Here is a 144,179-nt window from a genome sequence, read left to right on the forward strand (position 1 = left end):
AATGTATTTGTGGCATTGTCGTCTGGGTCATTTGTCTTTTGAGTCATTGAAAATTGTTTTCCCAGAACTGTGTAAGTCTGTGTCTGTTTCTAATTTTTCTTGTCAAATGTGTCAACTGAGCAAACATTGTAGAACTCAATTTCCTCAAAGAAATAGTAAATCTGAGTTTCTTTTTTACATTATGCATTCTGATATGTGGGGCCTTGTTACTTTACCTTCTGAGAGTGACTACAAGTACTTCATTACCTTCATTGACGATTATTCCAGATACACTTGGGTATATCCAATGCGAACCCGTGAGGAAGTATAAAAAATTATCCAAGATTTTCAGCGGATGGTCTTCACCCAATTTCAGACCGAAATTCAAATATTTCAATCAGACAATGCAAAAGAATTTTTTCATAGTGACCTAATGGAGTTTTTTGCTTCACATGGCTCACTTCACCGGAGCTCTTGTGCCCGCACGCCACAACAAAATGGTGTGGCTAAACGGAAGAACCGACACCTTCTTGAAGTAGCACGGGGTTTACTACTCTACATGAATGTTCCCAAACGATTTTGGCTTGGGGTAGTCTTTTGTTCTACATACCTCATTAATTGAATGCATTCTCATTGGTTAGAGTACAAAGCCCCACATCAGTTTCTCTTTCCTAAGGCCCCTCTTCTTTCTATTCTTCATCGTGTTTTTGGTTGTCGGTGCTTTGTCCAAAACCTATCACCCACCCGGGGGAAATTGGACTCTCGTGCTATCCCGTGCATATTTATTGGCTACTCATTCTCTCAGAAAGGTTATCGTTGCTTTGATCCTGTTTCTCGGAAATTCTATGTCTCCATGGATGTTACCTTCTTTGAGGATGAGCCCTTTTTTCCTGTTTCTCCTCAGGGGGAGTGTAGGCATGAGGAGAAACTGGTTCAACTTCTTCATTTTCCTACTCATTCTCCCCCTTTTCCTTCTGATCCTCCACCTTTCCGTGTTTTTTCTCGTCGTCGTAAAGGCCAACCAAGTTCAAGAGCTGTGGAGAATCCAGAAGCCGTACCTCAAATGTTATCAAATTCCTTGGGGGAAGATCATACTTACTCAGGTAACTTAACTCCCAACCTCCCTATTGCTAATGATCTTGACCTTCCCATTGCCCACAGGAAAGGTGTTAGGTCGTGCATCACTAAACACCCAATTTCCAACTTTGTTTCCTATGAGAACATCTCACATTCATTTCGTGCTTTTCTTACCTCCATTGACAGTATCCCTATTCCCATGAATGTGGCAGAAGCTCTCAGTACCAGAATGGATGAATGCCATGAATGAAGAAATTGATGCTCTTCATAAGAATGGCACATGGGAACTTGTTGATCTCTCTAAGGGAAAGGATCCAGTTGGATGTAAATGGGTGTTCACTATTAAGCATGGGATTGATGGAACTGTGGAGAGGTATAAAGTTCGTTTAGTGGCAAAGGGTTTTACTCAATTATATAGGGTTGATTATACAGAAACCTTTGCCCCTATTGGCAAAATGAACTATATTAGAGTCATTTTTTCTCTTGTTGCCAATATGAATTGGGATCTACATGAACTTGACATCAAGAATGCCTTCTTGAATGGTGACCTTGAAGAGGAAGTTTATATGGTTCAACCCCCCGGTTTTTTGGCTCAAGGAAGTGAACAAAAGGTGTGCAAATTGAATAAGTCTTTATATGGACTGAAGCAATCACTAAGAGCTTGGTTCAGCAGATTTCATACTGCAGTTCAGCAGAGGGGATACAAGCAATGTCAGTCAGATCACACACAGTTTATAAAAAGAGTAGAAGGTAAAATGGCTGCCCTAATAGTATATGTGGATGACATAATTGTTTTTGGTGATTGGAATGATGAAATTCAAAGTTTGAAGGACTTCTTTACCACTCAGTTCGAAGTGAAAGATCTAGGACCCGCCAAATACTTCCTTGGAATTGAGGTTGCCCGATCAGAAAAGGGTATCTTCATCTCCCAAAGGAAATATGTCCTAGATTTGCTTAAGGACACTGGAAAGATTGGGGCTAAACCAGCTGACTCTCCTATTGACCCCAACCATAAGTTAAGTGACAACCAAGGTGAACCTCTTAAGGATGTGAAGCAATTTCAGAGGCTTGTAGGGAGATTGTTGTACCTCTCTATGACTCGTCCAGACATAGCATATGCTGTTGGTGTCCTCAGTCAGTTCATGCATGCACCTAGGTCCACTCATCTTGAAGCAACGGAGAGAATACTGCGGTATCTTAAGAAATTCCCGGGTGCTGGCTTATTATTCCAAAAAACATGGACATTTGAGAGTTGAAATTTACACAGATGCGGATTGGGTTGGATTTCAAAGTGACAGAAGGTCTACTAGTGGTTATTACACCTTTGTAGGAGGGAACCTTGTTACTTGGAGGAGTAAGAAGCAAACCGTGGTAGCTAGATCTAGTGCTGAAGTTGAGTACCGTGCAATGGCACACAGAGTAACCGAAGGTATGTGGATAAAGAATTTATTGGGAGAATTGGGTTTTCCAGTTGATAAACCCATGACTCTACTTTGTGACAACAAGGCAGCTATAAGTATCGCTGCCAACCCGATACTACATGATAGAACAAAGCACATTGAAGTTGACAAGCACTTTATCAGAGAGAAAATCATCACAGGCGAAGTATGCACTCCATACATTAGCTCCGAAGACCAACTAGCAGACATCTTTACAAAAGGGCTAAACCATTCTAGACACCAAGGTCTCTGTGACAAGTTGGGCATGATTGATATCTATACCCCAACTTGAGGGGGAGTGTTGACAGGTGTATTGTATGTATTGTACACAGGTTTAGTACCCACAAGGGTATTTTTGTAATTTTGTAGACCTATTGAGTTGTACAACTAGTATAGTATAAATATAATGCTTCACTCGACTGAAGCAGTTCTTTTGAGGCCTTAACTCAGTTGCCTCTTCTTCTTCTTCTTCGTTCCTCCTTTTCCTTCTTCTCCTGCTCAACAGTCCACATGACAAACTCAGATGGGTTTGATGGGTTTACATGTCATCTAGTTCAGCCAATTTTAGTGTTTGATGGGTTTACCTCTGCTCAAAAAAGAAAAAGAAAAAATGTATCCAAATCCAAGCATCAGCACTATAAAAGTAAGGCATCAACCAAGCATCCAAAGGCATTTATAGTGGGAGTTTGAATTCTGTACTAGCACTAGTGCTGTCTATTTGATATCATATACTACATTGGGTGATCTCCACCATGGAGAGTGAAGGACTTACAACTGAGTGTTCCTACCCTATCCACACAGGGCTTCACTGAATATGCTCTATAGTTATATTGGGTCCTGTCTTTCTGGGCTCATTCGGGCTTCTAAGACACAGATGATCATAATCATTGTCATCTGGTGGGGATCACCCAATGGATGAACAATACATACTACAAGCATCAGACAAGTTATGAATGAACCCATTATGTTTCAAATTGGTGAAGCAACCTCATAGAATAAATCAACAAATGAAAATCCCAAATAACATATTAATATATAGGCTATGTTGTTAGAGATAGTAAAATGGAAAAGCACAATTGACTAATAGATAGGTTCTCTATGTTGGTGAAACACATTTGAGGTGTAAATCGGGCCATGTTGGGCCGCAGATTGGGCCTGGTATGGCTCACAGCTCGAACCCACATGGGCCCGTGTCGTTGGCTGGGCTGGTCCATGGGCTGAGCCTCGGAACAGGTTGAGCCGCAGATTGGGCCAAGTCATTTTTTAGAAAAACTAAAAAATAATGAAAATTTTAAAGTAAATTAACAAAATAGACAAAAAAATTTTAAAATTTTATTTTATATGAATTTTGATGTACAATTGTTTATATATGCAATAGTAAAATGAAATAGTATAATAAAATTGAAATAAAATTATATATATATATATATATATATACACACAGAGAGAGAGAGGCTGGCATGTGGGCTGTGGGCAGCATGACCTGCTTAATCGTGCCATGCCGTGCTGGGTTGGGCCAATTTCATGCGGGTGGCATAGCCTGGTTTACATCTCTATCTAGATGGTGATGATGATAACCTTTCCAAAAAAGGAATTTGAGTTGATGACCTAGAAAGAAAGCAAGGTTTTTAAAATCGAACTAGACAACGAATTGGTCAGGGGTTCGGTTCCTGGGTTAAATGGTCTGACTGTTCAAACTGAATAGACGGCCCATTCTGATAAAAAAATAAAAAAATAAAAAAAACCACCAAAACCATTGGTGGTTTTAGAGTAAAATGGAACCGGTCACTTGAGCGGTTCCTGGGTCAGTGGTTTTAGAGTAAAATGGAACCGGTCACCTGAGCGGTTCCTGGTTTTTTCGGTTTGACTGTCTGGTCCAGTCTGGTTTTGAAAACCATGCTAGAAAGCCAAAAACATTGAGATCAATGACTTGTATTAGCCTATTAGGTAAAAAGAACAAAGCAAAGATAACGTACTATACATTCCTGGGAGCAAAATGAACTGAGGAAAGGGAGGTTTGATTCAACTAAGCTCTGCAATCAGCAATCAAGATTTGTAACCGCCTAGAAGGAGATTTATTAGTCTCGTGCATTCCCCTCAATTTGCGCCATATTCATCCCAAATTCCCAATCTCTAAGATGAATTTTAATGCTTCAAGGACAGAGCCGCTGTTTTAGCAGCTAAGAATCTTGACATTTTCGCTTATCAAAGGCATCATTGGGATCCCATATAAGAAATTCAAGCCCAGAATTAGTAGCTCCTGTAGCACCATCAAAAGTCCAGCAGCCGTTACGATCATGGTATAGAGTCTGCATAGCTAATGGAGATGGAGTGGCACTACTACTAGTCACCTGATGAACTTGCTCCTCCATTTGTGCATGGGCCCGATTAATGATAAATGAAATACCGACCTCCCAATTGTCCAGTGCAGTCTTGCACCTGGATTTCCATATGTGCCACAAAATGATAGCACACTTAGCAAATAAAGAGACTACTGAGGAACTAAACAAGTCTTCTTGCAGAACCCATTCTACACACCAGTTACTAAAAGAGTGATCACTGTTCTCATTAATACATAGGCCAATACAAGGAATTCAGATTTTGTCCTCACTAAACCGTTCTTACACTGTCCTCACAGCCTTTTGCAGCCGTGCATTGGGAATATATTCAAACTTGCATATTTTTATTCATAGGGAGATATTTCCAATTTACAGCTGCAAGGGGCTGTGAGGACGAAATCCAATTCCCAATAAAAGAGCCAAACCACACTGCATGGGAGACGCTACCGCTGCCACAGAATGGGCAACAATTATCTACGCGGTATGATTTTTTTTGCCAGTGCCTCTCTCAACGGGAGAATGTTATGAATCCCGTGCCAAATGAATAAATGCATACAATGTGACAAGTTTCTGATATGTCAAAAGTGTTTCCAAGTGATATTACCAAATGCACGAAGGGTAGTTAGTAGAGGACTGACCTACTTGAAGAGAGTTGCCACAACAGTGGTTAAGGCGATGCTTGGTTTAATTCTCATTTTTTATTATTTTTATTTAAGGTGAAATTTTAAAATGGATAAGAATGGGTAAAAATAGGCAGAATGAGAAAATATTGCTATTAATCAAATGCTTTTTTCCTGAAAATGAATTCCTTTTAGATGGACAAATGTCCTATGTCGCTCATTTTCATTCCTTAAAAAGGAAAAAAAAAAACTATTCCGGTTATCATAAACTGCCAGCCTAGGTCTCCAAATCCAGTCCAAATAAAATGCAAATGGATCAGATTGGGTCCAATCCAATACAAATTGAATCAAACAACAAATTAACATTTGAAATCCAAAAAATATATAGAAAAACTACACCACCTGCTGCAATCCAATCTAATCCAGTTAAAATGCAAATGGATTGGATTGGGTCCAATCCAAAGTGAATGAATAAAACTAATTTCGTAAAAGTGCTTTCATAAAAGTACTTTTGTAAAAGTGCTTTTGTAAAGTGCTTTCATAAAAATACTTTTCATAAAATTACTTTTATAAAAGTGTTTTCGTGTGAAAGTACTTTATTTTCGTAAAAATACTTTTTGTAAAATTATTTTTATAAAAGTGCTTTCATAAAAGTACTTTCGTAAGTGTTTTTATGCTGACTTCAGTTTTGATTGGTTTCAAATTGGACAAGGGTTTGGTCTCATGATCGGATTATTGGGAGTTTGGTTTAGGTCCGATTCAGACCAATAAGAATATGGACCAATTTATTTTGGATTGGTCCAATCCAATAATTATAACAGACTGTCCAAATTCGATATGATAAATTTCGGACTAGATTGGATCCAATCCAAAACTGGTCCATTGACACCCCTACCGGAAGTCAATGTTTGTCGATGTGAGTTTTCATGATAGTCCACTAGTAAACATCTATAGTAGTAGTTTTGTAGGCAGAGTTTTCTCAAATAATGAAAATAAGAAAGATGGGGTATGATTATTTTTTATGCTGCAGTCTACCTCAATTTTTGTGCTATGGACTAATTTTTCATTCTAAAAAGAATGTGACCCATTACAAGAATTTTGCAACCACACAATCTAATGTTATTCATTTTTACTCATTCTAGGATGAACATGAATTTTGCAAACACATGGCATCTCCCGAAGCAATTTTTTGTTCAAACTAAACAATCCTCTCTGTGGCATTTCTTCTGAGAGGCAGGTTTGTTTAATAGTATTAATTACAGATGCTGTATAGTATCGTTCTAACACATCATCCCTCCATTTCTAAGTATCATTATCTATTAGGTGAACGACTCTCGTACATCGGATATTTGGAGTTTGCCCCTCATCAATTGCTGAAATTAAGAAACCCGGAATGCATGGATCAAAGCATTGCCTAGTGCATACTACACAATGCATAAATATTTATCCCATGGATATCAGTGCTAAAATAGTAAAGAGTGATAAAAACATTAAGGTCCTATTTGGTTTGTGGGAATAGGGGTATGGAATTGGAATTGGAATGGGTCATTCTAATTATAACTGTTTTGTTTGGGTGGAATCAGAATGTCTTTCTCAATTCTGGTAGAATGGCATTCCCCCATTTGAGGGGATGGCCATTCCCTCCCCCTCCCTTGGGAATGAAATTTCATTCCAGCTAATTCTAATTCCCATTTTGATTCCTGTTTGAACCAAATAGACTATGGGAATAAACCATTCCGGTTCTGTTTCTGGCTACAAACCAAATGGACCCTAAGTGATTAAAAAGGGTTTGCCAAATTTCTGTCATGAATTCATGGTTTTCCACAAGGATTGGTAGAAGGAATGACTAGCATCAATTGCAGCAACTTTTTCCTCAGATAAGCTGCTACTGGAGAACATTGGCGCTTCTATTCCTCCAAATCCTAGTACTTTACATATAGGGGTGTCAATGGATCGGGTTTGAATTGGACCTGTTCAAATCAAACCCAATTTGAATAGGTTAAACAGTCCAATAAGACATTGAATTGGACCAGTCTAGACTTCATGGTCTAAAGATTTATTGGATTGAATTGGACCTGGTCCACCTGTAATGGATTTATATTGGACTGGGTTGGTTGAACCAATATCTAGTCCATTGACAGAAGATAAGAGTAGGGGTGTCAATGGACCGAGTTTATACTTAAAATCAATTTATACAGATTGGACGTCTAGTAAGACATTGAATTAGACCAGCCAAGTCCAAAATATTTAGATTGAATTGGACCTAGCCCATCTATAATAATCATATTGGAGTACTGGATCGGTTGGACCAATATCCGGTCCATTGACAGACCTGCTTACATGAGAGCTGCTCTCTAAGCACCTTAAATAGAGTCAGATGGACTGAGTGAACTTATATGGACTAATTGGTGGAAGTGATTGCCTTATTGTCTGAGGACAAAGGACCGCTCGTTCCACCTAAAAGAGTGCTGAATATTTAAGCTTGCATCTGCCCTAGCCCAAACTAAAATTTGACTCACTTGAGTTGGATTATTGTATGGGTTCAACGATTTAATAATTTTAAATGGAGCTTAATTTTTATTAATAATTTTATTTTCATTAGTCATTAATTAGACAGATTTTTATTAGATTTTAATTATTTGATACTTTTTGCTAATTTTATTATTTAGTAATTTTTATTAATGATCTTATTTTAATTAGTTTTTCTTTGGCAATTTTTTAGTTGTATTATTTTGAACAGAATTCAAATATAATTTAAAAATTTGTTAATGTATTTGAAGTTTGAACGAGGTAGACCTGATTGATCGGGTTGGGTTGGGTCAAAGCATTTTTGGGTTGGGCCGGTAAAGGCTAGATGTGTCAAATGGGTAAATGGTTCAGTCACCTGGATCATCTGTTCTTTGATTTATTCAACAGTTTTATAGCAAAAATATGAGTTTAACCATCCAGTTCAAGCGGTTCATATCAACACCGGTTTGAAAATAGGGAACCTAGGGGTGGCCCATGACCTGACCCAACCAACCCAACATCTCTTCGGGTCGGTTCCGGCCGGGTCAGGCCATCTTCTGATTTGGATAGATTAGGGGAGTGGTTATATTCAGTTTCCTCACAAAAAGGAAACTGAATTGGTTGTGGATTGCCCACGTTTGATTTTATTTAATTTATTTAAATATTCAAAAAGAAAACTACAAAATTGTAAGGGGTTGGGGAAACAATACGAGGAGAGGGAATGAGCTGACGTGGACAACAGAGTTTTAAGCATAGAGATAAATAGATAGATAGAATTTAGAGTATCAGTTAACGTGCGAGTAGTGGAGCAACTGATGAACAGCAATTTCAAACAAAGCTTCGACGGCTTCGGTTCTCAGACCACCGGCGGCGAAAGGTCGACCGAGAATCGTCGAAAGAAGCGAACGAAACTCTGCCATGGTGGGGGCGGTGCTGGAGATCCCGGTAGCAGCATTTCTTTGAAGAACAGGCCTGTATTGAAGAAACCCGAAACCGGGGCTCCAAAGATCACTCGACCTTGTAGTGAGTGTGGCAAGCAGTTCTGGTCCTGGAAGGCTCTATTTGGGCACATGAGGTGCCACCCGGAGCGGCAGTGGCGTGGGATAAATCCGCCGCCTAACTATCGACGACCTGTGTCACCGGAAAATCGTATCGAGGAGGCCGCCGGAGCGACACTGACCGAGGAGGAACACGAGGTCGCTTCATGCTTAGTAATGTTGGCGAATTGGCCTAATGATCCCACTGCAATGGAGGAGGAGGAGGTGGATGTACATATACCAATACCCAGCACTGACACAATGGATATAAACCAGCGGGAAGAAACCGGAGACCCCATGTCGTCGATGGGGGAATACGTTGATGGGTCTAGGACCGGTGCAGGTCCGTCGTCGGGATTAGGTTGTCGATACGAGTGTCTGAGTTGCAAGAGGGTGTTTGATTCGCACCAGGCATTAGGAGGGCACAGGGCCAGCCACAAGAATGTCAAGGGGTGTTTTGCAATCGCGAGGTCTGCCGGCGAAGACGGCGAAGAGCAGCGGAGTTGTGATCACAGCAACCATGACAGAGGTGATCAGGGGCTGGGGCTGATGGAGGTGAAGGAGGGCAGAGAAGAGAAGACGGTGGTGGTTTCCGGGCACCGGTGCAGCGTTTGTTTGAGGGTGTTCTCTAGTGGTCAAGCGCTTGGTGGGCACATGAGGTGTCATTTGGAGAGAGGAGACGAACCATCTCCAAATGGGTTGAACCCTTCTACGAGTGGGGTTCTGGACTTGAATTTTCCTGCCCCAGAAGAAGAGACTGATGATAGCCACTCATCCTCCGCTTCTTCTTCTTCTCCTTCTCCTCCAGACCTTATTTTGGACCTCAGGCTCGGTATGTGAGAAACAATATTTGCACTTCATTTACTGGGCATGTTTATGGCTTTGACAGCAACCTCATCAACTTCACTGAATTAGGACTCTTTTGTTGTTTAAGTACTGTTACATGTTGTGTTTATTATTGTTTCTGTTCCCAAAACTGGGAAGCAAAACCATGGTTTCAATGTAACTTGATTAAACACTTCTTCATATACAAGTACTAATATAATTGATTATTCGAGATTGGTGTATGGGTTAATTAGTTGTTACTTCTACTGATATAGCTTTATCCTTCTCTTGTGAGTCAATGTTGATATCTAAAACTATCAACTTGTCCTCCATATGATAATGGAGAGCCAAATATGAATCAATATTACAAATTACAAACAGTAATGCAACCAAACCACTTCAGGTTTCTCATTTCGAGTTAATTAATTAATGCTCTGATGTGATAATGGTCACTTTAGTTAGCTGCTACATAGATGCATTGGAATGGTGAGGTGAAAGAAATTAAATAAAAGTGAAATGACTCAATTTTATGAGAATGGGCTTTATGATTAAGAGATGTTCATTCATGGAAAGAATGCATGTAATATCATATATCATTGAAAAGTTTATAAGTGTAATACATTAGCAATGCGTTCCTAGCAAGCTAACCTATGGTTGTGTTTGGTTACAATGCAAATGAGTTTTGTACTGGTAAAAAAATGCATGAGTGTAAAGAGGCTGAGTGTAATTTTTGTTTCAGATTTGACCTTGTCACTTTGGTTGTGGTTGTGAAAAGCAAAATAGAAAATAAAATGGTATGGTCCCACCTGTATATGCAAGAGATTGGATCGACGTCACTATATGAGAAAAAAAATTGAGGTAGAGGAAGGTGGTGCAAATTTTGAGTCAGTTTGTAAGTTACATTTTTATTGAATGCAAATGATGGTTACAAATAAATAGATGCAATATTTGTATCTGATTCAGATTTGCATGTAACCAAATGCAGCCAGTACACAAACTCTAAATTCTTTTTGTTGGAGTACTTTCCACAATTGATGATAGAACCATTTTCAGACGTAAAAGATATCTGAAAATTCTTATTTATGAATAATGGTGAAGAAAGGAACATGAGATGACCTTTTGTGGGTGTACTTGGGAAAATACTTGGCTCCTACCGAGTTGGAGGATATGTATCCATCCAAATAAAATGCATTTTCAACGTGAATTAAGGTTTAGACGTGAAAATCAAAAGGCAGTCAGATGCTTTCGACCTACCACGGTGGTAGGAGTCAAATAAAACCCATCTCAACGGCTTATTTCACTATGGCAGTCGGTTGCCATTTTCTTTTGATGGTTCTTACTTATCAAATCAAATTTGCACAGAGCACGTCTCACACCAAATTCACATCACATTGACATCAACATTGCAGCCATACATTGGGAACATCTTACCATTAATAAAAAAAATCCATTAACAATAAAATCAACTACTGGAGATGTTATCAGTGCTAGGCTTAAAGCATTGTGAAGTTGATGTGAGGCGTGTTCTATGATGAACAATCGCGCAATTATTCATGTAAGTGTTTTTTTGGGAGACATTTACTAGGATAACTGTATTTATTGATTTTTTTTTTTTTATATTCGTCAAGTATAGTCATACGATAACTGTTTTATCTAAAAAAGTGATATTGTTGAAAGGTAATATTGCCTGCTATTAGGTATTAGCAATTTTATGCGCAAATGGGTAAAGTGATTTACTCCAATCTTAAAAATATTATATGCCCAAATAAATGAGTTATTCGAGAATCATTATTTTTTGTGGGATTCACTAATACCAAAATACAAATGTGGGTTTATATCTTTTCCATAGGACCCGCCAACTATTACTTGCCCTTACATTCTGTTGGCTTTCATGGCTACTTTAGGTAGAAGGGCTTATATCTTTCATTGGATACTTGACCATTCAATGTGTCACGCCAAGCCATTTAATTTCTAAGATGGTAACATCTTTAAACAATTTAATCAATTTGTTGGAAAATAGAAGCCATTGAAACTTGGAGGAGAAGCTCTGAGATGTGTGTGAAGACACTGTCTTAAGAACGTTATTTGCCCCCATTCAATTCTATTGAGTTTGTTGTTGGGTTATAGGCAAATATGTTCCCAGGATACAACAGAGCCTTGGGCAAGAGTCTACAACCAACAAAGTTGAAGAATCTCCAAAGAAACCTTCTGTGAGATAGTAGCAAATCGAATTGTGAGACACGAGTGATTTCGAAAACTTGTGTATGTAATTGTTTGATTCATGCTCCTTAAATGATTTATGAAAAGTCATGGAGTAGAGGAAGGTGCCGATTCAGAAAATGCTCATTGAATAGTCGCATTTTCAAAAATCGTGATTGTTAAAATGTATTACAACTGATCGAATCATGGTCATTGAAACATCAATGGTCAGCCTCACACCAAAAGTCAAAGCCGCCCTTCATGAGCCACGCAGGTGCACGCGAAGTGTGAGCAAAGTGTGCCTCATTGCGTTGCACACGTGTGCACATATTGCACAATAGTAAGCCTTAATACTCTTCTCTTTATTCCCAAGGAGTGGAAATAAACTACTATTTAAAAACTCAAAACAAGTCCTATAATTTTCTAATGTGAAACAATTTAAAAACTGGTTTTAGTAAAAAAAAAAAACCTATTTTTTAAGACATATGTGTAGGTCTATTTTTCATGTAATTAATCAATCAAACCTCACTGGATTTAATCTCTAATGAAATTAAAATCCAACAAATTTGTTAGTGAGATGATCCTTTTGGTAGTACCATATATTTATGCAATCTTTTCTATGATTTTAGCCAAATACTATTCATAGCGATCCATAATATGACTAGAATATAACATGGAGGGTTGCTTTGTGTTCCCACAATTAATTGTGACCTACACTTTGATTTTTTCTCCCCACCCGACCCCATATAGTTGGAATAAGGCAAGGATGATGATGGTGATGGCTTGATTTTTTTTCTTATAAATAAATAGATTATTGAATTAATATTAAAATAAATTATGAGATAATTAATAGACATTTTAATTAATAAAAATTGAATGCTTTGTAATTAATGGCATTCTGTTCATAATGCATTTTTGTTTTTTTAATATTTTTAAACGTAGAAAAAGAATAAAATTTTTAAAGAATTAGAAAGAGCAAAAAATGCTGCTAACATGGACCTAATCACTGAAGCGAAAAATAAAAGAAAACATGGACCTAATCAATTAATCACTGAAGCGAAAAAGAAAAAAAAACATGGACCTAATCAATTCTTTTGTATATATCATCGATGGTTGGAAATAGGGGTGAATTTGGGCGGGCTCAAGTTCGACTTTTATTAAAATTTTAATGGGCCCAGCGCGAAGGCCCGAGCCCAAAGCAGTGTAAATTGGTAACTCGGGCCAACCCATTTGCACCCGTGGTTGGTATTAGCTTTTTCAGGCAAGCCCACCTGGGCCTGAGTTATGCCATGGTTTAATCCAAGTTGGGCATGGATCATCCTCAGACTGGGCACAAGTCATAAGAATGTTGGACTTTTGGTCCTATAAGTAGAACCGGCCAACTGCCAACCCCTCCCGGCTTGTGGCCCCCTACCGGCCTATCCCATACAGAAAATCAGAAAAACCCAGTGGATACGACAGAATGAATCATCATTCATCAGTCATCACGCAAGAGGGAAAAAAACATCCAAAATGCATTTTTCTTTTTTTTTTTTTTCTGCAAATCCAAAATGTAATTGAAAAGGAGTATACAATGCTGATGTGGATAAACGCAAGTGACACCTATATTTTTATTTTTATGTTGATTATGATAAACCTGGTATAGTGCACTTCACACCGATCTCACAGCACATCTCACCATGTATTGAAAACATTATTCCATTTTTGCTTCTGGGTCACGGGTTACTGGTTCGGTCGTCCAGGTCAAATGGATCAAACCTTATCATATAAAAAATATGTAAATTTATACATGCATACATACATACACATTTAGTGTATTTAAAACTGCAACTTGAGGTTAAAAAGGGGCATTCGATTGTCCAGGTTCTATTTTAAATTTTTATTTGTAAAAAAATATTAAAAATTGCAAGTTGAGGCTAAAAAGGGGGTTTTTTGGTGAAAATAGCAGGGCAAGGTTGGGATGCATAGATTTCAGAAAATTACCCAAAATAAAAAAGAGTGCAAAGTTATGGCTTCTCGAATTTTGCATAACATTTAGTGTGCAATTCGTGATCTGGTCACCGGTTTGGACGAGTCAATGGTCCAATAGTCCGGGTCAGATGTTTTTTGACCATCCTTCGTATTTTACTAAAACTAGACCCAAAATCTTGACTGGGTGATGGTTCGAGCAGTTCAATGGGTCAAGTCAACGAGGGGGGGGGGGTTGAAAACTAGGGATACAAACAGATTAGATAGGACTTGAATCGGGGTATATTCGAATCTGATCCGACACTATTAATTGCAGATTTGATCCGATTTAAAGATTTTATTGGATCTCATAAACATGGACTTGAATTTGAATTCGATGAGTCAGTTAGATCTTCGGACCTAACCTGATGCAATTTGGTTTTCTTTAAATATAAATAGATTATTAAATGAAATATAAAATATAACAATTTAAATAAAAAAACAAAAAAATACAAGTATCTTTTCAACTATTTTGGTCATCTACGTACATGATTTTTATAAATAAATAATATAAGTATATAATAAATTTATTAAAAACAATATATGTTATATAAATAAATAAATAACATATATATATATATATATAAGTTATTCTTGGATCGAATACGGAGTAATCCGAATTCAATATGATTTCTGATTGGGTATTATTATTTGATTTGAAGATCTGAAATGAAACTATCCAAATCCGATAATAAAGGATCGGACTTCGGATCGAATCAGATCCATTTGCACCCCTATTGAAAACACTGCACAAAAGTATAGGAATTAGGAAATACTACTGATGTGCGACTGGGGCATGCTGTGAGAACTTAGTTAGGAGCAAAGCTGGACTCGACAATTTAACCAATACAAGGGATTTGTTATAGATGATTATGCCATCATTCTAGCGCTGTGAACAGGTCGGTTCTGGTAAGGTCCAGGTAGACTCGGAACCGACCTGGTAAGAAATACCAAAGACCCGACTGAACCACAAATTTGTAAGTTTAAACCTAAAACCAAACTGATTAGTTCTCGAAAGTCGAAACAATCAGGTCTGACCCAATAGACCCGAATATATATATTAATTTATTATTATTACCGGATCTAAATCGGTTTGGGACTGAATAGAAACCAAAACCAGCCCATCGATTCAAATTCCTAAAAAAACAGAACGACCCATTCTATTTGGGTTTATCGGGTTGGACCCGACCCATTGGCAGCCCTACATCGTTGATCGTTCCAATGACCCATTGCCATCATTTTAACCTTATGTGGATCAGCTCACACAAGAACACAAGAACCGAGCCCCGATGCCAATATTCCTTCATCAATCCGCGTTCACACTAACACATGACAAGAATCGCATCACAAACAGTCAAACAGGAGTCAGCTTTATCCATCCAAGCGGCTTTTTTAATTTGAGCACAGGTTTTGAAGGTCTCCACGTCTACGTGTCGTCTATCTATCGGTGCCTTCCGTCCGGATCATCTCCTGTCTCTTGCCACGCAACAGGACAATGAACCAAATCATGACTGCATGAAGTTCTCCAATACGTTTCTACTTCCATTAAAAAAATATTTCTTCTCAGATATAAATAAAATCCACATGAACACCCACCTAACCACAACAAAGAAAATAAAATAATACAAATTGACCCGAATGCCCTTCAATTTGTTTTAACAATCGTGTTCTTTTTTCAGCCCATTGTTTTTAAGACAGAATGAGAGTAAATGGTTGAATTGATCAAACTGCTAATATTTAGAACCGGTTGATTTTGGGATAGATGCTAATTCCTCTTATCGGATTTTTTTTAAAATTACTGATTTTTATTTTTTTGATATCATTGATTTCTCATAAATTAGAGAAATTTTGTTTGATAGTGATTATCATCAGGGATTTTTTTTTTCTTTTTTTGTGTTTATCGATGCGAAATCATCCAAAAACAATTGAAATCGGCCTGAAAAGAGGAAATCAACCGATTTATCAGAAATTAGCCAACCAAACTACAAAATAACTGATGATTTTAGAGTCACTAATGTGACACCAATTTCTGAAATGTCGGCATCAATCTCAAACACAATCTTAGAGGCTCTTTTCTTCTATTTTACTTTTTGCCAAATCAAACATATCCATTTTGAATTTGGCTTGACTGAAAAGTTTATATATTCAAGTTCCATTTGGTTCAAGCTAGATACAATCAGATTTCATATAAAACAATAAAAAATTATAAATATGACAAATTGTTTCTTATTATATGTTTATTATATATTTACAAAAATGAAAAATTATACATATAAAAAAATTAATTGAGATTTTTATTGTTCAACCATCTTATAAATTTTTATGAATTTGTACAGCAACAATGACAAATAAGGGAATCCATCACAATTACGACGAGTGGTGTAGCATAAATAGGATTTGGGACAATATATTTTGAAAATCAATAAAAATTTCTGAATTTCAGTAAACCTAGATTTCCTAACATTTTTAAAAATATTTTTTATAAGCATAATTAGTTAAACGAACTTCACGAACAAATTTGTTTTGACTCGATTACGATTCAAAACTCGAGTGGCTCATAAATAACTTGGATTCGTGTGTGGAATAGTTATAAGTTTTTCTAATAGAATGGTTGAACCCATTTTATAAACCATTTTATAAAAGTCAAGTTTCTTAAATATTCATAAGTTTTAGGAAATTGACTAACTCTACCCCTACTATTTATATATTGTCTTACAATACCTTTAAGTTTTTTTACAATTGACTAAATCTTTCATTGCTTCTAGTGTTTGTTAATATTTTGTCACAATCCATGCACATGTGATGAATAGGTTGTTTTAAATCCAATATTACCCTTTTGAAAACTTAAGATCCTTGCTTAATGAATATGGCTGTAACAGGGAAGAGAATAAGTTTGGACTCCTTAGAATCAAGGATGTTGGTGCATCCTTTTCCTTCCTGTCAAGTCTAATATCATTGATTTCCGACAAACATAGATAACCTGAATTCAAGTTTCTTCTATATAGAGCATTTTCACCATGAAATCAGTTATGGAGAATGATAGAAAATTCTACAACTTAGAATCACTCCTATAGATTTTTGAGAACTTACCTGGCCAGAACCACACATTGTTGTGACGACCCCCTTTCAGATCTGTGATGACCTTTCCTTTTCTTAGATTTGTCCAATTGATATCCAATATTCACCATTACCTAGAAAAAGGAAAAATTTCTTAAACTACCTTTATGATTTAGCTAATTGACTAACTCACCTTTACTGTTTTACATATCATCTTAAAGTACCCTATTATTTCTAACAATTGTCTAAAACCTCTCTTCCCATTAATTTTCCGTTATACTCCATTCACATGTGACATCACGTGACTAATATATTTTTTAAAATTTCTAAACTATCCTTCCTCTTCCCTTCCATATTCATTTTCTACTGTAGTGCCTATGTTAATGGATTTCGAGAAATCAATTGCAAATCGACGTTGCATCATTTTCAGACCGCCTATTCTCCTTATTTTTCACAAGGAGAGAGAGATGGCTGTGAATCAGGGAAATCACTGAAGAGGTCCACCTAGAAATACCTAGACACCCAAAAAAAATCCATCGGCGGCAATTCCCATTGATTAAGACTTTTCATAGGAGAGAGAGATGGCGTGAATCATGGCTTTTGTGGGAAGATATTGGTTGTTTTTCCACAAAACTGCATTTTCCACCACTACCCTTGGGAGAATATGTAGATGCATCTACAGTTGTAGGCCCTTCACCTAAAGAGGGCTTTCCAGTAGCTAAATAAAAGTTAAGGTGGCCATTGCAAGCCCTAATTAAGAAACCAGAATCTTCTCCAAGCTGATTTAAAGAATGTGCCAGCTTTTCTGCAACAGTGTTCAGAGAAAACTTAGAAGATTGCCCATTTTGATAAACAACTCCTGATAAACCCAACTCATTTGCATCTTTTTCTGTCAATTTAGACCACCTGAAGGTTGTTGCTATCTGAAATGAAATGTTGTTGGTATATAAGAGCTTCTCAATCCCTCAAGGCGTTTCCTTTTAGCTAGTGAGACCTTTTTGACAAAAACCTTTGATGATTGAATATTTGAAGGAAACTCGCCACCCGGAAAATCAGCAAGTTAGCTAGATTAAATCAGCAAGTTAGCTAGAGAAGGAGATGGATGGATTGACGAAGGAAAGAAGTCGAGGGAACACAAGAAAGCTTTGACATTTAGATGGTAGAATTTTGAAAATTTGAGTAAAATAATCTTTTTATCTTTTTGTGTTAATATATGCTAATGGGAAGGGAGGATTAACCAATTATCGACAAGGAAGGTTTAGTCAATTATTACAAAACCTAAGGGTATTTTAAGATAGTATGTAGACAATAAGTGTAGAATTGGTTAATTTTTTAAAACTTAGGGTTACATTAATAAATTTGCCCTTTTATAAATTAGCACACCGGTAATTATTGTCAAATACGATCCTATTTTACTATTATATCTTTTTATTTTTTAGGCAAATTTTTTAAACTATCTCTATTGTTTAGCTAATTGACAAATTGTATTTTTATTGTATAACTATTATCTTAGAATACTCCCAAGTATTGTATAACTATTGTCGGCCCATTCTGACAAAAAAAAAATAAAAAAGTTAAAAGTTTTAAAAATGATCAAAATCGTTCGAACGATAAACCAGCTGGTTCAGCAATTTGCTGACCAAAATTAATGATTTTGGAGGAAAACGGAACCTATCAATGATTGATTCCCGATTTTTCCAGTCGGACAGTCTGGTGTGATCCGGTTTTGAAAACAGTGCTTCAACCTTTTCTTCTTTAAAGAACCCAATTGACATCATCCTCCACGCGGGCAGCTTCATCCTCGCAGTGTGCGAATGGTGTGAGCACCAGTGTTGCACTCACCACAGCCATAACTGTGAAGAGAGAACCAAACCAGAACCCACCTTCCCCATCTCTACCGCCATCCCCTCCCTCTCTACTTTAGAAATCTGATCCTTCGTAAGGATGAAATTTTTTATCAGTTGATTTTTTTTTATCGTGTTTTCTTTCTCAAAGTCAAGCCTTTAATTGCTTTAGCCATGCGATGAATTCCTTCTGAGCACAGCTAAAAACTATCCTTCTAAGCGCAATGAGACTGGTGTCTTTGACTTGTAGCTCAGTATCAACGAGGGCATAAGGGGTAGAGACCGGGGCTTTCGACCTTGGTATTACGATGTTTTAGAGGTGTTTCAGGTAGAGACGGAGACGGAGCAACAATGTCATTCCTATCTTTTTGAAAATTTGAATAATAAAGAACAAATTTGACATTTTGTTTTTCGATTATCACTGAATGACAATATCAATTATCAGAAAAAGTTAAGAGTATTTGAAAGTAATACTTAAAAAATAAAGGTGATAACATCAATTGTCAGAGGGTACTTTAAGATAATAATTAAACAGTTAAGGTACAATCAGTCAATTACCTAAACTATAAGGATAATTTAAGAAATTTGCCCATATTTTTTCAATATTGTTCTTTATATATTCCAGCAACCGGAGTGTGATCGCCGCATACGCACCCGTAGTAAGACACAAGAACAAGAAAAGGGGTTCACCTCAGTGCTCGTATCTTCTCTGCTCTAGCCATGGATCCTTACAAGGTATCAAGTTTCGATTTTTCACTTAGATTCAATACTCAGTTGATTATGTAGTTTGATGGTTGCACATTGATTTGGCTTTTCTTTTTTCCGTGTTTTGATCGAATTTCCTTCTTTGTCTCACAGCTTTTTCTTTGATCGCCTTTTTTTTTGTTGGTTGATCGAATTTGTTTCTCGGGCTTTCTGTTGTGAGACATCCTTATAATTCGACTGATATATATTATTTTATTTCTTCTTCTTTTTCATCGATTTTATAGAAGGGTAAAGGGTTTTCTTGTTGATTTCTCTTCTTTTTAGACCAGGATTCAGTCATGGGGGTTCTACGAACGATGCAATACCTCTTCTTTCTTTTATTTCCTTTTGTAAGATTTTTGTTGCTTCCGATTTCCAGTTCTTATCAGATGTCTTGTATGATCCATTCCCCCCCACCCCCCAATTGCTGCTTTATGTGTTCATTATGCTACTTCGCTTTGTATAATTCATTGTTTCCAATCCTATAGTTTTAGTCGTATTACTTTTTTCATAATTCTTTTCTGATGTGTTTTACTTGATCTGATACAGTATCGCCCTTCAAGCGCATTCAATTCTCCTTTCTGGAGCACAAATTCTGGTGCTCCTGTTTGGAATAATAATTCATCACTAACTGTCGGAACAAGAGGTAATGATTCATTATTAGTTGATTAACATTTTCCCTAGCTCTATAGCTATAATTGACAGTACTATTTTTGTTTAGCGAGAGGGAACTTAAAGAAATTCTTCCATTCCTATTGAGTTTCTGCTTATCTAGTTGGCATCTTGAATTTTCTTGGTTTAAGTTTTACTTCATGGATTTTTTATTAGTCGTATGTGAACACTGGGCATACTGAACATACTAGCTTCAAGCACAGGAGGGATAGCACTGCCACTGCTGTTTGTAGTGTTCTGATTTTCAGAATTGAAATGTTATTGAATGCAAAAAAATAAGAAAAAAAAGGCATAGAATAAGACCCACGAATGAAGTGCTATTTTAACCACCTATCACCTATTGGAACTTTAGGGTTTTAAGTCTTTTGACCAAGCAAAAATCAAACGTAATAAGCAACATAATCTAATTTTTACTAAGTTTAATTCAGTGTATGGATATTATTTATCAAAGATATTTATTAGTTTTTTTTTTTTAATTGTCGAAGATATTATTAGTTTGTCCCTAATTATTAGTCAAAGATAAGCTGATAAAAAAATATATTAGTCAAAGATATGTGATGTTTTAATTTTTCAACATCCTTTGCTACATTTGGTATTTGCTTCTTATACATCTTGTGTTATATGTAAAAGGGGGGGGGGGGGGATTATGGGTCAATATGTGCAGAAGGTGCCATATTTTAAATATAGTTTGACATTTGAAGTTCTACAATCACAAGCTCGAATATTCCATTTGACAGGTCCAATTATGCTTGAGGATTATCATTTAGTTGAAAAAATAGCAAACTTTGACAGGGAACGAATCCCAGAACGTGTTGTCCATGCGAGGGGAGCTAGTGCCAAGGGGTTTTTTGAGGTTACACATGATATTTCACACCTCACATGTGCAGATTTCCTAAGGGCACCTGGAGTTCAGACCCCAGTCATTGTTCGCTTCTCCACTGTTATCCATGAGCGAGGCAGCCCTGAAACTCTGAGGGATCCCCGGGGTTTTGCTGTGAAGTTCTATACTAGAGAGGTAACTATACATTTAATCTTTGTTTTTCTACGGTTTCACAATATCATAATCTTAGCCAGAATTTTAAATTATAAGAATAAAATTTTCATATTCCCAACCTTGTGTTATTTGCCAGGCATACAGTTATCATTAATTATCTGACTTCTTAACTTGGTTTTTGTTGTCTCATAAATGGCTTTGATATCCTATGCATTAATGATATGACCCCTCTCCCCCTCCTTGTGTGCACTGTGTGGGTGGTGTTGAGGAGTCTATTTTCTTTCATCTGTACATCATTCTGTGCTGATAAAAATTTTTGGTACATTTAGGCTATGTTTGGTTCCATGGGCGTTTATTGAAAAAACTCTGCCACATTAGTGCCTTATAGGCATTGGCGTTTATTGTGCATGAAACCTCTTTTTGGTTTCAACGTTTATCAAATAAACACTAAAAAACATAAATGCTTGGATTGATGTGCATGAGGCATTTGGGGAAACGATAAATTCTTGTTTCCCCTAACGCCCCATTGTTTCTTGAAATGAAATGCTTATGTGGCATACTTTATGGGGTATTAGTCTGAGGAGGAAAGTAAGAAACGTTTAAAGTAATGCCAACCAAATAACAAAAGCAAGAAATGTTTAAAGTAGAGTTTTTCAAATAAACATTTAAAGCAATAAACACCCCCTCTTTAAATACCCATGGAACCGAACACATACTTAATGTGCAATTTATTCATTCTTTTGATCAATGTGTTTTTCTGTTGTTCATCTCAGGGTAATTTTGATCTAGTAGGGAACAATTTCCCAGTGTTCTTCATTCGTGATGGAATGAAGTTCCCAGACATGGTCCATTCTCTCAAACCCAATCCAAAGTCTCACATCCAGGAAAATTGGAGGATCCTTGATTTCTTCTCCCACCACCCGGAAAGCCTGCATATGTTCAGCTTCCTCTTTGATGATGTTGGTATTCCACAGGATTACAGGCACATGGAGGGCTCTGGTGTTAACACCTACACCCTCATCAACAAGACTGGGAAAGCTCATTATGTAAAGTTCCATTGGAAACCTACTTGCGGGGTCAAGTGTTTGTTGGATGATGAGGCTGTGATGGTTGGAGGAGCCAATCACAGCCATGCAACTAAGGATCTGTACGACTCAATCCAGGCTGGAAACTATCCTGAGTGGAAGCTTTTCATCCAGACGATAGATCCTGATCATGAAGACAAGTTGGACCTTGACCCACTTGATGTGACCAAGACCTGGCCGGAAGATATTATTCCCCTGCAACCTGTAGGTCGTTTAGTCCTAAACAAGAACATTGATAACTTCTTTGCAGAGAATGAGCAGCTTGCATTTTGCCCTGGCGTTGTGGTCCCGGGTATCTACTATTCAGATGATAAGCTTCTTCAGACTCGGATATTCTCCTACTCTGATACTCAGAGGCATCGTCTTGGGCCAAATTATCTGATGCTGCCAGCAAATGCTCCCAAATGTGCTCACCATAACAATCATCATGACGGATTCATGAATTTCTTGCACAGGGATGAGGAGGTAATCTACTCTAATTTCTACTTTTCCTTTTTTCCTTCTATGGGCAAAGGCAACTTTGAAATTTTGAATCTTAAGCATTTTCATTCTTCCCAAGGAAATTATGAATTTCTCAAAGGACATTCTTTGAGATAGATTTTCAGAGGAAATGAATTGTAAGATGATAGGTTAATTTCTTGTTGAATGATTTGTTATATGGTTATCCATTTGCTTATTCTCTAATGAGAAGTTTTTTCAGGTCAATTACTTTCCTTCAAGGTATGATCCTGTGCGTCATGCAGAGAGGTTCCCCATCCCACCAAGAATATGCACTGGAAAGCGTGAGAAGGTCAGTTGGTAGCCAGATTATTTGTTGTTAAGCTTCTAATTTAACTCTGAAATAGTTGAGTTGCATGTTCTAAACCATGCATTTTGTTGAACGAATCTGTTCTTTATTCTGATTTTCCTGGTAATGAACTGACAAAACAATTCTAATAAAATTGTGTGAAACATTTTCAGATTTTGGGACTCTACTGCTATCAAGAAATAAATACTCGTTGGTAAAAAGAGAAATGTTATGACCCAACCAAATAGGATGACTAACACCCAACTTTATGTTTAATACAGTGTGTCATTGAGAAAGAAAACAACTTCAAGCAGCCTGGAGAACGATACAGATCCTTTGACCCTGACAGGTGCATGTTCTGCTATTCTAATATGAGGTTAATGAACAACCAAGTCCGAACATGACCTTTTCTTTTTCTTTTTTGCTTAATGCAGGCAAGAGCGATTTATCAAACGATGGATTGACGCCCTATCTGACCCAAGGGTCACACATGAAATCCGTAGCATCTGGATTTCATACTGGTCTCAGGTGAGATTCATATTCATTGGTGTTTACTTTTATAAGTAGACATCACCATAGGTTTTAACCTTGTTGAAAGATCACCCTCCATCTATTTGAATTAGGGTAAGTTATGACATTTACAGGGATGAAAAGATGCTGGTTTTAGTTCTTGTTATTGCTAGTATTTACATCAGTAGCAGGTACTGGCTTTATAGAAGTCACAGTTGAAGTGATATCCTTAATTTCTTTCTTTTTTCTTATTTTGTTGATACAAGTCAGATAGGATCCATTTTTCTTATTTTGCTCATATGCTGTTTGAAACCATCTTGGTTTGTCCTTCTGTCTTTCACTCATGCTGAGCTATTTTTGTAAAATTGTTATTTGGTTGTTGGCTATTGTTTTGCGGCGTATAATGTCCTACTTGATGTGAATTACAGGCTGACAAATCTCTAGGACAGAAGCTTGCAACTCGTCTCAATGTGAAGCCGAGCATGTGAAGAATGTGGCACCGAGATGGGATTGTATTAAGTGTTGCTAGAGGAAAGCGAGTAATGAAGCAAAGTATTCACCATGGTAATGATGGTGGAAATCTTATGCTAATCCTCTGATTGATGTGTTAATAGTGTACCAAGGAAACTTTACTGGTACTGTGACTCTACATTAATGAGATAACAGGCCATGTAATAAATTTGCTGATCTATATGCAGGTTATGATTGTCCATGCCTAATTGCCTACGAGTTTGTGCAAGATGTGTGATGAATAATTTATAGCATCCATCTGCAAGGTTTAGTGCTTTCTTTTTTTTTTTCTTTTCTTGTTAGGCAAACTTGAAATGAAAGTAGGGGTGCAATCGAATAAAGCTTTAATCAAACAATAGGCTTGATTCGAGTTCAACCAATAAAAAGTTGACTTGAAAGTTTGTGATATATGTATAATTCGTCTTTTGAGTCGAATTTGAACTTTTAGAATATTTAATCGAATTGATCTCAAACTGGAAAATGGAGTTCCAATCAAACTTGGACTTGAACTGTTGAACATAGTAGTATTAAGTGAAATTCAGCTTGATTACACCCTTACTTGGAATTGGTGCACTTTGAAAATATGGCTGTTTTGGGGTTGCAGTGGAACTGGGATGGGCTGTGAACTATCCGTGAAATACTTTATGCATGCTTAATAAAGGAAGAAAAGGAAATCGAAAAAGAAAAAAAAAAGAGCATTGGAGCCAATTTGCGTGAAAAACGAAGAGAAGATTATTGTATCTAATTTTGCATGAAATGATCATATTTTCAGAATAAAGTAGCTAAGGCGGGAGTTATCTACCCTTCTTAATGAAGAATTGAAGGAAAAAAATAAAAAATAAAACACAAAAGTCCATTTACCTTCAATGGCTTTCAGCTGTGATGTTAAAGCACCCTAATCTGAGTTCTTTCCCCAAGGTTCAAATGACTATAAAATCTTCTATAAGATAAACATATTCTAATAGCTTATCTGAAGCAGGAATTATTGGGATACCATGGAAAACATTGGGAACTTGTAAAAGAATTAAACATGTATGTATGCGTTAGGAAGCCAATATAAAATCTTATTTATACTTAAAAAATGCTGATATAATGGAAGAGAAAAAGTTAAAAACCAATGTTATTTTAACAAGATGCCATCGTATGATTTAATGGTGAGAATCCTTCACTTTCACATACATTCACATGGACGGTCTGGGTCTAAACTCCATCATCAGCATATAGTTACAGAGATAAATGGATGTTGGGTGTTGAGCCGAGATCACTAACTAATACTAATATAATAGAAAAGAACAGTCTTTTCTGTATACTTTTCTCGGTTCCATTGCTACCATGGGCTTTATGCAATCGATCGGATCATATGCATATCCCTTCAACACAACATAGGTCATCGAAAGAATCTCAGACGACCCATCAAAGAATGAAAGCCAGGATCTATCAGAAAATGGATTCCTATTCGAAGAGTGTATAACTACATGGATAAGCTTACACTAATCCGTCAATTTGGGATCCAATTCGGGATTTTCCTTGGAAGGTATCAGGAAGGAATTGGAGTGTAATAATATCGATTCATACAGAAGAAAATGTTCTCTATTGATTCAAACGCTGTACCTATGGGATAGGGATAGAGAAAGAGGAAAAACGCTGTAGATAGATAGATAGATACCCTTGGCTCTCTTACCCTATTTGAGATCTCTCCCTACTGACAACTATCTAAACCTCTTTTTTAATACTATGAAAAAGATGGTTTATTTCTCTAAATCGTTCTCATCTCCCTCCTGTTGATTACTTTTTACCTTGTGAAATCTTGGCTGGTTATGTTATGCAAAACCATTGTTCCCAAGCCCATTCCTCAATTCAAATAATTTATGATTTTGTTATGTTGTTTTAGCTACTAAATAAGATCATCAACTTTATTCAGACGATTCCCAAAACAAACACAAATTGTGGCCACGGTAGAAGATTGCCAAGTGATGGGCCATGAAGTTTTCAGACCTCTTAACATGGCGAAAGTGAAACGAAATCCTTGAAAAGAAATCTGGGCCTCATCCACAACACATCGAATAGCTAGCCCAAGAACACAGCAGCTGAGATGCCTTAGTAATTTACCACCTGCAAATTGTCTCTCGTGACACATTAATGAATCTTGTTCCCCTACTTCTTGCATTGTTTGTCTGTAAGACAAGCAGCTTTAATTTCTTGGGATGTCATACTTGATACTCAAGTTAAATGGCTGTAAGCATGATGGAGTTCAGTTGGCTCAGCTTCACATGTCAAAATCCTACTAGAAATTAATAGATCCAAACCCTTTTTTTCTCCTTCTAATCTGATTTTATCAAAGTAAAGCAGGTAACTTGGCTGGAATGGAATGCCCATAAACTCGCATATGATTTAACTACTTAAAACTAACATATACATGACTTTCTTTTAAAATGAGCTCCCAACAATCAAAATTTTCCAGGAACACAGAAAAGCCATAATTCATTAAAAATTGTACTTTTGACCAGATAGATGTTATAGTGAATAATACTAATCCCTTTGGTCCGGCCGGTTTGAGAGAATTTGACTTTGAACGTACGGGAAAATTTGCACATTATCATGAATTTTGAATGAGTTCACTGCAGCTCCTCTTTACCAATCCAAATACCTCATCATTCACATAAAAGATTTCAGAAGAATATAAGTATGATAATAAATTAAGGAAGAGACTTATTAAAAGCCATGAGACCAATTATCACTTTTCTTATTTGTACTCATTTTACTTTACCGTGTAACAGTTGGTTTTGATATCGTCATTTGTTCTGCTCTCTTATATGTATTTGGTTTCGTGGTCGTTTATGGATAGAGCGTTTATTTTTATTTTTCATGCTAAATATTTATTTATATTTTTTCATTTTAAATGTTTTTTTACTTTAAATGTTTCCTACTTTTGTTGTTTGGTTGAATTTAATTTTTTACATTTTTTACTCTCTATCTAAGATTAATACCCATTAGAGTGTACCACATCAGCATTTGGTTTCAAGAAACACTGGGGAGTTGGGGGAAACAAGAATTTGATGTTTCCCCAAATGCCCCATGCACAAAAATCAAAACGTTTTAATTTTTTACCATTTATTTGATAAACGGTGAAACCAAACAGTTGTTTTATTTTGCTTCATCTGTAATAAACGTCAATACCTATGTGGTGCTGATGTGACGGTATAACCAAACATCCACTTATCTGCACGCAGTTGGTTTCTTTTGTTTGCAGCATAATTTCACTTGCACTAATAAAAATGCATGGAATTCCAAATGAAAAAACAATGAAATCTGGTTTAATTTTGCTTTGGGTTTTACTTTTACTTTGTTTGAGGTTCTATTTTACAGTACTTGCTTCGTGCTTCATCTGCAGTGTAAATAAACAAATTACACCAGTGCAAATGAAATTGCACTTGCAAGCAAACTCGGCCCTAAAGAGGTTAACACCAAAAAAAAGTTCCCTAATTACCTTACTCGGTCATAAGGGCAGTTTTGATATAAGGTGGAGTGAACTGTATTAATTTGTGCGATATGTGAGCCTTTATAGTTCCAGTTCAATTTGCCTACTTCGTTGTTCTTCATCTCACCATAGGTGAAGGTTTTGATACACTAAAGGCTCAGTTTGGGAGGAATGCAGTACAAATACTAAGGTTTTGCATTAAATCAAGATTCTAAATATCGATACAGGGTATCAGTGCTTTTTTTATATTTTATTTATTTATTTCAAAGTTGGTTCAGAGGAATCAGTTTAAATCCCGGTTATTCTCTAAACCATGGCCTGACTCGACACAACCCCTGTAAGAATATATCAAGAAGGCCCCAATACAATACGTATCGACTGATACGGGCTAATATATAACGCAGATTTTGGTCCTGATCCTTTCACTAAACATATATTTGTATTCATAATCCATGCCGCTTAAAAGAAAGGGAAAAAACATATAATCTATAAATTGATTGGCATGAATCTGGGAGTGATTCTAAGTTTGGCAAATGGGCATGAGAGAATTGCAATCAAGGATTAATTAGAATGATTTTTCTAACTTTATGGGTTATCATCTTATCCAATTTTGGTTCTTTATTTGTTTCTTTTGTATATGTTACAAAAAGCTGATGGCAACGCCCACTCTTGCATCCATCAACTTTTTGTTTATTTGAAAATGTGCATCCATCAACTGATACTAAAATATTAACAACTTTATTCATAACATGATTGGGCTTGTTTTCAATGCAATTAAGAGAAACGCTTAATCTAACATGTCTTCTCCGCACGTGTATAAATATATTCCAATCAAACATTTGATTTGGTCTCTTTCTTATAGTGGGTGATGATGATCCACTCTTTCCACCACGGCACTGATTCAGCAAAAGTAAACAAATCAGCTCCTATTAGTCTAGTGAGCACTCACCAGCCCTCAAATCCATCTAATTTGTCTATTAGCACTTTATTATATATAACATGTATTTAAGTCTGCCTCACTTGGGCAGGTCCAACCCAATATAATATAATCCGAATTTTTGTATAAGTTAGGGTTGAATTTTTGGATTGTTGGATGGATGCAATCATAAAATTAATGTCTGACTTAAAATTGGGTTGGATTCGGATTGAGCCATGGATAGATTTAGCCCTTTTACAATCCAACTGAGTTCACTTGAACAAATACATACATACCTATTAGACCTATCCATGGACTGAGTTTTGGGGCTTTGCTTTATGATATTTTATCGAGCTTCAGGCCAGGACCATTCAAAATTTGGCAAAAGCCAATCCTCAGACCGGCCCATGAACAGATCTAATACATATATGCATTTTATTTATATAAAAATATATTTTTCTATTCAAATTATACTATAAAATATATATATGTGGATCATAAATTCAAACCTGATAAATCCACCAAAGCTGGACTAAACATCGTTCAATCCAAACTGAGCCCAAATTGTATTGGGTTAAACTTGAATTGGACTGGATTGACTCTCAACCTGACCCAACCCAACCCAACCCAACCCGCCCAAGTTGCACCCTTAATGTGAATTCACTTTGGTGTTACATAAATTTGCATAGATTAGTCATTTAGTAGGATTGCTATTTGATTATTTAGAATTTAGAAAGATATTTAAGACATAAGTATGGTTAGGAACTTAGGATCAAGGTTTAAAAAATATATCAATACCCATGATAACTTGTGTATCATGAGATTCCAACAATACTTTACTCTTGTTATTTATTTATTTTTTTTTTTCAGTTTGATACTTCATACATAAACTAGTGAGGATAGTTTGAACCTTAGTTAGGATGCCTTACAAGGAAGCTATATATTGTGGCTGCCGACCATTAAACTTTAGCTAATGGGAAATAAGAAATACTTTCTCCAGTTGTCTTTCAGGAAAAATTATATATTTAAACTTTAGTGACAAAATATTGACTAATCATTTGTCTTTTAGTAGATAAAAAATAATTTTTTTAGGTATATATATATATATATTAATCAACCTAACATCAGTTTCAGCATTTAAGAGGTGTTTGGTATGTTTTAAGTTAGAATGCTTAAGCCATAAAATTGGTGGTTGGTATCACGGTATTTGTTTAACCAATGGAAAACGAAAAATCCTTACTTTGGTATATGGTAGTGTGACATGTACAATAAGTTATTATAGTTTTATTTTATTCACATGGACAATGAAAGTGGGAATGCCCCAAAAAACAACATTTTCTTTTTGTTGTTTTGGATATGCTAACCACAAGACATTACAGCCATACATTAGGAATATCTCCTTAAGAATTAGAGGATGTTGCCAATGTGTGGCTGTAAAATCTTGTGATTAGTGAGTAGTGGTCAGCAAATTCAGACTCTTCTCCGATAACCTCCATGTGTATAGTCCAATGCAAAATATGATTTGGCTATTTTAACTTTGCAATAAATCCATCTAAACAGATGTGTTTTTGAATTTGAAAGGCAAATCATTTATATCGTTTACATGTTGTCAAAATGGGAAATCAATGCCAAGATTCCAATCTCTACTTGAGGAGTTTGAGATTTTCTATCAACAAAACACGTTCCAACCCTCTGCCAATTTGATCTAACACCGCACATTTCACCATGAGATTAGGATTTAGGACCCATTATAAAAGTGGTTCCCACCATGTATGAGATGTGCGGTATAAGATCATGTTCGCAGAGGGTTGGAACGTGTTGTGTTGACAGGTGATCCAGACTCCTACCCATGTTTTCAAAACTGGATAGGACCAGACAGTTGGACTGGAAAAACTGGGAACCATTCAGGTTATTGGTTCTGTTTTTCCCCAAAACCGTTATTTCACCAAAAACTATTGATTTAGTCAGCAAACCGCTGATTTGTGCGGTCGAACCATTTGAACCTTTCAATGGATTTGGCGGTTTTTCTTATTTTTTTTTTAATTTTATTTATTTTTATTTTTTGTCAAAATGGGCCATCCGTTTGGTTCAAACGATCAGACCGTTTGGTTCAAACGATCAGACCGTTTGGCTCAAAAACCGGACCACTGACTGGTTCGTTGTCCGGTTTGATTTTAAAAACCTTGCTCCTACCCAAGGTTCAAAGTATCGATATGTATCATGTCGATGGCTTCCCAATATGCCCCTCCAGGGGTTGTATCGAGTTAGACACTGGTTCAGAGGGTAGCCAGGCCTTAAACCGGTCCCTCTGAACCAATTTCAAAAAATAAATAAATAAAACCTAAAGAAAGTACCGATAGAAGCTGCTACACCCCATCGACGTATCAACTTGTATCGATACTTTGAACCTTGCTCCTACTTGAGGAGACCAAAACCAAGGGTGATCAGTTGTAGCTTGGCTCAGCTGTATGTATGTAAGTGTGTTGATATCACAAAGACACATATACACACACATAAAATGTGATATAAATTTTATAAATATATTATTATATATATATAGTATTAATTTGAAGTCAAAGGCTCCGAAACCCAGCCTGGACTATGATCACCAAAGCCTCTTTGATAACTTAGAGCCCGTTTGGCGGTTTGAGGGCTTTTGCGTTTTCACTGAGACTCAGGCATGTACATTATATTCTGGATTTTTGCCAAACATAGCTTCTATATGTATGTAAGTGTGTGTTGAGTCGGACATTGGTTCAAAGGGTAGCTAGGCTTTAAACCGATTCCTCTGAACCGAATTTGAAAAATAAATAAATAAAACCTAAAAAAAGTACCAATAGAAGCCAATGCACCCTACCGACGTATCAACCTGTATCAATACTTTGAACCTTGCTCCTACCTGAGGAGAACATAACCAAGGGTGATCAGTTGTAGCTTGGCTCAGCTGTATGTATGTAAGTGTGTTGATATCACAAAGACACATATACACACACATAAAATGTGATATAAATTTTATAAATATATTATTATATATATATAGTATTAATTTGAAGTCAAAGGCTCCGAAACCCAGCCTGGACTATGATCACCAAAGCCTCTTTGATAACTTAGAGCCCGTTTGGCGGTTTGAGGGCTTTTGCGTTTTCACTGAGACTCAGGCATGTACATTATATTCTGGATTTTTGCCAAACATAGCTTCTATGTTTTCCATTTGGGGGCCATCTCAAAACGTGAAAAGTTGCTGTATGAAAGCCCTTTCAAACGGACACCTAATCAACAAAGTAATAAGTCATTAAGTTGAACCACTTTAGCTGTAACCAAAGGGCCCCTAACTAACCCACCCATGCATTGTCATATGGATCATGATTTTGGTTCAAACATAATCCTAAATGGATCTCATTATAAGGGGGCATTCTTTTTTTGGATTTAGAGAGGGGGGAAAGTTGGTCAATGGGAATCCGGTTACTCATTGCCACACCATCAATCGAGATAAACAAAAATTTACATGAAAAATAAAAGAACATGGGTAAATGCACTTACTTGGATAAGTATTTTTCAGAAAAAGCTTACCCAAGTAATTGCATTTACACAGATAAATAACTTACTGAAAAATGAACAGGGCCTAAAGTTTAAACTATAAGCTTGTAGGGTAAATTTTTGTTTATCTCGATTGATGGTCTGGCAATGGGAACCCGGTTACCCAAATATTTGGACCCTGGTCCAATGTATTTCTGATCCATTAAGAATTAGGTCCAACCTTGTCTCTCCACGCCTGCATTGCACGGCTCTTTTACTGGACTCGGATAGGAAGTTATCTTCAAGCCTGGCCTGGTCCGGACCCTAAAATTCTAGGTCCACGTGGCTTGATTTGGCTGAAAAATTAAATATAAATAATATAATATTTATAATATGTATGAATATTGATTTTAAATAGAATAAAATTTTTAATTTATTTAAAAATATGTAAATTTGTTAATTTTAAATGGGAAAAGCCCAAGTATCCGGCCCAGCGCTGAGCCCAAGCATAGTATTATCAAGCCTTAGTTGCAGCCCATATGATGTTAGTACCCTATATCAAGTAGGGCTGTTAATGGGTTGGGTCTACCTGATGAACTTGAATCGACTGAGTTGGTTATAATGGTTCTGGTTTCATGATTTTGTTCCAATTGATAATTGGGTCGGTTTTTAGTTTTTATCTGTATCAAACTGATTATTTCTATTTAATATATATAATATTTTTTAAATTTTTATATTTTTTATCATATTTTATGTTTGAAATGATAAATTTGATATATAATAAATAAGATAATATTAGTTAAATAAATTAGTAATTTATTTTTATTTTTATCAAGGTTATATTATCAAAATTTAAAATTTAAATTATTATCTAAATAAACAAATATATTTTACAATATAATCGGGTGTATTGAGTCTAGACCCGATAAGAATTAGGATTTTTTTTTTATTTTCATTGTTGGGTTGACATGATATCGTAAAAACTTACAGCAAATCAACTGTATAATAAAAGAGGTGACCAATCAGATGATATTCATGACAATTCACAGGGTGCTCTGATTGGTCAAAACTCTGCCCTTTTGTGAGATCTAGATCACGTTCATCTTGTAAAAAAACAGAAAACAGCTGAATCCTGAGGTGAAGTGGACGGTAAAAACCCTAATCTTTTAATTTTTTTTTCCATTAATAGACTGGCTGATACCGACAGCTATTATAAAATAACCCGACGACTGTGACTTTTCAATTTCCATGGCGTTTTTTTCCCAAACGTCCAAAGTTTTTTCTTCTTATTATTGATGAGAGGGAGGACCCACCATACCAGTTAGCTCGTTCCAATCCAACAGTTTTCAGTCATCTCGGGTTAATTTCTGTGTTGGACATGTTCACCACAGTTCAGTAATTCATAGGTATGCTTTTATTTTTATCTAAAATAAATAATTTACCAACTCTCATGGTAACGTGTCCAATCCAGACTCTATCAACAGGAAAGGCTAAAGTTTTTTATTCTATAATATTATATATAGTTAAACAATTCACGTCATCATGTTTTATTTGCTACATTACCCTCCTGCATTTTCTTTGACTTTTTCTCATCTTTTCATTTTACTATTTTTATCTACTCTATCGTCACCCACTCATTAACTTTCAATTCTATGACCGTTGTGGAAAACATAAAATCAATAGCCTTGATTGAATTAGCGTAGATGGAAAGGAGTTTTTGGAGATAACCTTGAATTTCAAAACTTAACATAATTGGCAATGAGGTCAAGTAGATGGAAAGGAGATCTTGGAATTAATTCTAAATTGCCCATCTATTCAAAGTTCAAATCAGTGATTTTTTTTTTTCTGTATTTTGGCATCATTGGACTGAGCAAACTGCATCTAGAACGACGAACCATCTCCCAAAGTTGCTCATCTTCCAAGGTTTTCTCTGATTAACCATCTACGCAAAATGGTGATTGCCCATCTTTCTCGATCCGTTTTCACTTCCTAATGCTCTGTTTTTTGTCATGGCAATGTATATCGAATCACGGTTTGGTTCTAAAATTTGGGAAGCGTCCCAACAGTAATATGATCATTCAAAATACTTCTTTTTTTTTGTTTTTTGAATGGCTTATCGAAACTCAAACTGTTACTCTTTTTGAAAGGCCTATCAAATTAGTTATAAATTTATAATGCTGAAATTTTCGTATTACATTGCTATCAGGTCAGGTTAATGAATTTTTTGTGTTGACGATGATTTGCAACTGGGATTCCATGATTTGGGTCACCCGAATTATTGTAATTTATTGAAAATTACTGTATAAATTTCTGTGAATTATTAGTAATTATTAATTACCAATTCAGAAAATTATTATTTATTTTTAAACTATTATTATTATTTATTTTTAAATATTTGTAAATGTTTTGGTAATTTCTACACAACAATTTTGGTATTTATTAAATTAGTCAAATTATCTCTTATTAATTAGTCAAATTAATTCTGGTAATTAAAATTCATTTGATAATTTTTTGTAATATTGGTAATTGGAAAATTTTAATTATTGATAATTACTTGCTGAAAGTTATTGATATTGGTAATTTAAATTCATAAATTTTTGAAAATGAACAGTTAATTAAAATATTATTAAATACCAATTTAATAATTAAAAATTATGAGTAATTTTCATTGGAAAATTTATTCAAAAGAATATAAATTGTGTTTTACATTTTCAATAATTTTGGTCAATTTATTAATATTTAATGATATTATCAAATAATAATAAAATTTTTCAATAATGCTTTAGTGGAAAATTAATTTCAATAAATATCAACTATTTTGTACAATTTCTGTAATTTTGATATTTACTATAATTTTTTAGCAGTAATTAGTGATTTAGGTAATTTAATTACTAACTATTACTGATTTTGGTAATTTAATTTAGTGAAAATTAAATCATAAAATTAATAACTTTCATAATTATTAGACACTACATTTTATAATTTCTATGATTATTGGAACTATATTTATGGGTTTGGGGGATAACCCCCCTATAGGAATTGAAACAAGTGGGTTCGAGGCAAGAATCATGCTCCCTGTCCCTGACCCCAAGTTTTAAATTAATACCCGGCCCCAAGCCTAATCACTATTAAGGAAAAATTTTAGCCTCCATCCTGGTCCCCATCGAGGACCAAAGTCCTTAAATTTTTTAATTAAAAGTTTGATTTTAGAAAAATATTTATTTAAAATAGAGGAAAAAGTTAAAATACAAATAATATTTTAAATATATTTTGATATATTTCATAATTAATATAATACATACATATATATAGTTAGGGTTGGGGACCTTGGGGTGGGGTGTGGACTTCACTCCCCGTCCTCGCCTGGTTGGGGACATCAAGTTTCTAATGGGGATGAGGAAAATTTTCACCCCTACTCCTGGGTTGTATAGCCCAGAGAGCAATAAGTTTTAAGCCATATAAGTCCTAACATCTTTTTCATGTGCATTGCATGGGGACCTACTAGTGTGTATATATGGCATGTTGTGGGCTAAGCTTTTTCCCTTACCCCAACCAAGAACTCTTAGATACTCTTCATTTTAGCCTTTCTTGCTCTTTCATGAAGCCACCTCATCACTCCCTTTTCCCTCTCTCATAATGAATTATTTAATTTATTATCAGTATTAAGTAACATTATTTTATGATATTTCTTTAATTATTTCATTTATTTAATTAATTAATATTATTAGAAATATATTATCTAACAACAATTATTAATTAATCAAAATACTATTAATTAATTAATAGTATTTCCATAAATAATATTTATTAATGAAATAAATTAAATAATTAAATAAATACCATAATTAATAACAAAAATATCATTAAAAATACCATAATTAATTATGGTATTTATTTGATTTAGGTATTTTGGTAATTTTGGTAACCTTAAGCATTATGGGTTGATTTGTAGGGTCAGATTGGCCCATTTATGCCGAGATCGGGCAAATCTAGAAAGGACTTGATCCAATCAATGTGAAGCTTTGAAACAAAACCTTGATGTAATGAAGGGGAAAATAAAGGTATTTTGGGCTGAATTTTTGTGGATAGGATTTTTAGGGTGTTTAGGATCTTATGGAAACATCTGATTGATTTTTGAAGGCCAAAAATATAGAAATTTGGATCAACGAGAGTATCCGAAATGATATATTTATTTGACAATGGGGCATGGGGGAATTTTAGGTTGAAAACTTAGTAGATGTTTTTGGTGTGTCTATTGTTCAATTGTATGATCTAATTGATTCAGAGGTGTTAGGATCAAGGAGATTTAGGTTGTGAGTGCTTCAGGGTAAGAAGAAGGTTCGAAAGGGAATCTTGGTTTGATAAACGAAGAAATGATAGGGAATCTTGGGTTGAAATTTCAGGGGTAGATATTTTAGGAGGTCCTAGGTCTAATGATAGTGTTTAGGGATTTTTAGGTACTTCGAAAGGGATCAGAACGGCCTGACTGGTTGTTCAGGGCAAATTGGGGTTTCAACGATGAATTAAGCAAAAATCAGGTGCTACAATAGGGTTTCTAAAGGTATTGGTCTCTTGGATCATTTGATGGGAGGTTTGATTGGTCCATAAATGATATGGTCAAGGTTATTTAAGAAATGAATATCTTAGCCAATAAGATAATTCAAATTAAAATCCTAATGTGATAAAGGATTAAATGAGGGATATTTTAATAAAATTTTGTGGTAACGTGTTTATAAGTATTTATGGCTCTTTAAAAGCTCATCAACGACTTTTAACTCTATTACAATTTGGTTAAAAAATACCATACACCATACGAGTTTTGACTCGTTTTCTGAGACACAAGAGAACCCGCAACGGGATTCGGGAATTTGGATTTATTCCATTGCAGTTGATAGTTGCATTTAAGCTGTTTTTACCAATAATAACGTCCCACGTCAGCCATACACCCAAAGCCAAGATATGGGTAATATGTATTTGATGGCTGTCGTGGAGCTGCCTTACTATTTATTGGGATGGCAAAATTTCCCATATAATTGGGGCCTACTAAAACCTCATATTGGACAGCTATTCCCTGGTTTTAAACATGCACGGAAACCAAAAAATAATCAGAGATTGAGGAGGGTATCCAAACGGACCAAACCCATGGTCATTATTAAAATATGTCTAAATTTAATATTAATTTTTAAAATATCTTTAAATTTCCCTCAAATTCTTTAAAACCTTTAGGATCCATGATTCAATTTCTAAAATATTCCAAAATTTTCATAATCTAATTTTTAAAATACTTAAATTTCCATAAATCTTATTTTTAATTTTTTTTTAAATAATTTCCTCATGGTAAAAAAATTGAAAATTCTCCAATTCTCATTCCTTATTATTGGATAAACAGTAAAACAGCCCTCAGCATGGCCAGTTGAGCTAGCTCGTCCGGACTCCCTCCAACCAATCACTCATTACACATGACACACGTGTCACTGATGACAATTTGACCTTCCTGTTTTGCCACGTGTCAACTCCTAACTGCAGATACAGGAGCCTCGAAGATCATCATCAACGTCATCACTCATGGTGCGAGTCTGCGAGACTGAAGCCAGAGATGCGAGAATCCCAAACCGCCAACCCTCTCCCCTTATGTAAATAAAAATATAAATTAAAATCAAACTTTTCAAGAGAATGATTTTGATTCCCTGTTGCCTCTTTACAGATATGATTTCCCACTCTCTTCCTGTTTATTCCTCTGCTTGCTGATTGCTCTGCTTATAATAACATCTTTTTTTTTTTTTCTATTTTTTGAGCTTTTGATTTTCTCTCCCGATTACACTGCAGTTGACTTTACTAGCCATAACTAACAGGAAGAAAAGGGCGACTAGGGATTGTTGGAATTCTAAAAGAGTTGTGGCTTGTGGGGTCCTAACTATGAGGAGATTGTATTCTCACTGTAACCTGAAATAATTTAGAATTAGAAAACTGACAGATATTGACCCATTATTGTGGAAAACCTGATATTTTATCATGTAAAGTTTGTTGGTGATGTTCTTGCATCATAGACAAGTTTTGGGTTTTTCAACTAAAAATAGCTTCTTCATCTTAGCCTCTCAGATCAGAGTTCACAGTGTGAGTTTTTTTTTCTTCTTCTGCTCTTTAATTTTCTTTGTTTTTGGGTTTTCTTGTTGCTGTTTTGGGTCATGTGGGTTCTGAAACTGGCAACACGACAGTTTTCGGTTAATGGGTTCTATCAAGTTTCAAGTGAATTAGCTCTAGTACCAAAAAAATTTGAATTAGTTCTGTTCTTTCCAAATTTTACTAATTATTTTGCAGGAATATGCATAAAGTGAGTTAATTTCTTTTTTTGTTCCTCTATTTTTCCTTTTTCAACCATGCCTGCTTGTGATTTGTGATCTTGGTCCTGTGTTTACCGCAACTTAGATGGATTTGATACTCCAGAACTGGGTTCCCATTCCTAGATAACCAGAGCGCTGTACAACGTTTTTGTTGGGTGATGATCCCTGCAATTGGGACCGATTTGGATTTGTCAAAGAGAAAGAAAAAACCAACCATGGAATGATATAATCTATTGAAAGCTTTTTTTTCTTAGCATTTACTCATTGAAATTTGCTTTTGACAGTTTTCTTTCAACTGTATGTGTGTGTGTTTCTCCATTTTTTTGTTCCTCTAAAATGGTTATTCTCTGATTGCAGTTTCTGAAAGATTTCTGTTGACGATGTTTCTGCAACTCGGACAGAGAGATTTTGGAGATGGAAGAAAGGAATCCATCCTGGTTGTTTTATACATTTTACGTTCATTTCTGTTTTGGATCCTGAAACGTCTGAGAATTCAGATGCAATAGGCCGCCAAGGATGGAGTTTTGAAGGTAACCATTCATGGAAGATGGTTTTTTTCCACCTAATACAGAGTTGGGAACTCTCTCCAACACCCCGGAGGATTTTGATCTCTCGAATGAACTCTTATTAGGAGGGTGCTGGTTGGAGACGTCAGGTGGGTCTGATTTCCTGCAACCGGGGTGGTCCTCTACTTCAGCTGCTCTCTCTGATTCTTCATATTTTTTCCCTACACCTGAGATCAATGCTGGAAATTTGAATCCAGTCCCACCTAGAACTGACCCAGAAGAGACAACAGGGTCGTCTTTCCTTGCAAACCAACCTCACGTTGAGACAGAAACGGAAGATGACATCAGGACACCAAGCACAGTCATAAGTGCCAACTCTTCAGGAAGAGCAGAATGTTATCCAGCTATAGGAAGCTCCGAGTTAAATAAAAAATGGTGGATTGGTCCAAGTTCAAATCCGGGACCTTCAGTGAGAGAGAGATTGATTCAGGCAGTTGGATATATCAGAGAGTCCACGAAAGATAGAGATGTCCTTATCCAGATATGGGTTCCTGTAAAAAGAGGAGGTAAGCATGTTCTTACCACAGATGGCCAGCCGTTCTCACTGAATCCCAACTGCCGGAGACTGGTAAATTACAGAAACGCCTCTCTGAACTATCAGTTCCCAGCTGAGGAGGATTCAGAGGAGACAGTTGGGCTGCCTGGCCGTGTTTTCTTGGGGAAGGTGCCTGAGTGGACCCCCGACGTTCGGTTCTACGGCAGTGATGAGTACCCACGTATTGATTATGCCCAGAGGTGTGATGTTCGTGGGACCGTTGCTCTGCCGGTGTTCGAGCGAACCAGTCGGACTTGCTTGGGTGTAGTTGAGGTTGTGATGACCACCCAGAAGATCAATTACCGCCCCGAGTTTGAAAGTGTTTGCAGAGCTCTTGAGGTCTGTTTGCTTGATTACTTTTTCCACTTTTCGTAGTTAAAGTGGGTATGGATATGGATACGTCTCTCTCTCTCTCTCTCATGGATCTTGCAATTATTGCAAATTTTAACCATTTCTATTGCAACTTTCTATTAATTGTTTTTAGTTAATGGCTTTCATGTTACCATATGTGAAGAGTAATTCCTCCCTCTTTTGATTTGGAATTGCTTGGTTTTATTTTTCTTTTTTGGGCATGAAGGCTTATTGTTTGGTTTGATAGAAAAATAAGAAAGAAACAGAAAGTTGAAGGAAAGTTCTTAATAAATTTTGTGAAATTCATTAAGAAATTCACCTCAAGTTTCTGTTTCTCTCTCATTTTCTTTCAAACTAAACACAACCAAAGCGAGTGCTTTTACACTTGAATCCACATTCTCATGCTTGTCAGCCCAAGATTTTATATCACACTGACCAATCTTGTAAGTTTTCAGAAATTCTGAAATCTTCTCTGCAAATGCAGAAATGGGTATATATTTTCCTTACCACAACTCCATCTTACTCCATATCCTCACCTTTCCTGCAGGCTGTTGATCTTAGGAGTTCTGAAGTTCCAATGTCTTCCCATTTGAAGGTAAAAGGGCAAGACTTTTCAAGTTTTTTTTTTTTTTTCTTTTGGTTTATAAATCTTGTCATATCCTTACTTTAAATCATGGAGGGAATTACCTTATTCAGGTAACCAGTAACTCCTACCAAGCTGCACTACCTGAAATTCTAGAGGTTCTAAGGGTTGCCTGTGAGACACACAGTTTACCCTTGGCTCAAACCTGGGTTCCATGCATCCAACAGTGTAAGGGAGGATATCGACATTCGGATGATAACTATGCCGATTGTGTTTCCACCATGGATTTTGCTTGCCATATGGGACATCCTCTATTGTGGGGTTTTCATGAGGCATGCTCTGAGCACCACTTTTTTAGAGGTCAAGGTGTTGTTGGAAAAGCATTCACAACAAACCAACTGTGCTTCTCAACTGATGTAACTACCTTCAGCAAGACAGAATATCCTCTCTTGCACTATGCTAGGATGTTTGGTTTGCGTGCTGCAGTCGCCATCCACCTGAGGAGTACCCGCACTGAAACCACTGACTATGTCTTGGAGTTCTTCTTACCTGTTGATTGCGTGGATATTGAGAAACAGAAGGTGATTCTTAATTCCTTGTTCATCATAGTACAACAGGTTCGCCAGAGTTTACAGGTGATCACAGATAAAGAGCTAGTGGAAGAAACTGATTTGCTAGTTAGTGAAGTAACCACTCCCTCAAATGGGACATCTGATAGAAAAAAAATGTCAAATTTCAGATCTATGGAATCCATAGGATCTTGTAAAGAAGAATCATCTGAGATTGCTTATATCATGGAGTCCCAACAGAAAGATAAAAATGTCCCACTGGTTTTCCAAAAGGAAGAACCAACTGTTGAGTACAAAATCACAACAAATGGGAAAATGTTATCTGAGTATGAGCAGCATCTCCGGGATCCTGGGCCCAGGTATAGTATTGATTGTCATGGAAAATCTTCTGATTTTGGTGAAGGTACCTCCTCAAGTGGTGGTAGAACAGGAGAGAAGAGACGGACTAAGACAGAGAAGATCATCAGTTTGCAAGTTCTTCAGCAATACTTTGCTGGAAGCCTAAAAGATGCTGCCAAGAGTATCGGTGGTAAGTGACATATGAGATGAAATCTTATCGTTGAATTAATCATTTATGATCAGACAAATTGGTATGTTTTTGGATGAAGTGTTGGGTCTTGATGGCTGCACCTGAACTAGAACTGCTCCTGTTCAGGTCCCAAGACAGTGAAAAGCTCTATCAATCTGTTTTTGGATTTTATACTCTTTTGTGAGTTTCACTTTTCTCAAATAAGTTTAGCGACTGAATTGGCTAGGCCGTGGCAGCCTGGCAGGCAATGGAGAACTGCATCCATACACACACATTGTATTTAGGGCTGTCAATGGACTCCGAAAGTCTGATATTGAAATTTGCATCCATATTAATAATTGGATTGGATATGGATTTAACCCCATCTGATCTGATTAAAATTCGAGTCGATCTGATTATAGCCCTACTTGTATTTCCGAGCCAAGCATTGCTGGTGAAATTTGAAAGCCTGATTAAAGGATCAGTGTGTTCCTTGTTCACATAGGATGCATGGCTTATGGAATTTTTCTTTTACCAAACAAGGGAGAAGCCTATAGATGTCATTACATGGCATTTCCATCCACACCATGGCCAGCAGAAATGGATTCATTTTAGACTGTTCAAAAACACAGTTCATTTTCAAGGAAACTTTTGCTGAACACAAATGGGTTCATTTTAGATGGTGACATCTAAGAACTGATTAGCAACTAATAGCATTTGTTTCTGTTGCAGTATGCCCCACCACACTGAAAAGGATATGCAGGCAACACGGGATCACTAGATGGCCATCTCGGAAGATCAAGAAGGTGGGCCACTCATTGAGAAAACTTAAGGTTGTAATTGGCTCAGTCCAGGGTGCAGACGGTGTCTTTCAGATAGGCTCCTTCCACTTGAACTTCTCCGATCTGACTTCTCCAAATGACGATCCAAAGTCGTTAAAAGCAACATCTTGGGGAGCAATAAGCTCCCTTGTTGCTCCCCCCAAATCACCTTCCACTTCTTACACTCAGAGCTCTGTTTCAAGCCACTGTATTTCTACTGGAATACAACAACATGCGCATGCTATCCATCTTGCTGGTAGTGAAGATATTTCAGTGTCTGAAAAGGCTGGTGTATTAAAGAGATCATGTAGTGATGCAGAGTTGCATGCATCAAGTCAAGAGGAAATAAAGCCTCTTGCAAGATCACATAGCCAGAAATCCCTCTGTGAGCATCCGACTCTTGAGAACTTACCTCCATTGCCTAGGAGTGGTTCCCATGTTTCACAGAGTGTGGGTGCAATTAGAGTGAAAGTTACCTATGAAGAAGATAAAATACGGTTCAGCTTGCAATCCACTTGGGGCTTTAAAGATCTACAACAGGAGATTGCAGAGAGATTCAACATTGATGATACCAATAGAATTGAGCTGAAGTATATGGTTAATGATTCCAAATGGGTCCTATTAACATGTGATGCTGACTTGGGGGACTGTATAGACATATACAAGTCATCTCAGAGTCGCACCATTAAACTCTTTGTCCACCAGGTTTCCCACCCAAGTATGGAAACTTCATTAGTTCGAAGTGGGCTTTCATGATAGTTGTTGTACAAACTTGTAACACATTTTAATGAGCTCACGATGGATAACTTAGAGCCTATTCGTTTCTCCTTAACTCTCATCTCTTAAGAGGAATCTTATAGAGGAAAATGAGTGTTCGTTTCTTCTTATCTCTTATCTCTTAAGAGGAATCTTATAACTTTAAGAGGAAAATGGGTGTTTATTTCTTCTTATCTCTTATCTCTTGAAGTGGAATCTTGTAACTTTTTGTTTTCTAATGATACTCCCAAAAGTTCTCATATGTGGGGTTAGAATGGACATTTGACAGTTTTCAAAATTCAGAACATTCTTTGCATTAGGAAAGAATAGTTCACCAATACCAATATATCTCTTTATGTAATTATTACACTTAGATGTTAGATGTTAGAGCAAACGAACAAGCCCTTACTCTGAAAAATTAGTTTTATGGGACTTCAGCTGAGCCAACAAGTTGGTTAGCCACCAAACCAGGTAGAGGGTTACCAATTGATTGATTGGTTTGTAAGTGATCTTGATGTTGGAAACCATTCCTACCTTATTTTGAGGTTCTCAAGATGTAGATGGCTTAATGGGAGGGGAGTGAGAAAAAAGAACTAGGTAGAGGGTTACCAATTGATTGATTGGTTTGTAAGTGATTTTGATGTTGGAAACCATTCCTACCTTATTTTGAGGTTCTCAAGATGTAGATGGCTTAATGGGAGGGGAGTGAGAAAAAAGAAAAATCTATAGTTACCTTAATGAAGATCTCCAGGGAATGACTTATTGAAAACAGCTTGAGAAACATTTTCATGTAGGAGACATGACTGGTGAATGGAAATTGATACTTGAAACCATATATTGAGGTAGAGAGACAGAAGAGGAATTACTTGAGCCTGGTGAACTTCCTAGTGAGCATAAAATTATACTTTGGTGGAATTCCTTGAATACCAAGTAGGCACTATGATGACGCTTTGGCACACGGATTTTAGTTTCAATGGGAGAGGGGATGACCATAAGGCTGTGTTTGGTTGTAATGTAATTTTATTTGCATTAGTGCAAATGCATGGGAGTGAAAATGAAAAAAAAATGTAAATTCTTGTTTAATTTTGTTATGGATTTTGTTTTATTCTACTTCAGGTTTTAATTTACTTCATTTGTACTGCAATCAAACAAAATACTAAAATTTAAAACAAAAATATATCAGAATTTCCAGTCAAATAATTTGCATTACCATAATTTTGCATCAGTGTATATTTATTTGCATTGCAACCAGACAGCCTAAAGTACGGACAAGGAGAATGGGATTCTGCACCTTATAAATTGGTTTGTTATTTTTCTGCATACATAACGAGGGAGCCAGGGAGGTAATTGGGCATACGTCTGTGTAATGATCATTTTACCCACAACCAAATTCTAATTACTGCTGTTGGGAATTGGGGGCAAGTAAAAATAAAATGTAGATTATGGTTTATTGTCGAATGAATTAGTAGCTTTTTTCTTTTCTCTCTATATATAACTTTGGCTACAGAATTAATTGGTTAAGAGTTTGGTTAATGGTTAGTGTGAACCATTCCTGTCCACACCCCAATATATCGTCAATGAGAAACTCGTGGATACGTCCCCTATACGGTTTATTTTTGATCCCATGATTCAAGGAGCAAGGTTAGAGGTTGTGTGATCTAAGAGAGACTACAGATACACAGAGATACAACTTTAGTTTTATTTATGAAATTCCTACAGTTGCATTTTAGCTATATGATCTAAAATATTAATTATTTTACTTAATTCTTGTAAATTTTTAATGTTTTTATCAATAAAATAATATTTTTTATTTTTTTAATTAGTTTACTACTGTTTTATAAAAAAAAATTAATATTTATTAATTAGTATTAATTCATTGATGCATTTTTTAAAATATTTATCATGTAAAATGCAAAAATTAGATATTTGTGATTAACTGTGCATATCATTCATAAAATGAATATGAAATACATGGAATCAAAAAAGTGTGGTGTGGACTAGTCCAATCCACACAATTTGACCACATTTCAGAACAATTGTGATTGTGGTGTGGACCAATCCACACACACAAAGGGGTTGGTCAATAGTGGCAAACTCTTCAACCAGTTATTCAGCTTTCTTGGACACCACCAACACAACAAAAGGTAAAATTAAATTTTGATGGAAGTTCCATGGGTAATTCAGGACCCTCGGGAGCTGGAGTCTTTGGGGATGGGGAGGGCAGAATGGTGCCGCTATACTCTCGTCCCATAGGAGTGGGAGACTCTATGAGAGTTGAAATTTTGGCTCTCCTACATGGCCTGAGATTTGCCAAGAAATGGGAATTTCAGAACTTAGAGGTGGAAGGGAATTCTAAATTGTTGATAGGGTGGCTGAAAACAGAGAAGTTGGGTGTATGGACGTATAGACGACAGCAAATAAGGGAAATAATTTGCTTGGCAAGGGAAGTTGGAGTAACATTTAAATGGGTAAGGAGATCAGAAAACTATGTGGCAGATAGCTTGGCAAAACAGGGGACAGTCGGGGCAAATTTTTTTTGGGCTGTACTGTAACTCTTGATGTTATGTTGGGGTCAACACTCTTTTGTCTGAGTGGTTGACAGTGTAAGATGTTTATTTGATATCCTTAATGAAAGTTACCGTTTCCAATCAAGAAAAAAAAAATTTCCAAATCCAAAATTAAGCAACTACCATGACGGTGGAACTTAATTTTATCTATATCGCTTACAGCTTACCTTTTTGCTGGCATTCCTGAAGATGAAAACAGACAACAAAAGGACGTGATGCTAAAGAAACCTATTTAATTTACACTATTGAGACTATTTTAGCAAGTGCTCGATTATACATGCAATATACATAGTATCGATACAAAACCAACAGCATGTAAAAGATGGAGTGTGCAATACATTACACACCCATCACCTACAATTGTGATGAAGATGACTGCTCTTCTTGTTTCTTCTCAATTAGTAGGCATCTTGAAGGGGGGCCACAAATGCTCAGTACCACCTAGTAAACATAAAAGCCAGACCATTCTCAGTAGGAAACTTTGTGCAAAATGTGGATGGTTGTAGGCATAATTCACTGTGAAACTTTGTTGAACTTTTGCATTGTTAGACCATGGCTATCAAGGGGATTAGCTAAAGGCATCATTTAGAGTGTATAGTTATTTGCATTCAAACCATTATCTTTATAATCCTAAAATTTTGATTTGTGCATGAAATGCATACTAAGTTTCAGTGTGGCATGGACACTCCTAAAACGAACCAAGTGTCAATGTTGGGCCTGCATTGGACTCTAAACACTCCATGGATTCTTGAAGGACATTTGTGACCTTTTTCTTTTTCTTCTTATTCAACATGGATGAAAGGCTTGATAACCAATCAAATGGTATCATAAATAGATGGGTCCATGATACGATTATGATACCAGAAAGGCAAGATAACCAATCCAATGGTATCATAAACTTGGTAACCAAGCAGCTGGTATTCATCAAAATTCACAGGGTGTTCTGGCATCATAGATATGCTAATTTGTAATAAGGAAAGTTCTGTCCAACTTACAGGCAAAAATACAAGCCCATGTAAGAACCCAATAAGTACCAATGCGAGGTACATTTGGAAGTAATAAACCTGCCAAGAGACAACAGTGTTTAGACTTTAGATTGCTGGAAGCAGATAGCAGACATGCCCATAAAAATCAAAGCTGGGTGGGTAAGATCAGAGACCACAAAAACTTCTGATCTTGCAAAGAATAGGACAATCACTCCAACTAGCTTCGTAAGTGTAATTCCGCTGAAAAAAAGAACATAAGAAACAGTAACATTTGTCAATGAAAGAATTAAACATAGAATAAATCAGTAGTATGGACAAAGAGAGCAGAACAATAATGTGTTCAAGATTCATCTGGTTCATGGTTTAGACCTCTCCCTACCTCTCTAGTCCAGTCCGGGAGTTAAACTTGTGGATCAGAAAGGAATATCTAATTGAAATGTGCTTGATACAAGTTCTTTTAGGAGAGGATGGAAAGAGGGGACATCCTGAAGAAAAAATTATCAAGCTGATATACATATTCAAGTTACTGAGAGGTCATTCAATAACAGCTGAAGTCGCTGAACTGAATGGCTTGTTGCTTCATCTTTTTTGGTCGATAAAATAATATATAAATAAAATATTCAAGGATATGATAGTCAACCAAACTTCAGCTTCATTTATTAAGGCGCTCACAACCTACTTATAATTTGTTTACTAAAAGACAGATCAATAAGCCATTTAGTTTAGCCACTTCAGCTGTTGTCAAATGGTTCTTGAGTGTTCCTGATCTTCCTTTTTCACACTAAACATAAGAAAAAATGTGTCCAATAGTACTAATTGTTACAAAATTAAACCATTTTCCATTGCAAACCTAAAAAAAGATGTGCTATGTGCCACATTTAATTAGGAATGGCAATGAGGCAGGGCAGGGCCGGGTTTTGCCTGCCCTGCACCCAACCCCGAATTCAAATTCCCCGCCCCAAACCCCGAAGGGGCTAAAAATCATAACACCATACCTGTCCCCACGGGGAACGGGGATCCTCCCCTGTCCAATAGTTGGGGCAGGGTGGACAAATACCGTCCCTAACCCCAGAGTTTCGGGTTTTCCCCAAACTCTGTTTAGTGGTAAGAAAACCCGCCCCGATCGGGGCGGGGCGGGGCCCCACGGGGACGGGAAAATTTGCCATCTCTACATTTACTGTCGTGTATACTTCAGCTTTCCTTTTTTTCTCATCATTTCACGTGTTTTATATTATTATCGGTCATTACATGCATGCATGGATCAATATGCCTCAATAGCAGATGATATGTGCAATGGCAAACCTCATGCTGACAAGAATGAGAATGTTGATTTGAGTCTGAGAGCAGTCACTTTATGCAAAAAAGAATTAGGTCCAAATAGTTATGGCAATCATTAGGTGATGGCCTTTCTGAATACTATGCCAGTCTTCTTCTATTTTATGTTTTAATCAGGCAAACACTGATGGAAACATCATCTCTGATACTTCAAGCCATTTACATCCAGGGGAGAGTGTTCAACCAACCGGTATCAAGACTTTAGCTTCCTTCTATGTATCTTTAGGGAGGAAACAGGATGAAAAGAATGAAATGCTAACCTGAAGACAGAAGCTCCCATTGTACTCAAAGCCTCCTTTGCTCGCTGGCCTCTGTCGCCACCACTTACCTGTGACAAGAAAAGCTCAAGATTATTAGAACTGATGACAATTCACAATTCTATCAACAGAATCCCCTCCACACCAGAGCCAAGAGTCTACGAAATTTCTCCTCCAGTGCAACATTAGGTAAAGGTTAGTTAGTCCTCAAAATAAAACTGAAATGGGATTAATACTGACCGAGAAAGCATGTGTGATATGAACACAAAACTCAACAGCAATTCCAATCGACATTACAAGATTTACAACAGAAACCGCATTCAGTTGAATATCTAGAATTGCCATCACCCCCTGCAGAGTTCAATTTTTCATGTCAAAGAAACATAAAAGATAAGATTATAACCATTTAGCACATCAATGCAACACAAAAGCATAGAAACAAAGTGAGAATTTCAATTGCACATGCAAAGGATTGCAACCAACAACTCCAATATGACTCTACAAAAACTTAACAGTTTACCTAATAGATATATTCTTCCTAAAAATAAGCATATTTGTATTTTATCGTAAAAATGGATAAACACTTAATAGCGGTGGGGTTATTATTTCTTATAGTTGCAAAGAGAAGGGAAGGCTCACCATGAGATCCACAACAATCATTGACAAGACAATTAAGATAATTGTGGAACTCCAAAAACTGCATGTAATTGGGAAAAAACCAATTAGTGATACTTTGGTTAAAAGAGAAGAAACACTACATCTTCTTCAATAATCCATTTTCCTCACAGAAAATGATTAATGATGCAATTTTAAGTAAAATAAAATGAAAACAAACCTGCAAGTGATGACCAGGCAGACAATAAATACGGCACCTATTAAACCATTAAATAAAAGTTCACATCAATACAAGGAAGTAAATCATCCAATAAAAGACCCAAGTTCCAACCTTTAGCTTCTTGTCCACTTTCAATAAAAATTAAAAATAACAAGAATAAAATGGCTGTCAAAGCTCATAGAAAATGAAGCCTATAAAGGCATCAATAAGCAACCTAGAATTTATACTTTAGGTTCATCACTCAAAATTCAAGGATATTAAGCATAACTCAGTCAAGAAGCAACACATTTAAAAATTGAACAAAGTTAAAAAAAATTAGAATATTCGGCATCCGACAATTAATAACAAGATGGGAGAGTTGAAGGAGATGCTTGGATATGCCAGATGAATGTAGAAACTGAAGATTTCAGTCTTATATATTCTTTCTTTTTTCGGCTTCTGGGAGAACCTTTTTATGCTGTAACATTTGTACACTGTATTCTTTTTATTCTTTCTTGTAAGAGAGGGACATAATGGTCCTTTCTCAGCCTTGTATAGAAAACATATATAAGATATCTATCTCTCTTTGGGCGGGTGGACTACTGAACACACCCTTCTATATTCTGTTTTTCTCTTTCGAACTAAGTTGACAATGAAGACTACTAATTTAAAACCCCTAAAATGACGATGGGAAAGCCAAGATGACCATAGTTTAGGCACCAACAGCTTATTCTTGAAAAGAGCAATGGGTTCCAAATATTCTTACCAATCTGTGTCTTGATTCTGTATTTTGAATGGTACCATATTATTTTTCAATTATTTAAATTTGATTCTAGCATCTTAAGTTGCTAAAATATTTATGCCTTGTATAATAATAGCATTGCAGGAATGCTTATTTTTGTTCATTATTTACTATCAAGTTTGGATCCATATCCAACTAAACTATTTCAATAGAAAGAAACATTAAAGTTGAAAGGGGATTCTAGACCGAAAAAGATATGAAAGTAATCATTTTACTTGGCTAATACATTATATCAGTGAAAATATTCAGGACATGGCAAAACTAGATATTAAAGATATGATCCAGGTATGAACTACAAGAATTCTTGTATTAAACTAACCAAGTGCTATTGCAAGGTTGATCAATGCTGTTCTCCAAATATCCAGGTATTGCTCGAAAAACATATAAAATACTGAATAAGGAAAGATTTCAATCTGCATCAGAAAAATCCAATCAGTGTAGGAAAAAGGTCAAGGACTAATGTCAACTGAAAACATAGAATTTAGTTCCATTGCAGAGGAAAATAATTTGTTAGAGTGCTGGATAAAACATTGACAAAATTTGGTTTCTGTGTTGGATAATATGTTGTTTTTTATGAGTCAAATTTTTAGAATCAGTTATTATACTATTCTAATTTAGTTAGCACTCATGCTTTCAGAAATTTTCACGTATATGTTCCTGGATATACATACTCTCGGATAAGAACTAAATCAAGCTGCATAAAACTATTAACTGCAAGGCCTACCACTTAGAGTTGTCTTTAAGAAATCAAGTTCCCACACCATTAGAAATATATTCTAAAACTTTCAGTCCTCTCAGGAATTTTGTCCCTAGTATATAATGCCCACATACTAGTTATTTAAAATCCGAGGCTACAATTCCTTCAATCATGGTGAAACCAATGATTCAGGTGTCTCTTTTGGACATGACTACATGAGGTGTTGTCTCTGTACAATTTATTTGAATTTTGAGGCTTGCCCGACTAGTGCCAACACCTACAACATCAGCATCATCATCTAAGCCTTGTCCCAACAAAACCATCATCATCATCATTTAAGTGTCCATAATTTAAGGATAAGTGACAATAGCTGCAACGTGTTCCTTTTTATTCCAAAGGGTAAATAATTTTGGCCTTTTTAGGTAAACTAGAAATAATTCGGCCTTTAGATCTAGTTAATTTGGATTGCCAATATCATACCCGACTTTGAAACTACATATCTGTTAAAGTTTAAGCACAATGGAATGTTGGAACTTATTAAAGTTATTGTAATTCTATCTCATCCATGTTTACATGATTACACCTACATATGCACAATAGATAAAATTATAAAAAAAAAAATCCAAAATAGGATGTTCACATGACTTGAACCCCTAACCTATAGTTTGAAAACAAGGTTAATAAAATATATTATAGAATCTTTGAAAATACCCCAAAACAGATAATGTACATCTAGATGTTGGTGGCTCATTAGTTTCTTAACAGTATCAACTTATTAATAAACATTCATCAGTAGCCCTTGAATTTGCGTTCACGTATTTGGTAAATGAAATAATTAATAATCATTAATCAGTGGTTCCATAATTCCACACTTCTTTCCTTCCAGGAGGATACAATCTCAATAATGGTGTTAAAAAAAAAAGGAAACTTTCTTAATTATTTCTTCCAATTCATGTTCATTTCAATACCCCAACATTTATTATATGAAAACATGATGGGGTAACAGGATAAATAGAAAGGTAATTCTGCTTTGGTAGAATTAAAAGATTACCCCCAAAGAATCTGAAACCCTTGAGCTGAACTCTCGTGCGGCTCGCATTGAATTGACATAATCACTCTGTGAAATACCACTTGAATAAATCATGCTGAAAACAAAATAATATTCCAGTTTTAATTTTCTAAGATTCTAGCTTACTTGTTTATTTAGTGGGGTATGATATGTACGAAATTCCGATGCTTGTATAATACCACTGTTGTAACCTGCTAACCAGAAATACTCAGTTAACAAAAAAAAAAGAAAAATCAAAATAATTCTACTAAAGAAAGGTAAGAGATTGAGGCAATGTTTTAAAAACGACCCAGATATGGAACCACTTCCCCTACCGGTGGCAGGTTTGTGGTTCAACCATTGGGGTCAAATGGGTCAACCTGTAATTTCATAAATCAAATAATAAATAAAGATAAAATGCAGAAAACCCATAAAACTACAGAAAATCTCCAGAAAAATTGGGCATGCTTCTAATATTATATATTCATCATATTAAACCAAAATAAGTGTGATAAGTGAGAATATTGTTATCAATGATGGAAATGGATAAAATATTAAAGAGAGAAAAAGAGAATTAATATCTAATTCATGACCTGCTGACTAGGTCAAACAGTTAAGCAGTTCAATTGGATAGCACATGGAGTTGTTGACCAAGTCAACTTTTTGCAAGGAAATGGTTCAGGGGCTAAATGGACCCAGAAACCTGGACAGGTGACAAGTTGATTGGTGCAACCAGATATTGGTTTGAAGAACTAAATTGTACAATACATGAAAGTGTGCATGTAAAAGCAGATAGACCAGATTATATTGCACATTTATGAAGAAGAAAGACATTTTTACAAACCATTCAGATCCACACTGCTGGTGTAAGCCCCATGTCCACCCTTGGCACAATCAGCAGATGGTAGGGCATCAAGGAACCATGGAAGTTTCTCCCTAAATTGTGCAGTAGAAGGACGATCATTATGCAAATCTGAATGACGGAAGCACTGAAAGTACAACAAACCATTAGCACTAAACCCACTCTTGTGAATTTTAAGAGTATTTTGTGTCTTGATTCACATGATAGGCATCAGAAAAAATATTTTCATGATAACCACAACATAAAAAAATACTAAGAAATTCCTTAAATGCTTATAAGAGGCAACATTACCGTGGTACAATCTTTGCATATCCCACCAACACCACAAGAACTTTCATCAGGGGAACAGCATGGAGGCTGGACAAAAAATGCATGTGCTTAAGTAGACAAATGGTGAAATAAATAATGAAATCAGATATACTAATTGAAGAGTTGAGTTGCTACTATAATTCCAAAACAACCATACAGGCAAGCTGGTTAGCCAGTTTAACCATCTAGCTCATCAAGATGATTGAAGTCTCTGGTGGTAGTCCTTTCTGGTCCATGCAGATGCAGGCACCTGCAATGGGGTTGTCGCTACCACATAGTGAACCATAAAGAATATTACCTACCTAGGAGTACTCAATGACCCAGTAGATACCGAGGTTCAAAATATCGATACAGCCCGATATGTCATCAGGGCTCACTCCCCTATTTTTTTTAGTCTTTTTTTTTTTTTAAACCTGGTTCAGAGGGGTCGGCTTAAGGACTGTCTACCCCTTGAACCTGATTAAACCCCAAAACACCCTCTGTAGGGCGTATCAGGAAGCCCCCAATATGATATGTATCAGCTGATATGGTCCGATACGTATCAAAATTTCGAACCTTGGTAGATACATGCTTTGCGAAGCCACTACCAATAGCACAATATCTTATAAGAATAAAGACAAACTCAGGCCACAGTTACTGTAGGTTTTTGCAGAATTCATGCCAGTTCATCAGAAAAGAACTTTCAATTTTAGGAGAGTAAAGTCTATTTTAAGAGAGTAATCATGGAGAAGAAAAAGAGAACAGGATTCAAATTAAAAGGAAGGAATTTAAATTATGGTATAGGGAGTTCAGGTAGCAATTGCTAGCCTAAATTTCTAAGAGGAGTGCTTGGCACATTTATTGATATCATTTTCCATAAATTAAGTCTCCTCTAAACAATAAAAATGCCTATTATATAGATCATTGACCTGATCAGCAGGGGGACAGTAACTGCCATTTGTAAACTTCCGGCAGCAACCAAATGCTTCTGGGGAAATCCATACAAGAAAGTCATCAAGCCATGAAGCAGCTAGCTTAGCAATGTAGCTTGATTCCGGTACCAAGGATGCCCTTGCTATCTGCAAAAATATGAGAGAGAGAGAGAGAGAGTCAGGCACTAAAAGAATTTGGATCTTTTCAAACTTTTTGTCAGAGACAAGAAAAGACAACTTTCAAAACAATTAACATGAACATAAACCATCTTATACTTATAAAGGACCAGAAACCAGCATGTAAAACTAACAAAACCGATCTAACCATGTGCAGGATTTTAACCCAACATTATGCAAATCCAGGGATGACTTCCAAAACAATTAACATGCATATAAACCAACTTATAGAGAACCACAAACTAGAATGTAAAACTAGCAAAACAGAGCTAACTATGTGCAGGATTTTGCCCCAACATCATACATATGTAAATCCATGGATACATCACCAAAGTCATAACCTGCTAGGTTCTAAAGGGAACCTCCAAATCACTTCCTCAAAAGATGTTTTTTTTTGAGAGATTCCTCAAAATGAAGTTATTTCTGCCCCTAACCCTTCGAAAACCCTGAAGCTTCATCATCTGTTCACTACAATCTTCCAATTGTTATGGTGGTCTTAAACTCACCCGTTTCCATTTTCCATAGAAATCTCCAATATGGACTCCAAATTCAACAAATAGATAGGAAGGGTGGAAGGTGGATTTCGTTAATATCATTATGTTCTTCATGAAATTATTATTATTTTTCCAGGTCAGAAACTTCTTAGAAAACATCAATCACAGAGTTGATTCCATTAAATCTAGGAGTTCCTCCTAGAGAGGCCACGATAACTGAGTGATTGAAACAAGAAGTCACACCTAAAGATTATGACAAACTCGAGAAGAATATCATCCCCTTTATAAATCTCCACAAGACCACTCTGCCCATGATCAACCTTGAAACTGGATATCTATTGAAAACATCTTATGAAAAACTACAAGTTCATCACAGAATCCACCCTCTAGTTCTTGAAAACAAAAATGACGATCGTTAAAAAATTTACAATTTCCATCTCTACTATGAAGACCTTAAATGGTCACTCTCTACCTCAGCCAGCTTACTAAGATATTAAGGATTTCCCACCAAAATAAATAGAAAAAGAGATAAAATCTATCCTTGTTCCAAGCCCCTGGGCAAAGAAAAGCTCATTAGAGGGTCATTAATTAAGAGAGAAAAATGAGTTAAAGAGACCCTTAAAATTAGGTTATGTATTATGAAACTTGTTTAGTAAAACGTGCTTTCAAAACATGCTTTTCACATTAAACAGTATGAATAGGTATTTGGATGCGGTAATCTATTTCTACACTATGACATCAGACCATACATGTGTCTACTTTTAGTACTGCAATTTGGAAGTCTCCAAAGTCCATGTGGCTGCACCAAATATACTAAGTAGCAAAAACATGTGATACAGAATTGTTTTTGTGCTTTTAAAATGCCACAGGGAAATCCAAATGCCAAATGTACTTTCAGATCATATTTTACTTTAAGCCAACTACTTGCCATATACTGAGTTTTTGGAGAGTTAAAACTTTTGTGAATTTGATCCAGACAAACAAATTATGCAAAAACTACTTTTAGGGAGTGCTTTAAAGGTTGTATTTTTTCAGAGAAAGGTATCTTTCACACGCTGAAATCAAACCAATGCATATCAAGTGGAATAAAGTTGTGGATAGCACATATATTTAAGTCCATTCATATAAATGCAATGTATACTGCATTATGATTGTTTAACTACAAATAAATACACAAACAATAACCTGGGAAACAAAAATATATTATTAGAAGTGATAGATGTTTCACTAGCAACCAGTTTACCTCATTTAAAAGGGAGTTGGGATCACACTGGCTGATGGAGCATAATTGGTTTGTATGTCTTGATTCTGAGCTGAGAAGCAGGTAAACCAACACCAAAAATAAATGGAAATTCAATAATCTTGTTTTGAGTCAAGACAAATAAACAATCAACAACAATGAGATAACTGGTCTCAAAATGGAGAGAAGAACAAATTTTGCACAAGTTCTTAATACCTTTTCAGCTAGAAAAATATCTTAAAAGATCCAGTATAAGTCAACATTTGATGGTTAAGATGCCAAAAACTTTTGGTGTAGTTAAAACTTTTACGGTACTGTAGATAATATATTATGTTTAAAGTTCAGTACTTTTCTTTGATTGTTCATCCAAGAAAGCATACCATAGTTAGGGAAGTGAATGGATTATATCATTATCTGGATATGATACAAAAACAATCTGATTAGGAAGGATATGGGAAAACAAATCTGTTCTGAATTTGAATACCAATCATGTCAAGCTCGGACACTAGTTGTCTGGTCCAAATCAGAACCACTGACAGCCCTAACCATAGTTATGATCACCTGAGTTCATTTCTTAAGAGGGGTCATTTCTTAAAAGTCAAAACTAAGGGAGTTCATTAAGTAGTATGGCTAGGAACTTTAAAAGGATCTTTGGGAGTCTGATGTAGTTATGGAAGATGAAATTTGAATACTTTTTGTAGGTTTATAAAGTGGATTGGTTTGAGTAGTATACAACAACTGATCTCTTCGGTATTCTTTTACCCCTTGATGCAGGAGCATAAAGGGGAGTTTCATGGCATGATGTTTTCTTTTTAGAATGTGATAGTAAATAAACTAAATTTGTTGAAAAGAAAAATGTTACAAGAGAGGTTGATAGAATAATTTTAGAAAAGAAAAATATCTTGTTACAGAATCAATAAGAAATGTTGCCCCAACAGGGCAGCCCAGTGCACAAGGCTCCCGGAATGCAGGGTCTGGGGAGGGACAGATGTATGCAGCCTTACCCCTGCATATACAAACGTTGCCCCAACACCAATAAAAAAGGCCATTGCTCAATGTTGGTCCAGGTTCCCAGCTATTTGGGTTCTTGGGAGGGGTGGACTGGATATAATCTTAACCTTTGGCTCTTTTTCTTCTTTTCTCTCAGACTAGAACCTGAGTCCCATACTTGTCACCCCTAGATTTTACCATTACACCAAGCAATAGCCCCAACACCATGATAAAAACGTAAAAAGTACATTAAGTTTTGCTTGTACGAATTAACAAACCAAAATCCTCAAATCACAACCAGTGAACAAATTTTCCATTCTTCTAACTGTGAAGGTTCTTCCTTACATGCACCCTTATCAGAGTCAAAACTCCTCCCAACAACCCAATCATTGAAAATTCCACTCAATTAGAAAATTCAACTTCCACATTTCATACTTCAAAATCATAATAATATTCCTGAATCAAGAAAAATTGAAGCTTTCCTTTACCTAGGACCATTCCTAAAAATTGGTGGTCCAAACTAGAGACCCATGTCAATTTCCGTTTTTTCACAAACCGGAAAACAAACTATAAAAGACAATGTTGGTTTTTCCATGAGTCCCATAGAGAGTCTAGGGATCCACAACTTTCCATATGTAACAATCAGAACCATCATGGAGATGAACTGAGCCAAAAAAAAAAAACAGTTTGAAACATGATAATAACTGGTTTTGCTATTTACATTAGAAAGTCATAAGGGTCCCAAATAATAACTGATACTGTAGACATACTGGGCCAAATGGGCCTTAACCATTCTTTATTATTATTTGATCTTTTTGTTAGTCATCCTTTTGTTTAATGGGCCTCAAACAAAAGGATGACTAACAAAAAGATCAAATAATAATAAAACAATGGTTAAGGCCCATTCAGCCCATTATCTCTACAGATACAACAATAATAAATCATTAGGGTCCCAAGTTGCAACTAGGTATCCCATGGATGCATACCCATTACAATTTCATTTGAATGCATGCAAGTAGAACCAAAACAATCATAAGACTTGAAGACAATCTGGTAAAATTGCTCAATTGAAACCAATAATGCCTCTAAACTCGCCAGAGTATCATTTTCTTCTGGCTATCCATTTCAAACTTAAGTCATGTTAGCACCAATTAAGGCCAACCACAGAGGGCAGAAGTGCAGGCTGGACAGCAACAACAGTAATACAAACAACAATAGTAACTTATGCACATGGAAGTTCTTAGAATGATCAAATTGCACCTAATTTATAGTTCAAAAAGAAAGATTGTAATACCTGTAATTATAGTTCTTAACCACAAAATATAATGGTGGGCCTACTCTCAGATGCTCAGAAACGTTATTGAAATATCCCTGCAAAGAAAAGGAAAAAAAAATCATTACTGAAAAGTAGAGACGATACCAAATGAAGAAAAGGACATTGTATTATATGCATACTATAGAGAATAATGAGAATAACCAAAGTTCAAAACATAAACCTGAAGATATGAGTCACGGGGAAGAACAATCTTCTGCTCCAAGCCAGGTTGTATCCTTGAACATAATGCCTAAGGTTCAAAAACTTGTCTACTCAATATATTGACAGAAAGCAAAGAAAAGAAAGGCTAAGAAAATTCTTAATAGAAGACTCTAAAAGAGCTATGGAAAGATCAAAGAAATTTGAAAGAAAACATAGTTCTTGATAGAGCATAATGGTAGGACAGGATTTGTGTAGCTGACCCCAATTAGTTGGGATTAAGGCTGAGTTTAATGAAGCATTAAGAGCAACTTACAATGCTTGCTAGAGTTAAAGCAATGAAGATAGCAACCACAACTATTTTAACTCCCCAAAGAGAAAGAACCGGTGCATGGACTTCCTTCAAGTTCAAAAAGATCCAACAATAGATTAGGAAATGAAAGCAAGAACCACAAAGTAACATTTGTGAATAAGAACAAGTTAGTGATTCTGTACAAGATGTACATAAATATGTAGAGAATAATGGAACAAAACAGGACCATAAATTACAAAACACATTACCCTTCTCCATGGAGATCCCCTTAACCAAACATTACCTTCATATATCGAGCAAGCAATCCAGGCTTTCTCTGACCAATGCCTACACAATTTTGAGCTTAGTCAGATTTTCTCACAGTTCCAAGCAAGAAGAAATCAAAATCGGTGATGCTTGAACTATTAAGTGACACAATTTGAATAATTACATCATTAGAGTATTGAAAGAACCCTTTTAAATACCTCCATCAGGCTCAGAAGATGATGAGGGAATTTTTATGCATGGAAAGCAGTCAACCCTATGATCCTCAGCTCGTAAAGAGTCAAAAACTATCAAGGCAACAAAAGCAGTAACTTGCAAAAGAAAGTCCAGAAGAACAGCCAATGCTGCAAAAGAACAATTACAAAAAAGTCAACCAAAGAAATTAAAAGAAAGACATTTCATATTGGGAGATAAGATCTCTTACCTGCAAACATGGAGAACACACGGCATGCAGGCATAGGAATAAAACTTCCAACTGCAAATGCCAAAACCTCAGACAAACTAGCTAGTGTTATAGATGGTCCAACTTCAACAAGTGCATTACTTATCCGCCCTTCTAAAGGCAACTCCAATGGTTGTCGTTTGACAGCATGTACCAAGATACACATGTTATCCACTCCAACCTATAGAGTTAAAGTCAATTCAGTATCAAAGAGATGTTTAACAAATACCCTGGATTTACTTGTTCCAAAAAGTAACTTATGAGCTATCTCAAAGAATCTTTGATTGAAAACTTGCTGCCATTGGAATGAAAATTCCAACTGCAAATGATGAACTAGCTAGTGTCATTGATGATCCACATAAATACATTGCTCATTTTCCTTTAAAGGCAATTCTAATGGTTTCTGGTTGACAAGATGTACCAAGATATACATGTAGCCACTCCAACCTATAGTATTACAATCAGACTCTGGATCTGCTAGAAACAAGACGTGGAAACCAGGCTAGAAAAACCAATCAGAAATAAATTTGTTGGTGTTCCATACTGTTACCAGATGTACCATCAACTAACACATTAACTTCTGATTTGGTGTCTCTATCCACGTTTCCATCCAATGATGCCCAGATATGGGGAACAGGGATATGACTCTCCATTTCCTAGAATTTATATCTAGCTTTTTTTTTTAAGTAAATATCCTTTCTCAAGACTTATGTTTTACCAATTTTAATTATATCTCTAACATGTGTAACTCTCACGTGTGTGTGTGTGTGTGTGTGTGTGTCTCATCAGATCATAGAAGTGCATTTCAAAAATAAATTGTGGAACTTCTACTTAAAGTACACTGAACCAAGTTGCTAACAATTTCATGCCTACATCCATGAGTTATTATTTAGAAAGTTAAAAAGGCTTTGATAGTTAATGCATATGAATATGTAGAACGAGAATTTCGATGAAAAATTCTCAGGTATTTATGTAACACAATTGCGAAAAGAAATATCAGCATATGTGATTTAACAATGGATTTATGAATATAACATGAAGTCTCCAACTTAGCAGAAGCAAAGGATGAGGTCTCCACACAGATGTAAATGTTGAAATACAACATTAGTATGAGCACCATATAACATATAAAGAAGATATAGCATTATAAAAAAAGACATAAGAATGAATAAAAATCTTAGTAATAATGATGGAACTTACAGCTAAAACAAGAAAAGGAATGACTTCCATTATAATTAGTGTAGACTTCACTCCTATAGCACTGAAAAATCCTACAGATCCAAGAACAGAAAGCATGACGACCATAACTCCTGAAAGGCCAAGTAGTACCTGGAATCCAACCATAGTCAAAATAATATATCCAACAAAAATAAAATGTAAGTGGAGAAAAAGAAAGATGAGATAAAAAAAAAGTCTATAAAATTCAGTAAAACGGCATCAATTTTAAAAATATATATAAAGGTACAAGCACAAGGATAACAAAACAAGAATGATATGATGAGATACCGCTCACCTCGGAAGCCCCTTCGAGGGTGGCTTAACCTCCTGAAATGGAAAAGATGGAAGAACGGGGATGGGAGGAAGAAGATAACACAGAGGGGTAATAAGGAAATATTCATTCACACCACTTATTACATGATCGGAGCCTTATATAGCTGGCATATCGAGGCAATCATGAAGAAAATATCTTCTTATGGCAGTGTAACTAACTCTAAAGGAGGCTCTGCCGACATGGCAAGCTAGCCTCTCTGTCTTCAAGTGAAATGCTGATCGATGGGGATCTGCTCTGCACCTACTGTTGGATTCCAAGGGGGTGTTTGGGCTCCAACAATTCCTGCCCCCTTGACATTGACCTTGCCCTCAAGGTCCAGGTTTGGAAACCTCTCATTCAGCCTAAGATAAGGCTCCCAGGTGACATATTCTGATGGGAGCCCAGCCCATTCTATTTTGGCTTCGGGTATGACCTGTCTGCCTCTACAAACCCAACAGAAGTCAACAATTCTGACCGGCTCAGTGTCAAGGTCCCCTTCTTCAGTGAATCGGGGCAAATTAGGTGAGATAGGAGTCTGATTTCCTACTGCCTTCTTGAGGAGCGAGATGCTAGCTTATGCCAAACCCTCCTTATCACTGAGACCTGGCAGTAGGGTTGGAGCTTGAGATAAACGAAGTCATCTACCTGAAATTCCAGCTGGCAGTGGTGTGTGTCATAGTGAGCCTTCATTCTCTGCTGGGCCTTTGCCAAATTGGACTTGAGCAATCTGAGGATCTCATCCCTTGCAACCATACGAGTCTCCACTTCTGTCACATTGGCAGATCCATACTCATATGGCAATATGGGAGGAAGTTCTCTCCCATAAAGAGCCTTGAAGGGTGTCATTCTTGCAACCGATTGAGTTGTACCAGTTTTCTTCCCATAGAAGCCAGTGGGCCCACTGTCTGGGCTTTTCTCCCACAAAACACCTGAGATAGGCCTCCAAACAATGATTGAGAACTTCAGTCTACCCGTCAGTCTGCGGGTGATGACTCATGGAAGGGTGCAGTTGGGTTCCTTGCAAGAGAAAATATTCCTTCCAAAATGAATTCAGAAAAATAGGGTCCTGGTCTGAGACAATAGATCTTGGGGTCCCATTTAATTTGGCTACCTTGCAGATGAAGGTGTCAGCCATCATAGCTGCAGTGTATGAGTGGGGTAATGCAGAAAAATAGCTGTACTTGGTGGGACGATCAACCACTACCATGATAACTGCCTTGCCTGCAGAACGGGGAAGGCCCATGATGAAATCCATGGAAAGGTCTTCCTACACCTGATCCGGAATCCTGAGAGGTTGCAGAAGGCCAGCGGGAGACTGTAATGAGTACTTCTGCTGCTGGTACGTTTGACATTCTGATATATGACACAAAACATCCTTGCGCATTCCTACCCAATGATAGTGGCTGTTGAGCCTCTTTAACGTCCGTAGCACCCCTAAGTTCCCTCCCAAGGCAAAGTCATGAAATAACTTTAACAGTTCAGTTTTGTGGTCTGAATTTTGGGCTACCACAAACCGGCCCTTGAAGAAGAGATCAGGCCCCATAATATGATAACCAACAACATGGGATGGATCTCAGGGCCACTTATCTCTAATGATCTGCAACTGGGGATTAGACCTGGCTTCTTGTCGTATAGCTTCAAAAAGAGGGAAACTGGGCTGAGAACAGGTTAGCTGGGCTAACTCTTCTACTCATGACAGCGCATCGGCCACCTTGTTTGTGGGCCCAGGCTTATATTCTATGAGATAGTCAAAGCCCATCAGTTTACTAAGCCATTTTTGTTGCTCTGGAGTGTATACCCATTGATATGCTATATATTTCAAACTCCTTTGGTCTGTGCTGATAACAAACTGGCAACCCAAGAGGTAGGCACATCACTTGTGCACTGCCATCACTACAGACATCATCTTCTTGACAGTGGACTGATTTCAGTGAGTTGATGAGAGGGCTTTACTGAAATAAGCAATTGGATGCCCCCTTTGCATCAGGACGACCCCTACCCCTACTCCCGAAGCGTCACATTCTACTTCAAAGGGTTGAGATAAGTCTGGGAGAGTGAGAACTGGAGGGCTACAAACAGCTGTTTTCAGTTCTTTGAAAGCCTGTTGGGTCTCCCTTGGTCCACCTAAATGAATCTTTCTTCAATAGGCGCGTTAATGGAGTAGCCATAAGCCCATACCACTTAATGAAGTGCCAGTAATACCCTGTAAGCCCAAGAAAACCCTGCAGTGCCTTCACAGTAATGGGCTTGGACCACTTCTGAATGGCCTCCACCTTCTCTGGGTCTGCCATGACCTAACCTGCTGCAACCACATGTCCGAGGTACTGAATTTGTCCTTGCCCGAAAGAGCACTTGTCATTTTAGCATGAGAAGAAAAACAGCCTTTTGAGAAGAAAGGACTGTTTAGAAAGTTGCAAAAGTTCAAAAGAAAGTAGCAGAAATCAAAGTTCAAGAGGAGAAAAGAAGAAGAAGAAGGTGGCGGCAACTTGGGTTCAGAGAGAGAGATTTTTGAACATAATCTCTTCTCTTACTCCCTTAATTCTATTTCATTAAGTTAAATTTTAGTAATTTACAGATAAGCCCCTAGTTGGGCAGAAAATAAAAAAGACATAACATAAGAAGGAATAAAGCCTAGATTAAGGCCCATTACAGCAAAGAACATAAAAGATAAAAGGGATAAATAGCCTATGGGCCATTCGGCCCATCTTCTCTACACTCCCCCTCAAGCTGAGCATAGATGTCAATCATGCCAAGCTTGCCGGTATCATGCTGAAGTTTAGCCTTGGGAATGCCCTTGGTGAGTAAATCAGCTAACTGTCCTTTAGAGGTGATGAAAGGTAGACACACTTCTCCAGAAGCCACTCTTTCTCGAATGAAGTGTCTGTCAACTTCAATATGCTTACTTCTATCACGTTGCACTGGGTTGTGAGCAATGTTGATGGCAGCCTGATTATCACAGTATAACATCATTGGCTTATCATGCTCAATACCTAGTTCCTCCATCAAGGATCTAAGCCACAATAGTTCAGAAACTCCATGAGCCATGGCTCTGTATTCTGCTTCGGCTGAAGATCGAGCAATAACTGATTGTTTCTTGCTTCTCCAAGAGACAATATTACCTACCACCAAGCTACAGTACCCAGAGGTAGATCTTCTGCCATCAATGTTTCCGGCCCAATCAGCATCTGTGTAGGCTTCAAGTTTCATATGGCCATGCTTAGCAAATAGAATTCCCTTTCCAGGGGATCCCTTCAAATAACACATAATCCGTTTTGCTGCTGCCATGTGAGTATCCCTAGGAGCATGCATGAACTGACTGATGCACTTGACAGCATATGCAATGTCCGGCCAAGTCATGCATAGATAAAGAAGTTTTCCAAGTAGTCTTTGGAAAACTCCCTTATCTTCTAACAATATTCCATCTGAAGCAAAGAGTTTATGGCTCATATCGATAAGAGTAGCAACTGGTCTAGCACCCATCTTCCCTGTTTCAGAGAGCAAATCAAGAACATACTTTCTCTGAGAGATAAGGATCCCATCCTTGGATCTAGCAACTTCTATGCCAAGAAAGTATCTCAATTCCCCCAGATCTTTGATCTCAAACTCTGTATGAAGGAAAGATTTGAGATCATTAATCCTTGAGACATCATTACCAGTCACAACAATATCATCAACATACACATTCAGGTAAACGGCCAAGGATCTTCTCCTCTTCACAAAGAGGGTATGATCAAACTGTGTCTATACATAACCAAAGCTAACAAGGGCAGCCCTAAACCTTTCAAACCATGCTCTAGGGGACTGTTTGAGTCCATAAAAGAGATTTCATCAGCCTGCAAACCTTTCCTTTCATATCTGTTTCATACATCCCTAGAGGAAGAGACAAATAGACCTCCTCATGTAACTCTCCATTCATAAATGCATTCTTTACATCCAGTTGATAAAGTGGCTAGTCTGAGTATGCAGCCAAAGATAGCAGAACTCTCACAGAAGTCATCTTGGCAACAGGGGCAAAGGTCCTCCAGATAATCAATCCCATATGGCTATGTATAGCCTTTTGCAACCAGCCTAGCCTTGTACCTTTCAATGGTGCCATCAGTATGATATTTGATAGTAAAAACCCACTTACAGCCTACTGGATCCTTCCCTTCAGGCAAATCAACCACTTCCCAAGTGTCATTCTTGTGCAGGGCATCAATTTTTGTTCTCATAGCATCCCTCCATTCTGGAATATTAAGAGCTTCTGACACAGACTTGGGAATTGGGTTAGAAGCAATGGAAGAAAGGTAGGCAAAATATGAAGGAGAAAAAAAACTATAAGAAGGGCGTTTGGAAATGCAATGTGCAATACAATTCCTTTTTCCTTTACTAATAGCAATGGGGATATCAAGGTCTGGGAAGGATGGCTCCAAAGGGGCTGTAACAGTACCTGTTGTCTCATCTGTAACTGGAACTGCATGAGGCTCATGTGTTGTAGGGGAAACAATCTGCTCATTTCTGGTTCTTTGTCGTTGGTACAATCTGGGATTAAAAAGAGGGTGAGGAGGTAAAGGAGGAGGAATATGAACACTGGAATGAGAGCGAAAGTGACTGATCCTCCCTTTACTCATTTGGAGGAAGAGACTCAGCAAAAGATTCAACTGGGACAGGAAGAGGAAGGGCAAACACCTGTGACAAATCCTCCAACTTTGGACAATGTCTCTCTAGAGAAGAACCATAAAAGGAAGAAAGCTCATCAAAGGCGTCATCCATTGAGACATACCGAGTGCCAGTCTTCAGATCAAAACAACAGTAAACCTTCTGTGTGGGGGAATAACCAAGGAAGATACAATTGTGGGCTTTTGGTTCAAATTTATGTCTCTGGACACTTGGGATATGTACATAACAATTGCAGCCAAAGACACGAAGAGGAATAGGAAAAAGATTCTTGTCCGGATGAAGAAGACTGAAGGTAGACTTAAACCCTAAAACCCTAGATGGCATATGGTTTATAAGGTAGGTAGCAGTGACAACAGCATCACCCCAAAATTTTGTAGGGACATGTGAGGCAAATAGAATACTTCTTGCAACTTCAACAGTATGTTTATTTTTTCTTTCAGCAACCCCATTCTATTCTAGGGTCCTAACACATGAGCTTTGATGAATAACCCCTAAATCAGTGAAATAGCAGGTCAGGTTTTTCTCAAAATATTCTTTTGCATTGTCGGTTCTGGAAATTTTAATTCTAGTATCAAACTGGGTTAGGACAGAGTCATGGAATTGCCTCACAACTCTAGGAACTTCATCACGAAACTTCATCAAAAATATCCATGTGAATTGAGAAAAGTCATCAATGAACAAGATAAAATATTTGTAGCCACCCATAGAAGGTAAGTGATAAGGCCCCCACACATCAAAGTGCACAATATTAAAAGGAGAAGAAGATCTTTTATTACTCAGAGGATAACTGTTTCTACAATGTTTTGACAGTTCACAAGACTCACAATGAAGAATGGACAAGCTAATTCCCTTAAACAGTTATGGGAATAAATGACTTAATGCAAAAAAAAAGAAAGATGACCCAAACAAAAATGACATAACATGACTCGACTGATGGACTCTGTAGATGTAGACCCAAAAGCAGTTTTTCCATGTTGTTCATGGCACCGTCCAGGAGTATCCAATAGATATATCCATTCGCCTCACAGCCACTCCTAATCACCTTCTGAGACTCCAGATCCTAAAAAATGCAGTTGGAAGGGAAGAAGGTTACACAACAGTTTAATGACTTAGTTAGGCTACTTACAGATAACAAGTTTGTATTTAGTCTGGGTACATGAAGAGCATAAGGAAGAACCAAGGAGTCTGTAGCCTTGATGGTTCCCTTGCCGGAGATAAGGGCAAGAGAGCCATCAACTAGGGTGATTTTGTCACGTCCAGGAAGTAAATCATATGAAACAAACAAAGTAGAAAGGCTAGTCATATGATCAGAAGCACCAGAATCAATAATCCAAGGGATCCTACAATTACTTGAAATGGTTGCATGATTGGCAGAAGCCCGGGATCCTACAATTACTTGAAATGGTTGCATGATTGGCAGAAGCCCGTATACCTGAATGAGCAAATGCAGAAGAGGTTGAATTTCTTGGAGGGTTGGAAGAAGAGGTCACACCCTCTAGGGGACTGATCATCCTCCCAAACTTCTCATATTCCGCCTTCATAGCTGCTAACTGCTCACTAGCCGTCATCTCTTCAGTTTGATATCTGTCACTATCTGGACCAACAACAACATTGGCACTCCCTACCTTTATATTATCAGGCTTCTTCTGAAACCGAAGTGGTAGGAGCTCAGGATGCAATTTCCAACACTTGTCTTTAGTGTGTTTTGGCTTTTTACAGTACTCATAGATCTCTTTCTTCCCTAAGCTACTTGGAGTCCCTACAACCCCTTGGGTTTCACTCCCATATTAGCAAAGTGATCATTTAGGCCAGCCCCTTGGACCTGGACAAGTCTTTTGCTTTGTAATGTCGTACTTTGGATTTAGCCCTGTCAAGAACTCAAACACCCTGTTTCTCTCAACCAGTTTTTTGTAGGTCTCAGCATCATTACTGGTGTCCCAAGCTAATGGTTTCTCCCCTAGTCTCAAATTCTTCACATCACTTCTCAACTTGTAAACCCTGGCCACATTTAATTTTTGGGAATATGTTTCAGCAACACTATCCAAAAATTCCTTTGCTGAATTCATCCACAAATAGTGCTGACTAATCTATGGTTGCATTGAGTTCACAAGCCATCCAATAACTGTATAATTTTCTTGCATCCACTTTTCATATGATGGATCATCTTCCGGGGGAGCTTTTTTTCTCTCGGAGATAAAACCCCATTTGCCCCTACTACAAATATGAATTTTTACTGATTGTGACCAAGCCAGATAATTAGTTCCATCCAGCTTGACTGTGGTCACAACCAGTAGAGAGTCTACAAAGGCTCCCGGAACTTGTCTGGATTTAGCAACATGCTTGTTTTCAAAGTCTAAGGAGTTCATCTTCTTAAATACTTCAAAAATGACTTTAAACAACTTCGAATAACAACAAATGAAGACAAAACAAAAACTGTGTTGTGAGCTAACCTGTTGTGAGCTAACCTCTATGTAGCCGTACCAATAACCTGCGTCACACCCGGAAGCTGGGAGAAATAGAGAAAACTTAGCCGCTCCTTGTAGACTTCACAGAACACCAATCCACTTGATTCGATCTTCAAGAAGAAGAATGAGAAGGCCTTCAGTCACTAAGTGCCTAGGTCAAACTCCCTATGGGGCCCGCAATCAGATTTCTCTAGAAAACTAGGGTTTTGGGCAACACACTTGAATCTGTGAAGAGGACGACAAAACCAGTCCCCTTCTCTCCAAAAACCACTAATAACTGGGCTGAAATAGGTTTCTTTAACTATTCATACTGTTAGAGTACACAAATCAGGGGTATTTTGGTCATTTGGGTTTATCTATTTGAGAGTGAAAGGTCTATTTTATTTAAGTTTAAGTTATGTGTCCCATCACTTATGAGGGACAATATGGCCTTTCTTGTAACTATGTTATTGGAGATAAATACAATTGGGTTGACTAGAGAGATGACTGATTTTCCTCTACTGGCCGAACCCTTTTTCTTCTTTTCCTTCTTCTCTACTGTAACCTAGGACTAAATAAGGTTTTCACATGGTATCAGAGCGCATGTAACAAGTTCAGATCTGCTCGTCTTGCTCTTTTATTCTGGTTTACCCAGTTTTTTTTATCGCCCTCCTCTCTAGGGTTTTGCAGATTTCTCAAGAACCACTGAGAGACTAAGGGAAAGGTTGAAAAGGAGTGGTCGTTTTTCTCTGTACGAGGCCTTCATGCCTCCGGTTTGTGGTGCAGTAGCTGTTTGTGGTGATTGGTAGGAAGCTCTCTATTCGATGGTATGAAGAGAGCAGGTTCGGATGAACAGTGTTCAGCTGAGTACAAGTTGGTTCTGCAGAGTGCAGTGTAAGTGTTTGGTTTAATGGCTGAGTGACTTCAGCCCTTGTATTTGGTGTGTGAATGGTTCTGCAGTGTGCAATACAGGTGCTTGATTTAATGACTGAGTGATTTCAGCTCTTGTAGTTGGTGTGTGAGTGGTTCTACAGTGTGCAGTACAGGTGTTTGATTTAATGACTGAGCGATTTCAGCTTTTGTGTGTAATGTGTATTTGAAGAAGTTGGTGGTGCTGAAAGTGAGATAAGTTTTGTGGAAGTGCGTGAGGTTGTGCTGAATATTTGAAGGTGAATTAGTTAAGATGGCATCGATTGGAGATTGGAATGACAATAAAACAGGCGTTATGATTTCTCCAGATTACCTAAATGTTCAAATGACATCTATTAAGTTGAATGGTGAGAATTATGTGCCACGGGAAAAATCTGTGGAGGTGTTTTTAAAAGCCAAGAAAAAAGTAAAACATGTGAGAGAGGAGAAACCCTCCTCTGATTCTCGGGGGTTTAGTGACTGGGAATAGGAAGATGCACAAATAATGACATGGTTGTGGAATAGCATGGAGCCAAAAATTAGCGTGAACTTTACGTTCCTAGATACAGTTAAAGAAATATGGGATCATGCTAAGAAATTGTATTCCGGGCAAGACAATACAACTAGGGTGTATCAGTTGTACCAAGAGTACTTTAATCTGAAGCAATGCAGTCAAAGCTTGGAGGAATACTATGCAAGTCTGAGGAATATCCGAAATGAGCTCAATGTGTATCATCCTCTGACACAGGATGTTCAGATTCAGCAACAACAACGTGAGCAACTTGATGTGACAAGGTTTCTAGTGGGTTTGAAGGCTGAATATGAGCCTGTCCGAGCACAAATACTGGGGTGGTCTGCTCTTCCCTCACTTTAAGAAGTTTTTGCCCATCTTAGGAGGACATCTATTGAGTCTATAGAGCATTCTACTCTCTCAAACAGATTTGGTTTTGTGGTGACTAGAGGGGGAGGCTGTGGAAATAGAGGTGGTGGTGGTGGTCGTGGACTTCCAGGTAACCTTGTTGGTGGCCGGAGTGGAGGTCGGGACTCAGGGGGAGGTCGTGGTAAAGGAATAAGTAATGCCCCTAGGAAGTGTACATACTGTGGATTAGAGGGGCACACGGTTAATTTCTGCTATGATTTACATGGTCCACCCAACACTTGGGCTAACCATGCTGTGACTGAGGGTAGTGGTACAATTACTGAAAGTCAGCAAATTGACATGATCCCCTCCACGTCTACTAGTGCTTCTTGGAAGGAGATGATGAGTGTACCCCGTGCAGTATATGAGCAGTTCCTTTAGACATCTCAACAGAACACAGCTACCCTTGCCCATTCAGGTATGGCTTGCTTGGCTTCCAAGCCTTCACACTGGATCATTGACTCTAGAGCCTCGGACCATATGTCTGGGACTCCTAATGTATTTTCTTCTCTTTCTCGGTCCTTCACATCTCAAATAGTTACTCTTGCTAATGGTTCTACTTCTCCCATCTGTGGTGTTGGTGATGTTGATCTCTCCTCCTTGTCTTTATCATTTGTTTTATATGTCCCCAAGTTCCCCTTTAACCTTATGTCTGTTAATAGATTAACCAAGTCACTTAATTGTTCCATAACCTTTTATCCCTTTTCTTGTGTGTTTTAGGATCTGAAGACGGGGATGAAGATTGGTGGAGGACATGAGGCAAGTGGATTGTATTACCTTGATGGTGGTGGCCCTCCAGTAGCTTTTCAGTCATCTCTTACTCCTCTTCAATAGCACTGCAGACTTGGTCATCCTTCTCTCAAGGCTCTGAGGTTGTTGGTTCCTTCCTTGAGTCATCTTTCATCTTTGGATTGTGAGTCATGTCAGCTTGGGAAACATCATAGAGTCTCTTTTAGTCCAAGAATTGATAGTCGTGTCTTGAGTCCTTTTTCTTGTTGATGACATACAATGGTTATAAGTATTTTGTAATTTTTGTTGATGACTTTTCAAGGATGACATGCATTTATCTTATGAAAAATCGCAGTGAATTGTCTACTTTTCAAAAATTTTATGCTGAAATACGTACCCAATTTGGTGTTCATATTAAATTTCTTCACTCCGATAATGCCAAAGAGTACACCTCAATACCATTTCAGCAATACTTAGAGAACCATGGGATAATTCATCAAACTTCTTGTGCCTACACCCCACAATTGAACGGTGTAGCTGAACGGAAAAATCGACATCTCCTTGAAACTGCTCAGTCTTTGATGCTTAATATGAATGTCCCAAAGCATTTTTGGAGTGATGTTGTCCTCACATCCTGTTTTCTAATCAATCGGATGCCCATGTCCATCCTTGGAAGTCAATCCCCCTTCTCGATGTTGTTTCCCACCTTATCTCCGTTTCCTCTCACCCCAAGAGTCTTTGGATGTGTTTGTTTTGTTCAAAACTTGGGGCCTGGTTTAGACAAGTTAGATGCACGAGCTACTAAGTGTAGCTTCCTTGGCTACTCAAGGACTCAGAAAGGGTATAAGTGCAATAACCCTAACTTTCATAAGTCATTTGTGTGCTCCGATGTCACCTTCTTTGAATCGGTTCCTTTTTTCTCGAATACTGTGGTTTCTTCTCCTTCCCCCATAGTTCCTCTTCCCGTCCCTGTTGCGGATCCCTTTCCCGTGGTTCCCATTCCAATTGCAGACTCACCTCCCATGCCAGTTACTACTGAGAGGCCACCAATCAAACAAGTGTATACTCACGAAGAGCACCGGCCCCTCCTCCAATTCAGCCCTCGTTGACAGATCCTGTCATTGCTTCTTCTCCCTTAGACCTTGATCTTCCTATTGCCCTGCAGAAAGGTAAACGCACTTGTACTTCTCATTCTATTTCACACTATGTTTCAGTTGCTCGCCTTTCTGCTTCTCATCGCAACTTTATATCATTGCTCTCATCTGTTTCCATTCCCAAGACTGTTCAGGAAGCCCTTACCTCCCCAAGGTGGCAGCAAACCATGGAAGAGGAACTCTCTGCTCTACAACACAATCACACGTGGGAACCCACTGCTCTTCCTCCTGGTAAGCATGTTGTTGGGTGTAAGTGGGTCTACACAGTGAAGCATCTTCCAGATGGCAGTGTGGAGCGGTTGAAGGCCAGGTTAGTGGCCAAGGGCTATTCTTAGTTGTATGGTGTGGACTATATGGAGACATTTTCTCCTGTGGCTAAAGTTGGTTCAGTTCGGGTGTTGATTTCATTAGCTGCTATGTATGATTGGCCTCTTGTGCAACTTGACATCAAAAATGCATTCCTACATGGTGATCTCATTGACGAAGTCTATATGGAGCAACCGCTAGGGTTTGTTGCTCAGGGGGAGGATGGTAAGGTTTGTAGACTCAAAAAGGCAATTTATGGACTGAAACAATCTCCACACGCATGGTTTGGCAGGTTCAGTGAAGTAGTGAAAGACTTTGGGATGAAACAGTGTCAGGTAGACCATTCTGTGTTCAACCATGACTCAAAAGATGGGAAAATCTTGCTAGTGGTGTATGTGGATGATATTGTTATAACTGGGAGTGACAGTAACGGGATTGACAGGTTGAAGAAATTCCTACAGGACCACTTCAATACGAAAGATTTGGGTAAGCTGAAGTACTTCCTGGGAATAGAAGCTGCAAGGTCAAGGCATGGAATTAACTTATGTCAAAGAAAATATGTTCTTGACCTACTTGAAGAAACAGGACTGTTAGGCGCTAAACCAGCAGAGACTCCTATGGAACTTAATGTCAAGTTGAGTGTTGATGCAGGTGAAGAGTTTGATTATCCTAGAAGATATAGGAGTTTGGTGGGAAAGTTGAATTATTTGACTATTACCCGACCAGATATATCATTTGTTGTGAGTATGGTGAGTCAATTTATGCAACATCCTCGGATTTCTCATTGGGAAGAAATTCTAAGGATTGTTAGGTACCTGAAGGGTGCTCCAGGTCGTGGTTTGCTATACCAAAGTGGAGGGACTCTTGAAATAGTAGGGTATATAGATGAAGATTGGGCTGGTTCTATATCAGACAAAAGATCAACTACATGGTATTGTACCTTCCTTGGTGGCAATCTTGTAACTTGGAAGAGAAATAAACAAACAGTGGTGGCAAGGGGTAGTGCAGAAGCTGAGTATAGAGCTATGGTTCATACCACATGTGAACTAGTATGGTTGAAGAACTTGCTACAAGAGATGGGGTTCTCGGTTGACAAACCCATGAGACTATACTATGATAACCAAGTTGTTGTTCACATCTCTTCCAACCCAGTCTTCCATGAGAGAACCAAACATATTGAGGTCGATTGTCACTTTGTGAGAGAGAAAGTGATAAGTGGAGTGATAACCACATCTCGTGTGAGCTCAGGAAATCAGTGGGGAGATCTCTTTACAAAGGGATTGTCTCGGGGCAGAGTAGATTATATTTGTGACAAACTGGGACTATATGACATATACTCTCCATCTTGAAGGGGAGTGTTAGAGTACACAAATCAGGGGTATTTTGGTCATTTGGGTTTATCTATTTGAGAGTAAAAGGTCTATTTTATTTAAGTTTATGTGTCCCATCACTTATGAGGGACAATATGGTCTTTCTTGTAACTATGTTATTGGAGATAAATACAAGTGGGTCGACTAGAGAGAGGACTGATTTTCCTCTACTATAACTATGTTATTGGAGTTTATGTGTCCCATCACTTCTTCTTCTTCTTCTTCTTCTTCTTCTTCTTCTTCTTCTTCTTCTTCTCTACTGTAACCTAGGACTAAATAAGGTTTTCACACATACGATTCAGTTCTCCATACACTGTGTATGGGAAAAAAATATGAAAAAAGGGAAAAACGAGCCTGCTCTGATACCAAGAAGAAAAACAGCCTTTTGAGAAGAAATGATTGTTTAGAAAGTTGCAAAAATTCAAAAGAAAGTAGCAGGAATCAGAGTTCAAGAGGAGAGAAGAAGAAAAAGGTGACGGCAACTTGGGTTCAGAGAGAGATTTTCGAACATAATCTCTTCTCTTACTCCCTTAATTCTATTTCATTAAGTTAAACTTTAGTAATTTACAGAGAAGCCCCTAGTGGGGCAGAAAATTAAAAAGACATAACATAAGAAAGAATAAATCCCAGATTAAGGCTCATTACAACAAAGAACATAAAAGATAAAAAGGATAAATAGCCTATGGGCCATTCGGCCCATCTTCTCTACAGCATGTAATTGATTGCTCCTCAAGGTGGCAAGGGTGAGTTCCAGGTGTTCCATATGGGTGTCCCAATCCCTGCTAAACACAAGAATGTCATAAAAGAATACCAAAATAAATTGCCTTAATGGTCTGAATATGTCATTCATGATGGCCGGAAAGGTCGAGGGGGCGTTTGTAGCCCAAAAGGCATAACCAAGAACTCATAATGGCCATCGTGGGTCCTAAAGGCCGTTTTGTGTATGTCATCCTGGTAGACCTGAATCTAATGGTACCTGGAGCGCAAGTCTAACTTGGAGAATACCCGCGCTTCTCCTAACTCGTCAAGTAGTTCATCAATAAGAGGTATTGGAAACTTGTCTTTCATAGTAATCTGATTTAAGGCCCGACTGTCTACACAAAATCGCCAACTACCGTCATTTTTCTTCACTAAAAGCACGGGAGATAAAAAAGGGCTAGTGCTGGTCTAAATATGTCATTTTTCCAATAACTCTCCTACAGCCTTCTCAATTTCCAATTTTTGAAAGTAAGGGTATCAATATAGCATTACATTTACTAGATTAGAGCCTGGTAAGAGGGGTATCTGATTATCACGGGTCCGAGATGGAGGTAATTGGGTCAACTCCTCAAATACATCAGTAAACTGGTCGAGTATCGACCGTAGGGCTTTCTGTTGGACCTCATTGGGACTGGTACATCCCTAGTTGTCCAAAACTAAGACTGTCGGCCGAAGGACCAGGTGAATAAATATTGGTTGGCCAATAGCTCTAGAGGTCCATATCATGGCGGTTAAGGTCTCACTTTTGAGGGGTGTTGGAGGCTGCACCCCTTGTAGGTGGCAAGACTGGCTCTTCTGATAGAAATCCATTGTCATGTGGGCCCAATCACATAGCACAGGGCCCAAACCACGCAACCACTGAACCCCTAGAATGACATCAGCTCCCGAAAAATCCAATGGGTGGAGATCCACCACGAAATTGTGGCCTTGTATGAGAAGTTTCTCTTTCTTGCATGCACCGTCACATGACATCTGACTCCCATTAGCCACATGAATTGGAAAGAAAGGAATGGGTTGTATGACCATACTTAGCTTAGCTGCTTAGTGAAATGGCAAGTGATGAAATTCATTGTGGAGCCACCGTCAATTAAAATCATCATGGTCCGACCCATCAATTTCCCTTCTACTTGCATGGATTGGAGAGAGTTGAGGCCCATGAAAAGGAAATCTTTGCCCCATCAATTTCCGACCCATCTGGAATTAGTTCACATTCACCCGAGCTCTCTGGGCTTGGGTTGTCCATCTCTTCCTCTGTTTGTAAGAGAAATACCCGCTGGACCCGACATTTATGGCCCAACCCAAATTTACCATCACAGTTATAATAGAGGACCTTCTCACGCCGGGCTTGCATTTCAGCCCATGATAGGCGCTTGAAAGGCATAGTGGGGCTGGGGCAAAATGGGCTCGAGAGGATCCCCAACTGGTTTCGTAGGTAGGGTCAACTCGGGGCGGAGTCTTCAGGGGAGGGTAAGGTTCTTTGTTGGCTTAACGAAGGTTCTCAATCCTCTCTTCTTGCAGACAAGCCATTCCCACAACAGCCATGACAGTCGTCGGGCGAAGTGCTCTCACTTCCAGGCACATATCGTCTCTGAGCCCTCCCACAAAACACCCCACTAGAGCATTCTCTGGCCAGCTGTGCACCCTAGTTGCCATTCGCTTGAACTCGAGTTGGTACTCTAATACCATTCTTGTCTGCTTCAGTCTAGTTATTAACTCGTCGTAGTCCACAAATGCCGTCAGCCCAAAGTGGATGCACAGTGCTTCGGTGAACTCCAACCAGGTGACCTGTGGATGGCTCCGACGGTACCATTGGAGCCACAGAATCGCGTCTCCTTCTAGGTGAATAGAAGCTATAGAGACGTTGGTGGGCAAGAGTTTCATGGTACTTGAAGTGTCTTTTTTCTCTGAAGATCCAGGGGATGGGATCTCCGTCGGAATAGTTGGGAAAATTGATTTTGGTAACTTTCATGGCCGGGTAACTCCCCATCCTTTGACTACTAGAAGCAGATGCTTCCGCTCCTCCTATCTGATGACTGGTCTCACTGTTCTACTGCTTTGATGTGATGCTGGAGACTAGCACCCTGAGTTCCTTGAGTTCATTAACCACCTGGTAAAGTCCGACCTTAAGAAAGTTGCAGAAAGAGGAGAGTTGAGAGTGGGAGAGACAACGAAAGAGGAGGGAGAGCGGGAGAAATCTAAACAGTGGGCCCCATCAGGGCCATCTGTCTTAAGATTGAAAAAGTTGAATTTAAATGCGATTTTGGGTTCTGTATGGGCTGGCCTGGATTTCAGAATCCTGAAATGTGCTTATCCATACTTTTCCCTAAAATTTTTCCTTACTTGTGGCAGCATAGAAACTAAAAGCCATAACATCACTATACTGTTTGCTTGGTTCCACTTATCATGTTCTGCATTACCAGACCTCGGCTCCTTACAAATGTATCCTATCTTCCCTCTTGTGGATAATGTTAAGTACAACCCCTTTGGACCGCTCTAGGTAGTTAAATCCATCTAGAGGAATAACAGCCATAGGAAAATTCAGATCAAACGCCCCACTCATTCCACCATGAGTAGCAGACACACCAAGTGGCTGAATCCTTAGACGGCATGGTGTTACTCAGCCACACAGGAAACAATAGAATAAGAGGTAACAAGCTCCAGACTTCTCAATCAAACACAACAACACCACAAAATGGTATTCCCTGCGGTGCATAAATAACTTCAGGCACTGGAACACTGCTGGAGCAGATGGAGGTTCAAAACATAACGGGAAACAGATCAGGTTGGGCCTGGACAAGAATAGTACATATAATAGCTGTTACTGCTGGTACAGGTCATTCCAAACCTACAAAAGCACTCACCTGAATGCACAAGGATCACACAATCCACATAGAGGATGAAAACACACTTCCAACACCTTCACAGCATGCTGTCACAACTTCTCAGGCTCTATCTTGGCACATGGCCAAGAGAAGAAAAGGAAAAAAAAATATTTCGATCCCCTCAGAACCAGTTGATGTTAATATCTTGTATTTAATCTGGAAGAGAGTAGTAGGAAGGCAAGGATTCCTTGATAAAACTGCTTAAGGACCAAAGACTCCCACTCTGATACCATGTTTTTCTGGAGAAATGGAAGGAGAGAGAGAAGAGAGGAAGAGAGAAAATAAAAGTTTGGGTCAAAAACGGTAGGCTGGTGGCACCAGAACTTCTATTTATATTACGGTGTCCCAACAACTTAAAATAAAAAGAGTACAAAGCCAAAAAGGCCCCTGCAGATTAAGTATAAGAACTGTTAACAGACACTATATATATGTCATACAAAACAACCAAATGAGACACTACCTTGCCAAAAAAGGATTATGTTTCCTGAGAACATTTGGTAGATCAAATGTCTTGTAAGAAAGTTAGCAAGGAGAATACAATTACATGAAGGATAACAATTATACCTTAGATGAAATGTAGAAAGAAGACAAACGAGGAGAATCTCCCAAAGTCAATGATATATATGCGAACATCACAAGATAGCTTATCTGATTCAAAGGTAAAAAATACGGGATGTTAGGACTGATACAGCATAATAACAAAAGTGCAGTATCATTAAAAAGTTGAAGAGCTCACCAAAATGGTTATGGCATCTGCAGTACTTTCTCTTTTCAGTTCTTCCTCAATAGAGCTTTCCGATGAAAAGGCAAGTGTGAGATTCTTAGATTGTACCATAGGCAACAGCACTTCCTGTTACACAAAACTGGATCAAATTCTAACTCAAAAATAACAAAAGAATAGTAAATTGTTAAGCAATCAATTAGGAATATGTGACAAAAGAGATCCGATTACTAATAAGTTCATAATAATTGGACATGCTATGGATTCTTCCTCTTTGAAGATGGATATGGTGAGTTTTTGATCCCTCCAATAAATCACTAGTTTATTATACACACCACAAATCTGGACTCCACTATTTGTGCAAGTCCAATAATATGGTACATCTGGAAATTATTCATTTAGTCTGATCAGGCACCCAAGACTCTTGGATGATGTTAACCACTAACACCTACCAAGTCGGTTCATATGGAAGGAGTTGCAGCATGGACCTACAAAAGTTTGTTGGAGCATGTGAGAGGAAAAAGTTCTGAAATCAGAGCTTACTCCTTGAGTAGAAGCCACCAAATGGAAAGAACCATGAGGAGCTGATGCTAGAATTATTAGATGTTTCACCCTGGAATTGGATGGTATTTCGGTCAAATACTGTTGAGAACTAAATTAAGATGTTCATCCTAGAAGCCAAATCAGATGTCATATCAGAGAAATAATGCAATTGCCTAATTCTATTTCAAAAGCAGATTCTATCCAACTGCATTGATTGGGTATTCTCCAACTTGCTGATAGAATCTTTGAGAATTAGGCAGCTGAGAGGGTTGTGTCAAGATGAAGGCTCTAGCCACATTGACTATGTGGACATAAGCTCTTGGCAGCCTCAATCCTAAAGATGGGACTGAGAGATCCTCTAAGTGCTAAAAAAAAAGTTCCAATCAATGTTGTCAAAATATATGATTTTATGATATGATTCACAATTTGAATCATGAATCCTAAGGGTTTTTACTTGAATCTTATGTCTGAATCCTTTTCTGTGAAAATCCTATGATTTTTGTCTGAATCTTACAATTTGATTCATGAATCATATTATTTATATGATTCATGCAATTCAAATCAATTCAACTAAGAATTAAATTCTTTACTTTATCATTTGTTTGTTTCTATTAAGTTTTGTCAAGGGAGACTTGTTTTGAATCCCTTACTATAAAATGGTTTATTTCAGTAATTTAACACCTTTTAGAAATGATATTTAGTTTATTTTCCATCATATTTAGGTTAAAGAGCCATTGTATGTGGATTATGCGACTTTCAAGTTAGACTTGATTATATCATCTCAGGTTTCTAGCACACCAAAATAAAATACCCTATAAGCAATAGAACAGAATAAATATATATAATAATCACACAAGAACCTTAGTCATCATTATTATAAAGAAATAATTTCACAGAACTAAATTACAGAATATATCAATAGCAAACCTTTGCCAACTGAACAAAAGCTTTTTCCCAAGCTACTGCTTTTCCATTCTCAGTGCCTGATTTATCGATCTTATTGTTTACTGGATAAGTTACCACAAATGCAGAAGCCTGTCACATAAAACATCACTATAGGATTACAATATACTCGAACCATCTCAACAACATATCAGAATATATTACTTATATAAATTATATTACCTCTAAATAATTGTTTCCAGAAAATCCCCCTAATGCTGTGCTTGGATCAAGTGGAGCCTTGAATGCACTCATACATGAATCTGCAGAGGTATAATGCTGGAAAAGGAAAAAGTAAAGCCACAAAAGAGCACAGATGGGTCAACCAGGTAGGGCAAAATTTTACACAAGCTAACAGTGAGAAAAATGTCTGCAAAATAACTTGATATTAAAGTCTGAAATTAATGCTCAGAAAAATACAGGCATGAAATCATTGGAAACGAAATGGTCAACAAAAAGAGTATTTTTTTCTCTTTATGTGTTTTTTAGTTTTTTATTGGATAGAAAGTGCATTTTTATCTTACTTTAACATGTAATCACACTGGAACAGTGTTCTACCCAAAACTTATTCACCTATAAATTGCTTTATTTTTCTCTTCATTTTTTAGCAATATGGATAGCTTTCAGTCTATAATTTGTTTTTGGGAGGACTGTTTGTCCTCTCCATGTGTATTTCTGTACTTTTCTCTTCTCTTTGAAAAAAAAAAAGAAATTTTGAGCACACTGTTGCTTCAATAGATTGAGGTATGATACCTATCAACCCTAAACTGATTCTAGCAGTTCTTGCCTCTTTTCCATTTAATTTTCTCTTACTAATGCTCTTGAGTTATTGATATTTTATTGATTGAACCTTTCTGTCGAATCCATCAACAACAATTTTTATTAGAATTTTTTTTGCAATGAAAAAATATCATTTACTTTAAAGTACATATTATAAAGAGGGGAAATGCACAATAAAATATACAAAGCAACAAAGATGCAATTAAAATATACCTGAAAGCAATACTCAACATGATCAACTCCCCCATAATCATCATACTTATCAGGATCCATTTTGAAATACTGTGAAGGGAAAAGCAATCAATGCAATTTTTTTGAAACAATTGAATGATACCATAAAAATTCCAAGTATATATGCAAAGGTAAAAACTCTAAGATAATATCAGTAGGATGCTGAACAGGGAAGGCAATGTGTTGTTCTCAACCACATGCATGATAAATGTCTCAAATAAATTACACGTGAATGGTAACCAATTATGAAGCAACCAAAGCTTCAGGAGAAACATGTATGATTACTAATAATAGTGCAATTAGCAACTTAGCATGCAGATAAGCAAGTATAAAATCCCATATCACACTAACGATAAAAAAATGATCATACAGGAGACAGTCTAATATGCAAATAACATGGTCCAATCAAAAATGGAAAAAATAAAAGAAAATAATTAGAAGGCCATAGCATTATGTTTTCATTTAACAGAAATTGGTTGTTAACCAGTTCAGTTTTGTAACAGAACACCATGGTCTCAATTAATAGGAAGAAAGTCAGAAAACTAAACAAAGGATCTGGGACGGTAGAAGTGATAAGAAAAGGCAAACAAAGACGACCATAGACGGTGAAACTCACTAGGCACAAAGCTGTCTGAAGCTGAGGCATCTCTAATTCTGGTTAGAGTTTGTATTTTAGGCCATTTCCTTTTGCCTGGTCTGTGTGGAGTTATATCTTCTCTTGGGTAATTGTAGCTAGGTCGATTTGATGTCATCTCATTTAGGGTTATCAGGGATTCTTTTTTTTTTTCTTTTTTTTCTTTTTTTTTTGGGGGGGGGGTAGTTTGGATTTGGATGTTTTTGGGATTTTTTGACATATAACTAGATTAAATCAGTGTTCTCAAAGCATCAATCGATCAGGATTAGGCACTTGGGACCCCTTCAGACTAGGCTAGCTGTTACAAAGCTTCACCTAGGCATCAACTATTCAATTTTTTATCCAAGGGTGACTAATACAACTAGTCAGATTGGTTAAAGTAAGGCACAAGTATCCACATACATCAACAGCCAAAAGCCATGAAGTCCATAAAAATTAATACATGACCATGTGATTGCAGAAAGAGCATCAGAATGATCAGTCACCATGAAGCTCAACCTGCCATATTTGAAAGAGAGGGACAACCCTCCAAGTTGGGCTAGTTAATCAATCAGTGTGAAATCCATAAGTATGGCCATCTACAGAAGATTCTTTCTAATATATACTAGTTGATGGATCCAGAACAAGTTAACCTGTAAACTTGGGTGGATATGCCAATACAGCACTATATCTCAATGCCACTTTAAGGGGTCTCAGCATTAACCACATGTCCAATTAAATTGTAGAAAAATGGTAATATATTCTATCCTTTTCTCTTACTACAAGCTCAAGCAGTACCATACAACCTAGATGCCCATCATATCCTTAACCAAAGAATAGAGAACAGTACACTACTGATCTCTTGTATGCCAAATCAATGGCACAAGTGAAGAGATGACCTATTATATGTAGACCACATCATATGCTTAAGAAGAATTGTAATACCTGCAGAACACTTTGAGTAGCACACTCCTGACCAAGTGGCTTCAAACATATGTCAGATAGGGAAACACTTGAGCCAGAATAGTTCGCGCGAATTCCATCAACCTGTTAATTTGTGGGAATGAAAGGTAAATTTCTTGATATGTTAATATTAGATTAATTAACAGTAAGTAATAGTTGAAGAAAATTTGAATCATGAGACAAGATGGTCTGCTAGTAGGGGTTTGCATTGAAAGAAGGGAATTTCAGATGAATGTATTAGGAAATTGAGATGTTTTAATTTTTAAAACCTTAAATTCTACCATTTAGGTTTGTTGACTAGCATTAATCCACTATTGATAGCATACAAAAGATCCAATGGTTAAAAGGGCCGGTTAAAGGTTACCAAGTTGGGGGAAAAGGGTACCTTTCACAAGGAGGTCTTCTAACTTTATTAAAAAAAATGCACTAAAAAGATCTTTGCTTTCCTTCATGTCATTGTTGAAAATTCTGACTTCCATGGACAAGAAGAAAGAAATACAAGGCATTTAGGGGTATTTTCTGTGGATGGGAAGAAGAATAGGAGAGAGAAATTGAAGTTGGGTGTGTATCCAAAAACACTTTGTGAATTCATAGCCCATTTTAAAAACAAAATTATGCAGGTATGCATAAAGTCATAATGAAGGGGGTTAGTGTCTTGGGAGTTGTAATTAAACTAGGTATGCAAACCAAGACAAATTTTGATTATTGATGCAGACTTGGTGAGTGCCAAAGGTTAGGACCGTATCCAGTTTACCCCTCCCAAGACCCCAGATAACTAGGACCAATGTGAAGTTGGTGAGCTTTGCAAGTTACATCAAAGATTGCTCAAAAGATACCATAGGGTGTATGACAAACCATAGCTTCAAGGATGGTGTCTCATGTTCAGGTACTCTATGCTTGAAAGAGAAGCTAATGAATGTCTCACTTTTCTAAAACTTTGGAGGAATCTCATTGAAACTGAAGAATAAGTCTACGTTGCAAGCATTGGATCCAAAGGGCTTATTTTCTGCTAGCTCATTCCATAATTCTTTGATTAAACATTCCATGGAATTTTTTCCATTTGAAAGGATTTAGAACAATCCAGCTTCTCCAAGGTAAAGGCTTTTCTCCAAATCATTCCACTTGATAAAGGTCCTGTGGTTGGTGAGTTCAAGGAGAGGAGCTTATAATTAGCAAATTGCAAACAGAATAAGATTGAACAACAAAATCTGCCTTATGATCTAGGACCTCTACACACAATACATAATTCTGACTGAGCACAGAATCCTTCTTCCTAAAAGAACCAGTCCATGAGAAGGGGCAAGCACAAGCATCCAGACAAAGATGAGCTAAATATCTCTCTTTTCCTTAAATTTTATAGTTCCTTTCCTTCCAAATGCTCCTACAAATGGGTCTGGATGTGCTAGAAACAAGGTATTGAAACCAGGTTAGAAACAACAAATCATATGCAACCATGCCAGTTCATGATACATCTTGTTTCTATCAGATCTGGAGTCCCTACAAATAGAAAATCGGGGAAATGTAGCCCGAATAGAAGGCTTCAGTACAACCTACCAAAATATAGAGCCACAAAACGACAACATCGCAAATGTGGGGATGAGAATTAAAAAGAAAACCAATAGCTCCCAAAGAAAATTAGTCAGGAAATGAAAAAGAGCCAAGAGGTCCACCAACTCCTATTGATGTTTCAGGTGGGACAGGTTTCTTCCTCTGAACCTCATGAGTTATTACAGCATGGCCTTCTGTTCCATCTGGTCCTCTGGACCATATCTCAACTGTATCTTGTGAGAAATGGTCTTACGGAGGAATAGGGAAGTTTATTTTGAAGGAGATACTAAATAATCTTCATCAATTTTGTAAATTCTCTTTAGATGCTTATAAGATTTCTTGTACTGTTTTACTAGTAGATGATATCTCCTATATCAAGGAAATGTCACTTTATTGAAAAATACTTGAAAAGTAACAACAATTACTCTAATACCTTCTTTTGTATTTCAAAGAGTAACTGAATGTTATCTTCTGTCACAATACTTGGTGGGCTCCCATGCTTTGAATCAGGAATTGTTGCTAATATAAGCTGAAACAAAGATGAAAAAAGAACAATCATTCAGTGCTATGTCATTTGTTCCTCACAAAGCTTTATCAATTATCATATGAACAACAAACCCTCAGGAAAAAGAATACACCTAATATCTCCATTGAAAATCCAATTCAATGTCATTTCAACACATTTATTGGGTTTGGGGAAAATAATGCCATACAGATACAGTGGTTTATGGTGTCATTATTGTCATCTCCAACTATTAGCAGTGAGGTGGAACCGTACCAATAAACTAGCAAGTTATGAAATCATTGTCCCTTGGAAATAAAGCTAAGAGGGAATTATAAGATTTCTAATAGAATTTTAACTTAGAATAGTGACTCCTTGCTAATCTCAACACGTGTGCCTAAGGCAATTGTTAAACACGAATAAACCTTATGCAGCTGACTGAACATCAGCATAGACTCAAGCACATAGAATAACATAACATTTCATGATATCATTGGTAATTTACAAGATACAATTTCTTCCAAAATGCATAAAACAGAAATAGATTAGTACACTTGACTCATCAAACAACTACACCTTTATATTACAGCACATGTTGTGAGTTTGTCATCCTGAGCTGGGTTCATGCTTGGGGCTAAGCTAGACTAAAAGCTGAAACCAGCTTATAACCCTACATATAATGGAAACAAGAACCATAAAGCAGTAATAAAGATTATCAATAGCAAAAAACAATACCTGTTCAATTCTATAAAACGGTGCTAGATGGCTGTCAAAAAATTGTTTTTCTTCTGCAGCTTTACTCCCATGACCTACCCATAGCTGCAACAGTATGTGAAAATATTATGAACATGTAGCTAGAATGATCTCACTAGGATTCTAGTAGTAGTAGAATGCCTAGAAACAATCTCTATAAATAGGAATATGGGATATCAATCAGGGTCTGCACGTTATTACATCATGATCATATTTTGTAATTGAATTCACACAGCATAGTAGTAGCAGTAGACAAAGAAGAAGTCTCATTAGAGTATCTCCCAATTGTTGTTTCCTATGAGTATCCAAGTAGGGTTTCTTTCAAACTCAAATTTTACTTAAGTTATCATGTAACTATTACAAGCTAACATAAGAGCATCTTTTTTTTTTTTTTTTTTGAGAAAAAATGTTAACTTGATTAAGAAAGAAATGAGAGTACATGAGATGATGTACAATCAGGCTACACAGAGGTTACAAAGACATATTTCTATCATTGTACAAAATATCCCTGTGTGTACCAGATTTAGCCAAACTATCAGCTAAAGAGTTTAATTCCCTAAGAATCCAGCAAATGTTTACAGATAAGGATTTAACAGATATCTAGCCTCATTTAAATAGTGGGCCAATCTCCAAGGTCCTCCTTCCTTCTCCCCCAGCCACTTTATCGTGTTGCTGGAGTCTCCTTTGATTGTTAGATGAGTCAAGCCTAGATCTCTGATGATACGGAGCCCCGTTAAAGCAGATAAAATTTCTGCCATTGTGGAGTCTGCAGCCCCAATTGGTCCACTAAAAGCCCCAATAGGGTGACCATCCCTTCTCTTAAACACACCACCAATTCCTGCTGTTCCCAGGTTCCCACTTGCACTTCCATCAAAATATAAAGTCACTTCCTTCTCCTCTCCTTGATGAGGGAGGCTCTTCCCTCTTGGAGGACTGGGAGAGGAGAATAACAATTCCACCACATTCTGCTGAAGCATATTCATGGATATTCCTTTGAAGCTCTCCGAATTCAACATCTTTATCCAACTTAATGGAGATAATGAATGGTCTAGCCCTAATAATCTCATGTTGTTTCCTTTGAGCATCTAAATAAGTTTCTTTCAACCTCAAATTTTATTCAAGTTGTCATGTAACTGCCACATGTTATCATAAGAGCATCTTTATCCAATTTAATAAAAAACAAAAAATATATATCCAATTTAATGGAGACGATTATGGTCAAGACCAGACTAGAATGGAGAGGTCAAGTCTCCTGTTGGTATGGTTTTATTTTAGATGAAATAGAGCTATCAATATGCCTCACAAGTGTTTTGTCATCAGTTTTGTTGGAAATTATTTATGGATCTTTCCTGTTCCAAACAGCTTAAAAACATTCTCCTTTTGACCACAAGATTCACAACTTGCTCCTTGGGTTCATATCATAGAGTGCTGAGATATAGAATGACCACACAAGAACATAATGTAATAAAGTAATAAACATCCAGAACATAGTATGCAAGAGATGGACATTATTAAGTCATGTGACATGGAAGCCTTCCATATAGTTGAGTTCGGGTATAGAAGCTGATAAAAACGTTATGTGAAAGCTTATTGTTTACCTTCTCAGGCCGTGTCTCCACTTTGAAACGAATTAGACCTAAGCAGAGCAGAAGAACAACAGCCAATGACAAACATAGAATAAGCATTGGGTTTCTAGCAACCCATGTTCCATATCTCCTGAACATAGAAAAGACATGCAATGAACAAGACTCTTTTGTTTAATAAACACAAAATATTTAGCTCTTATAATTCATAAACATTGGAAATGACAGCAGGTGCAATGACCTGTAGCAACTTGATATGTAGCCTTGCACAACAGAAAGTTGAACACCATTCACCACTTGAACCTCGTCATGTATCTAGAAATCATAAAGAAAAAGAAACAAAAAAATAAAAAGAAATTCAACAATAATAACAGTGAAAGAAGACCAAATAAACTAATAACAGTGACATACAAATAGCTCCCATTTATACCCTTATAGATAAAAGTAAGGTGAGAATTGTAAAGAGGACTAGGGGAAGAGAACTGGGGTTTCAAAGAAGCTTCAAAGGGGATCACTAGCTAGATATGGCCCATCTTCAAAGCATGGAAGTCCAAATTCTGCTTGTTATTTTTATCAGCAACTCACATTGGTTCCTCTGTTTATGGCATGAAGAGATTAAACTATGTCCCATTTTCTGCCAGTGGATCCACTGGAAGACGATCATTCCATTTGGTGCAAAGGGTTCCCTGAAATAGTGGCTCCACCCACTATCATTGCTTCCAGAGATGGCGTGGCTGACATCAAATCAATCCCAAATGCTTTGCCAGTACTGTTGAAGATCTCAAGCTGCATGAGCATGGTGATGGTTCCTTTCCGGTTCCTAAGGAAGAGGAATCTAAGGGGAGCCATCATCTATTTCTGGTGGATACCACTTTTGGTGCTCAGGTTAGGCTAATGTTTCCTTCCATCAGATGTCAAATTCATGAGATGTTAAACCCATGATATTATTGGATGTAATCATAGAATCACCTCTTCAAAACTAAGGATGGAGAGTGTAGGAGAGGTTTCATGGTTCATTGTTACTCAGCTAAATGTGAGGAATCATAAGTGCAAGATCACCCATTCAATGGCAGTGGAATCTAATGGAGGCGAAAGTGGCGATGGTTCGTTTGTAGAAATGACTGATAAGAATCTATAAGAGGAGGTGGGGGTCTGTGTCAAGGTATTCCTTTGAATAGGAAAATACTTTTGGAGCAGATGAATAATCATGGGAAGGCAGAAATATTGTTGCATTTGTTTTTTTCTTGGGTGGGGAAGCTTTAGATGAAGAAACATTGGCATAATTGAAAGAGGAAAGTGAAAAACTTGTAATAGAATCTGGATTGGGTAGAGATAGCAAGGCAAAGGAATGTAACAAGGAGATATACAATCTGCTTGTTTATGGAAAAGCCTAGGCAGAGAGATAGGCAATAGCAAGAAGTGTTCTTGGGAGGTGGCAAATCCTAGCTTAAAGAGGTAAGGGAGGTAGGAGATGTGAATGAGGCATCTCAAAGAATGGGTGTGTGGGGTGGGTGAGGGGAAGGGGGGACGAAGAGAGAAGTTTCAAACTGCATGGCAGAATTGGTTCATCTAGCTTCCTTTTGAGGCAACCAAAGAAAAAGAGGGGGGATATTGTGGAGAGTTACAAAGGCGGCAATAGTTTGGGTTGTCTGGGAAGAGAGGCAGGAATAGGTGGTGTGTTCAGGAATTGGGAAAGCAGGATACTGATCTATATTCAGGACCTATTGGAATGGGGAACTCATTGAAAGCTGAATTATTTGCTTTGCTGGAAGGTCTTCCATTAGCAAAACAATTGGGTTACAGACAGGTGGAGGTGGAAGGGGATTCAAAGATAATTGTTTCATGGGCTAACTGTAACAGACATACACTGTGGACTCTTAAACATGCTTTCAGGAAGTAGGAAGTATTGCAAAGGACATAAATGCTGAATTTAAATAGGTGAGAAGGACTGCAAATAGCTTTGCTGATTCCCTTGCTGAGCAAGGGCTTATGAGGCAGCAATTGTTTCGGGCTACTATGTAATCCTGAGTGTAGTTTTCTGGGTGGGAAGTCCTGTCTCCTATATGTACTAACTTCAATTCCAATTTATTATAATAAATCTTTTCTTCTGCTGATCAAAATAAATTAATAGTTTGACTAATAAGTTAAATACTTAAAATTGTACAACCTTCTTTCTTGATTGTTGTATTTTTTAGGGCCTAGGCACAGAAAAGATGATTAGAGTACTTGTGAAGTCACTGGGATTAACCTTCTTGACTATCCATCTAAGAAGTCTTTAGCAAACCAAACTAGCGGTATTAATGGGCTTGTATGATGAAACCTGGATTGGATTATAGCAATTATCTAGGGGAAAGAAATATTATCCACCAATTATTTTGTGCTATTGATACAAAGCAAGATGGTGTGACTAAAAGAACAAAATACTATGTTTTAGAAGAGGCTAGGTGGTTGGTGTTCAATATAAACACCCATATCCAGTTTTGGAGAGTTGTCATACAAACAGTTGTTAATCCAAATGCTATCCAAAGTGCTTAGATTTGAATCTGCGATCCTTGCAGTTCATTTGTAAGTATTTGGTTTTGCATCTTAAACATATCTAGAGTCCTAATAGATATAAGGCGGATCCCAAGGTTTTGCACACTTTTGTGACAGTTTTAATCTTTCTCAAAATTTTCAGATTCCCGAGCAAAGTTGACAAATTTTCACCATTTTCACTTGATGAAATGCCTAATGGTTTCAAAACTTACAATACTGCATGACTTGTAAATGTACATCAATGGTACATGAGACACACCTGCATGGTTTGGATATCATCTTTCTGCTTGTTAACAGAATGGAGTTCGCTTTCATCCACAGCATTCAACAAAGGTTTCAACCTGGAAACTGGGCCCTTTTTTCCTCTTGTCCGGTGAAAAAAGCCCCAAACCAAGAATGAAGAAACCAATACAATATATAGAATGGCTAATGAAAATTCAACACACTTGACCTGCAGTAATCAGAAGATATGACCAAGATGATAAGGATGCAAAACTAAGAAGAGGTACAAATAAATATCCATATCCCATGGTATTACCTAATCATTAATATTGTAAGAAAATGATGTAACGAATGCATCCTGAAGTAACTGAGATCCTAAAACTGTAAATAAACGAAAAGAATCAATTGTTCTATATAGCATTCCTCCTTACCTTTAGGGACCCAATACTAATAGAACAAGAATGTTTCTTGTGAGGGGGAGGGGGTGCAGAACCAGAGCATGTGGAAGAAGAAGGGCAATCACCACAAGAACAGCCAAGAGAAGTGTCACCACATGAATAAACAGATACATTCATAGGCTTCATCCCAGAAGATTCAAAGATGCTTGATCGGAAATTAATGGCATATGGTGAACCGGGGACATCAAGGTCAGCTTGACGACCAATAAATACAAACCACTCTAGTAAAACAATCCGAAACAAAATGAATTAGAAGTAGTGGATTGCTAGCTTACATTCTTCTGAACAGGTTCAAAGGATAACATCCCCCTTAGAACTTACAGAAATGATAAGAAGTTACCATCAAATAATATCAGTTCATGCAACAGGAGAAGTCTGTTGGACATATCAATGGAAGATTAACAAAGCTACAAATCATTTTTCTCAGAAAAAAAAAAAAGTGACATGTATATTCAACAAATAGGGGTAAAAAATATACATGAGAGAATATACAAAGCTATGGAAAAAAAAGGCGCAGCCTCCTTCACTGAGGTAAGAAGTTACCATTATACAAAAAAGCCTGTTGTACCCAATTTCTTCTTTGCAGTTGTATTTGATAACCTAGAACCCATATAATGTGAGATGAAAGGAGCACAATCAAGTCCCTAATATCATTCAGAAATGAACCGATATCCAAGGACCACTTCCTATAATTTGAATCCATCTGGTTGTATTAACTGAGTCACCTACAATGAAGAAAGGTTTGAAGTGCTGTTGCATTGCAATTCTAAGCCCCTTCAGAAAAGCAATGACCTCAATCTTGGTGGAGTTGGCATCCCCAGTGGGGTTGCCATAGTCCCATAAGATTTCGCCTCCATGCCAAAAAAAGTCACCTCCAATTCATGCAACTCCCGGGTCATCAGGAGCACTAATCAGAGAGCCTCCTTTGAATAAAAGTCCAAATGCTCGGAGGGGAGGGAAAATATGTACAAAAAGAAATTTATGCCCTTTTGAGTTCCACTATATCCTTACTCTACCTGATGAACATTCTAGGAGTGTAAACGACTTCCATTGTAATTACATGCCATTATATACAACTAGTAGGGAGGAATCTATTATACTCCTTTTTTATTGATTTCCTTACCCATCATTGATAATTTTTTTTGGTAATTGTTAGTGTCAACTGTGTAGGGGTAGTTTGGTCTTTTTCATTTATGTTTGGTGTGAGGTATAATGTTTAAGTTAAGTGATGTGTCCCATGCTTAAGTAGGGGCATAACAGACTTTTTGTTTTATTATAGAAAACTATAAATATAACCTGGCCAACTAGAGAGAGTTGACTTTACTCTCTAGTTCAAACCAGTTTCTTCTTCTCTTCTTCTTTCTTCTATCTCCTCTAACCTTCTTCTAATGCTATTTCTAACTGAATACTAGTGCAGATCTGAACTTTATCATGGTATCAGAGCCACTATAACAAATTCAGATCTGCCAGAATTATTTTCCATTGTCATTCGGCCTAGGGTTTTCAAGATTTCTTCATCATCTGTTGGAGATAAAGAAAAGGGACGAAAAGGAGTGGTTGTCCTTCCCTTTTGGAGGTTTTCATTCCTCCGGTCTGTGGTTTAGTGGGTGTTTGTGGTGGTTTGTAAACCCTCTAATCGATGGTACGAAGACGGTTGTTTCAGGTGGAACAGTGAACAGTCGAGTGCAAGTTGGTTTTTTGTTGATCAAATAGGTGGGCTGTATAGGTGTTTCAGTGTGATTCGAGTAGTTAGTGAGTTGCTATGTTTATGGTGTGTATTCAGGTAGTTTTGTGGTGCTGAGAGTGAAGAATATCAATGACTGTTATTGCTGAAAACTGTGACAGTAGGTGTCTTCAGCAACAATCTGTCATTAGTGTGCAGTGTGGGAAAAGTGAATTAGGCGTGTGATATACAGGTGAGAGAAAAAAAGGGAGAAAGAAAAAAACCTCCTGCTGAATCTCAAGTCTAGTGTTATGGTTCCCCCCCAATTACCTGAATGTTCAGATGACTTCTATCAAATTGAATGGGGAGAATTATGTGCCTTGAGCGAAATCCATAGAGGTCTTTCTTAGGGCTAAGAAGAAAGTGAAGCATGTAAGAGAAGAAAAACCTCCTGCTGAATCTCAAGAACATAGTGACTGGGAATAATAAGATGCACAGATTATGACCTGGTTATGGAATAGTATGGAACCCAAGATCAGTGTAAATTTTATGTTCTTAGATACAACCAAGGAGATTTGGGACCATGCCAAGAAATTGTGCTTTGGACAAGACAATACTACTAGAGTGTATCAGCTTTATCGGGAGTACTTTAATCTGCAACAAGGTAATCAAAGTCTTGAGGAATACTATGCTAGCATGAGGAATCTTCATAATGAGTTGAATGTATACCACCCCCTCACTTCTGATGTTAAGATTCAACAACAACAAAGAGAGCAACTCGATGTAACTGGATTTTTAATAGGGCTAAAATCTGAATATGAACCAGTGAGAGCACACATACTAGGTGGGTCAACTCTTCCTTCTCTAGTAGAGGTGTTTGCCCGACTTTGGAGGATTTCTGTTGGACCTATAGAGAACTCTAATATCTCTAACAGGTCTGCCTTTGTAGTGACAAGAGGAGAGGGTCATGGAGTTAAAGGTGGATCTCGGGGAGTTCAGCCCGATCGTAGTGATGGTGGTGGACCCATGTATAGTCCTGGTAGTGGACGTATTGGAGGTCGAGATTTAGGGGGAACTCGTGGCACAAGACGTAATGATGGTCCAAGTAGGTGTACACATTGTGGTATGGAAGGGCACACCATTAACTTTTGTTATGATTTGCATGGCCCACATTCAACTTGGGCAAATCATGCAATAGCTAGTTATGATAGTACAAGATAGGATATTCAACAAGCTGATCAGATGCCTTCTACATCTACAGATGTCTCCGGGAAGGAGATAATGAGTGTCCCACGTGATGAGTATGAGTGGTTTATCCAGGCCACGTCTCAATAGAATATAGCTACCCTGGCACATTCAGGTATGACTTGTCTGGCATCCAAACCCTCCCATTGGATTATCGACTTTGGAGTTTCTGATCATATGATTAGGACTCCAGGTGTGTTTTCCTCCCTTTCTCAGTGCTCCACATCACACTCTATTACCCTTGCTAATGGTTCCACATCTTCTATTTGTGGTGTTGGTAATGTTGACATAGACCATTTATCCCTATCCTCAATTTTGTATGTTCCCAAATTTCCTTCTAATCTTATGTCTGTTAGTAAGCTGACCAAGTTTCTTAATTGCTCTATCACCTTTTATCCTTCTTTATGTTTTTCAGGATCTCAAGACGGGGACAAAGATTGGTGGAGGGCATGAAGCTAGTGGATTGTATTATCTTGGTGGTGGTGGTGGTGGTTTGTCAACAGCTCTTCAGACATCTCTTTCTCCTCTTTAATGGCACTGTAGACTTGGTCATCCATCACTTAAAACGCTTAAGTCACTTGTTCCGTCATTGAGTAGTCTTTTTGCTTTGGATTGTGAGTCATGCCAGTTGGAGAAACATCATCATGTCCCCTTTAGTCCTAGGGTTTATAATCGTATGTCGAGTCCTTTTTCTTTAGTTCATTCAGATATTTGGGGTCCAAATAAAATAGTGTCATACAATGGTTACAAATACTTTGTTATTTTTGTTGATGATTTATTCAAGGATGACATGACTTTATCTTATGAAAGAAAGGAGTGAATTGTTTTCCATTCTCCAAAAATTTTATGCTAAAATCCGCAACAATTCGGTGTACACATTAAGATTCTTCGTTCTAATAATGGTCGAGAATACTTTTATACACTGTTTCAAGAGTATTTGGAACAACATGGCATTATCCATCAGACCTCATGTACCTACACCCCACAACAAAATGGGGTGGCTGAGAGAAAGAACCGCCATCTTTTGGAGACTGCTCGGTCCCTTTTGCACCATATGAATGTACCCAAACATTTTTGGAGTGATGTTGAGTTTACATCTTGCTTTCTTAGTAACCGGATGCCCACGCCCATCCTTGATGGTCATTCTCCATTCACAACTTTGTTTCCTCTTACTCCCTTTGGGTTTGTATGTTTTGTCCATAATCTTGGACCTAGAATGGACAAATTAGATGCACGATCCACTAAGTGTATCTTCCTTGACTATTCCCAGACCCAGAAAGGGTATAAGTGCTATAACCCCAATTCTCGACATTCCTTTGTGTGTCCTGATGTTACTTTCTTTGAGTCTATTCCGTTTTTTTCTGGGTCAGGTGATGTCTCTTCTTCTTCTCCATCTCCTCTTCCAGTTCCCACTGAGGACCCCATTCCACGTGTTCTAGTTGTGACTAAGTCTTTGCCTCTAGTGCAACTCCTTGTTGAACGGCCACCTATCCGACAAGTGTATACACATTGGCAACATGTACCAGCTCCCCCTCCAGCTTCTTCACTATCAACAAATCCGGCAATTGTTCCCACATCGGCCTCACCCAATATTTTTTACCTTGATCTTCCTATTGCCTTGCGGAAAGGTAAACATAGTTGCACACTTCATTCTATTTCAAATTATGTTTCTTACCTCACATTTCTGCTTTCCATCGCCAGTTTGTCTCTATGTTGTCTTCTATTTCTGTTTTTATGAATGTCCAAGAAGCCCTTGCCTCTCCAAGGTAGTTCCATACAATGGAAGAACTCCCAGCTTTGGCTCATAATCATACGTGGTATCTCACCACGCTCCCTCCGGGTGAGCATTCTGTAAGTTGTAAGTGGGTATACACCGTTAAGTATTTACCCTGGAAGGTACAGGAGATTGGTGGGTAAGCTAAACTACCTAACATTACTTGGCCAAATATTTCATTTGCAATTAGTGTGATGAGCCAGTTTATGCAAAATCCTTGGGTTCCACATTGGGATGCAGTTCCAAGGATTGCACAGGATTTGAAGGGAGCTCCTGTTCATTGCTTGTTATACAAGAGTGAAGGAAATCTTGAAATAGTGGGATACACCGGTGCTGATTGGGCTGGTTCTATATCTGATAGAAGATCCACTACAGGTTATTATACCTTTCTTGGGGGTAACAGGTTATTATACCTTTCTTGGGGGTAATTTGGTGACACGGAAGAGTAAGAAGCAGATAGTGGTGGCAAGAAGCAATGAAGAAGCTAAATACAGAGCCATAGCACATACAACTTGTGAACTAGTGTGGTTGAGAAATCTTCTATAGGAGATGGGGTACTCAATTGACACTCCTATAAAACTTTACTAATGACAACCAAGTTGCAGTCCACATCTCTTCTAATCCATTTTTTCATGAGAGAACAGAACATATAGAAGTTGATTGTCACTTTGTGAGAGAGAAGGTGCTTAGTGGAGTGATAGATACTGCATATGTTAACACAAGAAGCCAATGGGCAGACTTGTTCGCCAAAGGGTTCAGTCAAGGAAGAGTGGACTACATATGTAATAAGCTGAGACTATATGATATATACTCACCAGCTTGAGGGGGAGTGTTAGTGTCGCCTGTGTAGGGGTAGTTTGGTCTTTTTATTTCTATTTGGTGTGAGGTGTAATGTTTAAGTTAAGTGATGTGTCCCATGCATAAGTAGGGGCATGACAAACTTTTTGTTTTATTATAGAAAACTATAAATATAACCTGGCTGACTAGAGAGAGTTGACTTTACTCTCTAGTTCCAACTAGTTTCTTCTTCTCCTCTCTTCTTCTTCTTTCTTCTATCTCCTCTAACCTTCTTTACTGCTATCACTTGAGTACAGCCTTACAAGAAAGAGCAAAAGAAGAAAATACAAGGGAAGACCAGCAACAAAGATGATTCAAATAAGCATAGGCTAAAAACATAGAACTGAGAGAAAAAGGTAAAGAAAAAAAAAACACATCAAGCAAGCTGCAAGGCGTTCCAAAATCCAGCACTAAGATCTTCCTTTGGGATTCCTTCTCTCAAAGAACCATCCAACCTAAAAGCTTAAGCTGTTAGGTGAGGTCTTGAATAGGTTGATATTCTCTAATACACCCCCTCACACAAAAGCCCATTGGGCTTGAAGCATAAACAAGCACAGGTCCACCCATACCTTGTGCTGAAACTTATTTAATTATAATGGGGGTAACAAGGATCAAACATTAGACCACTTGGTCAAAATGGCTCTAATACCATCTCAAAGAACCATTCAACCTAAAAGCTTAAGATGTTAGGTGAGGTCTTGAATAGGTTGATATTCTCTAACACCTTCGAACTTTGGGAGAATCAAGATACAATCCATGACTCGTTTACCACAAAGGAGTGTTATGTGGTCCCTTGAATGAGGTTTCCCATTAAAAATTCTCCTGTTCCTTTCTTTCCAAATCTCCAAACATACTATCAAAGGAATGCAACTCCAGGTGATCTCTTCCTTGACATTCCCAACTATCTTAGGCCATTTAGAGAAGATTTCCTCCACCAAGGTAGGAATCCATCCACCCAATTTGAAAAGCCTAAAGAAAAAGCCCCAAATAAATTTGGAGAAAAAGCACTCAACCAGCAAATGACACACATTTTCTTCAGCATTCTCACAAAGGTAGCATCTGTTAGCCAAGTGAAAACCTCTACCTTGAAGGTGATTCAAAGTCAAAATACCACCCAAAGCCACTAACCATGCAAACGCTTCCACCCTTGGCAGAATAGGGTTTCCCCAAATGCCTTTCACCCCTAAGACAACCCCACTTGATCTAGAGATAGACTGATAAAAGGATTTAACTGAAAATAAACAATTTCTTAATTCTTTCCACAATCTTGAATCTTTCCATTCCACCTGAGGCTCCATTAATTGTAATTTTTCCAATAGATCTACATACTCTTTAGCTTCCCAATCAAATAGAGCTCTTCTATATTTTGGACACCAAACTGCTCTGCCTTGATTGATCTAAGAGGTTGGAGAGTGGGGAAGGATAGGGTGTCGGTTACCCATTTACAATTTTCTGATGATACCCTATTGTTTTGTGAAGGGGATGATGTGATGTGGATTAGGAACCTAAAGCAGACAATGCATCTCTTTGCAAGTTTATCCAAATTAAAAGTCAATTTCAAGAAGAGTTGCATTGCAGGTATAAACATGGAGGATAGAGAGTTTGAAGTTTGTGCTGAAATTTTGGGTTGCAATGTCTCTCAATGGCCTTTAAGCTACTTAGGTTTACCCTTAGGAGCCAACCCGAAGGACTCAAGCTTTTGGAATCCAGTTGTAGAAAAGGTGACAAAGAAACTGGTGTGTTGGAAAAAGGGCTACATTTCCTAGGATGTAGGATAACACTAATAAAGTCAACCCGAACCTCCCTGTGTATATGTCAGTCTTCAAAATGACGGCGGGAGTAAGCAAGAGCATTGAGAAATTAATAAGGGACTTCTTATGGGAGCCAGGAGAAGAGAAAAGAGATCACAAGGTGTGCTGGGAGATAGTCAGTAGAGATAAAAAGCTTGGGGTCTTGGAATAGGAAATATTCACAGGGTGTTAAGTTGACTGTTTTTATGTATTGTTGGTTCGGCTGATAAGTGTACATGTTAGTTAGTATTGGGTTTTAAGCTGTTAGGTATTGGGCCTAAGTTTGTTTAGTGTTTTAAGCAGTCTGGGTGTCCCATCACGAATCAGGGGCATTCCAGACATTTCATGTAACACTGTATTGTAATCTACTATAAATAATATTGCCGACTGGATTACTCAGTTCGACATTCTCAACACTTGTTTGCCTTCACCTCTCTTCTACTACTTCAGCTACAACCTTTCAGCAACCATGGTATCAGAGCATTGAGCGATCTTCTGGTCACAGCCGACGCCAACTCTTCTCTCTCGCTTTCTTTCTCTCTTTTTTTTATCTTGGTTGCTGCGGAGAAACCCTAGGGTTGCCGTAGAACATAACAAGGTTCGAACCTAGGGTTTCCCTTGGTTGTAGGGCACAAGGGAAGTAAGACCCAGAAGTTGATGTCCTACTAGACTGCTTCTTGTAGTTAGTAGCCATTTGGCTGCTAAGAGAGGTCTGTATAGGATAGACCTAGGTTGAGGACTGATTTCAGCAGTCCTAGTATTGGTCGTAGGGGTAAGCACTCTCTATAGTAGCAGAAGTCGAAGCCCAAGAGAAGTCTGCATAGTGCAGTGGTGGAGAGCTCTCAGTTTCAGGTCAGTTACTAGCTCACTGAATTCTTCTTGCCGCTGTAACTGGTCCACTTCAGAACTGTGACCACTTCGGCTAGTCCGAAATAGTGTTGTCTACACAAAGTCCACGACCAAGATGTCTTTAATATTCGGAGAGGTCTCTTCTAGGGATAACAGACCTGGTGGGAGGTCTTCAAGTCTGGAGAACCCGAATTTGCACAGCTTGCAGATTACAAGTGTGTTGCTGGATGAATACAACTTCAGGGAGTGGTCCGTTTCTACAATGCTTTTTATTACTTCTTGTGAACTCACAGGTTATTTAGATGGGAAGAAGAAGGAACCCGAAGTTGGCAGTGTGGAGTATGCAGTGTGGCACAAGGAAAATGCCACATTTATGTCCTGGCTGCTTGCTTCTATGACTCCACGAGTTGCCAGGACTGTTCAACACTTACCCACAGCAGCTAAGATTTGGGAAAAAGTATCAAAAACCTATGGACAGAAGAAAAATAATGCTAGAATTTACAGGTTGAACCAAGACATTGCTGCTTTAAGGCAAGGGGATATGACAGTTGCAACATATTTTGCAACTCTGGAAGGACTGTGGGAAGAACTTGATCATCACTTGATTCTGGATTGGGAGAATGCCAGGGACAAGGAGAGACATGATAAGCAGATTGAAGAGAGTAGAGCCTTTAAGTTCTTGGCTGGCCTGGACCCAGTGTATGAGGGCATAAGGTCACAAATTCTTGGAAGAGATGAAATGCCCGAGTTACATCATGTTTATTATCTGGTAAGGAATGAAGAGATCAGGAGAAAGGAGATGCAAGTTGACACTCAGAAGCAACCAGCTGAACAATCTGTAGAACATTCAGCCCTGATTTCTACAAATCAAAAGGGGGACAGATATCCAGACAAAAGGCATCATAAGTGCACTCATTGTGGAGGTGAAAGACATGTAAAAGAAAAGTGTTGGGTCCTGTATCCTCACCTGAAGCCAGCTGCATTGAGAAAATACAAGAAGCGACAGAAGGGTCAAGCGGCAAGTGGGAACCTTGTCACTAGTAACAATGGTGATAGCTCACAGAGTATACCAACAGTGGCTTCTTCTTCCATGGGGCAGGTTGCTAATTCCTCTGGAGCCGGTACTTTGGGCTTCACTGCTAGTGAGGTAGAGGTCCTAATCCGGGCTTTAGCCCGTCTAAGGAGTAACTCTTTTGCTTCCACCTCTCTTGCCAGATCAGGTATAGTCTCTCCCTTTAGTGCAACTAGTCCTATTGACTCTACTTCTTGGGTTATTGATTCCGGTGCAACTAACCACATGATACATATGTCCTCATTATTCTCTTCATATCACTTGTTGTCTGGTCAGGATAAGATGAGAGTTGCTGACGGGTCTTTCTCCACCATCTCTTGCAAAAGGGTGGTTGACCTAAGCAAGGACCTCTCTCTTAAATCAATTTTGCATGTTCCTAGTGTTACCTCAAATCTTTTGTCTGTTTCAAAACTTACCAAAATTTTGAACTGTAGCATAACCTTTTTTCTTACTCATTGTGTCTTTCAGGACAGATTGACGAGGAGAACGATTGGGAGCGGTCATGAGTATGGAGGCCTCTACTATTTTGATACAGACATCGGTTCAGCCTTACAAGCATCTGTTGTTAGTGGTCCGGAGAATGTGGAGTCAATAGCTAGGTTGCATCTGTGGCATACTAGGCTAGGTCATTTACCTTTTTCTTCATTGGAAGTGTTGTTTCCCGAATTGTTTAAGGGCATTTCAAGTCAGAGTTTGGTCTATGAAATATGTCAACAGTCAAAACAATGTAGAATTGTTTATCCAGTTTCCAGTAATGAAATTCAAGCTCCTTTTGATTTGGTTCACTCTGATGTGAAGGGCTTCCAGTAATGAAATTCAAGCTCCTATTGATTTGGTTCACTCTGATGTTTGGGGCCCTTCACCTATTAATTCTATTTATGGCTTTCGTTACTTTATCAGTTTTATTAACCACTACTCTCGATGCACATGGATCTACCTGTTAAAAGGACGAGATGAAGTGCCACGGATAACCATGGCATTTTGCAAAATGATTGAAACACAATTTGACAAGAAGATTAAACAATTCCGGTCAAATAATGCTGTTGAATATTTTGAAAATCCTTGAACTTGTTCATGGAAGATGCTGGCATGCTACATCAATCATCTTGTGCTAATACCCCTTAACAGAATGGGGTTGTTGAGCGCAAGAATAGACATCTATTGGAGACAGCTCGAGCCTTACTATTCCAGCACAAGGCTCCCAAGCACTACTGGTCTCAAGCAGTACTTACTGCATCATATCTGATAAATCGGATGCCATCTAAGGTGTTGGGTATGAAAACCCCTTTCTCTGTTTTGTGTCCTACCCTTCCAGACTTTCCTCTTTTTCCTAGGGTCTTTGGTTGTGTATGTTTTATACATGTAAAGGATCCAAAGAAGACCAAGCTGGATCCTAGGGCTACAAAAGGAATTTTTTTGGGGTACTCTCCTACACAAAAGGGTTACAAGTGTTATGATCCTGTCACCAAGAGAAAGTATGTCACCAGAGATGTTTTTTTTTTGTCTCAACCCTACTTTCAGTCTTCCCAGAATCCTCTTCAAGGGAGACTAGTGGGATGGAAGAGGATTCTTATTCTCCCTTCATTTTTGTTCCTCTATCTGCCTCGAGCCTTCCATCCTCTCCTTCTACTCCTCCTAGTTGTGGCATCCCGGGTGAACCTAGTGAGGCTCCCACTGTGCCTGCTACCTCTCCTGATACTGCAGATGTTCCTGAGGGCTCTAGTAGGCAACAGAAAGATATAAGAATCACCTACAACAAAAGAAAAAATGGACCTCAAACTCATGACAGCAACCAGTTGGACTCGGATCAATCTGTCTCCGCAATCCAAAGTAATCGCAACACACATACTTCTGATTTGGATCTTCCTATTGCTCTTCGAAAGTCTATTTGTTCTTGTACTACTCGGCACCCCATTGCTGATTTTGTTTCTTACTCACGTTTATCTCCATCCTATCACTCCTTTGTGTCTGCTCTTTCCTCTATACATTTTTCTTCTAGGTACTCAAAGGTTGTGTCTGACCCAAGGTGGAAAGAAGCTATGAATGAAGAGATGAAAGCTTTAATGAAAGCAAAGACTTGGGAATTAGTGGATCTGCCAAAAGGAAAGAGCACTGTCGGGTGCAAGTGGCTGTTCACTGTAAAGCACAGGGAGGACGGGTCCATTGAAAGGTACAAGGCCCGGCTTGTGGCAAAGGGGTTTACTCAAAAAGAAGGGATTGACTACAAACAAACCTTTGCTCCAGTAGCGAAGCTCAAGACAATTCGGGTTTTACTGTCATTAGCAACAAATTTTTCATGGGAACCCCATCAGCTGGATGTGAAGAATGCCTTCCTAAATGGTGATCTTCATGAAGAGGTATTTATGGACCCTCCACCAGGCTACGACTTTGATAGAAAGGTGTGTAAACTAACGAAAGCATTATATGGCCTAAAACAGTCTCCTCGTGCATGGTTTGAGAGGCTTTGTGGGGCCATGAAGAAAGTGGGGTACACTCAGAGTGGTGCAGACCATACCTTGTTCATAAGGAGACGGGATAGCAAACTTACAGCACTCATTGTTTATGTGGATGATATGGTGATTACTGGGAATGACCTGGAAGAGATCAAAAGACTAAAGGAGTTTTTAGATTCTGAATTTGAGATCAAAGACTTAGGCCATTTGAGATACTTTCTTGGGATTGAAATTGCTAGGTCAAGAGAGGGGATCTATATATGTCAGCGGAAGTATGTACTTGACCTCCTAGAAGAGACAAGCATGATAGGGTGTAGACCAGCAGATACTCCAATAGAACAGAACCATGGTCTACAGGAATCAGTAGGGGAGGACTACTGTGATAAAGAGAGATACCAAAAATTGGTAGGGAAGTTGATATATCTATCTCTCACTCGACTAGATATTGCTTATGCTGTGCATGTTCACAGTCAATTCATGCACTCTCCAAAGATCCCTCATATGAGAGCAGTTGAAAGAATTCTCAGGTACTTGAAAACTTGCCCAGGAAAGGGAATTCTGTTCAGAAAACACAATAAAATTGAAATTGAAGCTTATACTGATGCAGATTGAGCCGGTTCTACTAGGGACAGAAAATCAACTTCAAGATATTGTACATTTGTTGGAGGGAACCTGGTTACATGGCGGAGTAAGAAGCAGAATGTGGTTGCTAGATCAAGTGCGGAGGCTGAATATCGAGTTATGGCTCATGGTGTTGCTAAACTTCTGTGGCTTAGGACCCTTCTTGGTGAGCTTGGCATAAAAGTTGAGGGTCCTCTCAGGCTGTACTGTGACAACAAGGCCGCCATCAACATTGCAAATAACCTAGTGCAACATGACAGGACAAAACATATTGAGATTGATCGACATTTTGTTAGAGAGAGAATAGTCTCGGGAGAACTCTGCATTCCTTATACTCCATCCGAGATGCAGATTGCAGATGTGCTGACTAAAGGGTTGGCTGCAACAAAATTCTTGGACCTTCTTGGCAAGCTAAACATGACTGACATCCATGCTTAGCTTGAGGGGGAGTGTTAAGTTGACTGTTTTTATGCATTGTTGGTTCAACTGATAAGTGTACATGTTAGTTAGTACTGGGTTTTAAGCTGTTAGGTACTGGGCCTTTGTTATTGGGCCTAAGTCTGTTTAGTGTTTTAAGCAGTCTGGGTGTCCCATCACTAATCAGGGGCATTCCAAACATTTCATGTAACACTGTATTGTAATCTACTATAAATAATAGTATTGTCGACTGGGCTACTCAGTTCAACATTCTCAGCACTTGTTTGCCTTCACCTCTCTTCTACTACTTCAGCTACAACCTTTCAACAAACAAAGAAATTTATCTCTACTATGGAAGTGGCTATGGAGAATGCCAAAAGAAAGAGAGAAACTATGAGCAAGGGTGGTGGTGAGTATACACAGGCTGTTGGACAATGGATGGGATGCTGAATCACTGCAACGGGCTACCAGAGCTTCACCTTGGAAGGCCATACAAGCAATTCTACCTTGTTTCTTGCCTCTTGCAAGGTATGAACTCAATTCTAGCAACTTAATCAAATTTTGGAATCAAATCTGGTAATGGGAACTCCCCTTTGAAAGACTTATACCCCTCTTTGTATTTTTTATCATGTTTCAAGAGTGAGCCCATTTCAACTTTCTTAGTCCCTTCAAACTCAGTCAATGGTTTTGATTGGAACTTTGGCTTTAGAAGGGGATTAAGAGATTCAGAAATTGATAGCGTACTCTCTTTAATCCAAAACCTTAAAGGAACTTTCTTTGATCCTGATAAGTCTGATGAAAGAATTTGGACACCTTCCTCTTCGGGCCTGTTTTCCTGTAACTCCTTCAAAGTGTTAACCCAACCTCCCCTTAGTCCCCCTCAATCTTTTCCTGTTAAGGAGGTATGGTGCAAGCCTATCCCACCTAGGATTGTGGATTTTTGTTGGGAAGTTGTACACGAAAGAATAAATACTTTTGACTGGCTACAAAAGAAGAGGAAAAAGTGGCGTCTTTCCCCACACTGGTGTGTTCTTTGCAAGGCTAATAGTGAGACTTGCTTTCATTTGTTTATTACTTGTCCGTTTGTTGCTGGTATTTGGGAATGGCATTTTTCCTTATTTGAATGCAGGTGGACACCTCCTGCTGACATCAAAAGTCTCTTTGACCCAACTTACTGTCCTTCGCCAAAGAAGATAGGTAACATAATGTGGAAGAGTGCTAGGGCAGCAAGGGAAGAAAGAAATGCAAGAACTTTTAGAGAAAAGGAGAGAACAAAAGAGGCCATGACTGAATCAATTCTGATTAGAGCGGCTCAATGGATGAAATCCTTAGGAAACCTCTCACATATATCCATTGATGATATCGTTAGAAACTGGATAGAGGCAGATTCAAATGTCAATAAGCAGCTTGTTATTCCTATTTGGGCCCCTCCTGAAAGAGGATCTATAAAGCTTAATTTTGACGGCAGTAGCATGGGAAACCCAGGAAGGTCAGGAATTGGAGGTGTATTCAGTGATGAGGAGGGTAAAGTGTGTGCATTATTCTCAGGCCCAGCAGATGAAGGAGACTCACTAAGAGCGAAAGCAATGGCAGTCATGGAAGAAGTGCAAAGAGCTACAACCATGAATGCTAGAAAGCTAATCATTGAAGGGGATTCCAAACTGGTAGTGGCTTGGCTACTGGATGAGGAAAGTAGGATGTGGAAGTATAATAATGAGAAGAAAAAATTCAGATGGATCACAAACGACATGGAACTGAGAATACAATGGGTGAAAAGAACAGCTAATTCAATGGCTGATGCACTAGCCAAGCAAGGGGTTGGGAGAATTCAAACATTTTGGGCACAACTGTAATTGTAATTATAACTAAAGTTAAAGGGGAGAGATAAGAGAGCTTCTCTCTCTCTCACTTTCTCTTGTACACTTTCCTTAAAATTCAATGAAGTAATCAGTTATTCATCAAAAAAAAATTCTCTGTCGGAGCTATTTTTCATAATGATTCTAGAAGTTGTAATGGAACCAAGATATTTAATTCATATGGTAGTTTTCTTAAGTTTATAAGTAGAAAATATTGATTGAAACATTTGGTGTTTGAAAGCTTCTAAGTTCCAACAAAGTAAACAATCTATTTTGATATTCAACATTTATACTGATTTCAACCAAAACAATTTCTTTTGCATCAGTCCAGTAAGTAAGCAATGTTTTAAAACACGGAGGTGTGACGCAAGGCGTTCCACTACCTAGAGGTGTGAGGTGTAGTTCAGAACGTAAGAAGCATAAGCCTCTCCTGAACACAAGGAGGTGTAAGCCTCCTTAAGAGGAGGAGGACAAGGAGGAAGGAGAAAGAAGAAGAAGAGGGATCTCATTTTTCTTTATTTTTAGTAAAAATGTTTTATATTAAGAAGTAAGATGCATAGAACTACTTGACACTTGGGCTTGAGAAGAGCTTTGAAGGACTCAAAAGTGTGCATTGCAGATGAACTCTTCTTTCTTTTAAATTTAATGTTTTTGGACCAATCTTGTCTTGATAGTAGAATTTGGTCAGAATCCTCTTTGGGTTATCTCTTGCCCCTCTTTCTTTAATGCCTTGTTGCAGCCGACCAACTTGCTTATCTGTTTTCCTATTAAATAAGTGTGGTGTGTTCCTACCTCCTAACATTAGGGCTTTTTGTTGGGAAGTGGTCCTCCGAAAAATCAATACTTTGGATGTGCTTCAAAAAATGAGGCCAAACTGTTGCTTATCCCAACATGTCTGTAGTCTTTGTGTAGCTAGTGGAGAGATAGTGAACCATCTATTAATATCTTGTTCTTTTGTTACTCATATTTGGAATTGGTTTTCATATCTTTGGTTACAGGTGGACTCCTCCATCGAGTGGTGCACCTTTTTGACTCGAGCTTCTTCCAACAACCAAAGAAATGGGGTAGTGTGATGTGGAGAACAACGAGAACATCTATTATTTGGGCAATCTGGTAAGAGAGGAACATTAGGACCTTCCAAGGGCAAGGAAAATCAAAGGATGAATTGGTAGAAGAAATAATCATCAAGGTCTTACATTCGCTGAAAACATTGGATCTGTTCAAGGATTGTACAGTAGATTACTTGTTTAGAGGATGGGGTATGGGAGCAGGCTCCTCTTCCTCAGCTCCTACTATTCCCCTCCTCAACAAAAGAGGGTAAAGCTAAACTTTGGTGGCAGTTCTGTAAGTAACCCTAGTCCCTCAGGAGTTGGGGGTGTTCTCAGAGATATGGAAGGAAGAATCTTGTCCTTATTCTCTGGACACATTGGAATTGGTGACTCAGGGAAGAATTAATAGCACTACTGCAAGGACTCAGATTGGCTAAACAGATGGGTTTTCAGCATTTAGAAGTGGAGGGAGATTCAAAGTTGGTAATAGGCTGGATGCAGACAAATAGCTTAGGCACTTGGTCCCATAGATAAGTTGTAAGGGAAATTTTGAACCTAACATGGGAGATTAGATACAATTCAAATGGGCTAGCTAGAAGGTCAGTGAACACCTTGGCTGATGCTTTGGGAAAGCAAGGGGTTACTAGGGGAACTCTTTTATGGGCATGTTTGTAAGTCTACTGTGAATTGAGAGATCACCTTCTTTGGAAGGTAATAGTTGTACCAATGTTCCTTAAGTTAATGAAAGTTACCACTTCATATATATACATAACATGGAATAAATATTTTTTTATGAAATCTCAGAAACATTCCTCACCTCTAAAATTTTGAGCGCCCGCACCAATGAAGTCCATGGCTCGACTATTCATAGTCCCAAACTTCACATCCTTGCAAGAGTTATACAACTCTTCACCAAAAGCATCAGTCACATAAAAATCAATGCCATCCACAGTCAAATTGTTGTTAACCTAACAAAAAAGTGACCAAGTAACATTATTTTCATGAAGTTCAGTACCCTAATCAAATCATTGTTAATTTGAAAAATATTTATGAATACACCATATAGACATGTAAAGCAACAATTGCACTGCAAAGGAAGAAAGAAGATAAATTGCTATTGAGAATAACACATCAAAATTATCAGTTCAGAAAAAAGTGCATGAAAACAGTTTAATTAAGAAGAAAATAAAGCACAAACATGTCAAGGAACTCCATTCTTTTTCTCAAACTTGTAATCAATAATTTGAGATTTGACACAAAGTCTTCACACAACACCTCCTTCCATAATCTGATGCAATAACCTTTACCAATTTCAAAAGCAACAAACTTCCTGAAGATCGACTTTCATTATGCCCTTCCTTAGTTGTGTTAGCCCATAAAAAGTTATTGCTTATATGGGGTAACATAGAATTGCACAGCCAGGTCATCACCATGTAACTTGCCTGTACACACCAGGAAGAGTTAGTCTCAGACTTCTTCTCTTCACCAGTGACATACCCCAATTATCCACAAGCACCAATAGCCATTTTTGCTGCTTGGGACCACTCCAAGTAGTTTGTACCATCCAACTTAACTGCACTTATGGTTCTTGCCCCAAAAGGGTCACTAGCACCTCCTCCACCTAGTGGACTTGTATCCAACTTCATTGTCCTCCATAATTCCCAAAATAGCTTAGGAAATCAATTGTAGATGACGGAAAATAGATTTACCCCCTTTAGAGGCCTTAACCACCCTTCTAGTGCATAGAAACCTTCGCCCAGAAAGATTCCTTTCTTCATGGGAGTAGGTAGAAACAGGAGAAAATGCTTCTGCTCCCTCCAAAGACCTCAAAAAACTCCAAGATTTGAACCACCCTCCTCAAAAATCACTAAGAAATCCAAAAAAATCTGAAGCACCCCTTCCTAAGTCAAAAATCAGAATTGAAGAGTCCTGCAATCATGACTCTTCAAAATTAGGTTTCTTGTCTTAGCAGCTTGAAAGAGAACTGCTTTCCTTTTGCTTTCATTCTTAAAAAGCTTAAGCTTTCATCAATATTTGAAGTACGTATATTTTAGTTTCCAGCTATATGATACAATGAGTTTTTCCATTACATCATATTCTTCTATATGATGTCACTGAAAGTAACCACATGGATATTGAAGTGATTTTGCGAATACAGAAGATAAATATGTGAAATGCAATGAACCTATTGCCACCAGAAGACCAAACAAGTTTAGAATTTCTGATCAGTTCATCACTCCAAGAAACCTACAAATCTTGAATTATTACCAAAGGAAGTCAAGATACTCTTGAGTCTAGACGTCAACTTCACACCCCAAAATATTACAAGATCATCAGCTTAATAGCATCAACATCCAACCATCCAGTTTGATATTACCAAATCTAACCTTGAAGAAAACTCAACAGTTTCCTCCTCTAAATCCCTAACCAGATTTAACTACCATCCTTCTTAACCAACCAAAAGGGCCAATAAAAAGGGAGAGAACTTAGTTAAAATTTACAACATAAGAGCAACATCACATTAGATTAGAACAAAATACATAGCACTAATGGGAATTCCTGACCTTGGTAACAGATGTTACATTGATGAATAAGCTCTGATTAGGTGAGCAAGTAAGCTCACAAAAGAGGTTCAAAAAGTTCCTCAAGCATGCAGGGCAACCTACAAGAAAAGGAATTGCCTGCAATAATTACATAAAATTAAGGGATAAATATAGAGAACCATTCTAGGAAAGTACATTGTTGATCAAACTAGAATAACAAAGTAGTCTGTCTACACTAATTAGGAAAATCTACCTAGCCAGTAATTATGCAGAAAGATCCAAGGTTAATAAAATGAATTATTCAAAGATAAAACAACTGAGTAACAATTTAAAAGTAATTAAGAGCATAGCCTACAAATAGTATGTCTCTCTCTTTGCATCTTATTATTAAACCCACATGCTTCCACCAAGGTTTACAATTTCCTTGGAATTCTATAAAAGTCCCTCTCTCTTTGCATCTTATTATTAAACCCACATGCTTCCACCAAGGTTTACAATTTCCTTGGAATTCTATAAAAGTCCCCATGAGATATCTTTTGAAGTAGAATGGCTTATTAATGCTGCATCATTGGGTTTAGAAACTCTAAAATGGAGTCACTTACTAATGGTACACAAGCGTGTATTTATTTATGCATACAACCAAACATAGATTCAAGAACCAAAAGTAGTAGATACAATGCCTGATAGAAGTGTTAAAATCATCCAAAATGATACTTAAGAATTACATATTAGCATGGAAGAAAGAAACAAAAAGAAAGCACCAAAAACATTAATCCACAACAGGACATTGTTAACCTACAACAGTTGAAAAAAAAAATTCAGAACAAACACTATTAAAAGTCACTTTCTTATTGGTCACTATTAAAAGAAACTTGATGAAAAAAGCTTACTTGTTGGACTTGTGCCCGCAGTGTATCAAACTGAACTTCCGTACAACAAACATTGCCAGTGATTGTTGGGCACAAGCTTTGGATCTTTGAAGAAAGTAGTTCATCAGGCTGGACATAGACAAAAATGAATTGACTATCTGAGAACAACAATAATTTACAATACAATACAAGTAAAAGTAGGGTTCTAATTGGATCAGATATCAATCAAATTCGAATCCGATACATTTATGATGGATTCAGATATCTATTTGGAGTTAAACAAATGAAATCAGATTGGAATATCTGATCCATTAAGTTACCAGATCAAATCCATATAATACATATTACCTTTTTCCTATTACCTAACCTAATTGACAACTAACTAGTGATTTAAAAGGCACGCCTCATAGGTGGTGCATTTAGGGTAGGTGCCTTGCCAAGGTCCTAGGCGCAGCACTTTCAAAGGGCGCACGCCTGGTGCGCCTTTTGAAAATTTTATGCTTTTTTTCTTTTTTTGAACCTAGCAGCTGGGCTGGGGGCTCCACTCCCAAACCCCCAGACTATGCCCCTCGAGGCAAGCCCAAATAAGTCCATGTTAGGGTCTTAATTTCTTAATTTTCACACAAAAATTAATGATTTTATAATTTTAATTGCCTTTTATGAAGCTCCAAGAACCCTCTATTTTCTAATGTTGTTCATTTATTCATCTTAATAAAATATCTTCTTAAAAGGCAATTAAAATTATAAAATCATTATTTTTAATTAAGAATTTAAGACCCTAACATGGCCTTGTTTGGGCTTGCCTCGAGGGGCATGGCACAAAGGCGGCTCGTAGGATCAAGAATGTAATATGTTTTACATTATGGGTTTTATATGCTTAACAATGTTTTATATGTTTGATTTTATTTTTAAATTTTCATCTGAATACGCTTTACATGTTATGTTTAGGTATTTTAATTTTAGATAATAGGTTTTTTAAAACATTACTTTTAAATTTTATGCTTATATTTTTTATTAATATTATGTCTAATATTTTTTCTTTTTTTTTGGAATTTTTTTTCAATTTTCTGACATTCTTTATCTTTTAGCTTTTTTATTAATTTGTGCCTTGCGCTTTTAAAACACCGCAACTGACCACTGACCACCTAGTCAAATAACTGTCACTACCTTGCCCCGTTGACTAACACTCATCTATTGCCCAAAACATAATAGCAAAACTCTCATGGCTCATCGTACATCATAGGTGTTGTCATTAAGAGAGGAACACCACCAGATGATGCAGGACATAGTGTAGGCTGCACCACTAGTCCACAACAGATTACAAGGTACCTTACTTCCTCTCCTGTCATGCATTCTCTGCTTCCGTTCTCAAATCTCCCAACATTGGACACCAACACCGAGTTCCCAACACAGGACTTACAACCAAACAAGTATGTTAACTGTGACATTTTCAATTCTAAGATAGTTCTACTTTTTTATGAATCTGATTGTTTTGCCATTTTTATTGAATAGGAGTTTGTCAAATGTAAACATTCATCTTTGTTCCTTGATGATCAAATCAAATGAGTTTTTTAATTGAATATTGAATTATTTAATCGAATCAAATTCATCGGATTTTAATTGAATTAAATTATCCCATAATTCTTATTGAACCGAATTCAGATTACCCCTATCTGAATTTGATTCAATCCGTTTGCAGGGCTAAAAATAAAATCTGATACATTCAGAAAAGAACAAACATAAATCCACAAATTGGACTTCATACTGAAACCACTTTCTCGTTGTTTCAGAAATAAATTTGAAAATAAGAAACAAACGCACCTTAACATGTCAAATCTGTACAGAAAAATAAGGAATTCTGCTAACAAATACCTTCGCAGAAGGGGAGCCATAAGGGCAGTTCAAGACCTTCCCATCACTACGTTTTCCACATATATCATACATTGAACAATACTCTTCTGAATGTCTTTCCCTGAAAAGAGAAGAATACCAGACCAGAGTAACTAACCACTAAATGAAATATAGAACACCAAAATTTGAGACAATCAAGAATTAGATATAAATTTCTTTTGTTTCCTTCTTTTTTTTTTTTTTTGAGGGGGGGAGAGGGTAGAAAAGAGTTAGATATCAATTGAGACACAATATAGAAGTCAATGGCATATAAATTTTACAAACCCCATAACGAAGGGAATCTCCAAAATAGATTACAAGGCTATTAAGTGAGACTGTGTTTTCACAATATGCATCATAAATGATTCTTTCCACTGTCATGTCAGAGGAACACTTGACACATCTTTTCAACAGCAATTCACCATGAAGAACCGCCAATAATGACAAAAAAAAAAAAAAAAGTACTCGGTAGCATGATGGTGGAGATTTCATAGGACAACAAAACAATATATCAATACAAACTCATACAAGGGAAACTCCCTGGGATGAGAACATCTAAAGCTGTTTAGTTTTGCATAAATGTGTTAAGATTTTGCTTACAAAATCTGTTGATTCCCTTGCTATGTGCCTTATAATTTAACCAAACGAGTTTATGAATGATAGTAACAGCCTCACCTAAAACTGGTATTGGACATCAAAAGAAGCCGTGCACTGGAACTCTCTGCAGTTACTAAAGATACAAATATGCTCTGCATAAATGAGACTTCACATTAGGGGACACCAATAATTCAGCAGCTCCATAAATTATGGTCATATTTTAATGGTGCATACTATACTACTTTCCTACAACCTGTAAAATGAAGCAGTACAATTTTTAGGTTCATCAAATTAGGGAGATGATATTCCATTATCTATTATAGATTATCTAGCCACGTTTCATTAATGATACAGAAAACTACAACAGTTGAAAGAAGAAGAAGTAGAAGAAGAGGATGAGGAAGTGGAAGATTAAATTTCCTGTAAAAATTAACTTTAATGAGTTGTTTTAAGTTATATATTACAAAACAACAGGACAGAATAACTACTAATTTGCATATATACTACTTAACTAAAAGCTCGATCCGATATCTCAAATTTAATTACCATCGAGCAAAAAGCATAAAGCAAATAGTGCAAACCAGCTAAAGAAACAGAATCGGTCTCAGTGTCTCACGCGCTAAGAAACAAGTTCAAATATAGGATAACTGAAGAACAAAAAAAAAATCCAAATAAAGAACTGCGAGATATCTATGGAGTTCCCAGCTGCGCTTGAGGAATCAAAAATCTTAAGCTAAGAACTTCGAATTTCTAGTCGCTGATGATCACTAAAAGGGATTTCGGGAGAAATTCCCGGTACGGAGCCGAAAAGTAACGTTGAAATAGTAAGAAGAGTCATCAATCCCTTGCCTGCAATAGAAAGAAGACGATCGGGAACCCAAGAAAGAACTTCATTTTCCTCTCCGACAAATCCATAGTGACAGGAAAGCACCACAGAGGGAGAACTGGAAAAGTAGTTATTACAGAGAAAGAGAGTCAAACCCATATTTATAGTTTCGAAGAATCCTCAACGATTTGTTCACACCGAGTAACAGTAGGGCTGTAATTGGATCGGATCTAATCAAGTCCAATCGGATCGGTTATGAGGTTAGATCCAAATTCCAGTGTGTATACGAATTCGAATGAATTCGGATCGAAATCGGGTAATCGGATATTGAGTTGAGGGGGAAAATCCCTAACAGCGATGGCTTGGTGGCATGTCTGAACGTGGTATTGTGCTGGTACCGTTGTCCAAAAAATGGCGTAAATAGAGGTGGAGAATTTGGGTCATTGATAAATTTATGTATTTTTATTTTTATTTTCATTTTTGAAAATAAAAATAAAATATAAAAACAAATATGGGGAAAAACTTTAGCTGTTGGGGCCAACAGTTTAGGCTGTTGAGAGAATTTATGGAAATGCCATGTTATCATAAAAATGGGTAAATTAGTAATTAAATCCAAAGCATGGGCATGAATAGGTGAACTGCCCGTGCCCAGCCCAAAAACTGTCTCAACAGCCTAGCCCCAACAGCCAAAGTTAACTTTAAATATGGTGAGCCTATTTTGGTTGGTTTAATTTTGTATTAATAAATTTACTTTCTTATCAAACAATTTTTTATTGTAATAGATGCAAAGACAGAATCCCAGGATTGAAATATACTTAAAACATTTATCAACCTTGAGTGCAAAAAGGGGTGCAAAATTTGCTCTCATTTTGAGTGCAAATATATCTTTAAATTTATAAAAACTATTACTTATAATACATAAATTCATTCTTACCAAATATATATATGCACTGAACCTGCATTTGCACTTTTTAGAGTAAATTAAAATTTGGTTAGATTTGAATTGAGAATTTTAAACTTTGATATCTTCTCCTATCCAAGTCAAGGTCCATATTTAGGAATGCTTTTGGATTGCCCCTCAGTCTATTACTGATGGAGTGCGATCCGACTGGTCTTAGCTGTCCGCTGCCTTACTTTCGAATGAGGTAACAGGGATCCTGAAACGGGAGAGATGGGAAAGCTCCGGGAGGAACCCGGTGTAGAGGCTCCGAAGCTCAAGTTAGAATCTTTCAAAAGCAAGGTAATACCAGATAGCGCAAAGTTTTTGCATACCTCTCTTATCGGGGGGGCAGGGGGCTCTTATAGTCGCTTCGCGTACTCGTCCCGAGGCCCTTGTCAGATCAGATATGATTACTCTGGCGCTTGTCAACTCGGCTGTCATCCCTTTTGCTGAGACAGAACCGTCACTGCCTAACCGTCTAACTGGAGATGGCGGCGTCAATGGCGGTGGCAGGTGGCCATTTAGAGTGCGGCTGCCAAAACGTCAGATCCCAAGTCAGTCAGGCATGGTGCCCTCGAGCACGGAATTCCCTGGTGCCAGGCATGGTACGACTTGTTTGGCTTTGGTGCCTAGAAGATGATGCGAAGTGCTGAGCGAGGCGGTCTTGAGCTCAGAGGTATCCCGAACTGTAACAAGGTGGGTCAGTTCGGCGAAGTGTGTCCCGAGCTGTTACAAGGTGGCAGTTCGGCGAAGTCTACCTCAAGCTGTTACAAGGTGAGTTAGTTCGGCAGAGTGTGCCCTTGTTGCCGCCTAGGCTTGACCCCTTTTGCCGAGCCGTCGTTTCTGCCACGTGTCTCATAATAAAGAGGTCGGGTCAAATTTTCCTTTATCAATTGCCCCCCACTCCTTGCGCCGAGGGCCTTGCCATGGTAAGGGGAGTTTTCACGAGGTGGTTGTAGATTTGTCCCGTCCTTCAAACCTTCACTGTACGAGACGCTTTTGCTAGGGTTTTTTCGGTTTTTGAGAAGGCTGGAAACGTGCCTTACTCAAAAACGCTGGTGGTTGTGACCGTGCGTTTTAAATTTCAAACCAACTCGCGCCGTTGGGACGTGACAGCGGGTCATTTCAAAAAGGCACGCCACTGCTGTACGTACGCCGTCGACTGTCAGGGAGACGTGCGGCGCGTCAGATTCGAAGAGACGCGTGTCGAAGCGACGTTGGTTTCAAAAAGACGTGCTGACGTTTTGCTTTTTTCAGAAAGACGTGCGCCAATCACGTCTCGACTTTAAGGGTTGCGCGGTTGGTAAGAACGTGGGCCGTCGGATCGTCTTCAGTCTGCACGGTCGATTCTTGGTTACTGTAGCTATAAATAGTGGGGGACCCCGGTTGGTTTGTCATTTCTGCGGTTGTCTATCGAGTTCGCGTCCAACCTTCCAACTCGCGTCTCTCTTCCAGCTCGCGTCAAGGCTGGTTATACAGTCTTCATGGTTCTTTAGCTTGTTCTTCAAACTTTCCGGTGAGTACTTTCTTGAACCTATCTTTTCCCCAATATCTAGCTTTGATAGCTCAGATGATTCTTCGAGTAGGGCCGACGTAGGTTCCACCAACCGAGCCGTGTCCCCAGATTGCCTCAGTGACCCCGAGGTGGAGCTTGAAGACTATGAACTAGTGGGTCGAGTTGCTTCGGGCAGTTTGGCGTCTACCTCCCGCCGAGGTCGGATGCTAGACAGGTTTGGTCCTTCGACCATGACGCCTGAGGGGCTTCAATCCATACTTCTGTCCTACAATCTTCCTGGGGGGTACACATATTTCGTTCCTTCGGGTAGCTTTCCTTGGGAACACGGTCCCGACGAGATCGTGATTTTTCGAGAGCAGCTCACCGCAGGGTTGCGACTTCCTTTCCATCCCCTCCTCGTCGAAGTCATAAACCACTTCGTTGTCACCATTGGCCAGCTTCATCCGAACTCTATTCGGAACCTGGTGGGGACGATATCCCTTTTTTGCGAGCAGAATTTCCCCTTGGATTTAGAGATATTCTCCTCTATCTTGATGCTCAAGAGACAGGCGGGTCCTCTTCCTGGGGGAGACGGGCGTACTACCTTACTCCTCGCCAGGGTTTTAAGCTTCTGCACGATCTCCCTAACAAGGTCCCGGCGTGGAAGCGGGACTATTTCGGCGTGCGAAGTGCACAATGATGGCCCTTTCAGACCGGGTGGGTTGAGGCCGCTCCCGACTCGGGCTTAACTCTTGATAAAGAGACGGTGAAGGGTCTCCGACAGTGGGCACGGCAAGGCTTAAAGTGCCACCACTACTTAACGGAGGCTAAGCTTTTTGCAGCCGGCCTGAGTTCGGGTAGATTTCTGGCTATGCGGTTTCTTGCTTGCTCTGTTCCCTTGTTTTTTCTGATGTCGAACTCGTTCTGCAGGTGTGATGAATGCGGAGAGAACTCGCGGCGGGCGTTTGTTCCAAGGTATGAAGAGGAGGAAGCGGGTCGCCAAGCGAACTCGTACCGAGCTACCCCTGGATGAGGAGCCCCAAGCCCCAGACCATACGACAGAGGATCTGCCCAGGGAGCCCGAAGTGGCTCCACCGGTGCACGAGACTGCCGGGGCGCCTTTCGCTGAAACCACTCATACGGGCGCTCCTGCGTACTAAAGTGCTCCTCACTCCGGGTCTGCTCATACGCGGGCTGGGCCCTCAGGCTCGGGAGCTCAAGGGAAGTTTAGGAGCGTGTTGATGCCGAACTACGCTCTTCAAAAGAGTAGGGATGCTACTTTCCCCGAGGAGGTCGCGGCGTGGACCGATCTTCCCTTGAATCAGGTCGCTTGCCGCGCCGTAACACATGCCATGGTGGTAAGTGAGATTCCGTCTTCCTTTTTTATTTTGTTGCTTCTGCCGTTATTTGCTCACTTGTTTCTTTTGGTAGGTGAATTCTTCAATTCATGCCTTGGCTGCCCAAGTGGAGAGGAGCTCGCGACAGGCGCGAGCTGCTGAGGCTGCTGCTCATGTGGCTGAAGAAGCCTTCCGTGCTGCAGAGGCAAATACCCGGGCTGCTGAGGCGGCTGCTTACGCTGCTAAAAAGGCTACTCGCGTCGCGATGGCCAGACAGGCGAGGTCTCAGCGTGACGCCGAGGCCATGGGGGTAGTTGTCAAGCACATGGCGGACTTGAAGTTGGGTTTGCAGCATCAAATCGAGTATCTTCAGGAGGACATTAGGGAGAGAACACAGATTTTCTCCCAAGGCATTGAAGATGCCAAAAAGAAGGCAGTTGAAGACTATATTGCCTCCCCGCGTTTTGACGATCTGATGGTGGACTCTTACAGGAGGGGGTTCAAGTTGAGCCGGTGGATGATCCGGAATACATACCCCGACCTCGATGTAAGTGCCATAACCACTTCGCGCATAACTCAGGAGATGGCCAATGCTGCCGATGGCGAGCCGGACTCTGAAGGAGAGGCAGGGCCTTCGGGTGTTGTTGAAGTGCCTTCCGATGGCGAAGAAGTTGCTCCGGGCATGTAATTTTTTTTTTTTGCCAATGTACTGTTTCTTGCAATGGAGTGTCTTTTTCCCCTTGCTCATCTTCCCCGAGCTGTTTCTTTGCCGAGTTTTTCGATTTTCGTGGTCTTTTATGCCGCGAACTGATTTTTTGCCGAGCTGATAATGTGTTGAAGTTCCTCGGCTTGCCTTGTGGCATGGCCTGACTTTGTCCACTTCGCTAGGTGGTTTATAGGTAGTATCGCCTCAAGTTCACGATGTTCCACCTTCGGGGTACTCGTTTGCCTTCCAAGGTTTCGAGTTCATATGCGCCCCCGAGCGCTGTTTTTACTTTATAGGGACCTTCCCAATTAGGTCCAAGCTTGCCGACGCCGGGTTCGGGCACCATAATTTTCCGGAGGACCAAGTCGCCGACTCGGAAGCTTCATCGCTTTACTCTGCTATTGTAGTAGCGGGCTACCTGCTGCTGGTATGCCGCTATTCGGATGTGCGCGAGGTCCCTTACCTCGTCCAATAGGTCGAGGTTGGTGTGTAACTCGTCTCCGTTCGTTCGAACGTCGTATGTTTCTAATCGCAACGTTGGTATTTCGATTTCCGTCGGGATCACCGCTTCAGTGCCATAGGTGAGGTTGAAGGGGGTTTCTCCCGTGGCTGTTTTTTTGGTCGTTCGGTGAGCCCATAAGACACTTGGTAGCTCTTCGGCCCACAATCCCTTAGCTCGATCCAGACGTGCTTTCAGTCCGCGTAGGATGGCTCTGTTCATTACTTCCGTCTGACCATTTGCCTGTGGGTGCGCGACTGACGTGAAATTTTGCCAAATCCCCATGTCCTGGCACCACTCTTGGAACTTGATATCCTCGAACTGTTTGCCGTTGTCGGAAATTAGAACCCGAGGTAATCCGAAGCGACATACTATGTTCTTCCAAAAGAAGTTCTGTATGTTTCGGGCCGTAACAGTTGCCAGAGGTTCGGCTTCTATCCACTTCGTAAAATAATCTACCGCAACAACTAAGAATTTTTGCCCGCCTGCTGCTGGTGGGAATGGCCCGAGGAGGTCGATGCCCCATTGTGCAAAGGGCCACGGGCTGGCGAGGTATTTGAGGTCGGAGGCAGGTTGATGGTGGATGTTAGCGTGCTTCTGACACTTGTCGCATTTTCTGACGAGCTTGACAGCTTCTGCCTTCATCGTTGGCCAATAGTATCCTTGTCGAAGTGCCTTTTGGGCGAGTGCTCTGCCCCCCAAGTGTCCGCCGCACAGGCCTTCATGAGTGTCGTGGAGTACAAACTCAGCTTCGGTAGGTCGCAGGCACCGCAAATAGGGAAGCGTGTACGATCGTCGGTATAATCGTTCGTCTATTATGACATATTTGGCCGCCTGGCGCTGCACCCTTTTGGCGGCATTGCGTTCTACAGGGAGGGTTCCGTCTATCAGGAAGCTCGCGAGTGGATCGATCCAGCTCGGCTCTGCTTCTAAGATGGGAGCGACCTCTTCTGTCCCCCCGAGAATACTAGGCCGAGGTAAGTCCTCTATGTACACAGTTCTCATATTGTTCTGACTCGTGCTGGCTAACCGGGACAGGGCATCGGCCTCAGTGTTTTCGGACCTCAGGATTTGCCTGATGATGTGTGACCGGAAGTTGAGCAGGGATTCTTTTACTTTGGCCAAATATGCGATCATGGAGAGATCGCGTGCTTCGTACTCGCCGGTAACTTGGTTTACCACGAGCTGAGAATCGCTGCAGATGACCAAGTGTTTTGCCTTTAACTCTCGTGCTAGGTCCAGCCTGGCGATTAGTGCTTCGTACTCTGCCTCGTTGTTGGATGCCGCGAACTCAAAGCGTAGCGCGTACTCTACTTTTGTGCCGCTCGGGCCGCACAAGACTATTCCAGCTCCGCTGCCCTGCCGGTTCGAGGAACCATCCACGTGAAGGATCCAGGGCTCCTCATCCCAATTCGCTCTTCGCCTGATCAGGAGAGCCACACTGGATGCTACTTCACAGGGTTCGAACTCTATGGACTCAGGAGCTCCGGGTTCGCCGCAAATGGGGACCTTGGGCTCGACCTGCGGGGCTTCGTGGCTGAAAGTGCACTCGGCGATAAAATCTGCCAAAGCTTGGGCCTTGATAGCGGTTCTCGGTTTGTATTGGAGATCGTACTCACTGAGTTCGATGGCCCATTTCGTCAGTCGACCGGAGACTTCGGGTTTGAGTAAAACTTGTCTGAGAGGCTTGTCAATTAGGACGATGACTGTATGAGCCTGGAAGTACGGGCGGAGTTTCCGAGCTGCTATTACTAGGGCGTATGCTAGTTTTTCTATCTCCGGGTACCTTGCCTCTGCTCCCTGCAAAATCTTACTAACATAATATATGGGTTGTTGGACCCGATCTGTTTCCTTTATTAGTACCGAACTGACTGCCTCGTCGCTCGCCGAGAGGTACAGTTGTAAGACCTCGCCCACCTCGGGCCGGGCTAAGGTTGGTATACTAGCGAGGTAACCTTTTAGTTCGCCGAATGCGAACTGGCAGTCCTGGGTCCATTCAAACCCTTTGCTTTTGACTGCCTTGAAGAAGGGTAGGCAGCGGTCTGCTGACTTGGATAAGAAGCGGCTTAGAGTGGCTATGCGGCCGTTTAGCCTCTGGACCTCTTTTACTTTCCGAGGTGGTTTCATATCTAGAACGGCTTATACTTTGTCCAGGTTGGCCTCAATACCGCGCCGATTGACAATGTAGCCTAGGAACTTGCCCGAGGTGACGCCGAAGACACACTTGTTGGGATTCAACTTCATGCTAAAGTGTCGCGGGATTTGGAAAACAGAATCTAAGTCTTGTATTAACTCTTGTGAAAACTGAGTTTTGACGACCATGTCGTCTACATAGCACTCTATCTTCGTGCCAATCAGGGGCCGAAACAGCTTATTTACAAGTCTTTGGAAATTTGCCCCGGCGTTTTTTTAGTCCGAAGGGCATGACTTTGTAGCAATACAGGCCGAACTCGGTAATGAAGCTGGTTTTTTCCTCGTCGGATGGGTCCATCCTAACTTGGTTGTAGCCCGAGTAGGCGTCCAGGAAGCTTAGCAACTCGTTTCCCGATGTCGCCACTTGCCGTTTGCCTTTTTTACCAACACCGGGTTGGCCACCCAACTCGGGTAGTGGACTTCCCTTATGAAGTTTGCTGCGAGGAGCTTCTCAACCTCCTCGTCGACCGCTCTCCAGCGTTCTGGGGCTAAGTTGCGTTTCTTCTATCTAACGGGTCTGACTACAGGGTCAGTATTAAGCTTGTGAGTTATCAGTCCGGGGCTAATGCCGGGCATGTCGGCCACGGACCAGGCAAAAATATCTAAATTTTGGAGTAAAAAACTTACCAGTTCGGCTCGTAGGGGATCTTCGATGGAAGCTCCTATGCTTAGTGTGCGAGTTGGGTCCGTAGCTGAAGCCTGGATTGCAACTGTTTCCTCCGTGGGCGAAGCTCGCTCCTCACCTTGCTCCACCGGCCGCTCCAGCTCGAGGTCGTCGGCCGTCTTGGTTTTTCCCTTTAGGGCGGCAACGTAGCACTTGCGGGACTCGAGCTGGTCGCCCCGCGCTACCCCTATACCGAAGTCCATAGGGAACTTCATGGCCAAATAGTAGGTGGAGACCGCCGCCCGTAGGACATGCGTGATCGGCCACCCTATTATGGCATTGTATGGGGAGGGGGTCGTGACTACCAGGAAATCATGGTTGAGTCTGACCGCACAAGGCCATGTGCCGACTTCCACAGGGACAGTTATTTTCCCGAGGGGACTAACTTCCTCTCCGCTGAAACCTACCAGGGGAGTGTTCACGGGCTTCAGCTCGCTCCTCTTTAACTGCAGCTGGTCAAATGTCGATTTGCAGAGGATGTCCGCTGAGCTGCCCGAATCTACGAGCACGCGCCTGACCTCGAAATCGCTAATCCTTAGCTTAATGACAAGCGCGTCATCATGGGGGTAGTGGACTCCTCGCGCGTCGTCCTCCGTGAAAAATATTGGCTCTTCGGTCTTTGGCCTCTTTGGGGGGTTCCTTTCTTCAAGGGCCACTTCGCGAACTGAAGTCCGGGCTGCTGCCGAGGTACACCCCGCTACTATGGATCCTCCCACTATTACATGGATGGTTCCCCGAACTGGCCTCTCTTCCGGAGGCTGCTTCTGCAACGGTTCGGCAGGTCTGTTGCTAGACTCGGGCACATCCTTTTCTTGCTCCCCTTGCCGACCTGCTTTATTGTTATTGTTGTGCTGTACAAAATTTCTCAAGTATCCGCGACGGATGAGTCCCTTTATCTCGTCGCGGAGGTTATTACATTGTTCGGTGCTATGACCATGGTCTCGATGGAAACTACAATACAAATTCTTGTTTCTATCATTCGGATTTCCCTTCAGGCGAGGTGGCCACTTAACGTACGGAGCATCTTTGATCGTCATTAAGATCTCTGCCCGCCTCGTGTTCAACGGTGTGTAGTCCGTCCGAACTGCTAAGGGGGCCCGGAAGAACTGGTTCGGCTTCGGCTCCCGGGTCAGGTTTTTTCTACTCACCGGGTTGGAGAGCTCGCCTTCTTTCTTTCTTTTCTCGTTCCCGCCTTCGGTTTGTTGGTTGATCTCTTCCTCAGTCCTCATGAACTTATCCGCGAGTTTGAGGAATTCGGCCACGGTCGCGGGCTGGTTGGCCACCATGTGCCATTTGAACTCTTTGTACGTCACCCCTCTTTTGGCCGCCGCGAGCTGCACTGCGGGGTCCAACCGTGGTATTTGCAAGCATGCCTCGTTGAACCGCTTGATGTAGCCCCGAATAGACTCTCCTTCTCTTTGGACCACTCCGAAGATGCTTTCCTCTGTTCTGGGGCACCGTCGGATGGTGACGAAGTGTGTGGTGAAGACTTGTACGAACTGGGCCCAACACTTTATCGACCCGGGGGCTAGGTTCCTGTACCAAGTGCGGGCTACCCCCCTGAGGGTGGTGGTAAAGGCCACGCACATGCACGATTCGCTAGCCCTGGCGAGGTGCATTTGCGACTGAAAGGCGTCAATGTGGTCGTTGGGGTCGAAGGACCTGTCGTACTTGTCCAGAGGTGGGAGTTTGAAGTCTCTGGGTAAGGGGACCGCCAGGAGTTCCGATGCGAGGGGGGAAGGAACGGAGAGAGCCGGGGTAGCTCCTACCTCGTTCGAGCTCATGGCTTTGCCTCTGACTTCCGACAAGGCGTGGGTGGCGGTCTGGCGGCTTCGCCGGCGCCTTCGCCGTTGAGCGGGCCTTGTGCTGGCGCTGCTGGCCTCCGTGTTACCGACCTCGATGGGCCCGGAGTGCTGGTAGTCCGCCGCCAGGGCGCTGAATCAATTTTCGGTGAGCGGGAGCTCGGGCTTATAGCGCCGGGGTGCCGACCTCGCGGGCGAGGTTCCCGACCCACCCGCGGGTTGCGAGGCGGGGACGGCATTTCTCTCTCTTCGACCTGGGGACGAGGCCTGGCTGTTGGGGTGGTTTTGGGGCTGGGAGGCCTTCGCCTGGCGGGGGCGCCCATCCTGCGGGGAGGCCTTGACCGGCCTCGGAGCGGGGTGGCGAGGTGGAAGTAGTGGTTGGTTCAGTGGCAGTTGGGGGAACTGCTGTTGGTAGTGATACTGGGAGATGCTGTGCAGCACTTGGTGCTGGTGAAGCTGGTGTTGCTGGAACTGTTGCATTTGGGCTTGCATTGCCCGCATGCACTGCACCAGGTCCTCCAACCGGTCTTGGCTAGCTGCCAGGGGACGGCGGTTGGTTCAGTGATAGTTGTCTCAATGGGGTGATGAAAGGGGACGTTTGTGGTAGGAGGGTTTACGGGCACCATTGCTTGTGGCGTGTTCAGGATGGGGATCCCATCCGCCGAAAGGGGGATGGTGAACTGTCCAACGCACACTACGGGGACCTGAAGTTGCTCCCCGGTGGCGTTTGTCTCCGTGCCGCGTCCGGTGTTGCTGGAGGAGGCCATGAGTATTGGGATTTTTAAAGAAGAAAGGGGGTATCAAAGTTTGGAGGGAGGCTTTTTGAAGCGTTTCCCACAGACGGCGCCAATTGATGGAGCGCGATCCGGCTGGTCTTAGCTGTCCGCTGCATTGCTTTCGAACGAAGTAGCAGGGATCCTGAAACGGGAGAGATGAGAAAGCTCCGGGGGGAACCCGGTGTAGAGGCTCCAAAGCTCAAGTTAGAATCTTTCAAAAGCAAGGTAATACCAGATAGCGCAAAGTTTTTGCATACCTCTCTTATCGGGGGGGCACGGGGCTCTTATAGTCGCTTCGCGTACTCGTCCCGAGGCCCTTGTCAGATCGGGTATGATTACTCTGGCGCTTGTCAACTCGGCTGTCGTCCCTTCTGCTGAGACAGAACCATCACTGCCTAACCGTCTAACTGGAGATGGCGGCGTCAATGGCGGTGGCAGGTGGCCGTTTAGAGTGCGACTGCCAAAACGTCAGATCCCAAGTCAGTCAGGCGTGGTGCCCTCGGGCACGGAATTCCCTGGTGCCAGGCATGGTACGACTTGTTTGGCTTTGGTGCCTAGAAGATGATGCGAAGTGCTGAGCGAGGCGGTCTTGAGCTCGGAGGTATCCCGAATTGTAACAAGGTGGGTCAGTTCGGCGAAGTGTGTCCCGAGCTGTTACAAGGTGGCAGTTCGGCAAAGTGTGTCCCGAGCTGTTGCAAGGTGGCAGTTCGGCGAAGTCTACCCCGAGCTGTTACAATGTGGGTTAGTTCGGCGGAGTGTGCCCTTGTTGCCGCCTAGGCTTGACCCCTTTTGCCGAGCCGTCATTTCTGCCACGTGTCTCACAATAAAGAGGTCGGGCTAAATTTTCCTTTATCAATTACCATCATCTAATTTATGCATTACTTTATTAGAATCCATCAGATTTAGTAATTTACACCTACTTTATTAAATAAAATGGCTAAGATATTTAAGAGGGAAGGAGGAATTTAATGAATTATCGGATATGATACAAAGTACAAATTAACATTGACAATTGGATGGATAATTTTAAGAGTAATCGTTTTTCTTTTTTTTTTTATTTTATTTTTGGTAAACTATGAATAATCTTAAACAAGCAACTAATGATGGATTTTGCTTATAAACAATTAGGAACCGTGAGGGTTTTTATTTTGGCACATCTTTAAAAATTTAACATTGAAGATAATGAAATGGTGAATCAAGATTCATGCGACCAACCCTCATGGCTGGAATAAGGCTTAGATGATGATGATGATATTTTTAACAATTTAATTTAAAAGTAAATAACGACATATATGAGAAATGAGAGACACATGATTTGGTACGAGCACCAGTATTGTGATGGATGGCAAATCTGAAAATGGTTTGGTACGAGCATGGGTACTGTGATGGAATCCGGATTCAGTCCTTACAAAATTTGTGGTCACTGTTCTTACAACAGTTACAGCTGTGCATTTGAAACATCTCCCCAATGAATGAAAAGATATAAAGTACAGAGATATTCTAAATTCACAGTTGTAAATGTTGTGAGGATAGGTACAGCATTGTAAACACATTAAATGAGCACCTAATAAATATTCTTACAACCTTATCAAAAGTTGTTTTAAATCTTTTTTCAATGGTGAACTGCTCTACTAGATTAGATATTTACACATCCAAGGACCAGTCTATTACTTTAAAGAGAGATGCTTTGGTGGTTATCAAAGGAAGACAAAATTTAATCCTGGTCCAAATTCCATAATGAATATTTATTTTTTACCTCAAACTATACTTCAGGTGGAGGGGCGATCACCTAAAATTTTATTAACCATTTCAAAAGGAAAACTTGTAATAACAGGGGAGGACTTAGCCCGCCTTGCTCCACAACCCAATCATATGTAGCTTTCCTTCATCATCTCAAGCCCACTCAAAGAAAATCAAAGTAAAAAAGCCTAACAAAACCTAATTAATTCTAATGATAAGCAAACTTAAATTATCTTCATGAATAAGACTAGCCAAATCTCTAGAAATTTGAGAATTATCATTGATCAACTTAAACATGCATCTTTCATCAATTCCTTTGTTAGGTAGGAGATCATCAAAACAATTCACCATCTCAGGCCCATACAAAATTTTTGCTATTTTCCTTCACCCAAGATAGCTACCATGACTCAAAACAAAAAAAAAAAAAACGACCATGTCATCTAACTGGTTTCCAATTTTTTTGGTCCAATCATCTGGACCATTATTTCATAAAAAACCGTTGATTTGGTCAATAAACTGATGACTCAGGCGGTCGAACCATCCAAACCGTTCAATAGTTTTGATTGTTTTTTATTTTTTTTACCGGAATGGACCATTCATTTGATTTGAACAATCGGACCATTCGACCCAACAGCCAGACCCTGACCAATTTATTGTCTAATTCGATTTTAAAAACCTTACTTTAAAGTATTTAGAGGGTAAGAAAAGGTAAAGAAACCTATATAATAATACAAAAATCTAATTTGTTTTCCGGTACTCAGGTAATGAGTTTCTCGTTTATATGGAAAAATATTGCCTGGGTGTAACTTACCCAAATAGTATGCAAGGTTGGAGCTTCATTGATTTTTCAACCAACTCTCCAAGAGAGTATTTATTACTTAAGTAACTGATATTCTGAAAATATACATTTTGTTGTGTTTCGGGACCCACAATTTACTTGCTCGTTTTTATCTAAAATGAATGAGGTCAAACCGAAAAAAATTATTGGATGAGCTACCCATTTGTATACCCATGAAGAAAAAGAAAAAGAAATCTGAAGCTGGAATTTTAAATACAGATGGAATTTTAAATACAAACATTAAATACAAGAATTTTGATTCAGTTATCGGTTACCACAAACCCGTTTTCACACCGTTGTTTTCTGGTGTGAATATAGCGAAATAATTTTGTGAGGATTAAATCCGAATTTTAAATATAAGTACGGATATAGAGAAAATAAATGAGGAATAGAAAAGAATGATATAGAGAAAAATAAATGGTGAATAGAAATAATAGTAACAATGAATTGAATGAGAAAATGGGGGACAAAAGGTTGACAAAGAGAGAATAAATGATGAATAGAATTATAATAACAATGAATTGAATGAAAAAATGGGAGACAAAGGGTTGATATAGAGGAAATAAATGGTGAATTGAATGAATAGAAGAACAGTCCCTCGTCCAATGAATACAAATACTTATAAAATCACTAACACCAAATCCGTTAATACTTTTGGGAGAATGATGTTCAGCACATCGTATAGGTGAGATGAATATTGATCATGGATTGATGTCAAATTTACAGGCAGGATGCAATTTATGGGGGACTACCAATAGACTATAAGACATGGTTTTTAAAAACGAACCCGTCAGATGTCTGATTACTAGTTCAAATGGTTACAAAAAAATAAAAAAATTGGAAAACAATACCATTAAGACTATAATTTCAGATTTCTGCTGTGGAGGATAATGTAATTCACTGTACAATTTCTGTTGTAACAATTTATATATGTTTTTATATAATTAAAATAATGTTTTATTTCAAAATTAGAATAATGTCGCGTGTTATTACCAACACCAATATGACAGCTAGACAATGAGACAATTCCCTCGTTTTAAATTTCTTTTAAAACAGAGAAAATAACTTTTTCGTTCATTTCTGATAATAAACACACGTTCGTCAATTTAAGAAAAAAATCACCCCAAAAATATAGATATATTAATTAAATATGACATGACATATCATCGTTTAGGTGATGTTTGGTATCCATGTTGATTCTTTCTTATTTATTTTTTATTGGCCATTTTTTAAAAAACGGTAAATTTTATTATTTGATATCATTGTTATGTAAACCAGTTTTTGAGAAATCAAGTTAAAGTATGATTAGAAATGAGTTTCAAAGGTCGATTATTTTTGCATTGAAGTTATTGTTCAATGCCACGTCGAATGCTATGGTGATTCTCATAAATGTTGAATCAGCTGAAAATCAGGGAATATAAGAAACGATTTTTAGTAGGTTTCATGAAAATTACCAAAACCAGCCAACCAAATGAAAATTTCAGTAGACTTCAGATCTTCTTCCCACGAGAACTTTGCCCACTTCTACCCACAACATACTATCTCCGGTGAATTTGGAACATCTCCCCTTGCATAATACTATGGAGGGGATGAGATGTTTTCCATGTGTGGTTGTGATAAATGTCAAAAGAGTTTGTGTAGGCAGGAGATCTGGACTTATTTCAATACCGGTTTCTTTAGCATTAAAGTGACTCTAACACTACATTGATTTTTTAGAAATCAGCGTCAATGCCAAACGTCCTTTAATTTTTATTTTTTTCTTTCTTGTTTTTCTCCAAAGGCTACTAACTATACCATACAATGGGGTAACCCATCCCGAAAACCTATAATCAGGAATATTTTAGACCCATTTGTTTTTTGATAAGCCACTTATCGGGGTAAATGTATTTACTTGGGTAAGTATTTTTTAGTAAAGACTTACTAAGGTAAGTGCATTTACTCATATTCTTTTATTTCCTATGTAAATAAGGTAACGCCAATCTTATTCATGTTCTATTCAATTTGACAACTTTTCTCTATATGGTAAAGCTAATTTGTTCACCTATGAGATTGATATACACAAGAAAATAAACTTTCACACATCCTTGCATGATTCCAAAAAATGAATATAAATTTTTTAATTAATGGGAATAATCCCATTGACTAATTCTCCCCTTCTCAAAATTCAAAAATAAACCGACTAGGAAAATGCACAAACTACATAAATACCGTCTTAGGAGTATTTGATCCCAAATCTCCTTTACAGTCAGTAGAATACATTATCAAATATCAACCAACCAGTTGATACCTTACAACCAGTTCATGGCCCGGCCCGGTTATGAACAATTCTAGTCTCCATTCCTGGGCCACGAATAAAAAAATTGAAGGATGGAGGAGAAAAATATAACAAAATATTATAAGGGCACTTTGACGATATAATCTCAATATATGTAATTTAATTAATCTAAAAAATAATAACCTGAAAGATATATGGGGAAATGAAAGGAAGAGTAATTAGGAGTCACTACTCAGTACTGACTAATAAATAGACGTCAGAGAATTAGTTGACAGGAACAGGAAGGTGGAGGTAGGTCTTGTCAGTGGAATTAATGATGGGGCAGGACGACGGTGCGCGATGATCGGGACCCACCAGTCAGACTGCGAAGCGTGAAGTGTGAAGAGAAGAAAGAGAGATTCCCATTTCAATATGTTTTATAGAAATCCGATAACCGACCCACCCACCCACGGCGTTCACTTTCAGTTTCAGAGAGTCGGGCTCGGGAGGGCTTTGACCATCTATCGTCATCATTGCATCTCGTCTGACAGAATTATTGCTCTGCTTGGCACGCCTTGCTGGAACCTATATCATGCACAAGAGAGAGAGGAGAGCCCTACTATCTCTGTCTCTGTGCTTCTGTTCTTCTATGTACTTGTACTAGAGTACTAGTCTAGGCTGTCTAGCTGCGTGACTAGTTTAGTGTACGAAATTTTCTCTACAAACAGGGTGTTCATAGTTAAAAAGTTATTAGTGACGTAACCCTTAAAAAGGGATAAAGGAGTCCGAATCGTCTACGGATCTATTCCTTACACTGGGTCGACTGAATACATCACGAAAATTCTTTATCACGTGCCACTGGCTGTCGGCGACCTCGTCTTAAACTTAAGGTTTGTTTGGCTATTAATCGGAATTGGAGTCGAAAATAATCTATTCTCATGGTGTGTTTAATTGGAATAAGCTGAAATGAGATTTAATTCCTAAGGGAGACAGAAGCAATGGCCATTTCTTCAGATGGCCAAATGTCATTCCATTAAATTTCAAACAGTAAACAAGGAAGGCAAGGATACACCGCATGAGCTCTACAACTATAAATCTATAAACAAGGGTCTCGCACGTGAGACTAACTGGCTTATCAAGATTCAGACACGAGGTTACTGTTGGTACTGTTCGGAGTTGTCGTAGTGACCACATGGGATTCGGAGCCCCACTTAAAAGTTGTCAACTTTTATGTGGATTACCCATTGTTAGTTCAGGGTAATGTCATATTTTTCATAGGTGGGTTCAGGGTAGTTGTTAACTTGTTACTGTTATCCACAAACCGAGTCCAGCTCTGCTATGCTGTGAATTTTGGGGTCAACCCAATAGGACCTAACTTTCTTAGGTACAAGAGTACAATTTCATCAAGTGTTGGGTGTTAAAAGTCACAGTTTGAAAGTACAAATATAAATGTATAGAGTACAAAAACTTATATTCTGTATATATTTTCATTTGCGCTATTTCGAAACTAAGTCTAAGTTTCAAAAGCCCAATCTGATATCCCATGCTTTTGTTATCACTAATGAATGTGCATATCACAATTTTAAATGATGATGATAATTATAATATGTGTACTTTTTTTAGGATTTTATGTGTATAAAATTAATTACTGTTTACCATATTTTTTGTTTAATATGATGAATGTATAATATTTGAGATGTATTATTTTTTTATAAAATTTATATATATTTTTAATATTTTTTATTTTTATCTTTTTTACTTTTAATTATTTAATTATGGTAATATGGGTTAATCCGTTTGAATAGGAATGTTGAATTATTTACTTGCCATTACAAATGTAATTAATATAATTTATTAATTGATGAGAAAAATACCTTAAATATAGGATTTAATAACAAATAATGGGAGTTAATATTTTACATATAAGACTTGATGAGAAAGAAATGAATGAAATGAAAAATAATCATTCAAATTACAATTTCTACCCTAACAGAAATAAAGTAAGTTCAAAAATAGGGATGTTTTAATAAAAAAAAAAGTTTCACAAATTCGTTCATAATTTTAATATTAGTATAGATATATAAATATAGATGAATACCAAAAAAATCAGATATAAATAGTAAGTAATTCAAATCACTACTGATAACCTATTGTCATACATATTAAACATGTTTCATACTCATTGAACAAGGTCATACTTTTGGGATGACAATCATAGATCAGGTTGAAAATTTTTGTAAGGGATCCAATCTCAATAGTAATAGGTAAAATAACACAAGTAAGAAAAACGCATAGGCTAGTGCAATTTCATTTGCACTAGGGGTGCAATTTGGGTTGTATTGGGTTTGGAATTTGTTAAAATTTCAATCGGACCTGTTGCGCTTGAATTAGATGAGGGCAATGAGGTAAATTCACTCCCAAGTTCCGAAGGCAAGCTGAAGGCTTTAAGGATTTAGAGGAGGGTAAGCCAAGGCCAAGGACGAGATGCTCCCTTTTGAGTACGGTAAAAGTCGAGGACTGCAAGTCATCGGCTTGGTGATGGGGTTCCTGGAGATCTGAGGCACTGCAAAACAAGAGATGATAGAGGCCTTGGGTGGAGACCAAGGCAGAGGCTCCAACTGAAGTTAGTACGAGGTATAAGGTGGAGGAAGGAGCAGACGAGGTCTCGATGGTAGTCCTCGGATGCACTAGATCCCGAACAGTAAATGCTAATGAAGCAAGGTAGGTGGAAGAATTTAATTCAAGGCAATGGAAGTAAATGCGAGAGTTGGATAAGGATTCTGGGATCTCGATCCCTTGTCAAGGGAGAGTTGCCTCATAATTATACTTGAGAGAGTTGGAGGCAGGTGGAGATGAATGCACCAGATGAGAGCCATACGAAGTCAGGCGACAGGTCCTTACGAGTACGCCTAACTACTCCGTGGTTGGCTCCGTATGAAGGCAGTAGGGCTCCCCCCTGTTGTGGCTGGCGCTGTCAGGCATTAGTGGGTCGGGCCTCTCAGCTCGTAATGGGCTGGGCCTGGCAAGCCCACATCACTTTCCCCCCACTCCGGAGGTCGAGGTGAGGTCTTGACTTCAACTAGTAATGGAGATGATAGTCGAGGTAAGGCCTCAGCTTCGGTCGTATAGAGTAGCGATTATTATGCCTTTAGGTTCGTCAGCCAAGGGGTATTCTGCAGTGGCATCGCCTTCACTTCGTATGCGTTTTCCCTCCTTATCGGTTCGGAGATGCGTGTGGCGTAGATGCCTTAGGTTAGTGGGGATGGTCCTATGTTACGTACGGTCAAGTCGCGTTAGGGGTCCCCTGTGAGGAGGATGGTCACCCAAATAGGTGCACGTTTGCCGTGCTGAGTGAGTCGCCCAATGGGTCATGATGGAAGGGCTCATGGTTCATCCAACATTGTTTCGTTTTCCGATGGCATGTGTTGAGGGCTGCGGTATAGCTGGTTTGCAAAAGCGGAGGGTTCTTGTGACCGTTGGATCTGTAGTGATCTAAGCCATTGCTTGGGCATTGTTTCATCTTCGCAAGTGCCAAGTGGCATATTATGGTTGGATGGTGGAGGTGGAGGGTGCCTCAATCATCGAATCCAGCGAGATCTGGGCCATCCGTTTTCCTTTAAATAGGGGCCTTAGTGGTGACTTTCCCCGTTATTTGAACTTAGGCGCCCTTGCTGTCGAGTGAACTCAGCTCCTAGGTTCTCAATCATTCAAGACACCCTATCTTCACCTTCCTCACCATCTTCTAGGTAATTCACAAATGTCTTTCTCAAACTCCATTCCTGAGTGCCATGAATTCCCAAACACCTCGGGAGGGAGCTCTCCTCATACCCCTTCCCCTCTCTCCTCATTAGGTTCCTTGGTCGTTGTCCCTCATCAGTAGGAGATAGCAGTGCTGAGGGAAAGAGTATCCTCTAGGGGTGTTGAGGGCTGCCATAGAGGCGATGGCTCTCCCCGTGAAGGCGCCGTGTCGGCGTCACCGAGGGAGCTCGAAGGGTCTCCTTAGGCTAAGGGGGAAGATTCTACAGAGCTTGCCGTTGGACCGGTGGGAGGGAGCACTGCCCAAAGGGTGGCTAATGCTAGTGTTCCACGCTTGGCGTTTGATAGCTCCTTGGAGGTGGGCCAAGTCAAATCCCTAGCGAGTAGGTTCCACATACCCCGACCCTATGATCTTAGGGTTCCCAATGTAGGTGATCGACTGTCGACCCCTGACGATGGGGAAATCTGTATTTACTAGAATTTTTTAGAGTCTGGCCTTAGGTTTTCCCTCCCTTCTTTAGTCTCTGAGTTACTGGAGTGGTACCACATCACTATCAATTAGCTCGTTCCCAATGCCCTTAGGACCATAATAGCAATGTTGGTGTGGGCTCGACTTTGGGATGTGGAGCTGACATAAAAAATGTTTCGTGCCATGTTCACTCTGAGGAAGCTGCCAACATATACTATTTCCATCCCCGGAGAGGGAAGCCAGTGCACAACCCCTCATCCGTCTATGGGTGGAAGGACAAAATTTTCTTTGTCTCCTGCCCCAAAGGCTGGAGGTTCAGGTCTGAGTGGGGGAAGGACTGTGTAGTTGTTGAGAGATGTCCCCCTCCGCTCCGAGACGAGGAGGCCACTGTCGTGGCTCATTTGCATGTGATGGGGACAGTCCAGGCGAAGCCATTGGTGGAGGAGGAGATTCCCCTAGTGTTCGCTGGGATTAGCCCTGCCCCCTTGGTAGGAGAGGTTTTGTAGTTACTTCGCACGCCTTCCATGTCTTCGACTGGTTGTGCTGACCATTTTCCTTTGTTGTTCGCAGAGATACCAATGGATGCCAAGCAGTGATTGCTCAACAAGGCCTGTGTGAAGCAGGCTAGGAAGAAAGCAGGGGCACAGACGCCAAAGTAGCTCGGCGAAGAGGTTGTCCCCCTGTCTCAAAGAAGGGGAAATATCAACACGTTTCCGCCAAGGGGAAACGACCAATGGTGGCGCCCCAGGAGCTCGCCAAGGGGGCTTAGAAGCCCTCGAAGGGGGCCATAAAGTTAGCAGAGGTGTCAAGGAGGCCATCCAAGGGGGCTGAGGTGCCGAGGAGGCCTATAGAGGGGGCCGAGATGGGTTGGAAGAGGCCTGCCAAAGACACACCGAAAGAGGATCCGCCGCTGAAGGTGGCCAATGCCGAATGCCCGACTGAAGACATGGCAAGGAGACCTGCGCCTAGGGAGCGTCCATCCGAGCATTCTTTGGCTCCACCATCAGTGTAGGAGCTCCCCGAGAGAGTCGAAGGGGCTGACAAGGTGTTCCATCTACAATGGCAACTCTACGAAGGGGACTCCATCTAGGACGAAGGGTTCAGCAGGCCTTGGTGAGCGGGGCGATCCTCCCAAGGGATCGTTACCATTTGTTGTAGAGTGACCCCAAGGTTATCTATGATGAGGGCTTGTACCAACTGGAAGAGGTAAGATTTTTGGTTTTTTTTTTATTTTTTTTTATTTTCTATCTTATGTATTTCCTTCTCTTCCTCCTCTTTTGTTCACTAACTGGTTCTGTTGCAGGCTTGCCTACACTTTGTCGGTTCGGGGGATTGGACGAGGTTAGTGATGTACCACATTGACAAACTGGAGAAGGAGAAGGAGAGGCTTTAGGAGTCCGCCAAGGAGAAGCTCCAAAAGGAGAGGGAGAAGTTTCAGAAGACCGCTATTGCCGCTAAAGAAAAGTACCAAAAATTTAGGAAGGCATTCCTGGACGAGTAGTCAATTGGGGAACGCCTCAAGATACAACTAAAAGAGGCGCGATAGGGTCTTTCCAAGGAGCGAATGGAGAGAATTCACCTGGAGAGTATCATCTTTGAGGCGGAGAGGCGGGCATCTGGTGCTGAAGGAAGGGTTGCCGAGGTAGAGAAGAAGGCTACCGAGGCTGCGGCATCTATGGAGCAGGCGAAGAAGGCAGTAGCCAAAGCAGTGAAGGCATTTAAGAAGTCCTCTGAGTATCTGGATGCGCTCACGGAGTATGCGTCGATGTCCGACCTCGACGAGATTGAAGATACGAAGAAGGCACTCCTGTAGGTGATGCCGGACTTTGACGTTGAGGGGCTACAGGTGATTCCAAATGCCCCTGATGAAGCCCTGGCTGCTAATGACTCCGCTCCTCCTCCTACTAGCAGCAAGGCCTAGGTGTGGATCTCCCCCTTTTTCTTTTGTCGTTTTGTTGTTTTGTTGTTTTCTCCTTTTTTTGTGAATGTACATATTTTCGGCCCAAGGGGTCTCAAAAAACTTTTTGTAAAGGCCGTATAGAAATACAACGATGGATGAAGCCATTTTTTGTATATGCTATGTGTATTTTGTATGTTGTGTTCTTCTCCTTCTTTTTTCTTCTCTTCTCTCTCTCTTCTCTTTTTTTTTTTGTCTATTTGAGAGGTCCTTGGCCCTTCGAGTGATGAGCCCACAACACACAAAAACACGTATAATTCGCTCATAGTACATATAGTTTGTTGCACACTCACTTTAAGTAGTTAGGGCATTGAGAGTCGAGGCAGGGCCACACATCCAAAGTGAGGCTCGCTTGGCTCCAGAATTCCTTTTAAGTGTTTACTTAGGCATGGCTGAAGTGACTTGGTGCTGTAGCCGAGGTCGTTGGCCGAGGTACCTGGGAGGATGAGGGGCCAAGGTGGAGCGACACTATCAGGGTGCAAATCACCTGGCTTGTTTCCCACCAAGTGTTTCCTCAGGGGAAGCCGAGGCATCACACCGGCGAAGCCGTGGGCTTGACCCAAGGCAGACTGCCGGGACAATCAGGGTTGTCATTTTTATTGCGCTAAGTGTAGGTAGTCACAAGCAGTTACATTTATTGAAAATACATTTCTCCGAGATCTACGTTCGAGGGACGACCAACGTGGGTTCGCCGATTTCTGTTGGGATTACCGCTTTCGTACCTTAGGTTAGGCCGAAAGGATTTTCTCCCATGGCCATCTGAGGTGTGGCTCAGTATGCCCAAAGTACACTGTTCAGTTCGTCAGTCCATAAGCCTTTAGCTCGGTCAAACCTCGTCTTCAATCCATTTAGGATGGTTCTATTGGTAACCTCTGCTAGGCCATTTGTCTGGGGTAGCCCACCGAGGTGTATTGTTGTTTTATGTCGAAGGAAGTACACCACTCCCAAAATTTGGCATCATCGAACTGCTTCCAGTTGTCAGTGACTAGCATGTGAGGGAGGCTGAAGCGGTAGATGGTGTTTTTCCAAAAGAAGCTCTGGATCACCCGAGTTGTGCTAGTAGCTAAGGGCTCGGCCTTGACCCACTTGGTGAAGTAGTCCACGATGACGACGAGGTACTTCCTACCCCTCCCCCCCCCCCCCGCCCCCCACATTGCTTGTGGGAAAGGGCTGAGGAGGTCCATTCCCCATTTAGCGAAGGGCCAGGGGCTGTTGAGGGATGAGAGGGTTGTCGCAGGTTGATGACATATGTTGGTGTGCCTCTGACACTAATCACATCTTCGCATGAGTTCGGTTGCATCTTTGTGAAGTGTTGGCAAAAAAATCCCTGTCTCAATGTCTTCTAGGTGAGGGACCTGCCGCCGATGTGGATTGCGTAGTTGCCTTCATGAATTACTCTGAGCACATACTCCCCTTCCTCAGGGCAGAGGCATCGGAAGTAAGGCAGGGTAAAATATCTTCTATACAATTTTCCTTCAAGCAAGGTTTACTGGGTTACCTGACATTGGAGTTGTCTGGCCTCATTCTTGTCGTCGGGTAGTTGTTCCATCAGAAGGAAATTGATGGTGGGGTCGATCCATGATGGCTCGGCCTCTATTCGTAGTACTTGACCTCTTTAATGAACAGCCGAGGGTATCTTCTCAACATGAATTGTGTGACCAAGGGCCGTGCTCGAGGTGCTTGCTAGCTTGGATAGGGCATTGGCCCTCGCGTTGTTAGCTCGTGGGACTTGCTATAGGGTAAAGTGGTGAAAATGGCAGGCTAGCTCTTGGACTTTGGCGAGCTACTTGGACATGCTTTGTTCTCTTGTTCTCTAGCTATGTACTCGCCGTTCACCTGGTTCACCACCAACTAAGAGTCGCTGAAGGTTTCGACGTGTGAGGAGCCGAGGTCCTTGGCTTGTTGCAGTTCGACGAGGAGGACCTCATACTCGACTTCACTGTTGGATGTTGGGAAGTAGAACCTCAACGCATATTCGAGGGTTGAGTTGTCCAGGGTGAGGAGGATAAGGTCAGTGCCACTTTCTTTGTCATTGAACAACCCATCCACAAAAAGCTTCCAAGCGGGGGGAGCATCTCCAGCCAAGTGCCCTTTCTCCTGGTTCATCTTCTAGGGACCGAGGGAGAGCTCAGTTGAAGGTGCACTCCATCACGAAATCTGCAAGGGCTTGTGCTTTAATGGTGGGCCTCGGCTGGTACTGTATGTTGAACTCGGAAAGGTCGATGGCCCATTTGATCAAACGCCCCGAGGTCTCAGGCTTGGCAAGGATAGCTCTGAGGGGCTGATTTGTCAACACTATGATGGCGTGAGCTTGGAAATACGGCCTAAGCTTCCAGGCCGAAACCACGAGAGCGTAGGAGCTTCTCCACTTTGGGGTATCTGGTTATGGCGTCGCATAGTACCTTGCTGACGTAATATATCAGCTTCTGTGCTCTGCCTTCTTTGATCAGTATTGAGCTGACTGCTTCGTCCCCAACTGACAGATACAAGTATAGAGTTTCTCCGGGGACCGGGCAGGCCAAGAGGGGAGGTGAGGCAAGGTACTCCTTGACTTCGTCGAAAGCTCACTAACATTCCTCTGTCCACTAGAAGTCTTTCAGTTTCTTGATGGATCGGAAGAAGGGAAGACATCGGTTAACTGACTTTGACATGAAGCGGTTTAATGCCACCACTCAGCCAGTGAGCTTTTGGGTTTCCTTCATCGACTGAGGAGGTGCCATGTTCAGTATGGCCTATATCTTCTTAGGGTTGGCCTCAATGCCTTGTTGAGTAACGATGAAACCTAGGAACTTGCCCGAGGTGACGTCGAAAGCACACTTGTTGGGATTTAACTTGAAGTTGAACTTCCGCAAAGTTTTGAAGGTCTTGGTGAGGTTCGAGGTGTGTGCTTCAACTTTTAGGTTCTTTACCACCATATCATCTACATAGGTTTCAACGTTCCTCCTCATGTGGTCCTTGAACAATTTATTAACAAGACACTGGTAGGTAGCTCCTACGAGCAGTATGTATCGTGTTCGGTGATGAATGAAGTATTCTTATCATCTTTAGGGTGCATCTTTATTTGATTGTATCCAGAGAAGGCATCCATGAAGCTGAGCAATTCATATCCTGTAGTGGCATCGACAAGGTTGTCTATTCTTGGTAAAGGAAAACTGTCACTGGGCAAGCTTAGTTGAGGTCTATGAAATCAATACAGATTTGCCATTTCCCATTAGCTTTCTTAACCAAAACCACATTCGACAGCTAGTTAGGATAGTATAGCTCTCGAATGAATCTGACATTGAGTAGCTTGTCAACTTCCTCTCCTATGGCCTTTCATCGCTTTGGTGCAAAGTTCCTCTTCTTCTGCCGAACCGGCCTAGAGCTCGGGTCCATGCTCAGCCTGTAAGTAATGACCGAAAGGTCAATTCTGGGCATGTCAGCGGCGGACCAAGCGAAGATGTCAACATTAGTTTTGAGGAAACTTACTAGTTTAGATAGGATCTCTGGGGGAATGTTGGACCTGACGCAGATTGTCTTCTCAGATTCGTCCTCATCCAGGGGAACCGAGACGAGGTCATCGGCCGGTTGGCCTTGGCTCACTGGCTCCTCCCTGAGGTCAAGGCCCTCAAGTGGCAATGCTTCTTTATTCTTGCCCTTCAGCATTGCCATGTAGCAGTGACAGGCGTATTGCTAATCCCCCCGAACAACTCCAACGCTGTGCTCGGTTGGGAATTTGAGGGCGAGGTGGTAGGAGGACATAGTTGTTCACAGTGCATGAAAGGTCGGTCTCCCCATGATTGCATTGTAAGGGGAGTCGTTCCTCATGACAAAGAACTTTGTCATCCTTGTCACCTGCCGAGGCTTGGTTCCTACCATGATTGGTAGGGTGATATTTCCTTTCGGCCTAACGGCATTGCCGGAGAAGCCGACCAGTGGGACATCGGTGGGCTAGAGGCACTCTAGATCTATCTTCATCTTTCCAAAAGCTTCATAGAAGAGGATGTCTACTGAGGAGCCACTGTTGACGAGAATCCTCTTGACTAGGAAGTTTTCTACTACGGCCAAAATCACCAACATGTCGTCATGGGGGTCTGTGATCCCATTGATGTCCTCGTCCGTAAAGGAGAGGTCCTCCTGCTGCTTTGGCCTCTTGGGGGCTGGTCCTTGGACATTCAACCACCTGGTGTAGGCCTTACGGGCCGAGGCCGAGCCCCCGACGATGACATCGATGACTCCGACGACCTGCTAGTGATGTTGCTGCTGCTGGGAGGATGAAGCGTTAGCTTCGCCCCCGACAAAATGCTTCAAATGCCGGTGGCGGATGAGGGACTCTAATTCGTTCTCCAACTCATAGCAGTCCTCAGTTTTGTGGTTGATGCCGCGATGAAACTTGTAGTACTTTTTGGGGTTCCCCCTCTTAGGGTTCCTCTTCATCTTCTCTGGCCACTTCACGAACTTCTCCTCGCCCATTTGCATCAGGATTTGGGTCTGGGAGGAGTTGAGTGGCGTATATTGGCTATAAGCCATGGTCGGGACCGATGACTTCCTGTTACCTTTAATGCTATCACCTTGGTAGTCTTCATTCTTCCATTTCTTCCTCGAGGGCCCGCTGCTATGTTCGGCCTCCTTCTCCTAGTGATCCTCGGCAAAAAGCCTCTTCGACCGCAATGTACTTTTGAGCCTTTTTGAGGAACTCCAACTTTGTCTTTGACTCAATCTTGGTGACCGAGCACTTGAGGGCAGAGCCAGCTTGGAGTCTATTGATGGCGGCATGCATTGAGACCATGGGGTTGAGGTCTCTAACCTTAAGCTCTTCCTCTTTGAAGCGGTCGATGTAAGACCACAAGCTTTTGCTCAATTTCTTCTTGGACATGAGCGAGATGATGCTCTTCTAGCACCGTCTACTACTGATGAAGCAGATGAGGAAACTATTGGCGAACTGCTTCAATGAACTGATTGACCTCAGGGGGATGCTGGAGAACCAGCAGCGTGCTGCCCCCTTGAAGGTGGCTTAGAAAGTTCGGCACATCAAGGCATCGGAATACCCGTAGAGTATCATGAGTGCTCTGAAACTTTCCAGGTGGTCATCGGGGTTCGAGGAGCCATCATACATCTCCAAAGTAGGAGCCTTGAAGTGTGCAGGCAGAGGCTCTGAAATGATTTTCGGGGTGAATGCGTCCATGTAGCTAGCGGAATTGCCGTGACTAGCGGAGGTGTCAGCTTGGCTCTCCTTGACATGGTGGAGCTCGTCTCTGACGAACCTGAGCTCGGCAAGCCCTGGATCGGTGGGGGCATGGGCCCCACTTCTGTCTTCACAGACTCAGTGGGTATCAGCTTGGATTCCCGAGTACTTCGAGGCTAGGTCATGCGCTCCTCTACGTGTGCAAAGATCGTTCAAAACATCCCAAAGATCCAAGACAGGAGGGGAAGTGGCGTGATGCTATCTCTCTTCTTAGGAGCGAACTCTGGGGCGGCCAAGGTGTCCGCCATCATCCCTGGGGATCTCCCTTTAGCGACAGTGATGCTGCTTCGAAGGCTGGTGACTGTCTTTGGATCGTGCGGGCACTTCTTCTCTTCAGCTGGGAGGTTAGACATTCCTCTGAGGTGAACTGGGGTGTCGGCTGTTGCTCGACTCCAATTGCTCGGCCAATTGATCGTTGCCCTGGCCAAGGACTAAGGGCTCGAGGTGCTCGCATCGGCCCTGATCCTCTGACACCCTAGCGGGGCGATCGCCTCGAGAGGGACCTCCTGCTCGGGGGCAGACTTCTTCTATACGCTGAGTGAGGCAGTCCAAACGATCAAGGACTGCTTGAAACTACTCGTAGGTGACCAAGTTCTGGTTGTTCCTGGTTCTTCGCACCATGTCTTTCGAACATAGAAGGACTAGATTTTTCTTCTTGTAAGTTTTAAGGAATCGTCTCAACAACGTTTCCCACAGACGGTGCCAATTGTTGCCACTCGGATTAGCCGAGGGCAACGAGGTAAATTTGCTCCCAAGTTTCGAAGGTAGGCTGAAGGCTTTAAGGATTTAGAGGAGGGTAAGCTGAGGCCGAGGACTGTAGGACGAGGCGAGATGGTCCCTTCTGAGTACGGTAGAAGTCGAGGACTATGGGTCATCAGCTTGGTAACGAGGTTCCTAGAGATCCAAGGCACTGGAAAACAAGAGATGTCAGAGGCCTCGGGTGGAGACCCGAGGTGGAGGCTCCGACACTCGAGTTAGTACGAGGTTTAAGGTGGGGGAAGGTGCATACAAGGTCTCTATGGTAGTCCTCGGACACACTGGGTCCCCAGGAGTAAATGCTAATGAAACAAGATAGGTGTAAGAATTTAATTAAAGGCATTGGAAGTAAATGTGGGAGTTGGATTAGGATTCTGGGATCTGGATCCCTTGTCAAGGGAGAGTTATCTCATATTTATACTTGAGCGAGCTAGAGGCAGGTGGAGATGAATGCACTAGATGAGAGTCGTACGAAGTCAGGCGATAGGTCCTTGCGAGTACGCCTAACTGCTCCGGGGTTGGTTCCGTACGAAGGCAAAAAGGCTCCCCCTGCTGTGGCTGGCGCTATCAATCATTAGTGGGCCGGGCCTCTCAGCCCGTAATGGGCTGGGCCTAGCTAGCCCACATCAAGACCGAACCTCAATTTCGGTTTTTTGAAGGGACTGAACCCCGATTTCAACCAATGTAATTGAAGTTCTTTAAATTAGATAACCCAACTTACGGTACTAATTTGCACTATTTCGGATTTCTTGTGCTTCAGGTTTTACTTTATTTTTTTTACTAGTTCTGTTTTACAATTTATGCATTGTAAACACACAAAATAATCCTAAAGCTGAAACAAGAAGAAAGTTTTTTAGGATGTTGAATCTCTCCTCATAAGAGCAGTTGATGTGGGAGAGTTATTTAAAGTAAAAAATAAGGCCTCGTTTTTCATGTCTTTCTATGCGGGTTGTCGGTTGTTTAGAAGTCCAACAACTCGTGGTTTGGTCTTTTCCTGTTTGGTTGGGAAAAGATATAGCCGCCAATGCTGCCGATCCATCTGCAGTGAGGTAAGACCACCGCTGATAATCCTTCTTCCCCTCCTCCTCTTTGCCAGCCAACCCCATCTCCGATGAGGTAAGATTGTCGTCGACCATCCTTCCTCCCCTCCTCCTTCTTCTAGTTCGGGATTGCTACCAAGGTTCTTTTAACATGGGCAAACTTGAAAATTTAGGATAATTCTGATTCTGATTCCTGGATGAACCAAACAGGTGCCAGGAATAAGTGATTTAGATTTTGATTATTGAGGATTCTGATTCTAATTCTAATTCTGATTTCGATTCCGATCTTGTCTACAAACCAAATAGACCCTAAGAGTTCAAACATTGTAGTTGTATAGAGAAGCCCAGCCATTCGGGTCTAATAAGCATAGAATAGAAAAGTTGAGAAGACTAGAAAGCCCAATTCATCTCTCAAGACTCAATCATGGGATTTTTAGGCTATGTTTGGTTTAAAGGAAAAGGTAGGAAAAGGCAAGGAAACCTGTACAAGATTTGTAAAGGTTTCCTTACCTTTTCCTACTTTTTACTTCAAACCAAACACAGCCTTAGGGTTTGGTTGTAGGCAAGGGTGGAGCCAAGTATATTGGTGGGGGTCCTTGGCCCCCCAAACATTTTGTTAAAACCATTATTTACATGGTTACAAAGTGGAGGCTGGGTAGAAAACGTAATAAGGTGGGTCTTTGCCCCTCCCCCCAAGCTTGAACTAAAATGTAAAGAATCACTCTCTAATATATATATATATTCTTTAAAATAGATCTAAACCTTCTCGGGCCATTTTTTCCCTAACCTTAGTACTCTCTATCTCATTTTCTTGTTCAACTTGCCCCCTCCAAAAAAAAAAAAAAATAATAAAGAAAGAAAAATTTTAACTCTGCCACAGGTTGTAGGTATTAGAGTTGTGATTGAATTAATACTCTCTCTCTCTCTCTCTCTCTCTCTCTCTCTCTCTCTCTCTCCTTTTAAAACTAGAATTACACTATGTACAAATTAAATTTCAAAAGGATAATGGGGGCGAGAAACTTTGAACCACCTCTTTTTGGATTGTTCTTTCACCCAATCCATTCTTTTTGCTTCACCCTGGAATATCAATCTTTTTTCATTATTCCAATTGGCTGGATTGCATTTTGCATTTGCATACTCTTTTCACTGAGAAAAACAGTTTTTAAAAAACTCTTAGTTGGTTGCGATTGGACTTTACTACATTTGGTTTGCACGAAATGAAAAATTGGTCAAAGACGTTACTATTTCAAATCATTGGATTTTACACAAAATTAATAATATTTTTAACAATCTTTCAACTTCTCCCATTGTGCATGAGCCTTTACCAATTTCAAGCTCTAGCTTAACTATATCTGTGCAACCACATATAAATGGCATCCTTTTCACAGATGCAGGGAAGATTTCTCCTAACGAATTTTGCTTTGGAACTATCATCCTCAATCGGCAATTGGAATGTATTCAAATCTCAGGAGGTCAAAAATCTGTGAATTCAGTTGAAATTGCAGAACTCTTTGCTATATATCAAGGTCTACTCCAAGCTCAAAGATTCAGTAAGCGGCACATTTTGGTTTTCTCAGATTCACAAACATCTATTCAAGCCCTACAAGGAAAAGCAGCCATCCATTGGTCTCTACTGCATCTTCTAAGCAGAACGATCAATCTCCTTCAACAATTTCAATTTGTGGAGTGCACTCACATAAATAGGAAATACAATGTTTCACCTCACCAGATTGCTTGTAAAAGCAAAACTATCAATCAGGACTACTTTTTGTTAGATAAATATCCTTATGATGTATTAGATATCACAAACTTTGTATCTTTTTCATTAATTTAATACAATTTATTTTACCTTTCAAAAAAAACTACATTACGATTATGAAATCTCTAGATCTACATTTGATGATTTGGATTTAATCCCTACCATCTTATTGTGTTTAAAATGACAAAAAACTTAAAAAGTTTTAATACAATCTAGTTATTTTACATTTATATATAATAAATGTATATAAAAATAAAATATTAAATTTAACAATTATGAACTTTATATAATCATACAAAACACATATACATAATTATATTATATATAAAATAATAGTTTTTTATTAGAGGTTAAATCTACATATGCAATTTCTAACATCCAAAAGGATATCTAACTTTTGAAATCCATTAACAATTCCATAAAAACGAGTTCATATCTGTGCCCATGTGCTGTCGGACGTTGTGGGGCGCATATCTTAACCCCATGGAAACAAAACCAAAGGATAGGACCGTACCCGCTATCCACGCCATCCCTCCATATTTTGGGATCAACATTAATCCGATAATAACTGGATCTAATTTAAAATTGAATCAAAATCAAATCTGATGTTTTCACTTTGCAGCCCTATTGGGCCAGCATTGGAGTAAAATATTCGGATTATTTCGGAACGAGTGATCAACCTAACACTTTAGCTCGTAATTTCATGCGAGATCTTGGAGTTCTCTTGGTTTTACCACAAGCTTCACAATAAATGCTTTTAAAGGCACCCCGCATAGTATTCTAACGTCACGCTAATCCCACAGCAAAATATCTTCTTCGCAATTGGCAACATACAAGTACGAGAGGTATTTTTAGCGGGGTTAATTACTCTGCAACCCAATGCTGAATTATGAATTACAGCACCACGTAGTGTACTATTAACCCCCAAAAATTGTATTATGTCCGTAAATTTAGCATTGATTCACGGTCAGGATTCATCCCTGTATAGTAAGGTTATAAAATTCTAACATGGATCGATAATCATTCTTCCTTTTTCATGTGTGGCTGTAACCCTGCGGAGCCAAATCTGCTCCTTACATAGGGTGTTTCACATGCATGGTGGATGTGCCTATAAGTTGCCCATGTGTGAGGAGCAGATCCCGTTCTGCACTGGAGATATGATTTGCTCCTTACACCGACCTCACAAGACTTATCAGCCGTGCACCTTGAACATCTTCTATTTGAGGGAATGATGGTTGGGATAGGCACCATTCCAAACTTTGGGAGAATGATGGTTCAGCCCAACGTCCTATTCTTAGGCCCAAAATACAATTGAAGGAGCAGATCCCGTTCTGCACTGAAGATATGATTTGCTCCTTACACCGACCTCACAAGACTTATCAGCCGTGTACCTTGAACATCTTCTATTTGAGGGAATGAAGGTTGGATAGGCACCATTCCAAACTTTGGGAGAATGATGGTTCAGCCCAACGTCCTATTCTTAGGCCCAAAATACAATTGAAGTAGGTGTCAACTCCAAATTAATGCCAATTCACTGACGGATATTAATGTATAAGGTGAAGGTATTTAACATTTTGAATTTTTGTAGATGTAAAATTCAGAATTGTACAGTAAACTACACCATGAGAATTGCTCTAGATGCACAGCTGATCCGAACTACCTGCACTGCTGCACATATACAGTGGATTTAGTGTGGAATCGCCCCTGAAAAGCGTAATCCGAATTGCCGGACCCTCGCAAACCTCTCATCTTCAACTTCAAGTGTGTACTTGCTCACTGTCGTCGTGTGAACCGCAATCGTGGTGTGAAACGCAATAAACCAAATGATTCAACGCAAAGTACCACCCTACAACTGTGCATCTTAGTACGACCTAATTATGAATAAAGTACACAACATTTTTGAGATGTGAGGCTGTAGACTCTCGTAGGTAACTGGCCCCCGTGTATGGGTGATCAAATCAGCCCCCACAACATTTTCCCCCACTACGTCCCATAGCACATCCTCACCATGTATTGAGAACATCTCCCAATTATATCAGAAATGATGATGATATTATTGGGAGATGTTTATAATACAAGGCGGGAATGTGTGTGGGACATTGTGGGTGGGGGTGGGGGGGGCTGACTTGAACTCCTGCAAATGAACCCTTATTTTGTTGGAATGATATCATCTATTTGGATTTTCGGGTTAGATAGAATCCAATAATAAGATCAAATCAAATTTGGATCATCCTACAGTCAATTCAAAATATTCCTATATTATTTATTAGTGGGGATGAGTGTGATGCACTATCTTTGTTAAGCGAAAGCTAAACAATAGAAATACATAAGACCATGGTTTTTAAAACCAACCTGGTGACTGAATTGGTTAGGGGTCCGGTTATTGGGTCGAACGGTCTAATCGTTCGAACT

General features: G+C 39.5%; 4 protein-coding genes across 7 annotated transcripts; 3 read left to right on the plus strand and 1 right to left on the minus strand.

The window, feature by feature from the left end:
• Positions 1-8,777: 8,777 nt before the first annotated feature.
• Positions 8,778-9,839, plus strand: LOC148849507 (zinc finger protein ZAT3-like). The gene has a single exon (XM_088951421.1). The coding sequence runs from the start codon at positions 8,778-8,780 to the stop codon at positions 9,837-9,839; it is 1,062 nt and encodes a 353-aa protein (XP_088807547.1).
• An 8,921-nt stretch (positions 9,840-18,760) lies between these two features.
• LOC148849508 (catalase isozyme 1-like) lies at positions 18,761-24,449 on the plus strand. Of its 2 annotated transcripts, XR_016100236.1 has the most exons (10): positions 18,877-19,259; positions 19,557-19,666; positions 20,225-20,321; positions 21,085-21,362; positions 22,115-22,891; positions 23,127-23,216; positions 23,495-23,562; positions 23,648-23,741; positions 24,152-24,287; positions 24,422-24,449. XR_016100236.1 is itself a non-coding variant. In XM_088948143.1 (9 exons), the coding sequence occupies exons 2-9, from the start codon at positions 19,652-19,654 to the stop codon at positions 24,209-24,211; spliced, it is 1,479 nt and encodes a 492-aa protein (XP_088804269.1). In that variant the 5' UTR covers positions 18,761-19,259; positions 19,557-19,651; the 3' UTR covers positions 24,212-24,442. The 2 variants fall into 2 exon arrangements, 1 of the variants encoding a protein (XP_088804269.1); XM_088948143.1 differs by having other exon boundaries at positions 18,761-19,259; positions 24,152-24,442.
• A 13,347-nt stretch (positions 24,450-37,796) lies between these two features.
• On the plus strand, positions 37,797-43,347 carry LOC148849509 (protein NLP4-like). Of its 3 annotated transcripts, none has more exons than XM_088948224.1 (5): positions 37,797-38,474; positions 38,842-39,924; positions 40,484-40,531; positions 40,633-41,617; positions 42,329-43,347. In XM_088948224.1, the coding sequence occupies exons 2-5, from the start codon at positions 39,025-39,027 to the stop codon at positions 43,171-43,173; spliced, it is 2,778 nt and encodes a 925-aa protein (XP_088804350.1). In that variant the 5' UTR covers positions 37,797-38,474; positions 38,842-39,024; the 3' UTR covers positions 43,174-43,347. The 3 variants fall into 3 exon arrangements, with proteins under 3 accessions (XP_088804350.1, XP_088804349.1, XP_088804351.1); XM_088948223.1 differs by having other exon boundaries at positions 37,797-38,257; XM_088948225.1 differs by having other exon boundaries at positions 37,798-39,014; positions 39,116-39,924.
• Positions 43,348-45,953: 2,606 nt separating this feature from the next.
• On the minus strand, positions 45,954-111,701 carry LOC148849510 (uncharacterized). Its single transcript, XM_088951950.1, has 39 exons — positions 111,586-111,701; positions 110,815-110,888; positions 110,122-110,221; positions 108,271-108,378; positions 107,402-107,518; positions 105,655-105,805; positions 89,185-89,432; positions 88,791-88,982; positions 86,238-86,311; positions 86,012-86,129; positions 84,396-84,479; positions 83,592-83,687; positions 81,593-81,694; positions 80,017-80,085; positions 79,207-79,302; positions 79,009-79,116; positions 77,554-77,667; positions 77,382-77,465; positions 60,356-60,484; positions 59,138-59,336; positions 58,914-59,057; positions 58,733-58,776; positions 58,453-58,536; positions 58,159-58,227; positions 57,957-58,033; positions 55,676-55,745; positions 53,759-53,908; positions 52,833-52,898; positions 52,524-52,668; positions 51,827-51,891; positions 51,683-51,748; positions 50,254-50,347; positions 49,154-49,190; positions 48,958-49,015; positions 48,559-48,669; positions 48,322-48,389; positions 46,900-46,966; positions 46,736-46,804; positions 45,954-46,181 (listed from the first exon to the last, which is right to left on the minus strand). The coding sequence occupies exons 1-39, from the start codon at positions 111,649-111,651 to the stop codon at positions 46,095-46,097; spliced, it is 3,900 nt and encodes a 1,299-aa protein (XP_088808076.1). The 5' UTR covers positions 111,652-111,701; the 3' UTR covers positions 45,954-46,094.
• Between the last annotated feature and the right edge of the window lie 32,478 nt (positions 111,702-144,179).

The sequence above is a fragment of the Nelumbo lutea genome, chromosome 6 (assembly GCF_056320005.1).
Source record: "Nelumbo lutea isolate HS-2025 chromosome 6, American lotus-T2T, whole genome shotgun sequence".
NCBI lineage: Eukaryota > Viridiplantae > Streptophyta > Magnoliopsida > Proteales > Nelumbonaceae > Nelumbo > Nelumbo lutea.

Coding starts and splice junctions, on each gene's coding strand:
- LOC148849510 (XM_088951950.1), bottom strand. CDS start 111,651: ATGGATTTGTCGGAGAGGAAAATGAAGTTCTTTCTTGGGTTCCCGATC. Junction 59,337..60,355: donor TTCCTTTTCTTGTTTTAGCT/GTAAGTTCCATC, acceptor TTAACTCTATAG/GTTGGAGTGGATAACATGTG. Junction 52,669..52,832: donor TATGCAAAGATTGTACCACG/GTAATGTTGCCT, acceptor TTGTACTTTCAG/TGCTTCCGTCATTCAGATTT.
- LOC148849509 (XM_088948224.1), top strand. CDS start 39,025: ATGGAAGATGGTTTTTTTCCACCTAATACAGAGTTGGGAACTCTCTCC. Junction 40,532..40,632: donor CAATGTCTTCCCATTTGAAG/GTAAAAGGGCAA, acceptor TACCTTATTCAG/GTAACCAGTAACTCCTACCA. Junction 41,618..42,328: donor TGCTGCCAAGAGTATCGGTG/GTAAGTGACATA, acceptor TTTCTGTTGCAG/TATGCCCCACCACACTGAAA.
- LOC148849507 (XM_088951421.1), top strand. CDS start 8,778: ATGAACAGCAATTTCAAACAAAGCTTCGACGGCTTCGGTTCTCAGACC.
- LOC148849508 (XM_088948143.1), top strand. Junction 20,322..21,084: donor ACTAACTGTCGGAACAAGAG/GTAATGATTCAT, acceptor TCCATTTGACAG/GTCCAATTATGCTTGAGGAT. Junction 23,563..23,647: donor AGATCCTTTGACCCTGACAG/GTGCATGTTCTG, acceptor TGCTTAATGCAG/GCAAGAGCGATTTATCAAAC.